This window comes from Rhinolophus sinicus, chromosome 1 (assembly GCF_057876585.1).
Source record: "Rhinolophus sinicus isolate RSI-liver-muscle chromosome 1, RSI-T2T, whole genome shotgun sequence".
Taxonomy (NCBI): domain Eukaryota; kingdom Metazoa; phylum Chordata; class Mammalia; order Chiroptera; family Rhinolophidae; genus Rhinolophus; species Rhinolophus sinicus.
Window position 1 is genome coordinate 88,894,598 of NC_142501.1, and position 144,179 is coordinate 89,038,776.

Genomic DNA, 144,179 nt, shown 5'->3' on the forward strand with positions numbered 1-144,179 from the left:
AACAGACAACCCAGAGTCGTAGATAACTTTTGCCCACACATCATTCACTTTTTGGAGCGTTGGCTTGAAATTGAGGGGTTTGTGTGCCTGTGTTTCTGGAACCGACGTGCCTTCCGTGAGCCCTAGAGGTCTCTGCACTTTCTTCAAATGGGCTGATTACAACACAGAGGATGTGGACAGTGGAGTTTTTCCTGTTTGATGTCACACTGCTACCCTTTAAAAGTCCGAGGGAAAAAAGGAGGGAACCCAGCCTGGGATCCTCACACCAGATACCCACAAAGAAGAAGAGGAGAAAAAGGCCAGGGAGGCCAGCCCACAGTCAGGGGGCAGTGTCAGGTTTCAATTCCGTGCCAGCCATTCAGAGAGCAGTGATGTCGGGGCCCAGCCTGGGGCTCCTGGTCTGCATCCTGTGCAGTGCAGTCAGAGCCTTTCCCGATGCCTCCCCGCTGCTCGGCTCCAGCTTGGGTGGCCTGACCCACCTGTACACGGCCACAGCGAGGAACAGCTACCACCTGCAGATCCACAAGGACGGCCATGTGGATGGCACACCACATCAGACCATCTACAGTGAGTAGGGGCTTCATTCTGGCTGTGGAGAAGGGGGGTTCTTCTGTCCATCCACCTACAAGGGACTTGGGGAGACCTTGCGCTAGGTCAGAGGGCTAATCCAACCTCCTAGCTTCTTGCCCAGGATATGTGTGTGTGTGTGTGTGTGTGTGTGTGTGTGTGTGTGTGTGTGTGTGTGTGTGTCTGTGTTTAAACCTTGGGAGAAGATTCTGCCACCTCCCTAATTAGTATTTACTAGTTTCTCCCAACATGAATAATTTGTCTTAACTAAAATCCCTCTTCCCACAATAGCAGCCACTTTCTCTTTGTCCTGTCCAAAGAGTCAAAAAATGTACAGAAAGAGCAGCAAGAAGGCTAAGAGGAAAAAGCCAGATAGGTCAATAAACACTGAGTTTTAGCTCATGAACTTTGGACTGGGTTAGCAATGGAGGTTGTGAAGAAAATTCCAGACTAAGGTTTGGGATAGATGAACTCAGCGGGTCTTTCCAACTCCAACTCTGAGCTTCTTGTATTCTGGCCTTATAAAAGTTATCAGAAAAAAATGTATTAAAGACCTGCTATCCAGGTATATTGTCTTGGTGAGTCTGATCAAGTATACAAGCTATTCATGCACTCATCTGTCTGTGTATGCATACATCCATCCATCCATCTATCCATCCATCCATCCAACAGGTTTACTGGGAGCTTCGAGGTACCCCATTTGGTATGAATTGCTGATTCTTCTCTGTGGAGCTGACAGGTCCATTCAGTAGCAGATTGAGCTAGTTGGGAACCCTTCGCCCACACAAGACAACTGGAATGTTTTTAAAGATTAGGTTTTGGAAAGTTGTTTCACCCATCCACAATGGTCAATTATTTATTATTCAAATGAGGGTCTCTTGGTGTGCACCTTTATAAAAGATAACAGGGTAGGAGGGAGGATGGATATTGAAAAAGACAAGGTCTTCTATTTTATGAAAATATGTAAAAATTATTCTAAGCATACAGAAAAATGCACACTGATTCAATATAGATCAAATTAAAGGAATGAAAGAGTAATCACAGTCTCTATTTACTTAAAGAAAACTTCTTATAGGAATAACAATTTGCTCTTCATTATTATACTAAATTACTCAGTAACTTTGCTGTGACCTTGCTGTATGCAAGACACTAATTTTGCTAAGAATCAAAGGTCCTTAAACTTGGTAGCAAGATACATGCACATGAAAGCCAACAGTTCAAACTTTTGCAAGTGTTCAATGGGTGGTGATAGGAGGTGAGAGGAAGGAGAAAAGGTCTGTCCAAATACCAAACAGATTCCAGAACTCACACAGATATAGTAGGATTCAGGAGTCAACATCTTGAAAGCCAAGTTTGAGTCTAACGGCAAAAATCTGCAATAAATCTGGATACACTTGATGCACCCAGAGTGCCAGTCATATTATCCAGTGGATATTTAACGGAACCTACAATGTGTGTGGCATCATACAAAGCTCTGTGACTACAAAGGGAGACACAACATAGCGGGCCACCCTTACTTCCACTGCAAGGTGATAGGTGATTTAAAATGCATGACAGTAAATTATGGTAAATTATCTTGATTCCCATAGATGGAAAAGACTTCATACAACTAGAGAATGCTGATGAAACTGTCCAGAATCATGGACTCCCTTCACTGAAAGAAACCCCCCAAAGACATGTCCTCCTGAACACGACATAGAGAGGAACAGTGTGTACCAGCTGTGATGGGCTCACTGCTCCAGTGTGGGGCCCAGGCAAGCACTGGGGAGCAGGCAAGCAGAATTATAGAACTTTCCCTCAAATATCCATGGACATCAGGCCCACAGGAGGCACTGAGTACTAGTTGGAATTAATTATTAGGTTGGTGCAAAAATAATTGTGTTTTTGCAATTATTTTAAACATTTAAACTGCAATTATTTTTGCACCAACCTAATAAAATGACTGAAAAGAAGCAAAATGAATTGAACTGATTTCAGATTTTTTTTTTTTTTGACAGAGAAGTGATTTTTTTTTTTTGGTCAGATATAGCTACTAGCTAAGCACTATGCCTCTAGATATCAACACAAACCTAGGGAGGGGAACTCAGGTCAGGGTGGTGGAGGGAGACAGTTTCTTAGTTTATATACTCTTTTGTGCTATTAAAATCAGTTATCATGTGCATTACCAAAAATTTTATATATATGTACTGAAATAAAAGTTATCAAAAAGGAGAGAGGAAACATTGGTGCATGTAGATAGGTAGCACAACTAATTAACAGAGGATTTATAATTACCTCCTCAGTGAGCATAAAGCAATACTTTTAAACCAACGGGAAGGTGTGGAATAGTTTTCTCCCCTCCTAATTATTTATAAAGTTCCAGTGAAATGTTTCATTTGATTATTGTGCTTTTTAGTAAAGTCTTGATTAATAGTCAAGAGCCCAACCGATCTTTGCGTTGCTGGTCACTGTGAAATTATCTGCCGACAAGATTCTGTAATGTCCTTTCAGACTCACAGCGCTCCTGTCTGGGAGCCTCTCCCGTGTCCCCATGTGCTGTCCTACTGCGAACAGCACCAGCCTCCCACTGCCCACTATCCCCACTTTGTGGAGGCAGCAGAAAAGAGATGCTTCTCACCCCTGGTTAATGTCACTTCCTCGGGCCTAGTACTTTTACTTCCTCCAGCTTCCCCATAGCTTTTCCTTTACTTGAAGCTGAATTGTCCTCAAGCTATTTAATCCTTCAAAATTTTATCTTTCTTTTGGAGAGTTCGAAGCACTTTACATCCATCATCTCATTTGTCATTGACTGACTGTGACACTTGAACAGGAGCAGATAATTTTCCACTTTGACAGCAGAGATGGAGATAAAGTGGTAATATAACAATTACCAGTATTTAGAAAGTGCTCTTATGGTGGATAAAATATTATCTTATTACATCCTCAAGACAACCAAATGAGGTAGATGATTCTACTCTATACTATGAGAAAATGAAGGTTAAATGATTTAAATAACTGGCTCAAGGTCACATAGGTAGTAAATGACGTAGAGGACACCTTGACCCCAAACCTCTGCTTCTTCTAATGCACCACCTGCTGTCACTGAAAGGAACAACCATTAAATCTGCCTTGCTCCAACAGGTTGTAGCTCAAGCAGCCTGTGATTTGTTCCTTCCTTCCGCTGAATTCTGCCCTTGAATCTGTGCAGACTGTGAAAACATGTCTTCTGAAATTGCAGAAGGAAGGAACTCTGTCTCTTACATTTCCTGAACTTTCACATTGGCTTATGTTGGTTTGATGCAAGCCTGGGTGTGCTCCATAGCACCTGCTCACTGCTCCTCCGCAGGCTGTTTTCTGTGGGGACTGGCCCTGGAGACCAGGAGTGTGTGCACCCTGCACGCTGTCTAGTGACCCTGAGCATCAGGCAGCATGACTGGCAAAGTATGGGCTGGTCATAGTGGCAGCTCAGCACCTACCGCATAATGCCTTCCAGCTGCTCAACACTTTCGAGTCATTTTTACACCATCCCATTTGATTCTAATCATAACCCTATAACGTTGGAAGGACAGCTATTATTATTCTCTTTTCACATCTGACGAAACTGACACTAGAGCAATGACTTGCCCAAGGCTACAAAGTTAGTAAAGGGCATATCTGGGACCAGAATCCAGGTACCCCGGTTTCCTGTTCCCGGGTCAGTGCCCTCTCCCTGACGGACGCGGGGCATGGTGACGGGGTTCTCGTGGCCTGCAGCATGTTTTCTGGCACTGGATTTTGTCTTCTCACACTGGGAATAATTTCTGTTGGAGGCAAGCTGAAGGGTCGCAGGAAGAGGATGTTAGACTCACTGACCTGAGTTTGAATCCTGCCTAAGTTTCCGTATCACTTAAATGGGGATGCTGCTACTATCACTATTAATATTAACAGTACAATAGTTGTTTTGAGAATTTAAAATACGTAAAGTACTTAGAGCACAATCACTCAAAAACAGCTACTCAGTGCCATTTTTTCCTGATTAGATTGAAAATTTATTAGGACAGAAACTACTTCCCACACGTTTCTGATGTTTTTCTCAGGGCTTATGTCACCACAAAATTAGCCACATATATGAGATATATAGGCAGACCCCATTATGGAGTAATTTAAATATCCTCTACACCACCCATGCCCCATCCCACTTCCAGAAGCTTCCCAAAAAGCTAACCCTCATCCAAACTTAGAAACAAATGAACTTTTCTCTTTGGCCGCTCCCTTTCTCTTCTTCCTGGGCTTGCTCCCGCTTCATTCCCTCTGCCCCACAGCATTCAGGCCTCATTCAGTCCATATCAAGACCTGTACTCAGCTCACATCTAAGTATTGCCAGCTGCTCTCCTAAGAGGTCCAGTATTGAGCCTACATGGGGTGAGGGAGGAGACAGGCTGTAAGTCACCCCACGACGCTCCACCACTTACTGAGCACAAGACATTTCTAGAAAAGGGATTCAAACCCCTACCTGGGCTCCTTACTTGAGGCTGTGAGGCCAAATGAGATGCAAGGGGAAGTTCTGTGGTAGGCAAATGGAAGTGGTCCCAAAGTCTTTAGGAAATGATTTTCCACAGAAAATGTCAGGTAATTAAACAGCGCTGGGGGGGTGGGGGGTGGGAGCAGAAGTCTTGCTGAATTGTACCCTTGCCACAAAAAGAGAGAGCTTTAGACTTTATTTAACTGGTCATTGGCACTTGTTAAACTCACACTTTTCCATGGGGGTGGGTGAGGGGGGTCATACTTAAAGCTATTATCGATTATTTAAGGTGTAAGTAGTATGAATGGGTTTCAAGCCCTTTTAGGAAACTATTTTTGAGAGAGGCATTGAAAGACCAGGAGGGACTGAACCTGGAGGGGACACCACTAAGTGAAAAAAAGACAAAGAACAGCGATAAAGACCCAAGAATAAATTCCATCCATCCCTGGTATCTATTCAACACGGAAACATAAACCCTCTGCTTCTAAGTAGCTCCCTCTAGGGAAAGTACTAGGTATGTGAACTTAATTAAGCAAGGTGAATGAAATGCATGTTATTATACAACAGAGGGGTAGGCCTGGTTCTGAGGGAGCTGATTAGGGATATTAGGAAAGTTTCCATAGACATAATGACATCTGAGCCGAGCCCTGAAGGGTGAGTCACTTCAACAAGCAGAACCGGGAGGGAGGGGAAGAACAATTCTAATACGGTTCTTGACATGCGTGTATGATGGGTGTTGACTGATGTATCAGTGACTATTGCACAGCTACCTCGGTGGAAAATCAGCCTCTGTGTGCAAGCTGGACCCTTGAAAGACATCTCGGTACAGGTTGTAAAATCACAAAGGCAGAAGGCTTGGGAGAACATGACCACCACCACAAACATGAAGGGGAATTAGCCAGGCAAGGGAGAAATAGTCCAAGAAACATGTACAATGCAGGTAAAAGAACATTAGGAGTTCAGAGTGCTCCATGCAGCAAGAGGATGAGGAAGGAGGCAACTGGAGGGAGAGGAGGGGGAATCAGAAGAAGTGATGCTGAACAAGTAAGTGCAAGGGGAGGGTTATATGAAATCATCACCACCATTAAAATAAATCAACGGAGGATTCATGAAGGTAGGTTTTCAGAAAGTGCTTGAAGGTGAGAACTGGGCGTGCAGCAAAGACGTGACCTGAATGATTTTCTCCACAGGTGCCCTGATGATCAGCTCAGAGGATGCTGGCTTTGTGGTGATAACAGGTGTGATGAGTAGAAGATACCTCTGCATGGACTTCAGGGGCAACATTTTTGGATCAGTGAGTTTCTTTTTGTGCTGGTCACCATTTGCAAATAATTATCTATTTTTTTTGACAGCTCATAGATGCTTATAGCTTGAAGATTCCATTTGCATTATACTTTGATGATTGTTTTCACTGAGTACTTTTTTCAGTATAAGTATTAAACGCTCAGGTTTACACCACTGGGGTTTGAATCCAGGTAGTCTGGTTTTGGAGCCCAGATTCTTAACCTCTATTATAAACTGCCCGTTAGGACCCATTTTTGTGTCTAGCACAGCACCTTGTATGTAGCCGGTGTGTCCTTTAGTCTGGTAAATGCATGTTGCAAAGTGCGTTAGAAAGGGTGAGAAGCCCTGGCCTCTTCTGGATTCGGTTATTACACGTCCTTGACCTTGGATAAGTCCCCTCACGTCTCTAAACTTTCCTCACCTGGAAAAAGTGAAGTGCGATGGACCCCGGGCCCTGTGGGTCTCCCTCAACCCCCCACTTAGAGATCTCTAATTAATTATCTGCCCCAACTGCAATGACTGGTCCTTCAGATTGGTAAGCAAAGGATTTCCCACACTACAGGTTGCAGAGCACATCCCAAAGGATTTTGAGATAGTACAGTAGTAGGACTGCTTATCTCAGGAGCCTTTTACACCAGACAGACCGACTAGAAGTTCCAGGAGCAATGCCTTTCTGTTTTGCTTACTGCTGTGTCCCAGCATCTGTAGTGGTATCTGGCCCAGAGCAGATAAATACCTGTTGAAGAAATAAATATGGACAATAAATACGTACATATGTACATACAGACAGACCTGTTGACCAGATACAGGCATATAGATCTCACCTGTGAAACACTGCTTCATGGAGTTTGAGGATTAAGGGAAGTAATTAATATGCAAAGATCCTAGCAGGCACTCGATAAAAGCTGGCACTAATTAGTGGCAGACTAAGGGCTCAGAACTAGGACAATCTGTTGCCAAAGTTCATGTCCCTGATTCCCAGACTGTCTTAACTCTCTGATGTGAGCACCCTCACTTATGTTTGGTCCTGCAAACTCCATCCCACCTCCTTTCTCCAGGTAAGTAGACAGAGCCAAGCCACCTTCCAGCCAAAAGAGCGTTCAAAAGGCAGAAAATCGGAAGGACAAGGCTACGTTTACGTTAGCCCTCTGTCCAGCAACCAGGCACAGGAAACGCGGCTCTGTCCATGTCTAGCCCGAGAGCCCGAGAGCCGCGCGCCCACCCAGCAGGCGTCCGGGCAGCCTGCGGCCCCTGGGGTTGCTACTCCCGGGGCAGTGGGCGATTTGGAAAGCACTAGTCAAAATCACGTTTCCCCAGCAGGGCACAGTGGGGTTAACTACACCGACCGACCTAATAGCGTTGTCGGGAGAGATGAAGCTGCTGCCATCACCAACTTACCCGCAGCGTTTCAGGCTGGTCCGCACGGAGCAGGGGCCCAGGGCCGGGGGCGCGGGGCCGCACTCGCCGCCCTCACGGGCCCTCACCTGGCTCGTTTTGCCCTTTCAGCATCACTTCAGTCCCGAGAGTTGCAAGTTCCGCCAGCGGACGCTGGAGAACGGCTACGACGTGTACCACTCGCCCCAGCACCGCTTCCTCGTCAGCTTGGGCCGGGCGAAGAGGGCCTTCCTGCCGGGCACCAACCCCCCGCCCTACTCCCAGTTCCTGTCCCGGAGGAACGAGATCCCCCTGTTCCACTTCAACACCCCGCGGCCGCGGCGGCACACGCGCAGCGCCGAGGACGACGACTCGGAGCCCGACCCGCTGAGCGTGCTGAAGCCCCGGCCCCGGATGACCCCCGCCCCGGCCTCCTGCTCCCAGGAGCTCCCCAGCGCCGAGGACAACAGCCTGGTGGCCAGTGACCCCTTAGGGGTGCTCAGAGGCAGCAGGGGCAACGCACACGGCGGGGGGCTGGGAGTGGTGAGGTGCCGCCCCTTCCCCAAGTTTATCTAGGGACACCAGACAGAAATCCTTTCCCACCACCTTTCAGAAAAGTAAACTGTTTTGAAAGGGACCAGCTCCCTTTACACACCAAGGAAGGGAAGGTGGGTTTATGTGTGGAATTAGCTGCCTCTCTCCATTTCCTTTCCCAGGAAAGCCCCTGAGAATCTGCCTTTGAGGCCTGAGAAATGAGAGTTTCACTGCCTTCCTCAACCCACTCATACCACCTTTCTGAACTGAGAAGCCCCCATAGGTAAACTAGGCATTTCCCCTGCACTAAGGAAGGGAGGTGGAATTTCTCCTTCCCTTATTTCCCTCTATGTGCCTCTCTTCTTAATCAGTGTAGCACTGAAAACAAAGCAAGGGCTTAGTGAGCTCACCACTTGTGAAGTGAAGGAAGAGCCAATGCCAGCAGCTTCTCCACTGTCCTTGCAGTGGTTACCTTGGCCCTGGTGACATTTGAGCGTATGACCTTGACCTGGGGCAGTAACAGCTGGGTAACCAGGGCACCACATGGTAGGACTGATGCAAAGACCACACTGTCAGCTCTTCACTGTGATTTCTTTACTACCTTGCCGCAGTGGCTAGGGGATTAGTTAAAACATTCCTAGGCCAGCGGGTCTGAGTCTTAATCCACTTGGAAATTCTGGGGGCGTTAAATGAAGAGAGCTTTCAGGCCCAGGAGCCCCAGTACTACCCTGAGGAAAACCAAAGCTCATTTGCCACATAGCTGAGGAGCACCAGACAGGTGGGAGTGTTGCTCAGGCCTCACCCTCCCCTTACCCTGTGACTTAGGGTCTTCCCACAAGGGGACCCATTTTCCTACCTCTATTTGAGCAGGATATTAAGAAGCAAAGTAGATTTAAAGGCGGCTTCTCCCCAGTCACCTTCCCCCCAGTGCTACCATATATACAACCTCAGAAACTGATCCATTCTTTTTACTTATGAGAGAAACGTCCGGCAACTGTTTTCACCTGATGGTTTTACGCTGAACTTGAAGGACTAGTTCCTATTCTGAAACACTAAGATTCTAATATTATATAGCAGTGCATGGCAAATATTTTCTTCATATAGTTTTCATTTCCCGTTGGAGTGTAATACTGTACAAAAGCTATTGGAAGCTCCTCAATACTGATAACTAGATGCAAAATTCCCAAAGGATTTAGGTAGAAAACTGGTTTTCCGAACAAACTCAGCACCATTTATCAGGGGTTTTCTGTTTGTCAGAGCCAAAGTAGCCCCCACAATTTCCTATGGCCCTTAGCATGTGGCAATATTTATTTATTTATTTGGAAGATTTTGCCTATCGCTCTATATTTATATATATTTATAAAAATGTAAGCTCACCTTTTTCCTTTCTTCTGTTTAAAAGAAAAATAAAATTCACCTCAACTTCTGTTAGCTTCTCCTCTCTGTATCACTGCATCAAAGCATGTCAGAATGTGAGAATAAAAGGGGTTATATTGGGAAAATGCAGAGAAGGCAAAGTTGTAAAAGAATATCAGCAGTTTAAGATATTCAGTTTTTTCCATTTATAAGTAGACAATTTTAATGAATTATTAAAAATAAAGATTTTTTTCATTGCTATTGGCTTTCTGATCATTTTACCTCTAAAGTGTTTCCTTGAAAGAGAGAATTTTTTTTTATTTGACGACTACCCAGACACAACCACACAATCCCAGTAAACCGGATGCTCTGTACTTAGCACAACGTTACTGCCCTGTGAGACTTGATAGCAGAACAAAATAATGAATAGACATGTCTTCTCTTTTTTGAAATTGGTGTCCCCAGAAGCCCTTCTTTAATCTCTATCTGCTCAGTTACCAAAACACAGGAAGCAAAGATGCCTATTACACATTTACATCTCTCTGCATTCAAATTTACATCAGTCAAGCTTACAATTTTTCATTACCTGACTTTAGCCATCAGCGTCTCCCTTTCAACAATTAATGTAAAAGAACTTAGTATAAGACTCACTATTTTGACTGCTGTTCAAATGACCTTCTGACAAAATCTACAAAGGGGATTGTCTTCTGATTATGTCCCTTTAAGAGTCTGAATAACAAAGTCCACTGTACTATAGAGAAAGGGGATGGATAGCCATCATGCTATATATAGGAGTGCCGGTCAAATGCTATATTTCTTTGATCACCCAAAACAGACTTAACAAAGGAAGATTATTGTTTTAAAAGTTCTATCCAGTCTTTTTTTTTTTTTTTTTTATCTTTTTAACAGATAACTTGGCCTCTGCTTGTAAGTTTCATCCATCCTTAGCATTTCAGTTTTCTCACCCAGAGGACTTTAAAATCGATAATCCCTAGGAATGGAACAATACCAAAATCATCATTTGGGAATAAACAAGACTTCATTCCATTGTAGAAGGAGAATAAAACACTGTAGAGAAAAAAAGGTATTCTATAGACATTTCCCTGTCCAGCTGAGAAAGCAGCTGGGCTTTGTGGGGTAGGGTAGCTGAGAAAGAGAAGCTGTGCAAAGGGGAGATTTCAAAAGTCTACGTGAGCCTTCACTGCAGGCCTTTGGCCAAGGACTGGGCTGCACATGCACAGGGAAGGAGTCAGCAAGACCTAACAAAGATCATCTGCTACAGAACTGGGAGATGAACAGGGAGTGATGCTAGAGGCCATGAAATGCTGAGAAACATTAGAAATCCAACTAAGCCAGGGTGAAGAGACTCACTGAGTGCATCAGCATTTAGTTGAGACTGCAGAAAGGCCACATCCTAGAAGGAAGGCTTAAGCCCCAGAAAAAGTAATGCACCCTAAAACTAAATTCAAAACTGAAGTTGACCTGCTCTAACAGAGAATTATGGATAAGGAAGCCTGACATGACCACGACAATCTTCCACTAGTTTAACTGTCTGCCAGAACAAAACTGAACTTCCTTTAAAAGAAGATGACACAATCCAGACTCAATACATGGTATCATCCACATTTTATGAGAAGAAATAAGGGAAAATGGCCCACAATCAAGAGAAAACACAGTCACTAGAAACCAACCATAAGATGACCCATATGTTGGAATTAACAGGCAAGAATTTTAAAGCAGCTATTATAACTAAATTTAAGGATTTTAAAGGCAAGTTTGATCATAATGAACAAACAAATTAGGTATCTCAAGAGAGAAAGCAAATAATAGAGAAGAGCCAAATAGAAATCCAGAATTGAAAAATACAATACTTGAAATGAAAAATGTATTAAATGGGCTTAATAGCAGGTTGGAGATGAAAGAAGAAATATAGCCATTTAATATAAAGAAAGTTATCTAATCTGAAGAGAAAAAAATAAGTTTGAAAATCAATGACCAGAATGTCAGTGATCTGTGGGACAATATCAAACCATCCAAAATATGTGTAAGTGGAGTCCCCGTGTTTCCCACGCAGGGGTCCTTGCCCCTCTCAGGATAGAAATCAAGAGAGTGGGTGAAACAGTTTGCAGATAGAAAAGTTTCTTAAAGCAAAAGCTTGATGCACCGAGGGAGCACACTCCAAAAGAGAATAGATGTGGCTCCCTGAGGTCTATGGGCAGAGCGTTTTTTAGGTGCCCTCAGGTTAGGGGCTGGGTTAGCTTTGATTGAGGGGAGGAATATTCATGAGTTTTCCAGGAATGGGGCAGGGCATTCCGAGAATTAGATTGCCACCCTCTTTTTGGTCTTATATGGGCCGCTCCAGGTCTGTCATGGCGCTGCTGTGTGTGTTATTTAGTATGTAATGAGGACAGGTCACCCAGAGGACAGCTCCTTTACTGGTGTTTGGGTGCTGTTATGAGGACCTTTCCTAAATCTGATTATATCTCTTTTGCAGTTACCGCTCCAACCGTTCTTGTTTTTTATTGGTGGAAAAGTATGACTCAAGGTTGCTTCCCCAGTGCAGGTTTTGGCTAGATGGCTACCGCCTACACCAAAAGGATAGGAGCAGAAAAGATTTAGGAATAAGAACTATTTGAAAATATAATGGCTGAAATTTTCCTCAAACTCGTGAAAAACTAATGTACTGATACAAGAAGCTCAGCAAACCTAAAGCAAGATAAATACAAAGAAAACCACATTTAAAAATATTTAAGTCAAGCTGTTGAAAACGAAGATAAAATCTTGAAAGCTGCTGCAGAAAAAAATGACACTTTACACATAGGTGAACATGTATAAGAATTATGGCTGATTTCTCATTGTAACCACAGAACCAGCTCCAACTGGTCCTATTTTATTTCTAACAAAACCTGGAACCAAAGTTTAAACCTTGGATATAGCACTTACGAGTAACACTTTTGAACTCTTAACTGTTCCCGCCAATGGACCCAAAGGACTGGGACATTACTGGAACCTAAACACTGAACCATTTCAGAAGTGAAGGGTCCATTGTCCAGGAAGGTCTGGTATTGAACCCCTTAAATCTTGCCCTAAACTCTGGACTAGGGAGACAAATTTGAGCCTTGCCTCCTGTCTCCTTGCCAGTCGAGCCTACAAAAAAGCTTTTTTTTTTTTTTTTTTTTCCTCAAAAGCCAGTCCCGTAGCATTGGCTTCTGTGGGCGTCAGGCAGAGAGCCCTTGCTCAGTAATGTCATCATAAACAACGGAAGCCATGAAACAATGGGATGGCACATTGTAAAAGTTGAGAGAAAGTAAAAGCTACCTACTCAGAATTACATATTCAGCAAAAACGTGAATGAAATGAAGGTGGAAGATAATGAAGGTGAAATAAAAACTGAGAGAACCTCTCAGGCTGAAAACAAGTAACATCATATGGAAAAACTACAGGAAAGAAAGAAGAGCATCAGAAATAGGAAAAATGTGGGTAAATTTAAACAACAATTATTGAAATACATATAATATATATAAAATATATATAAATAATACTTTCTTCCCTTGATTTCTTTAAAATATTGCTTAAAGCAAAAGTTAGAACACTGTAGTGTGGGGTTAGTAATATATGTAGGTGTCATACACATGAAAAACTACCACACAGGATGGGAAGGGTAAATGAAACAACATGGCTGCAAGATTCTAACACTGTACGTGAAAGTCATGCAATACTAACTCTAAGTAAACTGTGACAAGTTAAGGATATTGCATATTGTAATTCATAAAGTAACCACCAAAATAATAATAATACAAAGAGATATGGGCAAAAAGACGATAAAAATATTAAAAGAGAATACTGGAAAATATTCAATTATCTCCAAAGAAGGCAGAAAAGAAAAAACAGTAGAACAAATATCAAACGGGACAAATAATAAAATGACCAACTAATACCAATCATATCAATAACTACATTATAGATAAATGAACACTACAACTAAAGCCAGGAATGGACAGACTGGAATAAGTAAAAATAACCAACTATATATTGTCTATAAAAGATGCACTGGAAAGAAAAGGCTGGAAAGATGTTGCATTAGTTCACTCAGGCTGTCTTAACAAAATACCACAGATTGAGTGGCTTAAACGATAGAGTTCTGAAGGGCAGAAGTCCAAAAGCAACATGTCAGCAGGTTTTGTTCCTCCTTAGGTCTCTTTCCGTGGCTTGCAGGTGGCTGCCTTCTCAATGTGTCTTCACAGTCTTTTCTCTGTGCACGTGCATCCCTGTATCTGTCAGTCTGTCCAAATTTCCTAATTCCTCTTATAAGGACACCAGTCGGATTGGATTAGGGACCTCATTGGCCTCATTTTCACGTAATCGCCTCTTTAAAGGCCCTATCTCCAAAAACAGTCACATTCTGAGTTACTGGGGCTAGGGCTTCAACTGGGGGCTAGCCTTTCAATGAATTTGGGGAGGGGGACCCACAATTCAATCCATAACAGATATATACAGTGAAAACGGTAAGCATAAGAAATAATACCATACAAAATAAGCCTTATATTAAGGAATATTGCCATAGGTAAAGAGGAACATTAATACTGATGAAGGGGCCAATTCATAAGGGAAACATAAAAGTCATAAATGTTTATGTTTCTAAAAACAGAGCAACAAAACAAATAAACTAAAACTGACAAAACTGAAGGGAGAAAAAGACAAGTGCAAATCATCGTTGGAAATGTGAACACCCCTCTCAGTAATTAATTAAGTAAATAGTTAAAGAAACAGTGAGGCTAGAGATAGCTGAGCAACACTAGTAATGAACTTTATATGATTTACATTAATAGAACACTAAACCCAACAACTGAAAAATAGTCTCTTTCCAAATACAACTGGAATGTCCATCAATATAGATCATATGCTGGGCCAACAAATAAGTCTCAATGAACTCAAAAGTTCAAAATCTTATCGAGAAACCTAAGTAATTGAGTAAATAAATAAGTGGGGGAGAAGAGTCTAATCTCTCAGGCAGAAGAATTCCAAATAATTTATGTAGATACTTTGTTCTCAGAGAGGGCAGCATAAATCCCAGCTGTACACAGTGACTTCTTTCCAAAGGATACAGCATGGAAAGGAGGGGAAAAGTGTATCTTTACAGTAGAAAAAGTGACAAACACTACCTCAGCCACGTGATCAAGGTCAACATCAACAAATCAAATAAGCCATGCTGATAGTATGTACTTGATATGATGTGATAAAAACGATACTTTGCTCTATGGGCTTCCTACCGAAAAACCATAATCCCACCCTACTCATGAAGAAAAACGTCAAATTCCAATAAGAAGGCATCCTACGAAACAACTGACCAGTATTCAAAAAAAGAAAGAAAGAAAAGTCTGAGAGACTGTCACAGCTAAGAGGAGCTTAGGGAGCCATGACAACTAAACATAATGTGGTATGGGATGGGACTGGGCATTATGGAACAGAAAAGGAACACTAGGTTAAAAACTAAGAAAGTCTGAATAAACCATGCACTTTATAGTTAATAATGTATCAATATTGATTCATTAATTGTAATAAGTGTGCCACACTAATGCAAGAGGTCAATAATAGGGGAAATTTAGTGCAGGGAATATGGGAACTCTTATCGTCTCAATTTTTTTGTAAATCTAAAAACTATTTTGAAAAATAAAGTCTATTAAATACACACACACACACACACACACACACACACACACACACACATATACAAAAAAAAACCTTCAACAGCAAAAGAAAACCAACATAAGGAGTCCAGAAATAGACCCACACTTACATAATCAATTGATTTTTGACAAAGGAACCAAAGCAATTCTGGGGGAAAGGAAAGTGTTTTCAATAAATACCGCTGGAACAATTGAATATCCATGTGAAAAAACACAAAACTCAACCATTTACCTCACACCATACACAATCAATTAATCCCAGATAGATCAAATGAAAGGTAAAATTATAAAGCTTCTAGAAGGAAACACATTATCTCCATAACTGGGGGTAGCAAAGATTTCTTAGATAGACTAGAAAGCAATAACCATAAAACAACACAATAGTAAATTAGTCTTATGAAAATTAACAACTTCTCATTAAAAAAACACTATTAAGGGAAAATTATATTTGATAACAAATAGATTGTTTATTTTAAAACAAAGTTATAAATAATACATATATATATAAACACACACACACACACACACACACACACACACACTCACACATATAGCTGACAAAAGACCTGTATCTCCAAAATGTATAAAGAACTCGAACTCAACAATAAAAAGACAAATACAATTTTAAAAAGTAGATTTCACAAAGGAAGCTATAAAATAGCCAATAAGTATGTGAAAAAATGCTCCGCATCATTAGTTAACAAGGAAATGAAAAATTAAAAACACCATGACATACGACTACACACACAACAAAGGGCTAAAATTAAAGGCTGATAACATCAAAAGTGGGTGAGGTTGTGGAGCACCCAGAACTCTCTTACTTTGTTGGTGAGCATAAAAAGGTACAACCTCCCTGGAGAAAGATCTGACCAGTTTCTCGTATACTGAGCATACAGTCACACCTACCCTATGACCCAGCATTTGCACTCCTAGGTGGTTACCCAAGAGAAAGAAAAACATATGCCCACAAGACTAGTTAAAAAAAGGATTCATAGCCGTTTTTTCCATGATAGCCCCAAACTGGATGCAGTGCATGTGTTCACCAATAGAATAAACGTGGTGTAGTCATAGACTGGAATTCAGTGTAATGATAACAAGGAAGACCTAGATTAGCCATGAGCACACCTGGCACCCAGATCTTGGTTTCTGAATGTCATTTCCACTAAAAGGAAACAGGCTCTTTGGGGAAAAAACTGATTCCTGAGACTGGGGCTGGGAAAGAATAAGACAAGTCTGGAGCATCTTGTTATGTCTGAAAGTAAAAAAATGCTTAAAGAATGATGGGACTATGTCAAGAGAATACAAGAAGCATCTTGAAAGGGTTCCCACAGGACGAATCTGATGGATAACATAATAATAGTACTGATTTGAAGTCATTGAATGAGAACCTCCGAGTTCATACAATATAAATAAGTAGGGGAGAAGGGAACACGCTTCCTTACAGCATAGTGCTAACTAATGAGCATGGATACACAAATAGAGTTAGGAGATAACCACTGGTGGCTAAAAGAGTGGGTGAAAACTTCATGAGAAACCAGATAAATAGGAGTTTTATGGTGACACAACATCATGTCCCTTCTGCTGAGATTCACCAGACACATCTTTTCTGAGGCGCTTCAGACATGAATCATCTGAATCTAATAATGAAGAGTATCAAGGGAAAAAAACCCAGTAACTAGCCTGTACTTTTTTTTTTTTTTAATAACAAGGTCAAGAAAAACAAAGAAAGGCTAAGAAATGGTTCCAGAATGAAGGGGAATAAAGAAATATAATTAAATGCAACACCTGGTCCTGGATTGGATGCTGGACTGGGGGAAAAATAGCCATAACATCAGTGGAATAACTGACAAATTTTTAAAATTAAAAAATTTCATCAGACAGTATCATGTTGACAAAAATCCTCCAGATTTGATAATAGATTGTATCAGTGTCAAATTTCCTAATTTTGGTATTTATTCTGTGACTAAACATCTTTGATCTTAGGAAACACACTGAAATTTTGCAGGGAAAAAAGGCAAGGTGTCTCCAACTTCCTTTCAAATGTCTCCGGGGAAAACCTACATACAACACACATACATATACGTACACATAGAAAGACAGAGCGCAAACAGCAAGGCAAATGAGGCAAAATGCAAGCAAGTGGTGAATCCAGGTAAAAGGGTGCACAGAAAGGAGTTCCTCGTATTATTCTTGCAAGTTCTCTGTAGACTTTTGATATATCAAAACCAAAAGATTGCCAAAACACACACACACATACATCATTGTAATTACTCTCTATTTAATATGAGGAAACGACAGCTTGGGCTTATTGAGACTTTCTCAGCCACAAAACTATTTTTCCCCTTTCTTCTGCCTCGCCCCCAACCTCCAGTTCAAGCCATCGTTTCTCAGTCTAGTTGTGCAGGACACAGCTCCCTGGACCATGCTCGTATTGAAGCTGAGGCTGAGGCTGAGGCAGTTGGTCGGGAGTCGGCACAAGGTGGCCTGTGGCGTCATCACGCTGCTCAGAACCCAGCTCCAGGGAGAGCTGTTGTTCACAATCTTGGCTGTAGAGGGTGCAACTCACTGGCCCATGTGGGAATTGAACCGGTGACCTCTGTGTTAGGAGCACAGTGCTCCCCCCACCTGAGCCACCCGGCCGGGCCCCCACAAAATTTTTAAGAGGCAGGCTTAGAACTTGAATGCAGGTTTCTGACAATAAACCTTTCCTGTGTCACTGCCCACTCCCATCAGACAATCAACCAACAAATTACCCGTCTTATGCATACATGTAGACCACAAACACTTCCCCATTCCCTTAGCTCTCTGCCCTCCCCCTTGTCACTCTCCCGACTCCTCTTGCACAGGTCAAACATGCAAAGCATGACCCCTCCTCTGGCAGGGCCTCTGCACTCTCTCCTCCTGTCCGGGAGCTCTTCTCCCAGAGCTCAGCACAGTGCACTCAGATCCTCCACACTCCCTCCACTATCACCTTAGAAAGCCCTTCTGTTCTTGCCCTAAACAAAGCAGCCAGCACTCCTCCCTCAAGTCCCCTTACCCTGCTTCATTTTCCTCAGCACTGACCACACTGACATGTTACACAGTTATCTGTCTTGCCTGACAGAATATGGGTTCCACAAGGATGGGGACTTCATCTGTTTGTTTGTTGCTATACGAGTATATTTGCAATTCTCATAATAGTTCTTATAACAGCCTGGCATGCGGATGCCATGTTTGAAAAATAGTTATTGAATGACTACGTAAAATGAACAAATGCATGCGATTCCAATTAACATGCAACAAAATTTTTCTGAAAATTGATCAACTCTAAATATATATTGAAGAATAAAGGGGCACCCATAGCTAGAGTACCACAAAAATGAAAAAGAGGGGGTGCTCACCCAACAAGATAGTCAGTTGCAAAGGTACAGTAACCAAATCTGATACTGCTACGGGAATACACAGATCACTAAAACAGAACGAAGTCCACAGACAGACTCCAGCAAATACGGGTGCGTGGGGGGCTGACAGAGTAGAATCACCAATCAACTGGGAAAGACTCCTAATGGCATTGTGGTCACTGTTTCACCACATGGAAAAAAATATATAAAATTGAATCCTGACCTTTTACCATACAAAAATAAATTCCAGATAATTTAAATACTTAACTTTCAAAAAATTATCTAAAGCTATAAGAAAAAGATATTACTATATGACCTCATCATAGAGAAGCCTTCTTAAAGACACCAAAACCCCACAAACCATAAAGGAATTAAAAATTAAAAATACTTATATGAAAAAAAAAAACACATGATAAACATACGTAAAAGGCAAGTAAACTAAGAAAAGGCCAAACAGCCCAAGAGAAAACCAGGCAAAAAAATATATACTAGTAATTTACCAGTGAAGAAATCCTAATTGTCAATATACACATGAAAAAAAGAAACGCCCAGACTCATTAGCAATCACAGAAAAGCTCATTAAAATAATGACAGTATTTGTTCACTCGTCAGATTAACAAAATCTCATCAGATAGTATCAAATGTTGACAAAGATGTAGAAAATAAGAACTTTGAATACTGCTGGTGAGGCTGAAAAATAGTACAGCCATTCTGAAGAACCATTTAGCTCAAACTGAAGATGTACATTTTTATGACACAGCGTAAGGAGAGATGCAAAAGGCTGTTCCCTGCAGCACTGTTTGCGTAGGAAAATGTTGACTATACCTAAATGTCCACTAATAAGAGACTAATTAAACAAAATTTGCCATATTTATTCAACAGAATACAGTGGTTATCAGTAAACAGATGTATACATATCAGCATACATAGAGCCCCAAGATGTAAGTAAAAATAAAAGACACAGCTTGATGATTCTTGTGTACATTTTGAAAACACCAAAACAATACTGTTTCCTTACGATACCAGATGAAAACAAACAAAGGATGCCTGTACATACGGGCTCATTGTGGTGATTGCCTCTATAAGTACAAGATGGGGGGACAGGACTGCAAGAGCTGGTTGAAGGAATTTTACTTACATCCCAACCTGTTATTTCATAAAAGGGGGGTGGTATTACTTCTGGATGGTGGGAATGTGGACATTTATTATCAATTGCCCTTTTCGGTTATGTTTTCAAATTTCCATCTACAGCATACTTCCTGTGCTCACCCACACACTGTGTTCCAATACCGGCAAGAAAACTGGTGGTGCTAAACACACTGAGAACAGCATAAAGCCGAACTTTACATGATTTAAATCATGTTCAAAGTAAATGTTGACTATATGTGATTTTAGCCTTCACTGACAAACTTTAGCATTAATACTCTTATAGGCTGAGACTCACAGCATTCATCAACATGAGAACTGAAAGGCAAGCCACATGTAAAAACCCTTTTTCATTTAGCTAAGGACTTTTGAAGGCCCAATCATATGTAGTTACGTTAGCCAAAATCCCTTTTCTCCAGTGCCATCTGGTGGAGAAAAGAGGCAACCTCATCTGTACCTTCCACAAAACACGCCCCCACTTGTGGTTATCAGAGCACCATTTTTTTTTTTTAAAGAAGCGCCAGCTTTTACTCTGAGGTTACTGCGCAGTACACTAGTAAGTGTTTGCTTTCTTTAGAGCCTCCCTCAAACTAAATTCTTCAGCCTACAGGTTAGATAAGAAAGGGCTTTATATTCTGTTCAGATTCCTTCTTTAATGTTTTTAAATTAAGTGATGCTTTAACTTCCTCCCCAGACCACTCTGCAATCATAATCTGCATTCATCCCTCTAGAGTAAACAATTCCAACCGTTGATTTCTATATTAAAAATTTAGTGTCATTTTGCTTTACCTAAACTTAAGAGGGTAAGAATGTTTCATTTAATGGACTTTTAAAATATAACATATTGTCACTATAAATATGCAGTGGAATTATAAATAGCTCCTTCTTCCAAGCACTGGACTGAGAAAGTACAAAACATACAGTATCTTACCAAGAGCCAATAAAATATGCTAGATTTTTCAGACATGAAAGAAAGATATCAACATAAAAAAGGGAATAAAACAGAGTAACCAGATTATTAATCCCCCAATTTGCAATACTGAGTTCCTTCATCCATTTACAATCCAGAGATATATCTAAGCAGGGTGGTAAAAATACTGTGGAGCTCAGACAAAAGAAGTCACTTCTAAATGATTTTCCATTAGTGTTTTATGTGGCTATGATTCCATTCGAGCTTTATAACCTGCTGTAACACATAGCTTTTTAACTGTTTCCAAATCAGCGCTAGCAGAGGATGGAAATAAACAGAGTCAAAGGCACGCCCTCCCTCAGAGGCTCAAAATTGTTAATTTTGATGTAGATTTAAAATTAGTGAGTTTCAGTCACTCCACTCAGATGATCGTGTAGGTTCATACAAACACACTGAATTGTTGGTTTAGCTTCCACTCCTTTCTCAAAGTTTATGATAAACAGACTAATCCCTGTATTGGGGCTGACTGACATCAGCTCAGATTCGCTCACGGTTGCCGGTAAAGAGCACTTAAGGTCAGTGAGGAAATAATTGAACAGGCTTTTCATGTAAGCGCCATGACTCACAACTAAGACACTGGCTACTAATTCTGGAGCGCCACTGTCTGAATTAAATTTGGAGGCATAGTTTTTTCCTAAAGGGAATATCTCTGCCAAAGAAGTTTCCAGACAGTTGCTTGGAGTTCCTGGGGAAAACTGTTCTTTTTGACTTGCTTCCTTCAGGATCAGTTGACAAAGAAATTCAAAAAAGTCTTTTCCACGCATCTTCACCTACAATGAAAGAAAAAAAAAGGTGAAATGAAGTGACATTAATGGCTGTCTTAAAACATAAACATAAATGATTGGATTTTTCTAATATGTCAACGTAAGTCCTACATAAGCAGATGAAACTCCGTATTTCTATTCATTCAATGAGTAGTTCCACGGACAGTGGTAAGTGCCCACCACATTTCTGGAACTGCAGAAGCACACTGGGCACAAAGAGGAGTAAGATACAATTCCTAATTTCTGACTTCAAAGCACTCAGAGTCTAGTTAGGGAAATCTACAAGTAAACAGAAGCCCATAAACAGTGTTAACTAGGAAACTACATCTGATACTTGGTTCAGTTAGAGTGACAAGGACAAAAAAAGATCTTTCCTTTAATAAATGAATAGAAAGTCTTTACAAGAAAATTATGAAAATGAAGACTAGGGGGTAAAATCACCAAGAACGCAATTCAAAAGCAGAATGCTGCAAAGAAAGAAGCATGGGGATGCTGCCACAAACAGCGGGGGGGCAGGAGAGGCCAGAGAATTTCCGGTCTTGAGTTATTTGGCCTCTCAAGTGTTTTGTTCATCATTCTCCTCGAATGGCACCATACTTGCTTTACTGACTATCATACCACTGCTGAAGTATTGCTTCATATTCAAGAGTTTTCTTAACAGTAACATCTAATGACACATCGTTTAAATCCATTATCAGTTACGACTGCCAACTAACAGTCAATGAGAAAGGTAGGATAGCTTCTTTAAAAATGATGTCATACAGAGTTCTTTTATGAACCAAACAACTTTCAAACTGCTTAGCTAAAATTTACGAACATCTACTTTACCAAAAAACAAGTCAGATTTCAGCTCCTGTGACGTGGGCAAGTTCATCGGCCTGGGAGCTTGCCCCAGGACTACGCACCTGGTCTAAGGTCTCCCCTCCAGGTGGCGTGAATGCAGGACATTCTTCCCCAGCTGCTTTGGCCATTGCTCTGAGCTCACTCAGCGCCCGGCTCTCTGCAACCCCGTATTTCTGCAATGGTTCAGTAGATAAAAGTGCCTCCAGTGAATTTGCAATACAACAATTAAGTACAAGTTTGGAACAATCACCCGAGAAAGCAGTGTGGTTTCCTTCTACTTACTGTATTATATCTCCTCTGAACTGAAAATTCTCCATGATGATAATGGATTACTTATATAATAAAATATTTAAAGAGACAAATCATTTACGGTTTGCATCGATGACACCAGAAGATTCTAACGCCACCAGCAGACAGAGTCCAATAGTAAATTATTTTTTATGAGTGCGTGCACATTTTGCCCAGTGCTCTTAACAAATCCTCAAGTCCAAATTCTTACATCCTCAACTACACCTGGAACAACCTCTATTACAAAGAGAAACATCAATAATCATCACCTGCTTTTTTTTCAAGAATGAAAACATCCATTGGTTAAATATCCAAATGCTAGGCTGAAGCAGCACGTCAGGCAATGAGGCCAGAATGGAGGACAGCAGGGTGGCCGTCTCCCGCCCCTGCTGAGATCGCCGTCTGGTGGGGGTACTAACCGAGGAACAGTAGTGGGAAAGTGGCGTGACAGAGGGAAATCCTGGACACACACACACACACAGCAGATGTCCAATCTGGACTTGGGAATCACACACGGCCAAAGCCTCAGGCTGAGTGGAAGTGGGCCAGGTTTAGGGAGCAAGCATTCCAGCTTCTTCTGGGTACAGATTCAGAAGGTCAGTGAGGAAAGAGCATGGGGTATTTGGGCAACTCTAAGGAGATCCTTGAGAGGCACGTGACCAGTGGTCCAGAGCATGGACTGCAGAGCCCGACAGCCTCAACTATAATCTGAGCTCTGCCACAAACCAGCTCTGTGACCCTGAGCATGGACTTGACCTCTTTGTGCCTTTGTTTCTGTATCTGTAAAATGGGGGCTAAAAAATGAGGTTTTTAAATCTCCGCAACATCAGGCTGTTGTGAAGATGAATAAACCTGCGGCGCTTGGGACAGTGCCAGAATGTGGTGAGCACCGAGTAAATGCTTGTTAACACTATTACTAAGGCTGAGCCCTAAGCACAAGGGAAGAGGAGGGAGAGGTGGAGGCAGCCAATCAGATCCCACAGCACAGACGAGCCACGTAAGAGCCTGGACAACCTTTGAAGATCAAAGAAAACTAGTGAACTGTTTTATACAGGGGTGTGGCGACCACATTTTCTAAAGATTACTCTGGCCTGCAGTGTGGAGATTAGATTAGAAAAGGGCACGCAGTGAAAACAGGAGAATCCTACTCCAGTGATCTAGGTGACAGATGACACTGAGCTGCAATAGGATGGCAGTGGTGGGCCTGCAGAGAAATGAAGGATTCAGGAACTATTTGGAGGAAGAACTGATGAGATGATGATAGGATGTGCAGTGTGAGAGACAATGAAGAATGAATAGTTGGAGCATCTGGGTAACTTGTCAGGAGCCAGGTGGAAAAAGAGAGTACAATCCACTGAGCAGTAGCTGTGGGCATTCTAACGGATAGAAACTGCAGGCAGTGTGACATGTGAGTGTGCAGATCGGGTAAGAGACCTAAGCTAAAAATGCCTATTTGGAAATCATCAGTCCTTTAACTGAAGTCCTAAGAGAGGACGAAACCACTCAGGTAGAGTGCACAGTGGGGAGAGTTGCCCCTGCCTGGTGCTGGTCACACACTCCTGTGCTGATACGAGCGGTTCAGTGTCCCACTGAACTCAGAACGTGTTTGTCTGACATCTGTGCATTCGTTCTCAGGAAGAGTGAGCCTTTCCACGCAGTATTTATGCTACAGCTCTAGTACATATGTTGAACTGTAACAGAGAACACATGCAAGTTAAGAAAAGCTGTTCTTTAAAGATGTCCTAGCAATTCTGTTACAATTCTGTATAGAAGGAGTCACGGGGCTGGCAGGGACATTTACCAGCTTATACGTCAGCGTTAGAGCATAGTAAAAATACTGCTCTAGGAAGAGACTTGGAGTTCAATCTTAGATGTAAATTGTTGTATGGCTTTCACTAAATCAGTTTCAGAAAGATTCATTTCTGGTTATTTATCCTTAAATGACCAGGGCTATTTATCTTAAAACCAGGGAGTAGGATTGACACAGAAATTTTCACTTTTAGTTTAAACTCTTCTATACTGTGTTAAATTCTTACAAGGAAACCTGCTTTTATAATTTAAGATGTATATCATATGATTTTAATAATTAAATAAGATACTGTCTATGAGAGTACATAACAGTGACTGTTACATCATAGATTGTTAACAGATGTTAGCTGTTTCCATATCCCTAGCAGGAATGCATTTAATTTTTAGCCATGTGATAAACGGATGTGGTTATTGATAATTTAAGGTAAAGAATAATAAGTTACTTACTCTTTCTCGAAGTCTTGAATCATACTTTACTGTCATATCTCTGCAAAATTTGTTCTTCTCCAAAATCCCATGCACAGTCTGGAAATCAAATGACAACTGTTTTTTTTTTTTTCATAAAAATAATCATTCTGGCCAAAATGTTAAAATCATTTATGCCTCCTTAGTGAATAAAAAACAAACAAACTGGAAATAATTTTGCTTTGCAGAAGTTGCCTCTTTGTACTGCTTGTCCTTTCTCTCTTCCTGTCAGATTTTCATACCGTGTTTCCCTGAAAATAAGACCTAGCCGTACAATCAGCTCTAATGCATCTTTTGGAGCAAAAATTTATATAAGACCTGGTGTGATATAATATAATGTAATATAATATAATGTAATATAATATACCAGGTCTTATATTAATTTTTGCTCCAAAAGACGCATTAGAGTTGATTGTCCAGCTAGGTCTTATTTTCGGGGAAACAGGGTATTTCCTTCTACCCTATCTTCTAGTTCGGAGGTCAGCAAACTACAGCCTACAAGCCAAATCCATACCATGACTAGTTTTTGTAAATGAAGTTTTATTAGAACACAGCGATTTATGTATTGTTTATGGTTGCATTCACAGTACAACAGCAGAGTTGATCTCTGACAGAGACCATACGGCCCACAAAACTTAAACTATTTATTATCTGGCCCTTTACAGAGAAGCTTCTTCACTAATTCTCCATTCAGGTGTGTCTAAATTGCTGTTAAACGCATCCACTGAGTCTTAATTTGTTATATTTTCAGTTCTAGAATGTGCATTTGATTCTTGTTTATAGTTTCTAGTTATCTGCTGAAATTCTCAATGTCTTACCTATGCATTAAGTGGTTATTTTAAAGCCTACATCTAATAACTCCCGGTATCAGATAACTCCTACGGCTGTTTCTGCTGCCTTTTGTTTGTGCTCACTTCCTTCTCTCATTATGTGGTTATTGCTGATTGACAAGAGACATTGTATTTGCAAAACTGTAGAAATTATTTAAGTCCACAACTTGCCTTATTTTTAATCCCCCACCACAAATTAGACATTATCATCACTACTGTTTTATGTTAATAGTTGTTTCTATTTACCTAAACCTTTACCAGTTTCTTTGCTCACCATTCTTTTCAGAAACTCAGACCTTCCTTTTAGAATTATTTTCCTTCTTTAATTATCCTTTGAAAGCTCTTTACAGCCTGTTTATCTGACATGTCTTTTTACCTACACTCTAGAAAATGTTTTACTGGGTATAAAACTCTAGGTTAATCCTATTATCTCTCAGCACACTAAAGAAATTATTATTGATACTGACAAATTTGTTGATATTGGGCTTTAGTAGATGATGTTTTTCCTTCTTATTCTTTGGAGTTTTGCAATTATGCTATAATAAGTATAGAAGTGAGTTTATTTATTTATCCTGATGGATTTGCCACTTTCTGGATGTGATCATTTATCTTCCAACAATTCTGTAGAATTATCAACTGTGACCTCTGAAGATTGCCTCTTTCCCAGTCTCTCTGATACTTCCTCTTGAAAGATATTAGACCTTCTTATTATGTTCTGCATGTCTTTTAAACTCTCATACTTTTATTTATCACACTGTGCTACATTTTGGTTATTTATATTTATCTATAAGCTAATGATCATTTCAGCTATGTCTAACCTATAATTTAGTATTCCTGGCCCCACGCGACCACTAATCAGCTTCATGTAGATTAGATTTGTCTTTTTTAGAGTTTCATGTAAATGGAATCATACAGTAGGTACTCCTTTGTGACCGGCTTCTTTTGCTCAGCATAGTATTTTTCAGATTCTTCCATGTTGCTGCCAAGTTGTATTCCATTGTGTGAATATATCATAGCTCATTTATCCATTCACTACTGATGGGGACATGGGTTGTTTCTGCTCTTTGCCTATTATGAACAAAGCTGATATTAAACAGCTGTGAACAAGTCTTTGTGTGTGGACATATGTTCTTATGTCTCTTGGATAAACTACTGAGACTGAAATTGCTGGATCATACAGTTAGTGTATGTTATGTCAAACTGTTTTCCAAAGTAGTTGTTCCATTTTACATTCTCATTAGCAATGTATGAGTTCTAGTTTTTCCACATCCTTTTACCTTTTTAATTTTAGCCATATAAATGTTTGTATAATAATATCTCATTGTGGTTTTAATTTATATTTGTTATGATCAATTATGCTAAGCTAAGCATCATTTCATCTGTTTATTGGCTTCTTATGTATCTTTTTTTATGAAGTGCCTGGTCAAATTCAAATCCTTTGCCCATTTAAAGTGAGGTGTTTGTCTAATTATTGAGTATATGTATATGCTTCATCCCAAGAAACCTTTATAAATATTTTTCTCCTGTTTTTCCTTATAGAAATTTTATAGATTTAGCTTTCAGATTTGTTCTATGATCAACTACAAGTTAATTTTTGTGTATTATGTGAGGTAAGAGTCAAAGTTCATGTTTTTCCATATGGGTAGCCTATTGCTTCAGCACCCTTTGTTAAAAGGCTACCCTTTAAATCACTGAATTACCCTGGCACCACTGTGAAAACCCGACTGGCCAAAAAACACCCCTCCAAAACAACTGACCATGTAACTGTGGGTCTGTTTTAGGTCCCTCTACTTATCTGTATACTCAGCCCCCACCCCCACTTCCCTTTTGGGACTTCAACTACATGTATATTAAATTGCATAACATTGTCCTATACTTCACTGAGACTCTTCATTTTTCCTTTTTTAGTCTTTTTTTCCCCTATCATTTTAGGGTATTGTGGTTTCTAATAGGTTAGTGCAAAAGTAATTGTAATTTTTGCAATTATTTTTAACCTGTTAAACCACAATTTCTTTTGCACCAACCTAATATGTCTTCGTATTCACTGACCTCTTCTCCTAGTGTCTAATCTGCTGTTAATCCAATCCTGTGAAATTTTCATTTCAGAATATTGTATTTTTCATCTCTGGAAAATGAATTTGGTTCTTTTTTTATATCTTCTATTTCTCTCCTCATTATGTTCCCCTTAGGATAGGTTAGCCTCATAATTAAGGTGTAATCCTTGTGACACCTCTACTGTATGTTCTACATATTTGATGAAATCTCTCTACTTTTGCTGGTGGGAACTCAAATTGATTTCCAAAATTGTTCAGCTTACAATTTCCCAACAATCACTCTCTTCCCTGAAGTTGTGTTTTGCCTGGACTAATGCAGTTTCACCCCATATATGCCAGGTGAATAGTCCACCAAAGATTTAAGGGTGAACCTGTACATATTTCTAGAGTTCTTTCTCTATGAGGCTCTCTCTGGTACTCTGCCCCACAAATCTTAGTTATTTAACCTTCCCAAATTGCAAGCTTTGTCTCCTAAACTCACTGAGACCACTGGGCTCTGTCTGGCTTCTCCTACCAAAGTCTGGAAGTTGCTTCAGTTAGAAATCCAGGACAACCCTAGGGCTCACCTCATTCACTTCACTTCATTTGGCGATCATACCCACACTACCTGAAGTCCAACGTCTGAAAAGAATTGTTTCACAAATTTTGTCCTGTTTTCTAGTTGTTTATGGCAGGAGGCTAAACTCCAACCCTATTATTCCCTCATAGTTGTCATAAGTCTCCTCCCATTCAGCTTTTAGAAGTTGCTTTAGTTCTTTTTAAAATCTCTGTTCCTCAAGATATTTCAAACATGCATTTTATTTTTTGATAGTAATATCATTTGTTTGTTTTAACGGTATCTAGTAATTCTAATACCTGGGGTCTTTGTAAGTTAAATTCTCCTGGCTATTGTTTCTGATGACTCTGTCTCATGACACCTTCTTTGTCTTTAAACATTTTATTAGACATTTTTTCCCAAGCTACTCTAATTTAAAAATTACCAAAATAAAATAGTGTAAAATGAAAAAAAAAAAAAAAAAAAAGAAGTAAGTTCTGTCAAGAGAAGAGGATTGGAGGTGATGCCTTTACGTGATTTAATTCCCTACAGAATCTGATAGCAGATTTTTCAAAGTTACAAGTGTTGAGAATTTTGACTCATTAGCCTAAACCTTGACTCTAAACTTACCTGCTTTGTCCTTGTGAGATCACTGGAGAAAATATGAGTAAACTTCACATTATTAAGAAACAAACCAGCAGCAGCTGCTTGTTTCAATCCAGTTTCGGAAATAGGTGCATCTACTCCTTGTCCTGTGGTATTAAGAGAAGGAACAATACCATTCAAATATATATACGTGTATATATACATATATATATGTGTGTGTGTGTACATATATGCAAATTAAATCATGTTTAAGACAATATAAATAGCACTTACCTATATTTTACTGAAATATTTCCTTGGGCGCTTTTCTACATAACTTTTTAGAGAACTGACAAGTAAAATTAAGCTATAATCCTATAAAGGCTCATATATTCAAATGTTTCCCCAAAAGAATGTTTGCCTAATGGGAATTAGATGATAATAAGAATTCAACTGTCTTAGGCTTTCCCCTTTCACATTTACTCATCCCTTTATTACCTATATTTTATTATGCTGGCTCTGATCTTATATTCTCAACTCAGGTGTGATGTTTGGGTAGCAGGATCATTACCTAAGAAAATTTTTCCTTCCTTATCTCCATTGTCCAAACATTCTGTATTATATTACTTTCCCTCCCTCCTTCCTTCCTTCTTTCTTTGCTTCCTTTTCATTTTTCACTTAAAACACACTTCGGAACCACTATTTCCAGGAGAAAGGCTGATTAGAATACTCTGAAGGCTCCTCCTACTATAAAAGAACTCTGTGTGTGTGTGTGTGTGTGTATTGCATTCCTGGGCTCACAGGATATAAAGAAAATCTCCAAGAGACAAAACAAAGCAACCAAAACCAAACCTGAGCTGAAACCTGAACACCACCATGAGAAAATGGAGTTGCTGGGTGGGGGGTGGGGGTTGGGGCCTGCATGAAACAGCAAGGTGAGAGAACTGGAGAACCAAACCCAATATTCCTGGAAGCCAGGAATCCTGTAAAGAGGCTAATGTAGTCTCAGGTCAGTGGTAAAAACAAATGCAAATCCTCTTCAGAGCAAATCATCCTCAATAAAGGCTAACAAGTTTTTTACTGATTTAGAGCAAATAATAGTTCAAAAATTGAACACACAAGAAATTAATCCATCATGAATGAAAGTCACACAAACAATAAGTAACAAATTTCAAACCATTAACACTTCAGACATTGAAATCAGCAAATACAGACTATAAAATAACTATGGATAAAACACAAAGGCAGAATCACAAAAATAAGCACACAACAAGAATTCATCAAAAACAACCAGAGAGCTTTCAAGAGAACCAAACAGATCTTTTAATAATGAAAAGCAGAATTGCTGAGGGAGAAAAAGTTCCCTCAATGAATAAAGGGAGATCCAGTCACAGGGAAACTTAATAAACACCAAGACAGGCCTGAAGTCATTACCGAGAATGCTTCATGGACACAGATGGAACATGTCTCTGATATATTAGAGACACGATGGAAAGAATGAGCATTCCTAACTTACATCTAATTAGAATTCCAGAGAGATGAAAGAAAATGGAGGAGAGAAAATATGAAGAGATAATGGTTGAGAATTTTCCAGAAATCTACAGATAAAGGTAACAAAATATACATCAAGTAAGATAATTTTTTTTTTCATTCCTCTTAAAGATATTAAGGGAAACTGTAGAATAATAAAATCAAGGGCAAGATTTTAAAAGCAATTACAGAAAAAGACAAATTACTTACCATGGAACACCATTTGGCTGACAAGACTTCTTCACAGGAACAATAGAAGCCAAAAAACAGAATAATATCTCCCAAGTGCAAAGATAACTGTCAATCTAGAATTATCTAGACTAAAAGTGATTAAAGAGAATAAAAACAGAACTGTGGACAGAAATGATTGAAACTATCTTTACCATCAACAGATCTACACTAGGGGCACTTTCAAAGAAGATACTTCAGGAATGAAGGTCTGGGATACAAAAGAAATGATAAGAGAACCTGGAAAATATATACGTAAATGTGAACAAACACTGTCTAAATAACAAATTAAATATTAAGAGCTAAGTCCTGTGGTTAAAAAAGCATAGGACTAAGATACTGAACAATAGTTCTCTGTATTTTTCATGAGTGGGTATTAATGTTATACTTAAATTTTGGTGAAAATTTGAAAGTACTCCTTAAAAGAAGAGAAATGGTTTATTATTTCAAAGCCAGTAGGGAAGATAAGAAGTGGTTGGATAAGGAAAAGAACCAAGCACTTAAGAAGTAAAAGCAAGTAAAAAGAAAAAGGAAAACTAGAAAAAGAAGGGAGAACAAAACACCAAAGGAAAAAGGCCAAACATATCAGTAACCAGACAAAAGTAAATAGACGATTCTTGCCAATAAATGCAGACTCTATTTTTTAAAAGAAGAACCCAAATCACCTACCTAGTATGTATGAAGTAATAACACTTAAGTACCAGTACACAGAAAGGTTGAAAGGAAAGAGATGGAAAAATGTATCCCAGGCAAATTCCAACCCCAAAACAGCTGGACCCCCAGCAATGCAGGACTTGAGGACCAAATCTTAGCAAGGAATGTGAGGATCACTATAAATACTGAGGGATCCAACTTACTAGGAAGATATAATAATCTTTAAACATGTATTTGCCTAACAAAATAGCCTCTAACAATGTAAAAGCAGAACAAGCAAACCTCAAATTACTGAAATTTCAGGTATTAAAGGATAAACTGGCCATCACAGTCAGAAATTCCACATACCTCAGTCATAAATTGATATTTAGGTCATGCAAGCAAATTAGTAAATTTGCAAAATTAGTAAAGTATAAAAGATTTGAACCAAAAAAAAAAAAAAAATCAACGTTGACTATTTGATATGTACCTTCAAGCCCAACAATTAGAAAACAGATTTTTTTTTTCTCAAGCACACAAAGGTAGATTTATAAAAACTGACCCTTTAAATAACTCAGGTCAACAATGAAATCATAATGGAAATTTAAGATACTTGGTGTTCAATACTTATGAAATTACTACATATTAAAACTGTAGGTCTGCAACCAAAATGGTACTTAGAAACATACAGCATTGAATGCTTTAAAAAAAAAAAAAAAAAGCCTATAACTTAAAGAACTAAGCATCTAACTTACAATGTTAGGAAAAGAACACAAAACAAACGTATTAGGTTGGTGCAAAAGTAATTGCAGTTTTTGCAATTATTTTAACCCTTTTAAAAAACCGCAATTACTTTTGCACCAATCTAATAAAAATACAAGTGTGAACCCAACAACTTTTACTCATGTTTTGTTACCAACTTCTAGAGAAATGAGACAAGTGAGCCAAGTGAGCAGTACCTAAGGACAACAAGGTGGTCAGGGATGTAAGTCTAAAGGATAACGGGCCAGCAAGGTCACAGGTCATTGGAAAACAAAGGTTCATTTAGGTAATTATTAGCTTCCAGAAAAGGGAGTCAGGCACTCTGGATATGAAAATGGTTTCTGTAAACCCCAGATGTCCCTAACCAAAAAAGTAAAACAAAAGCCGCTTTTATAATCACAGCACAGAAATAGCATGTCTAGCTGAAAGTTCACCAAAATATTCTTTAAAAGCCAGACTAGCTGGATCATAGTGAGATTAAAAGATCTGAGCCCAAATTAACACAAGGGAGGGAGAATCTGTTCAGAATAAAGTAACCATCCCATGTGAGAACAGGAGTTCTCTTTTTTAAATCTCCTGTTACTACTAAAATTAAAACATCTTAGCAGAAGAACACCATTAACACCAGCCAGTAAACTTTGTTTCCAAATATAAAATCATCTTAAAGGCCGGCACTTATATTTTAAGACGGTTTAATCAGCTGCCTGGGCTATTCTGAAGCGACCCATAATCAACGTGGAGTATTGCTTTTTACATCCGTTCACTTAGAAGTCTTATTTCTCTGGGATACCATCTACTCTGACTGTATTTCTGTGACTATGATGCTTTATTTCTATAATTCCCAACTCACCACACAGAGCAGCCCCCAGGGCTCCCTGCTCCATCAAATCTGATGAACTCATATATCACATTAACACTAAAGTACAGAACTGAAAATAACAGTATACCAACCTTGAATTATTTTCTCCTTGTTCAATCTTGTTTCTCCACTAAAACAGAGAGGGTGGGGGAAAAAACACCTTTATTACCAAATTAGGTTAGGTTTGAGATGAGAAAAAAAGATCTGCAATGAAACGTTAACGATATTCATAAAGATAGAGATGAACCTTGTAACATACTTCATAATCTAACCTGTGAAATTTATTCTGAACTAGTATTTACAATCATTTAATGTACTTCACTGATGAGCTAAGAATTTCAAACTGCCGAAATTAAAATGTATAGACCATGAATCAATCTTAGGTAGCTTGCAGGTGGAATAGTCTATTAAAAAACATATACATATATATTAATTTTGTTAAATATCCTTGTTAAAGTAAGTATGTTGACCAAAAGGACCTTCACAGGCCGCAGGACCCACACACGGAAGCGAGCATGCGCAGCGACAGTGAGTGCCATGGGAAAGAAGCGCCGAAGCCTGCAGACCCCTGCCTCCTCGCCTCCTGGGCCTAGGTTGTCTGTTTTGTATCTTGAAGGCCACGCTGAAGAACTGAGGTTTGGGTAACACTTTTTTTTTTTTTTTTTTTTTTTAAAGATTTTATTGGGGAAGGGGAACAGGACTTTATTGGGGAACAGTGTGCACTTCCAGGACTTTTCTCCAAGTCAAGTTGTTGTCCTTTCAATGTTAGTTGTGTAGGGTTCTGTTCAGCTTCAAGTTGTTGTTGTTTCAATCTTAGTTGTGGAGGGCGCAGCTCAGCTCCAGGTCCAGTTGCCGGTTGCTAGTTGCAGGGGGCACAGCCCACCATCCCTTGCGGGAGTCGAACCGGCAACCTTGTGGTTGAGAGGACACGCTCCAACCAACTGAGCCATCCGGGAGCTCAGCGGCAGCTCAGCTCAAGGTGCCGTGTTCAATTTTAGTTGCAGGGGGTGCTGCCCACCATCCCTTACGGGACTCGAGGACTCGAACTGGCAATCTTGTGGTTGAGAGCCCACTGGGCCATGTGGGAATCGAACCGGCAGCCTTCGGAGTTAGGAGCACGGAGCTCTAACCGCCTGAGCCACCGGGCCGGCCCTGGGTAATACATTTTTAAGAATTAAAAAAACAAACCAATTTTGAAACAACCAGAAGGGTCAGAGGACCGAAAACTTTGTCACAAAATCAGTCAATGGAGGCTGGAGGGGAGGAATGCAGGGGTACCTGGACAAGAGTGAATGACAGGCGGAACTACAGTAAAAGCCATCATCAAATACACAAAAAGCTGTCAAGGAGAATTCCGTGGAAACCTCAGTGAGCTCTTCTATGCGCTAAGCACAGAGCTAGGCACTGTGACGAGATGGTCCGTGGCTGCCCTTGAGAAAGGAGTTGGCTTCTTCTGTGCAGACACTGGACACAGAACTGGGAATGGGTGGTAAAAATAGGAGACAGATTTCCTCAGGACAAGTTATTTCCTCATTTGGAATCAAATGTCTACAGCCCATATTTATAGCCTTCTATGTCAATGAGAGGTGAATATCTTTAAAGTAAACTTCATTTGGGCTCGGGAACAAAAGCGCTTTGGCTCCACACTTACGAGCTGGATTTAGGTCAAGTGCCTCAGTTTCCTTGTCTGTCAAACGAGGAGAGTAATAGTCTCTATCTCACAGGACTCTTGTAATAACTGAGTGAATATAGGTAAAGTGTTTAGAATACTGCTTAGCTTCTGGTAAGTACTCAATTGTTATATTTATAAGTCACTTTTGCACAGAGCTTCATAGAAATCAAAGATTTAACAATGCATTTCTCTAACCTTTTAAAAATCGTGAAATAAACAGTGAACAAATAACTGTAAAGCCAACACCCACATAACACCCCCGAACTAACAGATCACTGCCAGCCTCCTAGACCTCTTTCCAATCACAGAGTCCTCCCACCCCCAGGGAATCCCAGGGGATCCATTATCTGGACGTCTGCTCATTTGCTTGCCTTTCTTCACAGCCTTCCCACCCATGTAGCACACAGATTAGCTTAGCTGTTGTTGAACTTTATAATGAATTGCTTCTTACTATATATTGTCTGTGTGTTGCTTCTTTTGTTCAACATTTTGAGATACATCAATGTTTCCGACTGTGACTATATACTCCTTACATTTTCATTACTGTGTAATCCTCCGCTGTAAGAATTGACCACAATCCCTTTATATGGTCGGTTATTGATAGATCTTTGGAGTGTTTCCAGTTTGGGAATACGCTTGTACACCGTGCATCAGATTCTCTAGGGCAGTGGTTCTCCAAGTGTGGTCCCATGACCAGCATCAGTGGCACTGCCTGGAAACTCGTGGGAAATGTAGTGTCAGGCCCCAGCCAAACACAATGACCCAGAAACTCGGAGGCTAGGGCCCAGCAATCCGTATTTTAATAAACGCACCAAATGATTCTGATGCATGCTTATGTTTGAGAACCATTCAAAGACTGGCACACAACTCTGTTTGTAAATAAAGTTTTACTGGAATACAGTCACACCCATTTGTATATACCTGTATGGTTATGGCTACTTTCACACTGTAACAGCTAAGTTCAAACAGACTGCATAGCCTGCCAAGCCTAAATGATTTATTACCTGGTCCTTTAATTAAAAGTTTGCTCAACCACGCCTGATACATACCTAGCACTGGAATTGCTCGGCCATGGGGTGTGCCAATACTCAGCTCCAGTAGCTAACGCTGAAGAGGTTACACCCATTTATTTCACTCTGCAGAATTCCCCATCCTCACCATCTGTTAATATTGTAAGAGCTTTCAATTTGTGCCAATCTGACACCAGAAGAGTTGATCTCACCTTAAACTTAGTTTATACTTCTCCGATTACTAACGACGGCTGGTAACTCCTTTGTTTTTAAGTGAAGCACTAGTTTAAAAAAAAAAATCAACTCACATGGGATTGAGCTACTCAGATCCAGAGAGGAACTCCAACGGACCTTAAAGTCACAATCACAACTGAGATCTGCCTGGAACCTTGTCCCTTCTTCACAAAAACACAGTTGCCAGCCTCTGCCAGGAGCAGTGGTTCTGACACTGGAGTGTGTAACAGAACCCCCTGACGCGCTTACTACAACACAGACCTGGCGTGTGCGTATGTGCACATGTGCTCATTCTTCAAGACCCAACACAGGCAGCCAGCTCTTTAGGGCTTCTCTTCCGGCCCCATCCCCCACCTACCATCCCATTTAAATGCCCAACTCCATGCTCACATTTTACTGTGGCACTACTAATGTAACTTGTCATCTATATGATAAGGAACTTTCTACCTCTCTGTCTACCTGGCTCCATTTCCTTAAAGACGCAGCCAGATGTTATATCATCCTAATACGGAGAAAATCCTGGGAAGTAACAGAACCTCAGTGAATGTACTCTGCCATTGGAGGGTCACCTGGAAATATCTATCAAAATAACAAATCTGTTTACCCTTTGATCCAGCAACCCTATTACTGAGAATACCTATATTCATCCATACTTAAAAGAATAGTTGTTACAGTGTTATTTCTAACAACCTACATGTCTATTAACAGGGAGATGGTTACATTAACAAATAAATAGTGGTATATCTACATAATGGAATACTATGTAACTGTGTCCCCTAAGGAGAGAAAGACTGCATGGGAAGATCACCAAGATATATTAGGTGGAAAAAGCAAGGTGCAGAATTTTTAAAAATCCAGCTTTTTAGAAAGGAGGGAAATAAGAATAAACATTTGGATATGCATAAAGAAATACTGGAAGGCTACACAAGGAACTAATAAATGTAGTGGTCTATGGAGTGAGAGAACAGGAAGACTAGGGAGAATTGTATGGATTTCCAAATATGTGGATTTTATTAGTTTAAAAAAAATGTTATGACAAGTAAATGAAATTACACAGAACGATTTACCACTGATTTGCCATTAGCATTGCTATTAATACTAACAAAAGATTTCTTATGCTTCACTCAGAACCATGTGAAATGGATGTGAAAGAGGATATTAACCTCTACCATTCAGACACATAAAACATCCCATTAGAAACTGTCATTTCTAATACAGAAAATGGTTCTCAAACATTGGATTCACTTCCTGTCCCAGCCTCGTAATCTTGCTGAGACCAAGAATAAGAGAACTGCTGTTTAAACACAAGTGACATCCTCTTTAGACAGTGGCTTTGTAGCCAAATTCAATTTCCAGCAGAATTCAAAGAACCCCCTCATCCCATATGTCGTTTTATACAGGAACCTCAAAAGGTTTTGCCTAGTTTATGGGGATCACAAACTCTCTTACTCATTTTATAAATTTAAAATCAAGGGTGAGGAGAAATTTAATAATTTTGCCAGCCTATGTCTTTACAAATCACAAACTCAGATAACTTTTTGTATGCTTGCCGAAAAGATAGCTCAAGGTTTTAATTTAATCCCAAGAGCTGATATGATAAAACTCAGAATGAAAGATTCCATCATCAAAATGCCATCCTGTAGAAAAATGGAGTCCCAGTACTTTAACAGTTTTGCAATGGCACTGCCCCACCATCAAACCATTTTTAGCAAAAGGAAAAAAAATACTTATGATATAATGAAGGATTTCATTTAGCGATAAGTCAATAGAGACTGCTGCAGACATTATTGCATTTTTAACAATTACTAGCATTTCTACTGGTCATTGGTGCCTTCAAATCACTTTATAAATATGACAGAGTAGGAATCTAGAAATAGAATTTTTTCCCAAAAACGTTCACAAATGTTTACTTTTACAGCTTTTATCAGCTTTATCAACAGGTTTATATAAATCCTTGAAGCAACTGTTTAGTTTGTTTTGGGAATGGGAAAGAAAAGTAGGTGGATAAAATAGCTTTACTATTAAGCTGTTTCCCTTAACCAAAGTTTGGCTTGTGACAGCGGCAGAGAAGGTGGAGGGAGCTGAAAGGTCAGAGGAATATGTTTTGAAGGAGTCAGGAATAACACCACTCATTTTCAAAATCTGCAGTGTGATCCATTTCCAAAACAGAACGCCCGACTCTGCAAGAATCCAACGCTTCTGCCAAGAAGTTAAGTCTTATGACCAGCCATTTATAGGTTACAAATACATATCATTCACTTTGTAGATTATGACACTGTTTTTCACTTAAAAAGGTATTTGATTTTGTTAGCTCTGGTTTATATTCTATGGCATTTCTTTAGAAATGGTATAAAAAGCTTAATTTCCCAAGTGTATCCTTTTAAAGAATTCAAATTCAACAGATAAGCACTCAGTGTGCCAAAAGAGACAAATCATGGGAAATTAGCGCATATTTGGGGCAAGTTTTCATTAGCATACATGGAAATGTGAAACCTCACCTGATATTAATCATGAACAGCTTTATCCTGAGTCCTCTACACCAAGTAATTCATTTGAAAATACAGAAAGTTTAGGGGCAGCCAGATGGCTCAGTTGGTTAGAACGCGAGTTCTAAACAACAGGGTTGTAGGTTCGATTCCCACATGGGCCAGTGAGCTGCACCCTCCACCACTAGATTGAAGACAACGAGCTGCTGTTGAGCTGTCCGAGGGGCGGCCGGATGGCTCAGTTGGTCAGAGTGCAAGCTCTCAGCAACAAGGTTGCCGGTTCTATGGGATGGTGGGCTGCACCCCCTGCAACCAAAGATTGAAAACAGCAACTGGACTTGGAGCTGAGCTGCACCGTCCACAACTAGTTTGAAGGACGACTTAGAGCTGATGGGCCCTGGAGAAACACACTGTTCCCCAATAAAATTAAAATAAACAAAAACAAAACACACACACACACACACACACACACACACATAAAAAATGTTCTTTTCGCCCCTAAAATATCGAGGGAAAAATCTTCATGTTACTAGCCCTTTTTCCCTCGATATTTTAAGGGGGGAAAGAACGTAATACCCAACTCATGGTATATTTTTGTTGATATATTTTTGTTTATATATAGATTGGTCCTAAGTGCAAAAACTAGGATCAATCCCATTCCCAGGAAATAAATATCACAGTAACATAACAACTACAATTTATCTTTATAAAAGTTTACCGGTGATCTAATATTTATTTTGCTTGCTTTATTAAGACCAGAACAATGATTAGCATTCAACAAAAAGTAAGTGAACTGATGCTAGTGTAAGGAAAACATCTGTCTTTCTATAAATAAGTTTATTAATCCATCATCTTTAAGTCACTAAATTTTTTTGTAAAAAATTTTTAAGTTTTAAGAGCTAGTTAAACATGGAAGTGAAATGGGATGGTTTGTAAGCAACTGATTGCAAACACCTACAAATAACATTTCAAGGGAACTAGGGCCTTCAACACATTGTGTAGGTGATGGAAGACATGCCAACCTACATACTGGAGTTTCCAACAATGCCATGCTGTAAGATCATGAGAAGTTACCGTTTAATATTAGTGGACCAAAAGTTTGCAATCTTGGGCATTCTATATCTAAAATAACACACAACGTACTTTCACTTCCAAGTATGATGAAGAAAGGTAAACACACATACAGGAACAACACAAGATTCATAAAGGATTTGGTTGAATTTAAAGAAATTGCTTTTAAAAAGCTTTCTTGCATTACCTGAAGAGGTACTGTTGAATAAAATTATCCAACTCTTATAAAATATCGACCATGCCATCATGATATTTCAAGGTGTTTATCTTACAGAGTTATACAGAATCAGGTGACAGAAAACTCAAGTGCCTATTCCCAATGTTATGCTAAATGACCCAATCTTGCTGATTCTAATAAGAGTCATTATATTTAACTATGGTGATTATCAATCATGTTTGAAATAATTTCTTTTCTTGAAAGAATCATCAATTTTTAGCTTTGAGCGTTCTGCAGGAGAAAAGAGAGATGGTCCAGACAGGAAGGCAGCTTACCATAAACTTATTAGTTATATCAACACTTTTGTTCCACTTTCCCACAAATAAAACAGAACAACACAAACTATTCTTATCACCCTTTATAATTATATTAAGAGAAATAAAAAGTAGCTTCTAAAATGGCTGGTGATATTCAAATAATCTATAAATATTGGTCTTTAACTTAATAGGAAGAAGAGTACAGTGGTTAAAAGGATGGGCTGTAGTCACGTTATTTTGGTTCAAATCCTGCCTTTAAGCAAATTACATGCCTTCTGTGCCTGTTTCCTTACCTGCAAATTGAGTAGAAATCTTTACCTCACTGGATTGTTGCCAAATTTTAATTACAACAGTGCCTGGCACATAATTTATTAAGGCATTTTTTAATTGGTTTCTATAGAACTCCTACAATGAATCAATTAAAAAAAAATCAAGCCCCTTTTAAGAATCAGGGAGGCAATAAAATCTACATTCATATAAGTATTGTCTTTAAAAATCTAAACAGAGATCACCTGATTTTTCAAGGGGTGATTTAGCCTAGATTTCCTACAACTTCTGAGCTTCAGTTATACGCCAGCTACTGTGCTGCCTGGACCAAAGGAGCCAGAAAGTGCTCCAACCTTGGGAGAAAGGGCAATCAGGACTCTAGTTCCTGTTCTGCTACTGACTAGCTGTACGACCTTAAGTAGGTGGTAAATGGTCGGAAAGTCTTCTATAAAATGAAGAGGGATGGGAAGAGGGGATACAGAGGAACTCCATTTCTAGTTTACTCATTAAAATCCTGTGAATCCTAAAGGGGCAATTTCAGATGATTCCCAAGATTATCTTCCTGTAAAAGAAGAACAGGACAGAAAAGATCGCAGTTAAAGTCGGCTTGACAAGATTAAACCATATTAGTGTTTTTTGTGAGCTCCATGAAATTAAAAATGGCATCTTATTTACCTGTGTAACCCAGTCAACTGGTACGTAGTACCTACTCAAAATGCTGCTCTGATAAACTACACCCCATTTAAACTATATTTGGGGATTAACTATATTTTTATTAGAGCTGTCCTTATAGAAAGAGAAGTTATTTAATTCTCAGATATTTCTTCCCTGCCATTGTGCTATATACACTTTACCTTTCTTCCATTTAATTCTCACACTAACTCAGTGAGTTTTATGTATCATTTTCCCCGTTTTACATATCAGGAAACTGAGGTCGGAAAGATTCAGTTAACAGAGAGCCAGGTTACAAGGCCCTACCTGGAGCCCCGATTCTCACCCAGGTCTATCTTGCTTGAAAAATCTGCTCCTAACCACCCTAATTTCACTTCCCGTTAACAGTAGGCAAGTAAGTGCTGAGAAGGAAAAAGACATAAAGACGTATGCACATTTAGCTCCGTGTAATGTTATAACAAAAACTATTTGTCCCGGGTGATGCGGTCGGCTGAGATGAGGGCGAAGGCCCTTTCTTTCTTTTCCAGTAATGTAACCTCTGGAGGGAGGTTAAATCTCAGATACGTGTCTGTGGGGCTGACTGCCCTGGCAAACGAGGGGAAAATGAGGGGGAACAGCAGAGACGGAGAAAGGGGATAGTGGAAGGCAGTCAGCATCAACACCATCAGCGTTGGACGAGGTATTCTGCAAACTCTTCGGAATCTGCTAAGAACCAAAATGGTGCACCGAGAAGTCCGGAGACAAGGCAGTCTCCGGACTTCAGCTCTGCCACCAAGTGGCTAGGAACCTTGATCATTTACTTATCCAGACCTCACTCTCCTCATCTGGAACACGAGACTGATGTTATCTGACACATGCCTTCCACGCTCAGCGTCGCTGGGGAAAGGAGGGAGTCGAAATGAAATAGCACAGACGAAAACACCTAGAAAATAGCCCGTCCCAGCCAAGTCTCCGAAGGGGCAGGGATGACTCCAAAACACACTCATCGCACAAGAGAGAAAGGCACCCGGCGACAGCAATACTCACTGCCTGACAACGGTCAGAGCAAAGCGCGTCATCTTCTTGGAGCTCAGAGCGAGGACAAGCAATGGCTACAGCTGGGACAGCACACCCTGCACCACGCCGCGCCGCTTCTCTGCACTGCAGGCTCACCTCGCCCACACCACTTCCGCCAACCCCCGCCAGCCAGCCGGCTCCGCTGCTATAGGCCGAGGCGCCCGCTGACGTCATCTCTGGAAGGCCAATCAGAGCGGTGAGGGGCCGGCAGGTGATCGGAGACTGGTGAGAGCTGAGGCCCCGCCCAGGGCCGTAGCGCTTGCGCCCCTGCGCGCGGGCCTGTGATTGGCGCGCGGCGGATGCGTGCGGGGCCCGCCCTGTAGTCCGCGGTGGAGGCGACTCTTGCCCCGCCAAGCCTGTGTGTTGGAGGCTCAGTAGAGATATGGAAACCAATCCTCGGATTTGGGGTTGATCTGATTTGAGGCTGGGACGCAGCCAGTACTCTTACTTCGTGGGTATCCAGCGCCAGACGAACTGGGTCCTAGGAGGTGTAGCTGTTCACCCGTAACACGGGAGACGTCGGATCAGCAAGGTCTGTGGACCCAGTGTCAGTCCCCTAGCCACCTTGACAGGCATGTCCCCGGAGCAAATTTCAGTCTGGCCCTTCTGAGCCCTCTTCTGAATACTAGGCCTCATTCTTGGCCTGCTGAGCCTGGTTTCTCCCAAAGAATCCTGCGAAGCCAGCTTATTGAGAATCCCCTCACACTGGGTCTCCTCTTCAAACCTTGATTTGTAATCAAACTCCTTTTCCGCCATGATCTTTAACCAAGTTCCTCTTAGTAATTTTCCATTTTCTTCCTCACCGCGACCCCTGGCTGTAAATTTCCACTGGTCCCTGTTGTATCCGGAGTTAAATTCACTCTCTTGCCCCTATTGCAATAGTCTTGCTCCTACTGCAGTGGTCTTGAGTAGAATCTTCCCTGTTCCCCCTGTTTTTTAAAGAGCATCTAGTGAATAAGGTCTCTTTAATAGCTTTCAGGGCCTTGAGAGAGTTCCTTAACCTCTCACACCCTCAACTACATGGTAGGTAACGTGGGATAACAGTAGTCACCACACAGGTAAAGCTTAGTAATGTTCGCTGCACATTGGTAAAGCTTAATGCGACCTTTACATTCTCTTCCGTGCATTTGTTTTTTACCTAGATTCTCATATTTAATAATACATTTGTTTCCTTGGATCCCCAATTATATATGCAAAGATGGGTTTAGAGAATTTAAGTGATGCATGGAACATTTCAATAGGCACACATTTCAAAACAGTTGCACGTTTATAATCCCATTTAGCCCTCAGAACAACTTTGAGGAAGACAGTGCAGGCTATATTATCTTCACTTAAGACATGAGAAATCTGGCCTAGAGTAAAACTAAGCAATTTGTCTAAGCTCGAAGCTGGTCAGTGGTGACACAGGACTAATTCAAAGATTCTCCAACCTACCTGCACACCGGAATCATCTGGGACCTTATTAATTCCAGGCTATATCCCAGAAAAATTAAATCTGAACCTCAATGGGAGGGACCCAGACATCAACAATTTTTTTAAAATGCCCAGCTGTTTGCAGTGTGCAGCCAGTTTTAAGAGCTAGAAGTTTGAAGCAGTGCTTGTCAAACTTGAACACGCACACAAATCCCCTGGGGATCTTGTTAAAATGTTGATTCTGATTTAGTAGGTCTGGAGTGCGGGCCAAATTTAGCATCTCTAACAACCTCCCAGGGAAATGAGGCGTTTTCAGGATGCGCGTGGAGGGATCATTCAGGGGCCCCTAAATAGTAGGGCCCAGATTGCCATGGGGGTACACTGCCTGTACATAGTGGAGACTCCATATACATGTTCTGAATGATTGCATGATTGAACCAGACCGACAGATTCTCCTGGAAATTTGACCTAGAAAAATGAAATTAATTAGGCAGTTATCTGTGAGGTCTAAAACAGAAAGAAGGCATAGAGAGAAACCACGACATATTAGAGCTGAGGGAGCGTGTAGACTGAGGCAATTCAAAAACAGAAACCACAAATAATAAAAGCTTGAGGATAGATTTGTAGAGTGGAGGGTAAGGACCAGCAAAGGTAACGGAAGATCTGAGTAGACACAGAGACAGATACAAGTGAGTAATGCAGAGACTACCTGGTCCCTGGTCCCTCAAGATGCCAGAGGCCCAGACACTTGTAAGTTCTGGTTTTTACAATAAAACACCTTTCTATTTAAGGTGGTCTGAGTGCATTTCTAAAGCCTAACCAAAAACAGCCTTCCACTTTGTCTTACTTAGTACAATAACTCTGCAAGGTATGAATTATTTCAGTTTTACAGATGAAGAAACTAGGCACACAAAGGTTAACTGATCTCCCATCTCTCAAGATCTCAGAACTGTGTTTGGCCCCAGGTAAGTATGCTCCAGGTGGTAGCAAAACTATAACAATGAGGCTAAATACTGGCTCTGTTTCATTATTTCCCTGGCTCCAACCAAAATTTTAAAACATAGTACGGATGGACTCAATTAAAATTTGTTAAATGAATGAATGAAGAATATCTGTTATGATCAATTTGTCAAATGAACCATACATCTAAAAGGGGCTGATAAAATAAGAGAGGATTGCTTTAGGAGAAATTTGGGAAATTATCAAACACCAATATTTGTTTTAAAAATTATCCAAGAAATACATATAAAAACAATGTCTTCATAACTTTAAAAATTGGGGACAGGGGTGGGTAGTTGAGAAATGCAGATCTTTGAAAGAGTGAACATTATCCTGCATTATTCACAATGGTTCAGGGATTTCTTTCAGCTTATAAAATGACCAGGAAGGTCATTTAAATTTTGTTTAGATAGAAGCTAGAAATAACCACTGATACACTTTTGTGGACAAGGTATCATATCACATGCCTTTTTCTTTTTTTTAATGAAAAACGGTGCTTTGTTGTGGTACCTCATATGATGGAAATCTGAATTTGTCAGGATAGTCCAGGTTATGCGGGGGTAACAAATTAACCCTGAAATTTCTGTGGCTTAACACATAAAATGTTGTTTCTCTTTCATGCTACATGCCTGACATGGATCAAAAAGGGGCTTTGTTCCACATAGTCACTCAGGGACTAGGGTTGACAGACACATTGACATCAATACATAGACTCATACTTACTGGGGCAGGAGAGGAGAATGACTCAGTGTCTTGAACCAGTCCTTCGATGCTTCCTCTATTTGCGGTCCAGAACTACTCACATGGCCCTTCCTAACTGCAAAAGTGATGGGACATGTGGCGGGAACATACGCATGTTCAGTGAGTAGACAATGCCACAAATACTGTGTGTGTTGGAGCATCCCGGGATTCTGCCCTGGGCCCGCTTCTCTCCTCAGTCATGCAGTCTCCTAGCTGATCCTATCCAGTGCATAGACCTCGTCTATATCCAAAGGCTGCAACTTTCCTCTGATCCCCTCATTCATTTATTCAGTTACCTACTCAGTATCTTCACTTGGGTCTCTAGTAGGCATCCCAAGCTAACTGTGTCCACGCAGACACTTCAGTTTTTACCTCCAAAGACTGCTCACTCCTCTTCAAGTCCTCTTCATTTTGGTAAATGGCAAAACCATCTCCCTCTCTGCTCATGTAATCCTTGCTTCTTCACCTTAACCTAACACTCCCCATCAAATTCATCACAAATTTCTGTAGGTTCAATAATGCAGTGAGTGCTGGACTTTTACTCATGTTTTCAAATAAAGATTTAATTATAGTCTTCACAGAAGATAAGCCAAGTATGAAAATACCTGATCTACTTGGAATGTGGGATTGGGGAGGAGAGTGTGGGTTGGCACTAGTTCCCCAGGCATTTAAATACTTTCAACAATGGCATTAAGGGTGAAATTAATTCTATTGTGACCAAATTCTGGCCTATTGGTTAATCACAGTCAGTGAAATTTTTATCCTTCTTGTTTATAATTTTTAACTGAAAGTTTTCTTCTTATTCTGATCATGAGACTAAAATAGTTATTACAGACTTATATCTCCAGGACTTCAAAGATCTTTAAAGATATATCTTTGAAATTTGTGGAGACTTCTTGTATGAGCTAGTCCATGGTCATTTTGTAGAAATGTTTCATATGTGGGTGGGAAAAGTGTGATTCACTCATTATTGGGTGCGGAGTTCTATATATGTCCAAAACCAAGCTTTTTTCTTGTGGTGCTCAAACCTTCGTTCATAAATAAATAAACTGAAAAAAAAAAAATAGAGCGTCTGTGGGCTCTATCACCAAGTTATGTCTTGAATCCACCACTGCTCCTGTGACCTTACCACATCCTATGCTAAGCCTCCATCATCTCTTGTCTGAATGACTGTGACAGCCTGTTAACACAGCTCTGCTGCCCACATTCTCGTGCTCTATAAAGCATCCTCTACTCAGCCTCCAAAGTGATAGCTCGATAATTATGTCACTTACGTGCTGGAAAATTCTCTGATGGATTCTTGTTGCCAACTAGAATAAAGTCCCAACCCCTTACCCAACTCCTGTAAGGCCTCGGTGACGGTGCCTCTCGAGGTCTCCAGTGCCATTTCCTTCTTCATGTCTCCTCTTCACCAAACTCCAGACATAATGCTTCTCTCTGTCCCTAGACACGTCATGATCATTCCTATCTCAGAGCCTTTGGATTTTCTGTTCCTTCTGCTTACAGAGCTCTTTCCCAAGGTATTTGCATGGTTATCTCCTGCCAGGCTTCAGAGCTTAACTCAAAAGTCACTTCCTCAAAAGGCCTGTCCTCAAGCAAAGTAGCCTGCACAGTCACTGTCTTCCTGTTTTATATACTTAGATCTTAAATTATACCAATTACTTACTATTTGCGCAGGTTCACTTCCAGTCTCTCTGCTAGAATGTGAGTTCCTTGAGGGTAGGGACTGTCTTGTTCTCTTCTATGTCTTCAGTGTCTGGAATAGAGCCAGACACACTGTAAGAGCCCAATCAGTGTTTGCCGTCATTGCAAATCATGTTTCTAAATAATATTTAATGATATGATAGCATTCCCCAGATATGTGATTAAATGAAAAAATAAAAGGTAGGACAAAAACCTATTCACTATGAGCCTGATTTTATAAGAAAACATGCATACATTTTTTAAAAGACAAGAAAAAAACGTCACTTGTGTCAAGGATTTCTCTGATAATATTTGTAATGTTCAAAATGCTTGTGCTGTTTTATTACTGAAGGGTTTATTTCCAGTGATATATGCATATAATTAAGCAAGATTTCTTTCACAAAGAAAATTGTCCAGAGGATGGAGAGGGGAGAATACATATATTGTTCTATGTATGTGACCACTCATAACTACTAACACAAGCCAACTTACTATTATTACCATTTAATAGAGTACAACTCTGAATAGTCAAAAACACTCTTAGTTGATGGGTATGTGTTCTTGGCATTTGTTCTATTTACTTTTGAGTATGTTGTTTTATGATCCAAAGGTAAAGCTCTTTAAGACTCACAAGGATAGAGACAGAGAGATTTTAAGTTTAAGACTAAAAATGGACAAAACTGACATCAGATATTCGTATCGACCGAGAGTCTTTGGGACCAACTGAGAATTGTGATTTTGCAATTACCCAAGTTATTTCTAACACTGCTACTCTGCTTTTTTCTTCTGTTGCTTTTAAGTTGGAAATTGTAGTGGTTTATGCAAATTTAACAAAAGGGAAAGTCTTGGACTTTTACTGGCAGGGATTTTCTTGCTCTACCCACTGTCATAATTGATTACATGCTGTACCCTGAGGGAAGAACAGAATTTCTCGGCCAACAGAAAATCACAAATACATGGTAAACCATCTGCTTTGTCCAGCAGCTCAGAAATAATAATGTGACCAATGATCCAAGCGAGAAGGGGCTGCCAGTCCAACTGTGCCCAGCCCTCCATCAGCTTCTTGTCTGAGGTGGAGGGAGATTTGTTTTGGCAGCCACCCTGCCAACATCTGACATCTGTCACCCATAGTTCCCCATTATTGCTACTTCCAAAAACTCATATCTGCCAGTCAAACAGCTTTTCTGCTGATGGACTGTCGAAGGATGCCTTCTCGGCCTGACGTGCTTCTGGGGAACTCCCCTTTATTTGAATACATGCATCCCCTAATCCCTTTTCATGCCTTGCCTTTTAGCCTGTCACTTAGTGGGAAAAAAGGTCTCTCCCCAAGCCCAAGTTCATTGCTTTTTGGAAGCATGGCCAGAGCATGAAGGGCATACTATGAAAGTAGTAAATGCTATGGTTTTACTCCCATGGGATCAAAAGCAGTCTCCTCCATCAGAATCCGCAGACAAATGATGTCCCCTCCACCTCTGCCTTTTTGTTAACATTTGCATGCATAACTCCTTTAAAAATAGTTAACACAGTACTTGATGTGTTTGCACATATTCTTGTGGAAGCTTTCTATGTATTAGGCACTTTACTGAATGAGGCACAGACTACCTCATTTAATCCTTTTAATAATCCATCGAGGTTTTGTATTTTATAAAAGAACAAACAGAGGCTCAGAGCTCTTCAGGCCAGAAAGTGGCAACTCTGGGATTCAAACCCAGATCTTGCTTAAGTGAAACTCTCTTTCCACTACAGCATCCTGACTCTCCCTGTCACAGTATTTGTGACAATTTGTATGTAATACATAAATGTATGAGAGAGTCAGCAGTACTCCAAGCAGATAGCATGCACTGGGGGATATTGCTTGGGAAGGCTAAAGCCCTTGCTTTTGCCACAGCCCTGACAGAATGCTAAGAGAAGAGCTTTAGGGCCTTAAAATCCTGATCCCTTGGCCCTAGTTCCTGAAAACATTTAGGGAATAAAGCAAGTAAGGTGGTAGGAAGTACCGTATCAAAGCAAATCTCCCATTGTGCCTTCATTTTGATTTCACAGAGACATACGGAAAATGTAAGTGAATGCTTGCTGATTATTACACATCTTCGGCATTGAGACTTTCCAGGAAACTATTGACCAAGGTAATCAGAGTCTCATTGAACTGAGTCATGAATGGAAACCTGCGGAAGCCAAGCGTTCTCTAACTACTTTAATGCCTCCATGGACAGGACGATCCTAAAGTAAGAATGGCATGAGCCCTTGCAGGGCCTCAGGACATTGCATCTGCTGTAGGATGCTTTTTGAAATAGTAATCCGTGTTTTTCCTCCAGTATGTCTGCCCTGCATTTTTTCACCCTTGTATTCTGTATCCCCTTTTTCAGGGAAGGGACGGTGACAATAAAAGAGCCAAGGAAAAGAATCTGTCTCCCCAGAAGATAATGAAAGGAACCTTGACATAAACAAAGGCTTGAGGGACTGGAATGAGAAGAACAAGGGGCTTCCCTGCCCCCTAGACCAGAACAATTCTCTGGGCTGAATGGGGGTGGGGGGGGAGTGTTGGGAAAGAATTGATATGAGCATAGATGTTGGTGGGCCCCTGAGCAACAGGGACAAACTGGAGACTTTTTTTAAAATGGCATATGTTGGGGTTTGGGAGGAAATCAGAACCCATGCCCCTTTCCCACATGGCACTCCCCTGGAGATGGCAAGACCCCAGAGAAAAGGTGGCTGTGTAGCATCCTCGACTGGGACAACCTTTGGTCTCCCAGTCCCAGCATGATGTGGGGGCAGCAGAATATGCATTTTACATCCAAGAGGAAAAACAAAGTCAAGAAAGCCACAGTTACAACATTTGTAATCTTTAAACTATGTCAGAATACACAGCCTATACCCCAAATGCTGCAAGCATTCTGCCTTAGTCAGCTCTGGCCGCTATAACAAAATGCCATAGACTGCATAGTTTAAACAACAAACATTTATTTCTCCCAGTTCTGGAGGCTGGAAGTCAAGATCAGGCTGCCAGCAGGGTCAGGTTCCGGTGAGAGCCCTCTTCCGGTTGCAGGCTGCCTATTTCTCTTGTATCTCACATGACAGAAAGGACACAAGGAGAAGTGGATGCCCACCCCAGCCCCTCCATCCACTCCAAGTGCTCTGGCCAGGCGAACCCAAATTAGAATGCAGACCTGGGGAGAAGGGAAAACAAACTGTGAATGGCCTGAGAGTCAGATTCTTCCAGTCAAAAAGAACTTCAGGGGAAAAGAGTGACTGTCGTGTGGGGGATGCTGCTCGCTGCGCCATTTGTCGTGCGAGGCAGCCTGCGGGGTCTCTGGTCCCACTCCCCTCATAAGAACGCAGGATATGGTGAGGCCAAAAAGGAACACCCACGGAGCCATAGGTAGGGGAGTCACACCACTATAGTCTCACTGGAGGCTGGATCCACACGACCTGCAACCTGCTGCCCGCTTCTCTGCCTGCCAACCGACCGACTCACCGACCACCGCAGCCGTGGTAGTTATATCAGTGGCCAATGGCTAACTGGTTATAGCTGATGGCCAACCAGTCACAGCTGACAGCCGTCTACTACCTGAGCCAGCACCTTTCCACATGAGGCTGAGAGCCTGGAAACTGCTCTCTGGGACTCTGTCCCCACAGTGACATTCTTGCACATGTGAGATCAGGCTGCGAATCATAGTGGCTACACATTTATAAGCCACATGTCCTGGAAGAAACCTGAACAGAATTACTGTGAAGAATAATAAAAAAGCAAGGAAAAAATGCCGGGAAAGAAAATGCTACTTCCAGACTATAAACCCACCGAAAAACTTCTCCTTAGATTGTGAGGCTCTTTTCTTTCTTCTTGGACTTTGGCTACATTGAAAGTGATGTTCCCTCTTCCGATGATTTCAACGATACCATCATCCAGTTCGCCCCACCTTGGCTGAAAGCCTCACTCTTTTGACTCAATTCTCAGTAAACAAAATACAAATAAATCAAGCACTCCTGTGTGGTGCAAGATGCGTATTATTTGAAGTCAGCCAGATCTGGGTTCCAGTCCCAGCCTGACTCCATACTGTGAGCTAGGTGACCCTCAATTCACTCAGTTACAAAATGAGGTCTCAAATTCATCAGGGGGTTGCATTACATGAAACGCTTGTGAAAAAGCTCTTTTAACACTACAAAATGCACTTAGCTGCTAATTATCTAAAAAGTCTCCCTCACCTCAATGCCTAAACTGGCAGTACTGAGTAGTTAAAAGACTGGTACCTGTCCGTAAAATTAACTTTTAAAAAGACTGAATTAGGTGCCTCTCTGGCCCTCTGCTTTAGCCGTGACGACAGGTAACATTTATCCAGTTCTGGCTATGTCCAGGTACGTGGAAGTGCTAAGATGAAAGAACCCAGGCAGTACTGCTATTATTTAACCCCATTTTACAGATGAAGAAACCAGTCACTGAGGGGCTAAGGAACGTGTCTAGAGCAGGCAGTCCACTGGAGCCCTTGTGTTCTTTACCACCACATTAAGTAGCAGTCGTGTGATTTCTTGTCTGTTTCTGCCATTAGCCATTGAAATCAAGGAGTGCCTGGAAAAGCAGGCGCTGAAGAAACATTTATTGAATGAGGTGTCTGGTGCAGAGTGCTTGGCATACAACCAGCCCTTTTCTGTTGAGTGAATGAGCGGAGCCCAGGAGCCCCATATGGGGAAGAGGACAACGAGAAGTCATCGTCGTGATAGATGGGATGATTGATGCATAGCCATGGGACTTGCATTTTTTTCAACAGATGCAAAAATCTCACAGGTTTGTCTTATGGACTCATTAGGTGCCATGAGAACTAAAAGTGACTGCAAAAACAAACAAATAGAGGGAAAAAAACTGGTCTTTAACCCATTCCACCTGGTGACTTCAGTGTGGGCTGACGACTCTGCTCTCAAAGGAATTTCAAAAATCTGGCCCAGGCCCCAGTTATCTAATGACTGAAAACCCATAAAGAGATAAAGGAGATTACAAAGCCTAGTGGGGAGTGCGGGTCTTTTACATTTGGGGTAGAAAAGTGGAGGGAGGGTCTCAGGCCTTTCCGCTCCTCCTGGGGCTTACAGGAGTCCTACTTCATGGCCAGAGAGGTAAGAGACATGTTTTAGGCTGCAGAGATGCAAACTCCTTAGGGAACAGGCAGGTGAAGCAGGTTCGTAGGTGCTTGGGGGCGGGGAGCCGAAAAGCGGGCCAGGACGTCCTCAGCTACAGCCCCTATTGCCTCTCAGGCCCGTTGTTGCCAGAATGTAGATTTCCCGAGTAGTTAAAATCCTGACATGTATGTGAAAGCTCTCATCTTACATTAGCAATAAAGTCCAAGGCAATTTAAATCCCGGTGGGAGTCTAAATGCCTCTCTGCAGGCTGGATTTGGTCTGTAGGCGGCCAGTTTGCCATCTCTGGATGACATACACACTGAAAAAAATCGGAAGAAGTCATGAATCACAGCAGCCACTCCCAGATGGAGTCAGGATGTGGTAGTGCTGAGAGGGAAGCAGGTAAGGGGACTGCTGGTCCTGCTGCTCTGCGGAAGAGAGGTGTCCGGTTCTGGGCAGTCCTATACCTGGCTGGCGGTACCGCTCCCTTTTCTGTTGTACCATCTATGGCATTGGTGCCACCTAGTGGACTTCCCAGGAAGCGCCCGATGATTAGACCTCCATGTTGAGTCCTACAAAGGCCAGAGGGTGGTGAGGGACCAGGGCGACAAGTCAATTCCAGAGCCAAAGCAAATCACCACAAAATGAAATAGAAGCGTGTTTTGGATAAGCATAAACCCATAGCTGCAGTGGGATTCCAGGGTCACAGAGAAATCAGCGGGGCTCTGTCGTGCTGTTTTCTTAGGCCACCCACTCCTGCTTGATTGAGCCTACAGTCAGAGCTGGTAAGTTCTGCTCCTGCAGGGCGGGGAGGCCCCCAGAGCGTGGGGGTTGGGGGCGGGGGTGGGGGCGGGGATGGGGGTGGGGGCGGGGGCATGGAAGTCATGGTTGAAGTCGTCATCTCGACAATGCCGACCTTATTTTTTTAAGCCTTGGGAGGAATTAGGCAGGTAGGAGTCCCAAATTAGTATTTGTGGCTGTTTATTCTGTTTCATGAGGACAACATCTGTGTTTATAGTGTTTAAAATCCATTATATTGTGTGCTCATCAAGCTATTTGAATATTTTCCCTTCATTTTTAAGATCACGTCCCATCCCTTTATTTTTGGAAAAGGTCAAACAAATTTTGTTTCTACTATTTATAAACTATGCTGCATCTTACCAAAACTGTTTTCCTAAAACTCATTTGCTTGAGGAAGTCTACCCTGCTTTTCTGAAAGCACCCTCCCACAAGCAGGCATCAATTTACTCTGTAGGCATTGGCAAGTAATTGTCTTTATACCTCTATGCAGTTTCACGGGCCTGTGTTCGGTCTCCCCATGGAAAGTTTCTTGAACCATGGGGTATGGGTGTTTTTGCTTTTTCTTGAAGGCCCGATGTAGGCCCTGCACACAAACGTGGGTTATGGACACAGCTTTCCTTTTCTTGACACTGAATCTTCACGCCCACAGTCACTACAAGCATTTTCGCCACTGACGTTGCTGTAAAAGCAGGGGAGAAAGAATCTGGTGTAATATTCAGCTTTGAATACTTGCTTCACGATAGTCTGTTGAGAATAGTACTAAGCCCAATGAAATGTTTTATTTTGGATTTTGGTGTTACCGCTGTGTACCGAATGAAAAGTTCCAGATTTCTAGAAAATCTTTAGAAATACAAAGCGCTCACTGGAGCACAAACAAAAGACCTGGTATTTCTAGCTCTTCTCTCCATCAATGATTTTTACCTTCAGAAAGGGCACTTTTGTCTCACATTTGAGATTTTCCAATTGTAAGATCAAATAGGTCTGAAAGGGTGGTACAGGGACCATTAGATGAGTGGAGCCAGGTGAGTGGAGTGGAGCACCTGCTTTGTCCACTATCTTCCCAGCCTTGAACATCCATAGCTCTGAAACAAACATGCCCCTGGTATTATGGAAAGGTACTGTGTTTCCCCGAAAATAAGACCTAGCCGGACAATCAGCTCTAATGGGTCTTTTGGAGTAAAAATTAATACAAGACTTGGTCTTATATATTTTATCTTATATTAATTATATTATTGTGGGAACAGAGCCCCAGAAAGCAGTTTCCAGGCTCTCAGCCTCACATAGACAGGTGCTGGCTCAGGTAGTAAATGGCCATCAATGTGATTGGATGGCCATCAGCTGTGGCTAGTTGGCCGTCAGCTGTAACCAGTGAGCCATTGGCCACTAATATAACTGCTGTGGCTACGCTAGCGGAGAGGAGAAAGAATGGGGGCTAGCAAGAAGATGGCGGCTGGGCTGGCAAGTGTGGATGGCGGTTTGCGAACAGTGTGGATCCAGCCTCCAGTGAGAGTATAGTGCCGCCAGAGAGAATATAGTGGTATGACTCCCCTACCTATGGCTCCGTGGGTGTTCCTTTTTGGCCTCACCATATCCTGCGTTCTTGTGTGGGGAGTGGGAGCAGAGACCCCGCAGGCCGCCCCGCATGACGGATGGCGCAGCGAGCAGGGTCTCCCGCATGACAATTATATTATATATTATATAAGACCGAGTCTTATATTATAGTAAAATTTAATTATATTAATTTTTACTCCAAAAGATGCATTAGAACTGATTGTCTGGCTAGGTCTTATTTTCAGGGAAACACAGTACTTTGGAGTGGAGATGTAGTGTTATCAGATACAGCCCCAGTACTGCAGGCAAGTAGATGGGGGTGGGGAGGGAGAAGAATCCAGCTGTACTACGGGTCGTTGGATGGTGCAGAGGCAATTCCGAGGATGGGCAAGAGTGGCAACTTCTCAGAGGCCCAGCAGACTCCACTAGGCAGAAACCCAAGAAGTTATCCCTGCTTATCTGCAAGAACAGTGAGGTCAGTGGGGGATGGAGACAAAGGGGAATTTCTAGAGTCCTTGTAGGATTAAAAATCTTATTAGGTGGAATTACTTAACAGGGAATGTCTTAATCTGGTCATTCCCAATGAGCAGCATTAATCTTACTGCTGACAACTCAGGTCATAACTAAACTGGAAAACAGCCTTCAGTGACTTTGAGAAAGAACTAGAGAGAAAGTAAATGGCTATTAAGCCACTGCCTTTTGCATTACCCATCACTCCCAGAAAGGAAGCTGGTCTGAGGCACTAAGGTCTACGAGCAGCTGGGACCAGGGCTTGGTGATTCACTTAAGTCTGCTTCCCACCCCCCCCCACCCCCGCTTCCCCAAGCTCTGCCTCACCACCCCTCCACCAAGGGCAGTTGTGGTCCAGTCCTCACATGACAGATACAGAGGTCAGGAATCAGATGGGAGCCAGGAAAAGCTGCAGGGTTAGGACTCTCAGAGACGCCCTCATCTCCACATCTCCCAGGCCAAGATGCTCATGCCCAGCCAACAGCAAGTCGAGGGCAAGTCGAGGGCCAGAATGTGAGGCCTCATCCTGACAGCAGTGACTTACCCACCTTATGAAGGCGGGCTGAGGCTTCTAGTTTACAAGAGGGTTGCAGAGGTGACCCAGAAAGAAAAAGTCATGAATTATTCGTATTGCAGTAACACAGATGCACATGTAGGTGTCCTTCCAGATTAGGATTTGTGTTTTACACCACTAGTAATTGTTGCCAACAGAGTTCTGACATGAGAAAGATGTACGCCATTCTGAGGACTCTGGCCTACAAATAAGTCAAAACGACCGGAGAATTTAGGTCAAGGTGAGTTTATTGTCCAAATAGCATAACCTAATTGCATCCAAAACCATTTTCAAATCCATCTTTAAGCTAGTCAGAATAACAGGTTATTATTATTTTTTTAAATCACTTAACACTGAACAGATAGGACCTCTTAAAAGGCAGCTGACTATACCATGTCACCATCGTAGCCAATAAAACACTTTTCCATACTTCCTAAAAACCTTTTGTTTATACTGATCATGCTACTTTAGCACTTGCTAGCATCCCGACCAAATAAACACCCACACCTCTTATAGAGTACATTGTGAGAATTACATTGACTTGATATGGCATCACACTCATTTAAAGCAAAAAAAAAAAAATTATAATAATAATAAAAGAAATCCAAGACGAGAAACTGTAACAGAGATCTGAGGTACATGGTACACGGGTAATGAACATAATGGAAAAAATCCAATGGTCTGGTGAATGGCTGTGGATTTAAGAGTTGGCCAGCAATAAAAACTGAAACCCATTAAAAAAAAAAAAAGAAAAACTTTTTTTTTTCTTAGGACAGGAACCTGTCAAAATACACTGGATACTGTAATGGCTACAGTCAGTAAGGCACTTTTTTCCCCAAAGTAGGCTGCAGGCAAAGAATAAATGTTGCAGCTACAGCATGCATGGATACATTTGTCGATGGCTTCTTGAAACCTGAGCCAAGAATCAGGTCTGATAGCCCAGCCAAGTCTAAAAGCAGACACACACTAATGTAGAATAGTTTGGGCTGAAATGACTGCTCTGGGTTCAGAATCCATAATCATGCAAAGCCATGTGGTATGAGAAGTCATAAACATCCTTGAGTCTTCCTGCCCTATTTTGTACAAATGGACGGCATGAGCAGCTCTTGAAAACTGCTCCAAGCCCACACCAGTAGAAGCCTGCTCCATTCTATAGCTAGAGTTGGCGATAACTGTTGGCTTAAGGGGACTTGACTGTCTCAGCATTAATTTCCCTTTTAAAGCTATTCTCAGGGTTGGACTGTCTCAAAGATAAACAAAGAGGAATCCTTTTGGCTTAGAAGCCAACTGGCTTACTCAGACTTCCTCCCCATTCCTACCTCCCATTCCCACACTACCAATATCATCTTCTTGAACTAGAAAATCATTATTTACATGATATAAGGTGCAAGTCTATTTCTTCTCCCAGCCCTGCCCCCTGTGGCCCATGGAGAGAAAATTCCCCTGCCCTCTTTGAGAAAAGTCATCCAATCCTGCTTAATGTTTTTAACCTGTCAGTCCCAGGGCAGCGTGGAGAGGCACTGAGGGGGCTGGACCTCAGGAAAGCTACAGCTCCCTCTGAAGAGAAGCCCACCCTGCTAGCGAAGGGATGCAGTGTGATGCAGTCAGGTTGTTTCCTCCTCTAGCCTTGTCACTTAAGCTCCTGCAGGTCTCTGAGCCATGTGTCCCCGACTTGGCTGATATGAGGCAGAACAGAGCCTCTTGTACAAAGCTCGTAGACCAAAGGGGAGCTGGCTGTTAAGACATGGTGAGCGCTTCAGTAGGGTCCTGGGGCAGGTCCCAAGAAGCCTCCTCTAAGAGCAGCCCCTTCTCTGAGGAGCTGTCCTCTCAGTAAATGGGAGACATTCTGCTGTGGGACCTGTCCCCTGCTTTCTTCCACCTACAGGTTTCTTGGCTGTTAGGAACCCGCATGGAATTGAATTATGCTTAGCATATATTTTTGGCATACTAGGATTCTTCCCCCTAGGATTTGGCCAAAATAGGGGAAGGAAACAAAATTTGGCAGGCTAGGGGAACCACTTAGCCCCCACTGATGGAGAAAAACACAGAGGAGGAAGTAAAGATTTAAAAAACAAACCAAAAAAAAAGTAGAAAAAGACCAGAATAGGTTTGGAACCCTTTTAGTAGGTGAGGAAGAAAAAATTCACGAGAACTGAACTCCTCTGGGACAAAACCTCCTACCAAGGAAACCAAGAGCCGAGGAGAGGGTATCAGCCACGTAAGCAATCTGGGGTTCCTTTTTTTGTTTAAGGAGGGAACAGGCAGAAAAATCCAGACAACCTAGCACCTTCCCCACCATCCCACTAGGCCCCAAAGACAGGAAGGAGAAAAAACTAGAAGGCCCCAGTGCACCCAGGGCTCCAGGAAAAGTGGGAAGTTACAGACAGCAGGGAGTCTGTTGGCCTGTTCCCTTATTTGTCAGGTTCTTTCATTTGCTGCTTCTGTTTGAGCTTAAGGGCCTGTCACTATGGAATGAGTTTGTACCTCATTTTGTTTTTAGGCTCTGAGATCCCCAAGAACTCTAGGGACCTTGCCTTCTTTACATGCTATGGAACGTCTCAGGGCCCAGAAGCGTGTCCTGTGCAAAGTGGGCTCTTGATAAAATACCGCCTTCTCCACTTTCCAAAACTTCAGAATTCACCACCCACTACCCCACCAGAAATTCCCTAGAATTTAGGGTCATGCTAACCAAGTCCTGGACCCTTCTAAACACCCTACGAGAGACTGACTCATCTGGACTTACATCTCCGTAAAGCAGCAGCCTCATCACCTCCCTTCAACTACCATCCAGTAATCATCTGACCTAATTCTCCAATCATGCCAGTTCAATACAATTCAAACCTAAAAACCATTTAGTGCCGCTTAGCAGAGGGCCTGGCCTTATACAGTGCTTGCCGCCACAGTTGGAGACAAGTGGGGGAAGGAACCCCTAAACACTGCATGTTGCAGATTCAGACTCAAAAATCTCTGCAATCATCCTAAACTGAGATGCCCATGTGGGAAGAGAAGGGGAAGGGAACGTCCTTTCAAGGTGAGAGGACCCTAAGCGATGAGAGCCCTGCTTTAGAAAGGGCTGCACGATGAGGGTCTCCAAGTAGCCTGCTGGGACTCTTTAGTCTGTCTCCTGATACCTAAGTGCAAATTATGACTTCCTCGTCCACTATGCTGAATGTCTGCCTGGGGGGAGGGGAAATCCCTAGGTTCAATTGTATTTTTTCCATCATGATGAGGATACCGGAGTCAAAATGGAAGCCTGATGACCTTTGTGACTGAAAAGGTCCCTGGGGTGAGACCCTGGGCCAAACCCACCTCACCTTTCAATTGAGGGCACGCAGCCACCTCACCTTTCTACACACTCACGGGCTCCCAAGCAGAAAACTGTACGGTTGTGAGGTATTATGAAAACAAAAATGTGAATCATTTTCTTTTGTAGCTATTGACTTTGTCCAGTAAACCTGAGGTAAAGAATACTCTGTCTTTGAAGAATGTAATCAGAGGAAAAAAAAAAAAACCCAAAAAGGAAAAAAAAACAACCATGAATACGCTACCAGAAGAAAACAAACTATGGAGGGCTTTTCCAGTACGAAGAACTCTTATCTCAACCATCTACTTTGGGACTTGGTGTTTAAGCAGTAAAATAATATATTATAAAAATGTTTATAAAATAGCAGCACACTCTGTGAAAAACATTACAGCTAGGTACTGTTAATGTGAATAAGGATGAATGATCTTAGCTTCTTAGCAGCGCAAAAAAAAACAAAAAAAAAAACTGAACATAATAAAATGAAAAATAAGAGAGACCCTTAGATTTTTCTCCATCTTCAACCCTCATACTATGAAACAAGGCAGAATCTGTGTATAAAATAATTCTTCAAAGTAGCCCTGTTCTGATTTTTCTTTTTTACTTAAAAGGCAAACATTTTAACAAATAGCTTCATTACCTGTCAATTATAATTGTGCAAAAAAAAAAAAAAAATGTTGTTGCTCCAACCTCTTTGCTAACTGTATGTGTCTAAGAAGTGGAGAGGAAAAAAAATTCAAGTACACTGAATACAACTTTGCAATGAAATTAACAGAAAACGGAAAGGGAACAGAATGCCCCCCTGATGTTCAGCTGTCTTTGCACCAGCGGTAACCTTTCTTTCCACGTCCAAAGGAGAATTATATGGGTGGGAATTAAGATCTTTCTGTGCCATCAAAAATGATAACAGATCTTTGTTTTTAGGCTTTTCTGAGGAATGTTGTGATGGGAATGTCAGCAGAAAGGGGTGTCTCTTGAGTTCTAGTAAGGAATACCAGAACTATGTACCAGAGAATGTCAGATACCAGAAGCTATTTCGTAGTACCCAGACTAAGGGTGTGGGGGGGAGGGGCACCAGAGAAGAAGGGAGGGGTCTATTCAGCATGATTTGCATAAACCATCCCATCTACCCCTCCGGAACAATTTTTCAAAGTGCTTTTCGAATGGAATGGTTTATAACAATGCTAAACTGTGGACCAGACATACCAATCAGCACCAGAAATTAGTTTTTTCCTAATAAGGGATGCCACGGTCACATTACACTCTTTAATATGTTAAGAGAAAAGATTTCATTCCAGATCCCACCCTTGGTCTCCATCTGCCTCTGTTTCGCATTGAGTTTTGGTAATGGTCCAGAGCTAGATTGCCCCTTTAGATAAAAATATGGTGGTGTCTACAATGAACCATGTTTGGAAGAAGCAAGATGTCAAAAAACATGGAACCCAGGATTCAATCACCTGTGTCCAACCGGGAAATAAAACCTCTTTTTCAGGTAGCAGCTACTGTAGACAGCAAGAATTCGTAATTAGAGACTCAGCAATGCTCCCGACTTAAGTAACAGGTGGTCGAGAGCAAAGGTGCTTCTACATCCAAAATGGTTCAGTCACGTTGACAGGTTGCTTTGTCCTCCCTCCCCATCGTGTCCCTTATTTCTAATTCCTTCTTGAGTTCATTGCTTTGCAATCTAATGCCATAAATGGCATATGCAGTTCCTTGAAATTATCCTAAAAGGGGTGTATATGTGCTAGTTTATAACATGAAAAAAAGTCTCCTCTAATTTGTTCCCATATTGCAGGCATACATTTTCTCTAGCTACTCTGCAGGTTCTCCTGTAAGCATCTTACTATTGCTTTTAACATAATCAAATAATAACTGTCCGCATACACAAAGGGATTCCCTTCTGTTGTACTCTGAATAGGCACCAAATGCTTTTAATTATTCCATTTTCATAGGACCTTTTTCTCTCACTTCTAAAAGACCTTTCAATATGATCTAGGTGGGGACAGAATTTTTTTTTTTTTTTTTTTTAAGTTTTATCCTAAAACATAAAGAACAAAACACAACCAGAGAGAAGGAGAGAGAGCACATTTGAACACGTCTCTCCCATTCGGCCCGAATGACATCCTCACAGGTCAATATCCCGCACATCTGTAGGGGTGCTCGCTTGGTCCAGTTCATCCTCCGACTTGGATCCATCGCCCTGGTCCTGACGGAACTGCTGCAGGCTATTCAGCAGCACCACCTCAATCTGCTCCTGGCAGGCCTTGAGGCAATCCTGGAAGGAGAATGGTCCAGACCAGAGAGCTGTTAGCAACGTCAGCAGGGTGCAGAGCCCTTCCTGAAAAAAGCTTACACAGTTCAACCTTCATATAATCCCGTGCTACTTTTCCAGGAGAAATCAGTGTGACAGGCAGGAGATGTGTTCTGGAAGTGCCATGCAACCCCTGGGAACTTGTTAGAAATGCCAAATGGTATGGACAGGAGCATCTGAGAAGCATGGGCATGGGTGACGAGCCATGGATGGACTTGCAGAGCCTGGTAACCTGGGGGCCACTAGGTGCTTTCTGCTTGGGGAAGCTGGGCAGTGACAGGGGAAGACCGGTACTATGGACAGGGCTATGGTACTAGACAAACGCAGTGCCGGAGGAACAGATAAGGAAAAAGGGAATGGACTGAACTGCACTGACCCTCACATACACTGTCCGAGTGCTTACAAACAAAATTCTGTTTTTCTGTTTATTTACCATTCCCATAACTCTCATAAAAACACGACACAGAATGTTTACAAAATTCTGGACACTTGAGCTGTCCAATTTGGGTATAAGCAAGCATTTGCCGTACTGCTCTGATATTAGTCTATATTTGGTAGGGAAAATTTAGAGTGTGTTTGCCCCAGGCAGAAGCGTCTGTTAGGGGGCTGACACGGAAGGCAATGGTGAGGTCATGGGTGTCTCTAGGGAGAGACTCAGGCTCCTGCTAGCCCACGGGCGGGAGCTGAAGAAATGGCTCAGTGGGTATTTTCCATCCTCTCTCCCCTGCAAGGCTGCTTTTCTGCACTCTCTTCAGCGGCACAGACATATGGAAAATATGTTAAATTGATTCTGCCTGGGTCTTTCCACAGTTTAATATACGATTCCCACTTGTTTCACTGTGCAATTTTCACTGCCCAGAGGTGACTCTTTGCCAAGCACAAAAGCATTATCTTTATTTTCCAAAGATCTGAAATAAAGTTGGAGTTCACTACTCAGGAACAAAGTTTCCATGCCCCCCAATTTTCCTTTCCTATCTCTCGTCCACTCCATTCCACATTTCAAACTACAGGTTTTTATGAAAATTAAAACAACAGCCGAAGAGTGCTCTGGGCAGCGATAAAATATCACCCAGAACATAAGAAGAATGAAAAGAGTAAGGGTGGGTATTTGCTGTCCTCCTACCTGTGGGCAGCACCTACGTCATTTTAACTTCTCTGATCTCAGTTTCCCCACTTGTAAAATAAGGATAATGAAATGTTTGTAAAGATCAGCAGAGATAATAGTATGAAGTGCTAAGTGGCAGTTTAATAAATGATAATCATTAATTATAAATGACAATAAATCAGCCCAGGAACCTGAAAGAATTCTTTAGATTTCTTTAAGTACACATTAGCATTTGCTCAAGATGGGTGAAAGGACACTGTGTGACTGGCACCTGGCACTGAGTGTTGCAGAGGTCCCCGTGCCACTCTGAACAAGCAGAGGACTCAGGGACTGGCAATCAAGGACCCACCGACATCTGCCAACTTTCCTGTGGCTTCTCCTGGTCATACCCTCTACCCTGTCTGACCCCACTCCCACCACATCCCCAGCAATCAGAAAGCTGACCGGCCTCTCCTGCCTCCTTGCTCGGGTCTTCTCTGTGCTCCCCCTCCAAGGCCATACTGCAGCGCTGGTGCTCCTAGGTCACTCACCTCTTGCCAAAAGGTTTAGGTGGTGAACCCTAAAGGCGTACTGTTTCTAAGGGCATTTGTACTTTAGTAGAAGATATTTGAAAACCTTGAAGGCTTATAATCTAAAAAAAATACTAATCTAAAGTCAAAACTGGGGTGGCTGGATGGCTCAGTTGGTTAGAGCGCGAGCTCTCAACAACGTTGCCAGTTCAATTCATGCATGGGATGGTGGGCTGCGCCCCCTGCAACTAAAGATTGAAAACTGCAACTGGACTTGGAACTGAGCTGCGCCCTCCAAAACTAGACTGAAGGACAATGACTTGGAGGTTATATGTTTAAACTTTTGTTTCTAGGAGGCAGGGGGAATGAATCCAAACCCTTCTAAACCACACAGATAGTAACTGTGGCCTCCATAAAAGAGAAATCCTACCCAAAGCAGACAGCAAGAAAGGACAGCAGAATTCTCAGCTTACTGAGGGACCTGTGTGCATGCATGTTATGTGCATGTATGTTACGTGTATAGACAGACAATAGTTCTGCACCATTAAATTCAGAATGAAATGCCTGTTAGGTGTCAGCAATGAGGTCTCTTTAAAGGCTTCACATGGCACAGCCACTTGGTGAAGACCTTGCCCCCAACAAGGCAATTGCCTCCCGGCCAATTCTGACTGGCCTTCCTTCCTCAGAGGCTCCATCTTGGGCCCATGGAGAAATAATCTGGTCAGCACGCCCCATATCCCAAAAATATGACCATCAGTGCATTAGCCACACCAGCATCCCTGAGGTAGTAGATGGCCCTCCAAATGGGGAGACAGGGCTCCAGAAAGCTAAAGAACTTGATTTTGGGCCATGCAGAGTCTTCTCTTTTGGGTCACCAATGTTCCTACTTTTCCTGGTATTAGCCTTCCCTTGCAGCAGCCTGAGCCCTAAAAGGAACATTTCTGAGAAAACCCTATCGGGAGAGCTGGGACATTTGGCAGTCACTTCTGGACTTTCAGAGCTGGGGGACTTTAACTAACACATGCATCGAGTGTCACATCTATGTTAGTTCCAGCCAAGAACACGTGCACAGGCTTTTCTCAATAAAATGAAGGAAGACTTCATACCAAACATATAATCTCCCCTTTCCTCAGTCTCATTTTAGTCTCTATTCAAACCATTACTGACTCTGGCCAGCTCTTGATCTTTGATCTTCTTACTTGAAGAGAAAAGTGCTGGCTAAAGCAGTTACCCCTGAGACGAGGGACCCTGGACACCATTCCCTGCTCCTTTTTAGACTAATTTTCAGAGCAGGAAGCTAACCTCTTTGAAAAGCTCCCAGGGGTCTCTGCCTCACCCTCCTTCAGGTACCACTTCTTCACAACTTGGCCATTGTCAGCTCAGGTGTCAACGGCACGCATCTCTCATTCTCAGCTAGATGAAAAGCTTCTTAAGGGCAAAAGCCTGTCTTGTATAAACTATGTCAAACACTCTACTCTCTGACGGTGGAGAGAAAGATGGCATCCCTTTCCTTGAGACAGAGTTTGCTCCCTGCATATAACACTCTGGTTTAGCATCACAAGGAACCTTCCTTGGACTTCCAAAGAGTGTGTGAATTTTCTGTGAGCTGGTGGGAAGTGAAGGAAGAAGAGAATGAGTGGTGCTGCCATCACCCACAACCATCATGCCAATGGCAAACAGTCCCCTTCCTGCCCGAGGACTCCCAACTTCCCAAGCAGCAGTGCCAGGGAGCGCCTGGGACTGGGGTGGGGAGGCAGCACCCTAGACGAAAGAGAAGCCCTATCTCCAATCCAGCAAAGCCACTTGTGCTAGGAAGTTGAGCTGAAAGAAGGAAATAGAAAGGGAGGCCAGTTGGAGAGCTTGGAGGGGAAAGCGGGGAAAGCTGGGAAAGAGTGGAATAAAGTTATTTCCAAAGGGCAGAATTATAAGATGACATACGACAATTCCAGAATCTGATAATTTGGGGGTCCAAAGGGCTTTTAGAGCTCGAACAGCCAACTGCTCTCATCTTATAGCTAGATAGAAACTGAAGCCTGGCTTGTCCCCCCGTTACATCCAGTTAAAAGCTAAGACTGGCCTTAAAAAAAAGGCAAACCTCAGAACTCTTTTTCCCTATGTACCTCTTTTTCTTCCCCGCTCCAAGTAAGGACTTACAGGCGCAAGATTCTCCAAGGAAAGGAGACACAGCCAAAGGGACTGGAAAAAACTGACAGTGCCTCCCATGAAAAGACGCAATGTACATGTACAGTGGAGTGGCTCCGGGACCTCTGCTTTCCGGCAGCTTCCAAAAGCGCCACCCATTGTGTTACGATGCCCCAAATTAAGCTGATTAAAAGGAGAGCCATAATGCTCGTCTGTCAGCCTGGACAGGTGGCACTCCACAGTGCTGGAGGTCGGGCAAGCCTCCAACTTCCATGATGATGCCCCCGCCCCTGCCCACGCCGCCCAGCCTCGGAGCCCTGACAGCAGCGTTTGTGATCTCCAGCTCTTTCCGCAGGCCTCCGACTTCCTCTGCTTGCTGGCTCCAGCTCCGTGCCCTGCACCCTCCTCTGCCTCCATGAATGGGCTGACGGAACTCCTACCATTAGCCCTCAGTGTAACTGCATCACTACATTGTCACCACACACGCACTGCACTCAACAGGGAGACAAAGGGCTGAATGAGCCCCAGACCCGCAGCCAACTCAGGCAGAGACAACTTAGGAAACTATCTCATTCTTCCTTTCTTCACAGGCTGTTTGGCTTATTTCCTTGCATACCAAATGAGGCCCAGAGAAAAAATAAGGCAAGAGAGGGAAGCATCAGCCTCCAATTCTATCCCTCCCACCTCCCCACCCCCAGCTTCCCTTCTAGCAACTCTTCCCAAGGTTCCTGACCACAGGCCCCTGTAAAGTCCACAAATGACAGCCCGGCCCTTAGGATAAGGTGTGCTAAGGAGGACCAAGACACAATGCTAGGGGGCCTGTGAATAATGTAGTCAAAATCCAGACTTCCTTCACTTCCCGGCTGTGTTTGAATAGCTCCCTAACAGGATCACAACGTGCCCCCATGAGCACAGGGAAGGGATATCTTGCCCTCAATCTTTTCTGGGCGATCTCTTAGAATGACAGAGAGCTTTGCTATAACCCAGGTAGAAAAGGATAACTATAACGCCCGGATGACAACAGGCTAGGTCTAGTCTGTTAAATATCTCCCAGTATCTTCACCACATCTTTATGGCCTGTTGAGTCCCAGTTCTACTTCTGTATTAGTGAATCAGTAAAACTGTTTCATGGGAAAATGAAGTGACTTGCTCTAAGGTAAAGTCAGGTAAAACTCTGAGGACCCTGACATACAATTAATGTTAAGTACATAGCTTTCGAAAAGACTTGGAGAGACCAAAGGATTAGAAACACTCTTGAAACCCGTCTGCCCACCCTTTGTCCTCCGTTCCTTCCTTCCTCCTTCCCTTCCTCTCTTCAGCATCATTCCCCATTGGCTCTGCCAGGGGCTCTGGAGAAAGAGCCGAGTAAAACTGGGTCCTGTTCAAGAGGTTCCATAGACAAGTGAACAGTGAGATAAACGCTGGCACAGGGCACCAGCTGAGTGCCCAGGGGACGGAAGAGGAACCCCGATTCTGCCTGAGGAAAGGTTCACAGGGGAACCAGGACAGTGATTCCTCCTCTCACACTTACCCTGGGCAACGGCAGCCCAGAAGAGGTTCTCCCCAAAAGCCAGAACTGCCTCTTTGGCTGGCATCTGTTTTAGCACCACTTATGAGTGGAAGGAAAAAGTACTTAAAATATGCCACCCTCTGGGACTTTTATTCCCTGTAAAACTGTCAGGCTTCTCACTCAGCTTTCTCTTTGGAATGAAGCGTTCTGGTTTATTTTGGCAACCAGAGGGAGCAACAAAGACCAACTTTCTCAGAGCCACATGGGTCCCTCCTATCAAAGCTATCTGCCTCTGTCCAGGGAGCCAGAGAAGCGCGTCCGGCTGCCTCGGACCCATCAAGGGGACCCTCTTTCAACAGTCTGACCCCTGACCATCCCTGCACAGAGAACACTGTAAGCTCAAAGGGACCACAAATAACAAGGTGCAAGGGGGAGGCACAAAGCTGTGGGGACGCCAGGGTAAGATGTCAGCTTTTCCCAATTCCCGTTCAGGGCACCAGAGCCAGGGGGTAGACGCTGGTCCCATGCGCTGGACTTCCCCACAGGAGAACTCAACACACACCTGTGGGCGTTTCATAGTGTGGCCTGAGGACACTGTATGTATATGTGTACTACATATGTTTTATTGTGACAAAGTACGCCTACCACGAGATTTATCATCTTAATCATGTTTAGGTGTACAGCAGCAGTCAGTACATTCAGTCTGTTGTGCCCCCATCACCCCGCTCCACCTTTTTCATCAGCACAAGCTTGGAACACCACACGCATTAACAATAACTCCCCATTCCCCCTACACTTAGGCCCTGGTAACCTCTATTCCACTTTCTCTCTCTACGAATTTGACTATTTTAGGTACCTCAGATACGCCGAATGATACAATATTTGTCTTGGTGTATCTGGCTTACTTCACTTAGCATGTTGTCATGGCTCATCCACATTGTGGCATGGGTCAGAATTCCCTTCTTTTTAAGGCTGAATAATATTCCACTACATGTACACACACATTTTGTTTCTCTATTCCAAGGACATTTTCTATCACCAAGTTTATTGCGCTGGGATGCCTGCATTTTACATTAGGCCTGGTAAGCACCTGCCTCTGAGTTGATTTTCTACTGCAATTACAGTTCCTAACACATGACTCAGCATTCATTCATGAGCTTCATTTGCTAGGGTTTTATGTACTTTACTCTTGATTCTCCCTACAGTTGCTACGTCCCTTGCAGGCTGGAGCCTCATACCCTCCCACCCACCCCAACTTCTGCCACGGCGCCTGGGGTCCAGGCCTTGCTCATCTCTTACGCCTTGCTCATAATGCAAGTCTGCAACAAGTGGACCTTCAAGAAACACTTCCAGAAATGAATGGAGGATTAGTTAGTGCTTGAAATATACCACTTCTTGATTCTCGAAATGGTAAACAGAGCTCGGGAAGCCAAATTCACCTCCCTCCAAAAGCTAATCCATTCCAAATTCGAATCCTCGTATTTTCCTTCACTCTGAGCTTTAGCTCATCAGAAATTACAGGCTGATGGAGAGGAGGTACCTTAGCACCTGGAAGTTGCACACACAGCCTGGCCCAATGCTGCTCAAGCCTTTCCACTAAGAACATTCCGAGGAAAGAGTAAGCAAACCTCTGGGGACCAGAGGTAAGCTGGGGACTTACTGAGGTCTCAAACTGTTACCTGAAAAAGTGGTATGAATCTTATATTCTACTATGTTCATGCTTGGTTTTTAATATGAAAATGTTTAACTCTGGGCCCAGTAGTTGACAAGGAGGCATGTCCCAGCATTTCTAGGTATATAGCTGGGATTTACAATCTCTGAGCTAGTTTTGTAGCCATCTGACAGGTGACTCGGATGGACTAGCTACATCGTATCTGAAAAGGGCAAATAGTTTCTCCAGTATGAAAAGAGAGACTGGTTTGCAGTCTTGGAAAGCAAGGCACAGCCTGGGTTCACTCGTGGTACCCCAGGAATGACCTCTGTCCATTTGAAACCAGTAAGAAGTGACAAAGAGATATGGGAGAAAGCTAGAGACTGAGGGGTGAGCAATCAGCCAATCAGAGCAGAACTATAAATATTTAAAAGAGGTTACAATCCCTGGGGGTCAAACTCTTGTCACTGACATTTTTGTCTCTGAAGGTGGTGGAAGGTCTTTGTCTTAAGCTGTTGGGAATCCCTGTTGCAAGGCAGCCTTCATAGGAGATATTCAGAAAAAAAAGGAAACATCATTTCCATAAATGTTAAATTCTGTCCAAAATTTGTCTCTAGAGGATTCAAAAAGCATTCTTCACCTGAAGCTGCACTGTAGGGGTCTTTTCAATCTGTATTTTGGAAACCATGTTTTAAAAGCCTATGTTTTGGAGCTACCATTTTAAAAGCACAGCTAAGAACTGTTTCAGAGGTGGACCGGGTTTGTTCCATCACACCCTTCAACACCTCCCCGTGCCATTTCCTGGAGATGGTCATAAACATAGGTGGTGGGTGAGAAAGCCAGCAAGCGGGTGCCTTAGGCTCTTCTGCGGTTTCACCTTCTGCTCAGCGTCCCTGGGGAAGGCACTGGCCACAGGCCTGTTAACCACTCATCCCTTAACTCACTATGTTCCCACACAGGGCATTCAGAATCCCCCTGGAACGCCCAGAGGGGCCATCGTGAAGTTCCCCTGCATTCCTGAGCTTCTCCGTGGTGACTCAGGAGCTCGCCTCAGCGTCGACACCCCTCTCTCGAGTTGCCTTTTTCAAACAAAAAGATCCCAGAGCTGCAGCAAGGGTGGAATGCAAAGTTCTTAGACCAAGCATTAGAGCTTCCAGGTTCCAGTCCCAGCTCTGCCACTGCCACTGCCACCACCCCCTGGCCTGCTGGTTACCTCGGCCTGCTGCAGCTCCCCAGCTGCCCGGGACCACCCTGGCTCGGACCTTCTAAGGGCTGCAGTTTCGTACCAGCTGAATTAGAGCCTCACTTGACCCTACTCTGTCTCAAAACCTTTGTTCTAAGGAGCTTCAAATTCTGGCAACCAGAATTACAGCCTCTGGGCCTTCCACAGGGCACTCAGCATGGAAAAATCTACAGCTAATAATAGTGCCTTGCATTTGTATGGCACTTTCTTCTCTTCAAAGTGCTTTTTAATCCATTACCACACTGAACAAAAAGGAAGTGAGAGACAGGCGGGGTGGAGAGGTTTTTCAAGACCAGACCCCATTCTCGTGGAGGGGCACCTCTTGTATCTCCACTGCCTCGCGGGCAGCAGATCCTTGCTCTGGTTGTCCTCTGTCCTCTCTGTGCCTCCCAGCCTCAGCGGGAGCAGACAGGAAAGCTCCACACTGTGAGAAGGCAGCCTGAGGTTTACAGAAATGGAAATGAAGCGACAATTCAGACCCATCAGGAAGCCCATGCCATAAAGGAAAATGAGTAACCAGCCTTCCCCTCCCCCCTTGTATTGGTTTGCCAAGTTTTCTCTCTTTTATGGCACGCAGGCTCTTGAGGAGGCCTCACCTGCTGGATTTTGTACTAGCTGGATATTGATCTCAGAAAACAGAAACCAACAGAAAAAAATGCCAGTGACACATCATCAAACCAACTGTCTCCATCTCTGAGTGGAGAAAAGAGACGTCTGGTCTTTCACCAAGAATCTGGCCACCACCTACCACGTCTGTGTTGGTGATCTTGGCCAGCAGGTCTACCAGCGCATCACCAGTGAGTGAGCTGACGTCGTCATCCTGCTGGAGCCCACAGATGGCAGCTCCCACACTTCCAGTTGCAATCATCGATGGCGGGTACATGGCGAACTTAAAGTCTGAAAATGAGGGGCAGAAGGCTGGTCAGGGCACAGAAGAACTGGGACCAGGAGCTCCCCAGCTGAAGATACTCAGAAATAGGGTGGTGGTGGGTCAGCAGCACAAGTGACCCTGACCCCAGACACAACCTAGCCTACGTTTTTCCTTCACAGAGCGCCCTTTCTTTTTTTTTGCCATCAGTGTGGCAGTTCCAGATTTAAAATGAGCATACTGAGGCAGGGAAGGTAGAGTGCACTCAGTGACTTCAGAGAGGGCTCGGGTCCCCAACCCCTCTGTCCCACAGTCCCGTGAGGGGTTTTCAGCTCTGGTGAAGCAGGAAGAATGAGACACGGTCCCCTCTGGGGGTGATGGCAGGAGCAGAGCGGGAGGTCTGAGACCAGCGCATATAATATAACCCATGTGCCATCCCAGGGAGACAAACAAAGGGCTCTAGATGTTAGGAGGAGGGACAAGTACAAGCTGGTAAAATGTTATGAAAAATAACACTGATGTGACTGTGCCATATTTTCTGGACAGATGTCAAGGACTAACATGGCCACAAACAAACAAATAAATAAACAAAAACAAACAATTTTCTTTAAAAAAGGAAATGAAGTGAGAGAAGCAGCAGTGGAGGGGATGGGGTGATGGAGGCCAAGTTTCACACAATTCCCAACATCTGGCCCAAAGCTGAAGGCCTGCAGGACATAGAGAAGCAGACCCATCTAACCAAGCACCCGAGAGCAACTACTATGCCCTACTCAGATGGAGGAGTTGGTTTAGATTGTATGGCTCTTGGGCCCGAAAACTCCCATTTTCTTGCTGGAAAAAAGTGGTTTGTAGATAGAAGTGTAAAATGAGGGTAAATTTGAGGGGTCCAAACCCCCTCCACTTCCATTTCTCCAAGAGCAAACACAAAGGGTGTTCCTGTGCTCAGCCTGGGAGCCCGAACCCCTTTTTCCTCTGAGCGCCACCCCAAAGGGGCTGCGTGGCCAAACACCGCCACTGCTCTGTCCCTCGAGGGGAGGTAAGGACACCCACACCTTGCTCCTGGTCACAGTTGCCACCTACAACACCTACAGTCCCTTGCACGTTATATCCCCTTTAATCCACACTCAGCCACACAAGAAGTACAATTATTACCTAATGTGTGGAGGACAAACCTGAGACTTCTGAGCGTCTGCGCTGGTCTTACTCCTGCCTTGTGTACGTGTGTTACAGAGGTCAGAGTTCCATCACTCATCCCCCTTAACGGTCCTAGGCTGTGCTATCTCTAGTGTTAGCATTACTCCAGTGGATAGAAGTGGAAGGAATCAGAGGTGTGGAGGGAAGCCATGCGTTGCACTTCAACTTACAGCATAAGCATTCGGTTGAACCTACAGAAACAGTTCAACCTAGTGTTTCCCCTTCTTCCGATACAGTGCCTGATTACAAAGCAGCCCACAGAAGCACTTTTATCTGTGACCCCACTGTCCTGCCTCCAGTCAGTGGTGTCCTTAAGAAACACTGCTGAACCAGGCACATCTCAGCTGAATCCCACCGACAGCGCGGCCTGGTCGTCTGACGGTCTTTCTCCTTGGCTTTCTTTTCTTAGCCCACTCACCATTTCCAACACTTAAGGGACAGGTATTATGATCTTCTACCCAAAGCCTGCTGTCTACTCACCCCTCACATCTCCATCCCCATGGACGGTGACGAAGCCGGCCTCCCTGCCTCCTGTTCTGCTGTAGGTCTCTTCCACATGGGGCCGTAGGGGTAGCTCTCTGCCCAATAACCTCATTAGCTTCCCCGTGATATTCATCTTGCAGAGGAGGAAGCCAGCCCATGGCCCTGGGCCCACAAAGGCCTGGGTGGGAGCATCTGGCAGCGAAGGGCAGGAGGGGACCCCTGGCCTCCCTTCCGTCTGCCCAGGCCTCAGACCTGGAAGCACACCACACGCGTGCCTACCTTTGCTGTCCCTCTGCACATAAAACCAACTCCTGTTTTAAGTTAATTAACTTCTGGAAATTGGGGGGACATAATGTGTGGTCTTGGGGTGCAGCAGCCACGACAATTGCCCAGAGGACTATAGCTCCCTTCTTGTTTTACTAAGAAAATGCTGAGGGGAATCCTCCTAGGGACTGTCCCGTCCCCCAAAATTGGGGAGCACTGTGTGCATGAATGTGGCTGCCTCTCGGCACCTCCGAGTAGCACAGACTAGGCACTGCTCCCATGAACAGAAGAACCACTGGGGGCCAGGCCAGCCACTGCACTGCTCCTCTGCCTGCCACCCTGTATGGCAGCGGACCAGTGTTCTCCGCTAGAGCCCTGAGCAACTGCCCAGCTCGCCTCTACCTAGTCAGACAGGAGGCAGCGCTCGCACTAAAAAGCCAGGTACAGACTGTGGGACCTTGTGCAAGTCACTTCCTCCCTCTGAGCCTCTGCAGTCCTATTTGTCTAATATGGGGTGGGGTTGGATCAGTGTTTTTTTCGAGCTTCCAGTTGCAACTCATTAATGGGTCATGAAATCCATTTGTGGGTCATGCCCAGCATTTTTTGTTACCATTTAATGGAACAGAACAGGATAGAAAGTATCAGGAAGTAGTGCATGGAGTAAGAGTAAACATTTTGAGAAACTTTTGTATCAGTCAGAGGTACACTTCTGTGTACCCTGAGTAACTGTTATAAAAAGTATTTCCTTCATGGTTTAGGTCAAAAAGTTTATAGAGACATTAGGCTGGCTAATCTCCTAGGTGCCTTCCAGCTCTAATTTGCTTTTCCTCAGAGATCTGGAATAAGAATGATTCCCAAGGAAAAAAACAAGGAAAAGACACTATATATAGCACGGCTTCCATCAGCCAGCAGTCACAAGGCATCTCTGTCCACAGAGCAGTGCCCCTTCCACATGGCACCAGGGGCTGCCCCAGGACCAACTCAGGGACACCCCCCTCTGCTCGCAGGGGAAACAACAGAGAAAAAAAAAAACCACTAGAATGAAACATCTTGCAGTAGCTCTAGTTTGCAACCTCCACACTCACCCATGGAAAGTTCTAGCCACCCCATTCAGCCATTCCTGGAAACCTTCAAACTTTGGCGATATAATTGCATTGAGAAAAGCTTACGATATCCACTTGGGTAAAGGGGGTAGAAAAACATATATGGGTGCTATGATCAATATTACAACCTTTCATAAATATATAAATACATATATACATCCACATAGGGAAGAACTAGGAGGACACACCGAAAGTGTCATGTAACTTTTCCTACCATTAAGTAGGGGAAATACAATTTTGTCAGTTTTCTTTTAGTGTTGTTTTACTTTAGCAAATAAAAAACAAATAAAGTTCTCTCAGAAATCTCTTCAGTCTTTTGGTCAAAAATGCCAAGAAGCTGTATGTTGGTGCAGAAGGCACACTCAGGGTGAAGTTCTCTCTTTCGTCTTGGCTGCCTGCCTAGAAAGGCGAGATGTTTGTGATTTTCTGAGACCCCTCCTTCTGAAGCAAAGTGAGAAGCAACTGATCCATTCTTATCGAGTTATTACATGTTTCTCCCTGTTCCAGGCAATGTGGAGGGTCTCCCCAAGGTGTAGATCCCAGTAACACGGCACAGCACACTGCATTCTAAGCAGTATGCTAGCTACACACTATGTGGGTAGTAACTTCTAAAAAAACTTTTCAACGAAACGGGGTGCTCAAGTGGATAGAAGTATTGGAGACACTCAGGAAGACTCTCCAAGGAGATGGGCAGGATTTGGAGAGCAGAGCCAAGAAGCTCCAAGAATTGGAAGGTAGAATATGTGGAGGCTGATATCCCACCACCAATAGCTGTGTGAAGCTGTGTTCCTGACCTCTCCGAGCCTGTTTCCTCACCTGTAAATAAGGATAATGCTTATACCCACCTCACAGGGTGGTTCTGAGGGTTAACTAAAGTAATCCATGTAGAAGCATCATGTCTGGCTCGTGATAAGCAATCCATCAGCCTCCACCACCACCATCATTGTCGTCACCACCACTATTCTTACCAGTGGAACCTCCTGTGGGATTGTGATGGATTCTGACTGCTGGAGAGTCTGTTCAGCAGGGGTGAGGAGAAAGGTGCCCAGCATCGCTGGCCTGCAGGCAGATGCTGAGAGCAGGCCCAGTGTGCAGGGGCCGGGGAGAAAGAGTGCTCTGTGCTGCCTGAAGAATCTTTCACTATTTCAGAGTTGTGGATGTGTCCCAGAAATGACCTCATAGAGTCCCTGATGCCTCCCGCTGATTTGTCAGGAGTGGGAGAAACTGAGGCCCCTCAGGGAAATAGAAAGAGGTCACAAGCAAACAATGAATGAAATACAGACGGTGGCAACTTTCTTCCCACTACAGCCCATATTCATCAAGGTGTAATTCACCTAGGGCCAAGGAATAATGCCCATACATTAGAAGCCTCAGGCATGACCTCCCCCTCCTGGTAAGGCGGTGGGAGCAAGGGGCACACCTGAGGGGAATCCAGCTCTAGTGACAAGCGCAGGCAGCTCTGGAGCGGTCTGCTCACTCGTCACGTGGCAGTATTAGGGAAAAAACAATGTAAAATTCATGTATTTCAAAACATTTCCTTTTATAGGTAAACCAATGGGATCTTGAGAGGTTAAGGGACTTCTCTAGTGTCTAATGCTGGACCTGGGGTTAAGATCGAGACCTTTGGACTCTGGACCCAGTGCTCTTTATAAAACTTACCAGAAGGTAGATACTCTTCAAGGTCACCTCCCACATCCCACTGAAGAACAGGGTTCTCTTTCCTATCAGAAGTGGAAGAAAAGTCGAGGAGAAAGAGCCCTGGCTCAGGAGTTGAAGAGATGGGTACTGCTAGTCCCAGAAAGCTGTGTGACCTGCACTTGCTGCCTAAACTTCGGAGGTCACCACAGGGCCTCCTCAGGCCCCACTGGGCTCCTGGCCAAGGGCAGTGAGATGCGCTCCACATTCGTCAGCTTGGTATCTGCACTTCTCGGTAATATTTCACTGAAGAAAGAGTTCTGAGCTAAACAGGTGTAAAACCATAAATGCCATGGCCCTGCCCGGTAAGTTCAGCGCAGATAGGTTTTGTCTGGTGGCCTAAGTACAAGAGCGGCGGCTTCGCTTTTGCTCACCACTAGGGGGCGAGAGAGACTTGTTCTGAGGAGGAAGAGAAACAGGCTGGGGCATTTTCCTCTTTCCCCCTTCTCCAACCTGCAGCCAGGTGGAAGTTTAACGCCAGAGAATCCAGGGCGCTCATTGGCCAATGAATGACGTGGGCAGCACGCACCTCACCTGCCACCCGAATAGGTTCAGCACACCCTGTCCTTGTGAGGCACAGATGACAGGTGACACATGAATGACAATTTGACTCCAGAGGCCTAGGTGGGAGGAGGACGAGAGGGAGAGGACTGGAGTGGCGAGCAACCTGCTCCTCATTCATCTTACAGCCAGACGGGAAGTGAGATAGCCCACATCACACTGCCTGTCCCCACGGGCGCACTTACAGAAGAACTGAGACTCACGGTTCTTCCCAGTTCAACATGCCACTTCCCCTCAGCTTCATGACCTCTCAGCTGTGGAGGCAGCTAGAGACTCAAAGACGGAACGGTGGTTTCAATTCTTCCTTCCTGGCAGCCATGACCACCACCCCTTTCTGGATCAGGAGCCAAGTCATCTAACCTCTCTGGGCCTCCACTGTCTTGCTATAATTATACGTGGTGATGGAAAGTCATGAAACATGTTTTGGTAAAGCCAGAAGGACTGGGATAGCACATGGCTATTCACATGGGCTCAGGCCTTCTGGGGAGGCACCTGGGGGAGCTCGCCTGTGCAGGGCAAAACTAGCTAAGAGCAGTGCCTTGAGGTGGGGCTCCTAGACAAAAAGAGCTCGAAGATGTGGGGAGCCATGGGAAGGGAGGTTAAGCACCTCCACCCCCTCCCCCACACCAAGTTCAAACTCAATGCCATTGGCTCTTCTAGACTAACTGGAATCATCTGTTGAGCATGATATCATGCGTCAAGAATCTCCGAACACCAGAGTGAGGTCCTGAGTCATCTCAAATGGTCTGCTTTCCTCCTTTGCAGACCTGGGGGGCTCCACCATGACAGCTACGACCAGGGGCATGCTGAGGCTCAGTTCTGCTTCCCCAGGATCCAAGCTCTAGGAAAGGGAATGCCAAGAGCTGGTAGTTATGAAGGCCTCCACTGACCCCAAAAGCCTTCTCTTCACCCCAAAGCCTCCACTGATCAGGACAGCTTGTAAAGGAATACCAGGCAATCTGAGGCAGTCTTCTCTTCCAGAAGCCATTGTAGGCTGAGCAGGGAAGGGAAGGCAGGCATTGCTCTGTCCATCCACCATCTTACCCTCCAGCCCCGAAAAGTAAGACTACCCTTCTCTCAGCCCCTCTGTACTCTATGGATCTCTCTTCCCCTTTCTCTCTCTCTCTCTCTCTCTCTCTCTCTCTCTCTCTCTCTCTCTCTCTCACACACACACACACACACACACGTTCTCCACAGACTACACAACCACTGCCAGCTCTTTCACAACCAGCTTTTCCCATAAAGTAGCCACACAGCCTGAGGGTTGGCCACCATCTCGTCCGGACACCTGTGGGCCTCCAGACCTTGGCTGCAGGTGCTTCTTCAGCTCCAGAGTAGAAGATCCAGGGCTGGGGGGAGGGAGGTGTGAGTGTAAGGAACAGGTTGCAGGGGCTTGGTGTCACCTACCTGTGGTTCTCAGTTAAGGGCCCCATAGTCCTGAGCACTCACCCACCTGTCACACCATTGCCCCAGAATGTGGAATGTCATCTACCCGGAGTGTGTTTCCTACAAGAAAAGCAGCCCTTGGCTTTTATACTGTCCGGCTGACTGCATAAACCTCCACTCAGTGGGGATTCTGTATGATTCAGTCATTCATACCAACTCAAGAGCAATGGGGAAAGAAATGCCTCACAAGACAGGCACATCCTTTCTAGACCCAGGACACTTCTGAGAACCTCCCTCTGCTCTGGTCACTCCACACCTGAGGCTTAGTACTTGGCACAGGGTTTTTCATTTGCTGAGAGGTGTTCTTTCTCCTATCCGTCCCCACCCCCCTGCCCAAAGACAGCTTAAGCCTTCCAAAAGGCAATCTTCATGACTTCCTCTGCCTCCTCTCAGACCCTGAATCCCAGGCTCCCTACTCTGGCCCCAAAGTTGGCAGCCACCCCAAGGATCTGGGCAAGGAGACCAGGTGTGGGGGATGGGATCTCCACTTTTAGAGAGTGGGCCTTTACAGAATCTGGGGAATCTACCCATGCCTGGATAATTCCACCCATCAGCCCTACCCCAATCAGAGATCAGAAAGAGGAGGAAGGGGTGGACAGACCCCAAAAGATCCGGCAGTCAAGAGACAAGTTCAAAGCAGAACTCTGGCTATCAACAGCTGGGCAATGGGGGAGCTTAGGGTCGGGGTCAGCTGTCCTAGGGCCAGAGAAAAAAAGAACTGGTGGACCCCCTCCCCCCAACACAGTGAATCATGACAAGGGAGAGGAAAGGGGCAGCAGGGCCTGGGAGACAAAATGACAGGTCAATGAGACCTGACCTCTAGGGCCCAGGCCAGACAGCAGGAGATGGGGGAAGCAAAAGAATGGCTACTGTCTAAAGGAAGCAAGGATCCACAAAGGCTCTAAAGAATGGCATGCAGGGCGGCTAACTCTCCCACCAGGGGGCACAGGGCACACACACACCATGAGGCCCAAGGCCGTTCTGGACCTGGAAGTGAAGGACTAAAGAAAACCAGTAAGAGGAATCCTGAGCCCTGGAATTAGATGTGGGTGGCATGGAATCCTCTATTTAAACCAGCGAGGGCAGAGCACAGGGGTCCCACAGGAATTGGATGAGGGCAGCTGGAAAAGTAATCATATCCATCTCGGCTGGAACAGTTAAAATTGAAGGTGGTAGCATTTTCACAATTAGTACCATGGCACATCGAACCACATACACATACCTTGGTTTACAAAGTACCTCCTTGCATATTCTGTCTTTCTGATTTTCATCTTCCTAATTACCCTGAAAAGGCTGCAGCATCGTGTATCAACAGGCGTGCTTTGCACATGAAGAAGCTGAGGTTCAGAGGTTAAGCAGCCTGCCCAAGGTCACCCAATGATAAGTAGCAAAGCCTGGCCTTTTGACCGTTTTGACCGTGAACACTAAGCATATACACTGTTGCATATTATAAGATCACCTGTACATGCTCACAAATAACATGTAACAGATACTGAAAAAGTCAAGTGTCACCTATACAATTTGTACTACTCTTGGCAAACTTGAGCTGAACTCCTTGCCCCACTTACACCCCTCCCCCAGACCTCCTCACCCAGCCCCACCCCACAGAAGATCTGCTAGATCGTTTACCTAATACTCTGACTGTGAAAATATGAACTCCTGAATCTCTCCCCGAAAAGAAATTGGCCAATGTTCAGTTTCATGAGACAGTATCAAACCACATCGCCTTTAGTTTATTAGAAAAACGCAAAGCAAATGGGCCCATAAGAACTACGTTATCAATTGTGGAATAAACATAGTGAGTGGAAAGGTTTTAACATGAAAAAGCCTGTTACTAGTTGCTATGTTAAAGCTATGTGAAAGGTGCAACCGGTGTAAAAACAGCAGCACATGGGGGGCATCAGAACCCCAAGGGAGCCAGCCAGGTTCATCCCCCCACTGAGCAGAGGGAACAGCTAGGAAGGAGGCAATAAATGCCCTACAGTAAAAGGAATTCCTTTGGCCTTCCTCACTACTTATCAGGGCAGGCAGTATATTTATCTTGACAGCGTTCCTTTCACCTGTATTCGTCCCCACCCCCCCAAATTTCCTCTTGGGCTTATCTCCAGCCATCCCTTCCCTCAAGATTAAAGATTTAAACACAACCAGAGAGCAGTATATATAATCTTCAAAGAGCACTTTAGACATCATAAAGAGTATTTTAACAGGCACAATTTTTTTCTCTTACGCACCTGTCCTCATAAACCATTTATGAGTTCACCGAAGAAAGAGAATATGCCAGCTGAGATAAAGAAAAAACAGCCCACGAATGAAACCCTGGACTCTAGATTACTGGAGACCACCCCTCCGCTAAACCCCAAACCCATGGAAGTTGGTACCCCAGTCTGCCCCCCACCACCCTCAAAGGGCACAGGGGCCCTTCAGCCCCGCCCACCCCCACCCCATCCGGCCTGCTCCTACCAGTGGCACACAGAGCAATGAAGGTCTGGGCGTGCTTGCGGATCAAAGGCAACTTCTCACTGGGCTGGGGCAGCTTGCGCAGGATGTGCTCAATGAAGTCGTGAGGAGTGACAGCTGCCAGGTTCCACTTCAACTTCCCCAGCACCACCAGCTCCCACTCCTGGTGGGGAAGGGAGAAAAGTATAAAACCCACAGGCTGACTGGGTGTTGCTGGGACTGGGGGATGGGGGGAGGGTTGGGATCCAGACCAGTTTTAATGATGCTCATTAGGACGCTACGAGATTGTAAGGCGGCCTATTTGTCAAAGTGCCCCTAAAGCTTTGAAGTTGCTGACGGCTCTTCTTATGCTTCAAATGTCAGGCTCCACCGAAAATAATGAGCCCAGGTAGCGGTTGCCAAGATTCTACTTTCTTCTATTTCTTTTCCTCTCCAGCTCTCCCACCCCTACCCAACCGACTTCCATGCAATGCTGTTAACCTGCCCACCCAGAAAGTTGAACCTACAGTAAGATACTGCCAAGGTCATTGTGGCCCTTTGGGAGTAATTTATTGTATATGTCTCCATCGCTGGATTAATATTCTTTTTAATCCTCATGGAAAAATGATGCACACAGATCAAGCTCAAACTAAGGTTCCTTGGCCCAAATCCTTGGCAACCAATTAGCTTGCTTGCAGTTGGTGCCAAATAGTGCCATTTTTCTCTCTGCTGTTAAAACTTTCCCCTTGATACATAACACAGAAATCCTGGGGCACCCTTTCACCTAAGTGTTCCACAGGCCTTCGCCATTCTGACTTGAAGGACCAGGATGGTATTAGCAACCGCACCGTTAATGTAGCTGGAGGCGAGTCAGGGCAAGGTGCAGCTGCTTGTCTAGGGTCACAGAATCCCTTAGTGCAAATGCTGAGGGGGGCCAATATAACCCCATCTCTTTTGGGCCTTTCACCAGCAGCTCACATAGGAAAAAGCCTTGCTTCTCTCCCTTGTTGAGATACTTCTGGGGAATTGTGTTCAAAGTGAAACAAGCCAAAAAAGAAAACCTTAAGAACATGTAATCAGAGGGAAAAATCGGCCTCTCACTCAATTATCTTCAGAAGCATGAGAGGCAAAGCGCGGCTCCTCAGTGTAACCTGCTGTCCCATTCCCCAAGGAAGCTGACTCCTGGACATTTGCTAGGCTGGACATGGGCCCCAGCCCTCCTGCAGCACTGACTTTTGTGGCAGGGGAGGATTCCCTTCCCAGGGCCTTCTGGGATCAAGAGACGGGGAGTGGAAAAAGACAGGTTTGTTTGGGGTACCATAAATTAGCCTGGCTGGTTCAAGGAAAATTGGAGTGTCCTGAAGAACTCCTCAGTCCACCACTACATTGAAACAAATGAACGAACCACATGGAATATTCGTTTTCCTGGTCTCCCATGAGAAAAATAAACTGATTGTCAATTCTAACAATTTTTCTTTTGACAAGCTTTAAAGACTGTCTTGGCTTTTTACAGAGGATTGGGGTTTAAAAAAAATATCCAGGTAGACTACTGAACAACTGTGTTTTCTAAGATGTCTTGAAATTCCAGCCCTTCCTTCTCACAGCGGAATGTGAGTATAAACCACTCGTCTTGTACCATTATTAAAGGAAGCAGATCTCCCAGAAGAAAGCACCTTTCTGGGCCTCTCGGAGCAAACCAGAAGCAGGCGAAATCTGGCAGCGGTTCAAAGGTGAAGTCATTCATGCCCCGCTACATTCTAGGCAATTCTCCCCCGCCCTTGCACATGTCTGCCACTAGATGGCAGCACAGCTCCAGAAAGGAAGGCCTTTCACAAAGAGCTCGGTCTTACTAGCAGCCAGTCAGCCCTGCGGACTGTGTGCAGGCCTTGTCACTAATGAGGAAAGGACGGTAAGAGGGGGCCCCTTTTCCGAACAGTGCAGAGAAAGGTGTGCAGACCACTGAAGGTGGGCCGCTGAGCCGCTCTACCATTCCACTGCTGCAACATGGACGTCTTAAGTGTGAAGCTGCAGGGAAAAAGAGTTAGATTGGGTGGGGAAAGGGTTTGCTGTCATGAAACCAGTCAAGAGAGGACCCCTGTGGTTGTACAGAGGTCACAGCCCCACTGGAGGCAGGAGTCCAAGCCTCAGCTTCCTCCAATGAGGGCCACATTTTGACTTTGCTCAAAAGTCAGTGAGCTGATATTTAGTGAATGGCTATCTATGTGCAGGTATCTTTAGACTATATAAATATGTAAGTCACTACCTTTGAACTCCGGGTTCTTAGGGTACACACCACAACACATTCCTATCATGTGAACACATTCCTGTCATGTGGAAAGTGGAACTGTTTTCTCAGAATTCAGTGACGGAAAATTTGGAATTTTATTAAAATGTTATCTCCATGAAGAGCTTATTCATTCGTGGATGTAGCCTCAGTCAGTACTTCTTAGCATAGTGTCTGGCACACAGTAGGAACACACACAAAAAAATCTCAGTTTAAAAGAGATATCTCCCATAAATGTGAAAATTCCAGTGGTGGGTAATTTTGCACCCCAAGAATTTGTTTGGAGAGCAGTGGGTAAAAGCAGAAGAGGCCAGGAGACAGCCTGAAGAGAGACAAGATGAAAGGAAGAAAGGGTACAGTCGTTACCAGCAGCTCCTGAGGCTTGATGGAGTTGTCGGTGTAAATGCACAATTTCTCTGCAGTCAGAGGGATGGTCTCCTTGAGTTTGGAGGCCAGGAACATGCAGACAGCACCCAGGAGCTGCAGGTGGGTCTTGGGAGTCGGAACCCCAGCCAAGAAGCGGTCCAGGTAATTCATGGCCAAAGGGAAGACCTCCTCCTCACACTTCTGTTCCTCACAGACCTACAATGTGGGAAAGAGTTGGGGCGGGGGGGTGGAAGGGGAGAAAATAGTATCAGGAAAAGAGAAAAAAGTGAAAAAGCACAATCTATGGAAAAAAAATAATTAATTTTTTATCGGGAGGGGGGAGGGGAGTAGACTATGTGGTAAGAATAAAGATGAGGAAATTGGGGTAAATCTAAATAGCCCTTCTGTGCAGTGGTATTTATTCCCCAGGAAACTAAAATAAGAGGTGAATTAAAGATCCAAAACCGAGAGGCAAAGAAATGCGCAGTAGCAGCCGCAGCCCCACGCCGCTCCCTTTGCCTACTCATTTTTTCGCTCACTCTAACTCACTCACTCTTTTTTGGATTTCGTCATCTTTTCAAAAAATCAATAAAAATATTCTGGAAGCTCCGAGGGTCTCCTTCTTGGCCCCATCCGGACCCCCAGACTCTGCTCTATCATTCCCGACAATTGGAAAAAATGTCCGGGGGGGTCCCTGCGACCCAGGCGCCGCTAATGGGGGGGTGGGTGGGGAGAGGTGGAGAAGGGAGGGGGAAGGCGCAGAGGAGGAAGAGCGCCGCAGCCGCGGCGACTGGAGCCGGAGCAAGGGGGGACGGTTTCAAAAAATAATTAAAAATCGAGGAAATATCCTAGAAAAGCCCTTTTGGCGTGAAAACCCCAAGGAAGATCCAGGCTTCCCGAAACGGAGGTTTCGGGTGCCAGAAAGGTCTGTATCTTGACCCCTGGGGCTTTAGATCCCGAGGGGAAACTTGGAGGGGTGAGCGCCGCGGCGGGAGTGTCCGGCTGCGGCCCACAAGGGCAGAAAACTAGGGGACGTGGTGACGAGCTGAGGGAAAGACGAGGACCCGGGAGCCGCCGGAGAGAGGCACGGGGGCTCTGATCTCTCCTTTAGGGGTGCCCCGATATTCCCCCTACACACACCTCCTCCCCCCTTTCCTACCCCACCCAAATCTCCGCACCGAGGAAACTGGAAAGCCAAACTGTAAGTAACCGTTGTGAAGTGGCGGCTGGGGAAGAGGGCACTATTAGAAGTGGGGTGGCCGAGATAATGGGGTGCGAAGGGGAGTGGGCGACGTTTTCCAGCCTTTCCAACCAGAGTTTTGCAAAGCAACATGGCGAAACCACGGCAGGTCCAGAGCTGTGCATACGTGGGCACACGGCTTGCTCTCGGCAAAGATTTGGAGCAAGGGTAAAGAAGTGTTTCTTTTGGGTTCTCCTAAAACACACATTTCTTCAATGTGACTTCCGGGGCTCCTGAATTCCCCGTTTCTCTCCTCCTCCCTTCTCCTCCCTCCCCCTCCCCCCTTAGTGCCAACGCGGAGTCGCGACCACATGCGGGAACCTGAGGCTAGGACGAATTTGTTCTGGCTTTTTGGGAGGCTGCCTTTTACTTCTGGGTACCGATTTCACGGTCCTACTCCCTTCTTCACTGCACAGAAAACAACCCGGGCTTCGTAGAGGGCAGGTCGGGATGGGGGTGGGAAGAAGAGGCAGCCACATGCGGGCACACGCGCTCGGGATGCTCCCCCACCCCCGCCCCAGGACAGCCTCGTTTCTCCCAGATTTTCCTCTTCCCTCCTCTTCCCCTCCCCCAGTTAATCTTGCGTCCTGCAAAGAACAGAAAAGAAGCCACGCGTCTCGCCAAAGAGTGCGAGGTAACCTCGCACACGGGAGCCGGGAGGCGGGCGCGGAGGCTGTCCTCCCTCAGTTTTAGGGTCCCTACGTGAGTGGGGGCCGAGAATGCGGGTGGGGACAGACCGAGCGTCTGTCTGCTGACCTACCTCCAGCATCCAGGTAGCCACCATCCTGCGCATGTAGGGCTGGATGTCCTTCTGCACGCATTTGAAGTAGGAGCACTGGGGAAGGTAGCGCTCCTCGATGGTGAGCAAGTTCTGCAAAACGCGGTCGTCGTAGAGCAGGTTGGCGTCTGGCACGGCCCTGCGGACCCGGTCCACCTCGCAGCACAGCAGCTCCATGGCCAGCCGGGTGCCCACTCGGTCCCTGCTCTCTCCGGAATGGAAAAGTTTTTTGGGAGGAAGGAGGAGAGAGAGTTCCCCTTACCGCCTTCCTTTGGCTAATAGGGGTTTTCGGGGGGAAAGTTAAGGGCAGAGAGAGGAGCTGGGGGAGAAGAGAGGAAAGGGATGGGCGGTGGGAGAGGAGAGCCTCGGGGGCTGCTGACTCTGCCTGCCCTCCCCTCCAAACTTGTCTCGTTCTCCCCAGCTCCCTCTCCTCTTCTGCTCTCCGAGGCAGTGACGCAAACTGGCTGGGCAGTTCTCCTCCCTCTCGCCTCGCTCCCTTCTCTGGTTCCTCCTCCCCCTTTCCTCCCCTCCCTTCAATCTCTCCCTCCCTCCCTCCTTTCCCCTCTTGTTATTAAGGAGAACAGCAGCTGGCCCGACCTAACTTCAAACGCGGTCCCCCGCCCCCCCCCACCCTTCTCCTTAGCTCTCCGAGGCCCTCTCCCTCCATCCAGCCCCGCATGCCAGGGGCCCCTGATAGGGGAACCCACAAAAAACCCACCGATTCCTACTTATTCCCTCTAATTTCGCACTCTGTAACGTATCATGCCAAAATACGACCCTCCAACTTTGGCTTCTTCAAAACCCATCCTATCACTCTTGCCCACGTATTGAAGATTCAGGAATGATGGGTAGAATACTTGAAGATGGGGTGGGCTCAGACAATTTAGAAATAGATCCCTTCAGTGAAAAACAAGGAGGGCGATTTTAGAAAATTGCAACCTCGCATACCCAGATATAAAGGTTGTGTTCCTGATATTTATGTTCCTGACCATTTCAAAGCTGTTTCAAAAGCCCAATTAAAGGAACCAGAACAATGTCCCCCCTGCACCGCCCCCCCCTCCGCAGAGTGTGTGGCGAGGAAAGGGAGGGCGATAGGAGGGAGGGGGCTGCTTCTCCGACGTGGTAGAATGTGACCCTGAACAGAACCGTCCTGTACTTGGGGGCGCTACGGGCGCCATTGGGAGACAAGGCGAGGCGCCCTGAGCTGCGGGAGGCCGGGGGCAAGGCTGCCAGCGGTTCCTTCGCGGCCAGCGGCCACGCAGGAAAAACCCGCTTCCTCGCCCCTGCATCTGCTGACAAGCCGCCCGAGGTGTCTGCCGCGAGTGTGGCCACTGATACAGCTTTCTAGGAAATAGCCCGGGAGGGGGAGGGGATGGGGGCGAAGGAGGGATTAGGTTTGGCTCCCCCTCTCCCCCCCTGCGCAAACACCACCACTCCTTCCTTTACCCCGAGGCCCCTGAATTCCACCCCGCGGTCCTTCGCCTGCGTCCTCGCCGACCCCTCCGGGTTCACGCCTCACTTGCCAGCCAGGCTTTATCCCCCGGAGCGGGACTGCGGTGGAGACGCTGCCCGCGCAGTTGGCTGTGACACGTGCTCAAATGCATCCTCGGGTCAAGGCTGCTTTCACAGGGGATATGGTGGCGTTTCCTTACCTCCTTCCTCCCGCCACCCCCCACCCTGCCTTTCAGAATTATTTCACTTTGGGAGGAAGGGGAGTGAGCCCAGCACCCCCGCGTGTTGGCGGAGCTGGCACGTGCAGCGAGCATGGCGTGGGTCCGGGCTCTGGACACACCGAGGTCCGCAGAGTGCCTCCTTCTCCGAAAAAGGGGGCCCGAGAGCAAGCGGGGCGGGGGAGGTGCGGGCTGAGTGAGCTGCTCGGTTCCCTTGAAAGGAGGGGGGAGGTGGAATAGACAAGGCGGGCAGTGAATAAACCAGAGGTGCTAGCGTTTTACTCAGGCCCGGGGGCCAGCCCCTTTAAACGAGGGTGGGGCGGAAGGGGTGGGGGGAGGGGATATCGCTTTAAAAGGGTGAGTAAGAGTTTGGGGCGCCATCTCCCCTCCCTCTATTTGCATAGCCAATGGCTCTGGGGCTCCTGCTACTGCGCGCTGATTGTTACCGGGCAGATTACTTTTTTTTTCTTTTCTTTTTTTTTTTTTTTCTTTTTTTTTTTTTTAGTAGGAAGAGTTCCCCGCTACATCAAAAGGAAGCCTAGGCTGGGCGGAGGGAGAACAGGGACCCGCGGGCGAGGCTGGGGAGCGGCCGGGCGCCTCCGACCTTATCAATAGCCGCGGGAATTAGTGTCCAATCTCCTGTATAGAAAGGGGAGGGAAGGGGCGGGCGAGGAAAATGTCTAATTGCTGTTAGAAGCCATTAGCTTTCGGGAAGAAAAAAAGCTCACTGAAAAACCCAAGTTGCAAACTCAAAATGAAACACTCGGCGATGACAAACTCAAAAGTGATGACACTCCAGCTGAGTACGGTGTTCCTCGGAATAGAGTCGGTCCCTGACAATCACCTATTGATTTTACTCAACTTGGACTTCCCGACTCAAGCTTTTGAGTCACTGCGGGTAAATACATTAAGTTACATTTTAAGACCCCCATAAAGGAATCACTCAAACTTCACCTCAGCCACCTTTGAATGGATCAAAGAAAGCTGCTGGGGGATTAGGGGGGAGAGGTGTTTTTAAAGTATAAATCTACCCCGACAGGCAAGGACAGAGCCGGCGAGGGCTTCCAGCCTCTTGACATCACTTGATAACTAATCGAGCGCGGTCCCCTCTCCACCTCCCTGCAGGGAAAGCATCCCCAGCCCTGGGTCTCCTCGAGGGGGGAGGAGGGCGGGGAAGAGGCGGGTGGTCGTCCTCGGGGCCTCGCCCACCCTGGGAAGAAAGCCTGGGTGGCGAACGCTCAAGTCCCTGGCCCTCTAGCCCCTTCCCTCCACTCCTACCCTTAACCCCCGTCAGGCTTTGCAGAGAAATTCCGGCGGGTTGGGGGGCAGAGGTGCCGGCGTAGGGGAGGGGCGCGGGCGGATGTCCCTGTCTCAATTTACCCAGACCCGCGAGTGCGGACGCTTCCCGCGTGGCAGGCTGGCCTTTGCAAGTTCCCCGGTTCACTTCCCCTTCCTATTACGGACTGCTCCCGAACATCAACTTCGCCACGAATCGGTCCCCCAGTCGTGTTTCAGTCTCCAACACGTGGGGTGGGGAGCGAAAGGGTGCGGTGGTTGCCAGGAATGTCTCTGGGAGATTTGGACTGGGAACCGAGTTTTCCCTTTCGGTCGCCACTCCGACTGTGTGTGAAATCCTTAATTTTGCTGGGTAAAAAGCACTCCCAGAGCCACGCGGGTAAACGCACGTTGCCTTCTGGGCAAAAGTGCGCGTTTTCTTTGAGAGTAGACTTAGGTATGGAGAAAAAACCAAGAGCCTGTGCTCTGGCTTTTAAGTCAAAACTGGTCATTGTTGGGGGGGGAGGGGGAAAGAAGACTGCTAGTTCTTTCTTACCCCCTTTGCACCCCTCAAGGCAAAAAAAAAAACACAAAACACACTATCCTGTCCTTTGTAGGATCAGTGATAAACTTGAGCGAACGCAAGTTTTATTGGACTTTTATTCCCTCCCTTGCCGGCTCCCCACCCCTACTCCCCGCGTTTTGGAGTTTCGGTTGGAAAGTGTACAAAACCCTGTAGGTGCAGGGTGCAGCCGGGTGTTGGGTGTTTATAGGTACATTTCTGCAAGAACCTGCAACGCTAAGCATACATACTTCCAAGCTCACCTGGCGGATGCCCGCCAGCCAGGTGATCGCGCCGTCGGCTCCAAACCTTGGAGCCGCGCGAGTTCGAGCCCGGCTCCCTCCGCGTCCCAGCACTCAGGCCGTGTTGGGGGAGGGGAGTGGGTTCAGGTTCAGGAATGGGGGCCATTTCCCTCCCCCTACCTCCTCCAAGGCGTAGAACTGTGTATATGTTTTTCCACTGAGGGATGAATGGTCAGACAACCAAAACCGAAAACCCGACAGTTATTTAAAAGTGGATGTCGAAGTGTCCCAGGCTTGGCTCCGAGCTCCCAGAATATCAGAAAGGAACAGAAGGAGGTACAGAAAGAGGAATTGGGGGTCAATAGGAAGGGAATAAGAGCAAACTAGAAAAATGTGCGAAAGGAAAAGGGAAAATCGGCAACTGGAGAACACGGGGAACGTGAGTGGGTAGGAACAAGCCGACAGGAGTCTCCTAGAAGCCTGGGCATTGCGATTCCAGGTGTGAATAAGCTTCCGGGGCCCTCTCGCCGCCGCCCCCCCGCCCGTCCTGGGGATCCAGCCGGGGGCACAGTCCGGCCTGGCCTGCGCATTCAAACTGCCCCTGCGGCGCGCTGCAGCTTGCGCCGGGGCTGTGTGCCTGGGGCGGCAGATGCGATAGGCGTGGGTTAGAAAGAACTGCGCCTGCCGTCTGTTCACCCACCTAGCATCTTACGCCCCTCCCTTGGAAAAAAAAAAAGTAAAAAGACCCGAACTTCCCCCTCTTCCTGTCTGATTCAGCTGCAGGACACGCCTCACGAGGCCGAAAATAGCTCTGGAAATGCATTAGCTTTATAAAAGTGAATTTTCCAATATTATTTGGGGTGGGGGGCGTCTGGCTCCCAGCGTCGGCTGGGCCCTGCCCCCCGGGAGGAAAAGGAACGGGCCTTCTGAGTCCCTCGCCCTCCCCCAGGCGCCCGGGGAGGGGGCCGCTGAGCCGCTGAATCGCGCCTCCGCTCGGGGAGTCACCACGAGGCTTTTTCGCGGAATTTTGACGTCATCCACACGTGGGGGAAGGGGCTGGGAGAGCGAGAGGAAGCGGCGGGGGAGGGGGCCGACGGGCGGGGAGCGACGCAGGGCGGCGGCTGCGTGTCCGGCCCCGCGCGGTGGGCGCACAAGCCGCGGACCCGGCAGTGTCGCTGGCTCAGCCGGCCCGCGGGCTGGAGGAGGCTGCTGTGCTCGCTTGCCGGCGAGTCGAAGTGGCGGCCCTGCCCCCGACCCTTCCCGGCCCCCGCCATCTTTCACCAACTCCCCCCTCAAAGAGTTTATTTTATTTTACTTTTTACTTTAATATCGGGAGCGGCTCTTAACTCCGGAAAAGGCTTATTTCTTTGGGTTGTGGTCCAGTTCCGCTCGATAGCTACCTCAGCCTGAATATCGCGATTGCTGGTCGCGACGCAGTGTCTCTTAGCTTTCCATCCTCTCTCAAGCGAGAGAGACGTGAATGTGTTTTTCTGTTCCTCGGGTCATGAGTTCTGCATTTACTTTTACACCAGGAGTGTTTCACGCGCTACCTATTCCTCTCTGCTCCTCTCCCCACTCACTATTTAAATACCAAGTAGATTGGTTGATACTGTGATAATATAAAATCTAACTTCGGAGGATGGATGTGAGCAACATTGGACCAACTTTGCTGTATTAGGAGCAAGTTCGTGTAGAAATATGCTTGTCAAAAGAGTTCCACAAATAGATGGGCAAAAAAGGGCAGGGGCGACACCCTTCCACTCGCTGGATGTCCACGTGGTATCTGTACTCAGGGAGAACCTTCTAAACTGCAGGGGCTGAAAACTGCAACTTCGGAGGGAGCCCACGCACCTTGATTTCCCCTAAATTTGCGCCGTTTTTTAATCTTTCAATCTGGGAAGTGATATGCGAAATATGTCATTTCTAAACCCACGGTGACAATTCTGAGATTATGCTGAAATTTACAAGGAGCTTCAGTGGGAAATGTTGGGAGAAAAATAGTAAATGTGAACTGGCTTTTACCTCAATGAAGTAAAGTAACTTGCAGGAATCAGATGCAGAAAGCTAGGGGTTTCTTTGAAAATGTGGATTTGAGGTGGAATTATTTGTTTCAAATGTAATAGAGAAGCTTGCTGTCTGAATCAGATATCAAGTGTAGAAATGTTTCTTTTTTAAAATGACAGAGTTTGGTTATGAGCAGTACTTTCTTCCTTCGTTTTAACATGGTCCCTCCATTTTAAACTTACTATTTATTTATTTTTCGTTTGATGGTTGCTAATCTGACCCAAGTGACTTTTTTTTTATCAATAAAATATCAATACTTGCTGTGGATGCTCAGCCTGAGTGAACTGTATTTAAGAATGCTTGCTTTTTGGTGCCTGATTTGATGGACACTTAGTTTGTGTGTACAAAGGTAGAAAAATAGGATAAACTATTGGAAAGGGGGCGTGGGGGTAGGAGCCAAAGGAAGTATTTAAAAAACCCAAAAGACAAATGTTCTTTCAATTTTGCTCCTGCTTAATTTCAGACATTTAAGTTACAGGAAGTTAAGTTTAAGCACTTTGTAGATCTAAATTCTTAATAAAGTGTCAAGAATTCTTTTTGAGCAATAGTCATTTTTATTTTTCTAAACACTTTGATTTTATTAAAGTTGAAACATTAATTTCCCTTAAAAATGTTCACTTTCTCAGTATGATTGAACATTCTTTTGCTTTTATTCAGCTGTGTGTTAGTTACAAGCAATAGAAAATATTTCTAATAAATATTCCTCATTTCATGCTTTATTTTTTAAGGATTACCAGCATCTGTTAGCACAGTTTACAACATTCCCATTCTACAACATGCTGAATTCATAGTCTCCAAACTTTAAAAAATTAATTAATAAAAACCAAAGAAACAGTTTTCTTGTTGAGGCTTTTTTGTTCCCTGGTAGCAAACATCAGGAGTCAAATTGAAAATTTTTCTAAAATTATTTTCTTGGTGGTCTTCTGTTGGCATTAAGAGGAATGAGTTTTGAAATGTGAAACAGGTTGTTTTTAAATGTTTATAATCTTCAAAATGTGCACCTCTAGAGAGGTACATTCTTCCTATTTTGGGATTGATCTGAAAGCAAGCATTTTGTATAAGTATGCTCGACTGTCCAAACTAGGTTGGATTTAGACTCTTAGGAAGAATGCATTTCTTCTTTGTTCAGCCTAAAGTAAGGGCATCTGCTCTTAACATGAACTTGAAACAAAGTGTGTGCCTATGCATTATGTAAACAACTTAGAAAAGCACAAATCCAGAGCAGAGGGTTTTATGTGGAAGGTGAAATTAGAGCAAAAAATTCTAATTTATTTCTGCTGTTAGTCATCTCAAATAACACTTTCATTGTGGTCCCATCAGCTATAAGCCAAATAATTCTTTCTTTGTGATGCATAAAGGTAAGTTCCTTCAAGCCTATTTAGTAATGATGATGATAATTCCTCTGTCTCTTCTTTCAATGAATGTACGTGTGAGCCTTCACTTTATTTTCTTTTAAAAATCGTCATCAAATGGTAAAAAAATTATGGACACTGAAGTTAGGTTTTTGTCCTGGGAAATTACATCAAAAGCACTCAATTTGCCTCTTTTGAAAAGAAAAAGTCACCAAAATTTAGTGTACCTATTGCTTAGGGGAAGGAAAAAAAAAAAAAAAAAAAAAAACAGGATTAAAAAGGAATAAGAAAATTCCTTTGCCTAACTTTCAAATTCTTTTCCTTCATCATACCCACATGTTTCGGTTTTTGAAAGCAGCTAGTCAGTCCATCGGGCAAATGCAAATCTAGGACCAGAATTTTCTCTTCTGGTGTCAAGGAAGATGTTCTGTAATGGAGTGGTTCGGGGTAGTTTACGTAAGGTTTCAGATGAAATGTCACACATCTGGCATCGAACACCAATTCTTTCAGGATTGTAAAACATTATTTTAAAACATATTTTGAGAGAGGGGAATCTAGATCATGGACAAGATGTGTGCAGGCCGTTTTGTGTGTGAGTATTCCTGAAATCATTTAAACTCAGGAAATTTAGTTGTATCAAGTAGCGGCACATGAGATCTCTATTTTGTGATTCCAATTAACTGGTCAATAGCAAGTTTTCCTATCCTGTACTTCTGAATAAATATTCTTCTAATGTTTCTCTTTTTAAATAAAATGGCACATCTAATGTAAAATATCCCTAACAGAATATTAAATAAGACTTAAATTTACTTTCCTTTGTACAAGAAAAGTTCATATAATTACTCTTTGTAGTGTAATTACCAACAATTTTATGTCATCTAGCAAATGATTTAAGTAAGTCGGTAATGGAACGCCAGTGAAATTTGCTACACTTGGGATGAAAACCATACTTACTTCAAGAAATCAGTCTGACCTTCCGTTTAGACTCTTAAGACTTTACCTAAGCTACTTGTAAGTTTCACGAGTGGAAATCGGTCAGATCTAGGAAAGCCTTGTTCTCTACCATAGATTAGATGCAGTCTTGTTTGGAAACAGGGCAATCGCCTGTAGAACCTCGTGCCATTTTGGCGAGTCACAGAATATGTCTTTTGTGTCTGGGAGTCTGCGATTGAAATTCTATATAGTATTCATCAAGGTTATTCATGCTGAGCGATCACATATGTGTTAAACTGATAACATCACAGGTCTGTGCACAGATACATCAGAGCATGCTGGGGGCACACTTCAGATTTGTAAGGTAGAATTTAAATGGTTTAATGGAGGAGTCAAATACACTGAGATTTGTGTGCTTTGGTCATGACTTTGGCTTTTGTGATTTATTCATTCATTCATTTGGTAAAAACGGAGTCCTTACCATGTACCAAACAGTGTGCTAAGCATTGGGGATGCAGTGGACAAGTAATTATATACTCAATAAATGTTTTGAAAGGCAGGCAGGAAGGAAAAAGAGTCAAGTAATACAGTCTCTGTCCCAGAGCAGCACATTTTCTGGTGATTAAGAATGGGAAAGTATTGATATCCCATAACCGAATGCATTCAAAACATAATAAAACCAAAGAACGAGATGCCATGTTTTATCCATCTTACAAAACCTGCCTTAAACCAGGTACATGGAAATTTATCTTCTCTTTAAAACTCAACCTAATCAAGTAATCACTTGAATTGCATAGAATTTTTTATTATGTTCTTAAATTATGTTCTTAATTTGTTCATCATCTCTTGGAACTACTGCTTGATTGGATGTCTGGGTCACACGTTTGGGGTTTAGTTATTCGTCCTTTTAAAGCAGCCGAAGATAGAGCAGCTTTCTTGGTCCATCATTTCAGAGTGATGGAGCATTCCTTTCTCTGAGTAGCTGTATTTCCCAGAGCATCTGTTTCTTGTCTGAATGAACCCACCCTGAATCTGACAGGGTATTGGTGGGTGTTTCACTCCTTTGGTTAGGGAAGCTGATGTCAGAATAGCTCATTTACTCGTCCTGGGTCACCCAAACATTGACAGAGCAGAATATATCTGATTATTAGCATGCATGTCTCCTAAACTGATACAGAAAATAGTGCCCTTGTCATTGGCATCACGTTGATGAAATGGCACCAGGCTAGAGGTTAGAATCCTCGCATTCTGGTTCCTACTCTGCACCAACCAGCACGGTGACTTGAGGATAGCTTAAATGTTTCCATCTCTAACGTTCCTCATCCACAAAATTAGCTAGCTGTAGTAGATGACATTAAGTTCCATTTCAGCGCTAGATTTCTAAAGTTCCAATAGCGTTATCATCATCATCATCATCATCATAAAATACTCATATCTTTAGCATCTTTTATATATTTTATGTTTTACGTAATGATTCTTAAATTGCGGATTTACATATATTCTCACTCTAGGTATCTGAGAGATAAGAACTCATCATGGGTTGAAATCCCATTTAAAATCCAGTTCCTTGGATAGGTGGGCACTTGACGTGTGTATGTCAGCTGATGGAGAGTGCTGTTTTCCTTATCCTAAGTCAATAGAATAGGATGGCAGTCTTCAAAAATATATGGAATGTAAAAATACATAGACTATAGCACTGTTCCAGGGTGCTTAAGGCAATCCCAGCACATAAGTTAAACTCACCTTATGCTTATTCCTACAATTCAAACATAGCCCCCATTGGAGCACATATTGACATATAGTTTTGCATGGACCCTAATTTGCAGATCCTTCTGTAGGTAACTAAACAACAGCTCAGAGCCACTGTGGGACTCTATAAAAGAGGCTCATTCAGAGCTACATGGAATTCATGGGACATCAGGTGGCTCCTTCAGTGAAAAGGGAACAAAGCACATTTCCCAGAGTTGCTCCATTAGGCAAGACATCCCTGCGTGCCTTCTGGCACGTCGTAGTAACTACGTAGGAACCGGTAAGCAAAGCTTTCTGCTGTGCCTCACTTTTCATTTCTTTGAACATGTGAGAAACTTCATGCATCAGGGTTCTTTGTACTCCAATAAAGTCCACTTAGATATAAATTATTTACTTTACAAATATATGTATTTGTAAACACGTTGCCTTCTTAAAGTGTGGCTAAAGAAAATTGTAGTGATTAATAAGCAATTACATTTGGGAGGGTTCTGGACAGTGTTCCATACAATTGTTTTAAATGTATGGTGTATGGTGTCATATAGAAAGCACTGTACTTGGGATTGGAGGAGGTGGGTTCTAGTCCCCGATATGTCACAAGCTGTGTAATGGGGGGCAAGACTTGCATGAGAATACAACATTTTAGGGTTGTAAGGGAACCCATGGGTCTCCAAGCCCATACCCCCATCTATCACAGAGGAACCCCTTTAGAGCATTCCTGACAGATAAAGAGGGTGCCTTCGCTCAAATGTTTCTCCTGATAAGGAACTCATGTCCTCTAAGGTAACCCCATTGTCTATCAATTCTGTTTATATGTTGCTTTCTTGGTTGAACTGGATGCTTTATCAACAGCTAAGCAACGCTGGTGTCTGCTGACTGTTGTTGGGCCTTGAGCCAGATCCTTTGCCTTACAGTATCTTCCCAAGAATCACATGCTATTAGGATCCTGAAGGATTGACAGGTTAGTAACTTAATGATGGTGACTCAGTTAGTTAGGAGTCCCAAACTTCCTGCTTCCTGGTAATTTTTGCCCACAAATGCTGTTTCTGGCCGCTGAAACATCAGAATTAGCCATCTCCCTCATTTATGCTGAGAGTTGGTCAGATATCCCCTCCTCCATTCTCCCCCAGGCTAGGGCTACCTTTTCTCTGCAGATACTCAGTGGGGCACTAGCTCCTCATTTTCTAGAAGGCTACTCACCTCTGGATCCCGACGAGTTCATGGCTATCCAACTTACAGTATGGTATCCTTAATCAAAGTGTGGTATTCTTACTGTGGCTAACGAGAAAGCAACTTGGAACAACGTCAAAACCTGTAGACAATCAAGGTGGTTATAGCAAAACACATTAGGCCCACAGACGGCCATTTGTCTCCCCTCGCCCCGTTTTCCTTAAGCGAGCACACCCAGTACCACTGAGGGTGCAAGAGCCTGGACAGGGAAGAAAGTACTGAAAGAAAAAGACTGTCAACCAAGAATTCTATATTATCCAAAATTATCTATATGCCAAGAATTCTATGTACAAAAATTATCCTTCAAAAATGAAGAAGCAATTAAGACATCTTCAGATAAACAAAAACTGAGTGAATTTGTTGCTAGCAGACCTCCGTAAAAAATACTAAAGGGAGTTCTTGTGGTTTAAATGAAAGAGCACTAGACAGTAACTCAAATCCACACAAATAAATAAAAAGCACTGATAAATGTAACTACATAGGTAAATATATAGACAATATAGATGTATTGGGGGTTTTTTGGTAACAATTTTCTTCTACCTAATTTAAAAGCCAACTACATAAATCAATCATTATAAAACTGGGTTGATAGGCTTATAATGTATAACAATGTAAGTTGTATGACAATAATAGCACAAAGGAGTGAGAGGAACAGTGCTGCACTGGAGTCAAAATGTTGTATATTATTGAAGTTAAGTTGGTATGAATCCAAACTACACTGTTTTAAGTTAAGATGTTAATTGTAATCCACAGGACACCCACTAAGAAAATAATATTTTTTAAAAAAGGAAATGAAACAATAAGAGAATTTAAATGGCACACTAGATAATACTATTTAACAAAAAGCAGATATTAATGGAAAAAAGAAGAACTAAAAAGACACAATACATATAAAAAACAAATAGCAAAATGGCAGATGTAAGTCCTATCTTATCAGTAACATATTAAATACAAATGGATTAAACACTCCAATCAAAGGGAAGTGATTGGCAGAATAGATTCTAAAAACATGATTCAACTAGAGCTATCTACAAGAGACAAACTTTAGATTGAAAGACTATACAAATACGTTGAAAGTAAAAAGATGAAAAGTATATATATTATGCAAACACTAACCAAAAGAGAGCTGAAATGGCTATACTAATACCAGACAAAATAGACTTTAAGACAAAAATTGTTACTAAGATGAAAAAGAACACTTTATAACGATAAGAGGGTCAAATCATCTGGAACACCTAACAGTTATAAACATATATAAACCTAATAAAAGAGCCCCCAAAATACATGAAAAAAATCTGCTTTGTAGTGAGCAGAAACCTGACTCTGTTGCTTTCATTTCTTGGTCTTATTTATGCCCTGGAGAGCCCCACACAAAATAGGTCTCACTGCTATGTGATTAGAGAGTTTTTCAAATATCTGAAGCCAACTCTCATGCCTATTCTCACTTTCAGTTTTTTATGTGATCTTTATAAAATTTTTCCTGGAATTCAATTATGTTCTCTTATAAAGAAAGCAGTCCTGTCACATGGCAGGTTCTCATTCACCTGCACTTCAAGCTACGATACTCATTTCTCCCTGGGATCATGGACGTGAGCACCTTTGAGGCAGGGAGAGAAGGTGGCTAGAAGCCAGGTAGGTGGTCCTCTGCTGCTTCTTCATCTTCTTACTGTGCTATAATAATAGGAAGTAAAAGCCTTTGTAAATCAGCTGTAAGCTTTACTGAGCATTGGGCATTGTACACACACAACCGTCTTCTTCCCTTTCAGTTCTGTATGGCTGCTATGACTATGCCCTGTGTTATAGATGAGAAACTGATGCTTAGAGGGCTTCTTTAAGTTGTATAGGTCACACAGCTTCTACATATCTTTCAGATCCTGAGCTCAAAGTACTGTATCCCTGTCTTTAAGTTCTCATTCCACATTTCAGAAAATTAAACTAGAACTCTTAAACAATGCCTTATGGGTATGGCTTACATGTAAAAGACGACTTAGCACTCGAATCATCAGACCCATGCTAAAAAAATAGACTTTGGACTGACATCAAGAAATCGGTAAATAAATATATGTTAACCTCAAAGAAACGTTTAAAATATGTATGACTTTTTCAAAATGAGTTCTCAGTTTCCCAACATTTTCAGATAACCCACCACCTTCTCAATCACATCAGAGAGATCTCTAGTTTGGGTTTTGTTTTGTTTTGTTTTAATAAGAGTTTAAAAACCTGAACAAGATCATGCCAAACCACTGTTCTGTAAATTGATTTTTTTCAGTTAACAACATAATCTCTTGGGGTCTTTCTATGCCAGTACATATAGATCTATTTCATTCATTGTAAGTGCAGAATTTTTTTCAATAGTAAGAGTGCATCATGATTTAACCACTTCCTACAATTAATAGCACTTGGGTGCCCTACCTCACCAATTTTTTGCTTTTCTAAATAATGTTCCATTAAACACCATTGTACTTTGCTTCTTTGTGCATTTCAGTGTCTGTAGGAGAAAAATATTGAGGTCTTGATTCTATAAATTAAGTGGTCCTAGATAGAAAATGAACATCTTGAGGTCCCCATCTTCAAAAATCGTATAGTCTATAGGGAACAAACACATACACACATAGCTTTCACTTTAATATCGGAGAGGGGGAGATAGGATGACCTTAATATTATGGGAGTGCAGGAAGAGGGACGCTGAGGGGTCAGCTGAGTGGATGACTAAGAAGTCTGCATGGAGGAGGTGGCACTTCATTGCCTGGCATTGTGCCTGTTATTTGTTTGGACTCAGACCATTTGGTTGGATGAATAGTGACAAAGATGGAAAGGAAGGATGCTCTTGGCAAAGGCGACAAAGCTCAGGAAGAAAAGTGGGGAGTGCACAGTATGCGCAGCCAGGACCTGGCTGGTATGGCTGGGGTATCTGGAGCATCGCTCACCTCAGGGCAGTGGCAGGGGCTGGGGACGGAGAGGATGCCAGGGGCTTGGAGTAAAAAGCACCAGGAGGGATTCAGATTTGTCTGGAAAAGAATTTTTCTTCAGGGTATGTGACCAAGGTTGAGTGCAGAATTTAAGAACAGAGCAGGCAGCCCTCTGATTGAGATGGTAAGAGCCAGCTAGATGGATCCGTGTTCTCTAGAGTTGGTCCAGCAGCCCTGCGTTTTCCTGAATCTATTCCTATGGCAGTTTCTATGCTTCACTTTTGGGGGTTGTTTATGCTTTGAATTCAAGTGAAATATCCATGCGGAAGAAAAACGACACAGTTTTAGAGGGGGAAAAACCCACCTACTTTTAGCTACCACTATGTCTATATCTATAAAAATTCTTTTCATGCCCCGTGAATTTCAACATGCAGTTTATCTTGTTTGTTCCATAAAACATCAGATGCGACTGTAATGGCCTAACCCCAAAAAGATAACTCGACACACATCAAACATTCAGCAGCATTCCAAATAACCTAATGCTGGAGCCTGCCTTCTACGGGGCCATGTGGATGTCAGCCACACACAACTTGAGTCACGCTGACATAGCTGGCATGCCTGGATTGCGATGGAATCTCAGGGGTACAAATCACAGGCCAGAGAAAAGAAAGCCATTGGCTGGAACAAACAATGCAAGAGTGTTCACATCTCTGCAGAATGAGGGGTATTAATGGGAGGGGGGATGACAATTGCAGCCAGAGGAGGACACTGACCCCAAAGCAGGGTGGGCACAGCTCAGTGGTGCTGGGCCACTGGGCAGAAGCTTTCCAGGGGCTCAGGCTATGGCCACACCCTTTTTCTCCTGACCTCCAATCAGATAAATTAATCAGATACCAGATGTTTCACTAAAACTACTTCCTGAACCCAATGCCCTGTTGTCTTCAGGGATTCGAGAAATCCAGAGTTGGTAATAGTGGCCGAAATTTATTGAGCACTTCGATTGACTAGACACTGTGCTAGGCATCTTACAAATAATTCATTTGATGCTCGCAGCTCCATGGTGAGGTGATTTTAACAATTCCCATTTCATGAAGGAGGAAACTGAGGCTAGGAAGGAGTAAGAAATGTACCTGAATTCCACAGCCAGTAACTGGCAGGGACTTGAACCACCATCTTTCAGAAGCCAAAGCCTGGGCTTCGGACCACCGCACTCAAAGTCATGTGGCTGATTCATGCAAACTGGGCCACCCCAGCGGTGCCTCCCAGATGGTGGGACTCTGTGGGTTGAGCCAGTAGAGGAAAATTCTAAGAGATTCTTTTTACTCTCCTGGTTTCCTGGGGGTTGGGTAGGCATGTTTAAACATGCTATTCATTCAACTCTGGTTTACCTCAGTGATTATGGGGTGCAGGGCTCCTGGCTAGGCATAGAGAGGGGAAGCGAGGATGCCCCAGGGTTGGGGGAGGAGGGCTGCAGGCTGCAGGCAATGTTGCAGCCACCTGCGTTTGCGAGGTCTTAGATCTCTAATGAGTTTGGTCATTACTTTCTAGCCAGGGCCGGCCTTCCTTCCTTCCTTCCTTCCTTCCTTCCTTCCTTCCTTCCTTCCTTCCTTCCTTCTTTCCTCCCTTCCTCCCTCCCTCTCTCTTTCTTTCAAGATTTTTTTTCTAATGTAAACCTTTTTTTGACTTAACTACATGTCAAGTATGGTGCTGAATCATTAACATAAAACAGTGAGCAAGCAACATCCCTTTGGTGGTCCAACGATTGAATGAAGTGGGTATGATTAGTCTTTCCATTTTAAGATGAAGAAACTAAAGCTCAGAGAGGTTAAGTGGTATCTCCTGTACCCACTGATTCAGTGGCCTGCCCTGCTAACCACGATCACAATGACAACGTAATACTAATGACGTGCTCACTCTGTACAGGCACCGTGTCAAATACTTCTTTGACAGCAGCTCATTCAGTCCTTACAATAACGCTATGATAGGGACCACTGTTATCTCTGTTTAACAGAGGGGGAAACTGAGACACGGACAGGTTAGGTAATTTGCCCAAGCTCGCCAAGTTGGTAAGTGGCAGAGCTGGGATTATCTTTTACTGCTTATATTTTCTGATAAAAGAGGAAGACATTTCTCAGTTTTTGTCTTATTTTTCACTTGAAATCTCCTGTGGTGACCCAGAGTGGGTGCCAGGTTACTGAGAAGAGAGTCTGAGCTGAACTGGGAAGGGGTTCCAGTGACCATGTCCCTGCAGCTCTGGAGATGAAGGGAGGTGGAGAGGCTGATGAGACGGCAGCCACAAGCCTGGGCTTTGGCCAGGGAAGGCCTCAAAGCTCCCTCGCGGGTTGGCACCCCATGCTGGGCAGCTCACAGTGACAAGTCGTGGCTTCTAGGAGAAGAACCCAACATGGTTCTTGGGAGAGGAGAAAACCAGAGGGAAGGGCTGGCACAAGCTCAGCCCTCAGATCTGAGAAGGAGTGTTTTGTGGACTCGGGCATGTAGGTAGCAGCTCTCCCAAGAGCCAGGCAAGAAAAAGTAGGTTTCTGTTTGGGCAGCAACGGGATTTCAGGGAGAAGGAGAGGCACATTCCCAACAGCGTACAGTGTTCACCCAGGGAGAGGTGGCCTCGGACCTGTACCTCTAGCGAGAGGAGATGGCCATCTCTAAGCTGACCCCTCTGCAGAGGGGAGAGGAGCTGGAGGTTGAGTTCATCACCAGTGGCCAACAATGAGACAACCATGCCTGGGAGGGTGGGAAACAAGTGCCTGTTCTTGGGGTCCTTCCACATGTCATGCTGTGTACCTTTTGTCCTGTTTACCTGTGTCCTTTATAATATCCTTTCAATAAACCGGGAATAGTGAACTGTTCTTGTGTTCTGTGAGCCAGTCTAACAAACTGTCAAACCTAGGAAGGGGTCCTGGGAACCCCTGAATTCATAGCTGGTCAGTCAGGAGTCCAGGTGGCAACATGGGACTTGTGACTGGCATCCAGGGCGGGTCAGCCTTGGGGACTGAGCCCATAACCTGTGCGGTCTATGCTAACTCCAGGTATTTAGTGTCAGGATTGAATTGAATGGTAGGACACCCAGTCGCTGTCCAGGGGTTTGGAGAATTGGTTGGTGTGGTGAAAAAGCCCACACAGAAGTGTTTTATGAGTAAACACAGTTCATAGTAGCAAAGAGACACATGAGAAGTAGGTGGGAATGACGGGTTCAGGGAGACAACCCGTTTCAGTAAATCTTGATTAATTGACTCAGGCAACCACAGACACTTCATTAACTGCTCTTCTTTTTCTGTCCTTCACTCGCAGGACAATACAAAACTGGCTCTTACAAGGATTGATGTTGAAAACGATGTACCTTCCAGAAGATGCCAAGGCCGCAGTCTGGGCCCACCTCGCTCGCCACCCCCTCTGTGTACCTCTCCTGTCCTGCACAGTAGGACGTGCTGCCCAGGGCGACCTCGAGCCAGAAGAAACCCCGGGCCCACTCACATCACCAAGAAGCTTGCATCTCTTTTCTGTGCTTGCGAAGATGGGAAAGTAGATTCCTGTTTTTGAGAGATTTCTTTATATCAAGAATTGAAACATAAAGGATTTTTTTTCAAGTTAATATTTAGCTCATAAAAATGGACTTTGGGAAAACGTCTCCAGACTCTATGTTTCTGTTAATTGATCTTTTACTCTAACAAGTGAATCAGAAGCTACAAATACATTGGGGGAAGAAGATACAGACTTCACCGAAAGATTTGTTGCTTAAGCCAAATAGACGCTCTCTCACAGTGCTTCTTTAAATTGAGAGCATGTCTGGGACATTTTAAATGGTTTCATTCACTCGAAAGTGAGATGTATATATTCCATTCAGAAAATAGGCGTTAGTGTGCTTGATTTTGAAATCCTTAAAAGTCATATCATGTTAAGACTGAAAGAGACATTTGAGTCTTAACCTTCTCACTTTAAAGAGAAGGAAACAGCAGCCTGGAGTAATTAAGTGACTTGGTCACTTGGTCACATCCCAAGGCTTTGTCTGTGGCAAGCTGTCCAATTTCCAGCTTTCTCCCATTACTGTGCATCTTCCTTGTATCTGAAATATCTGATTGTCCTTCGTTAGGACTCTCTACCTTGTCATCAGCTGCTGTCACGGATAGTTAATCACTGATCCCCCTCTTGGATTTTTTTTATTGTTTTTTTTTTCGTTTTATTATGGAAAATTTTCAAACATAAAGGTAGAGGATATAATATAAATAATTCCCATGTGCTCCTCACTCAGCTTCTACAATTATTAACATATGGCCAATCTTCTTTTATCTATACCTATCCCTAGTTCCCCCTCCCACAGAGATGATTTTAAAGCAAATCCAAACATCAGGTAATTTCAGCTATAAATATTCCATGTGGAACCATGTAAGAACCCTCAGATATATGATTATCACTACTAACAAAAATTAATAATTCCTTAATATCATCAAATTTCTCTGATTTTCTCTCTCTCTCTCTGTGTGTCTCTGTGTCTCTCTGTCTCTCTCTCTTTGTCTCTCTCTCTCTCTCTCTTTCTCTCTTTCTCAAAAATTGATGTCTTAGAATCAGGATCCAAACAGAGTTGGAGATGGGGTTTCTGGTCTCGGGTAGAATGCTTAGCTGATCAGAGTTCTTGCATTAGAGTGCTTGCCACGCGTAGGGAAATAAATTGCATAAGATGGATATTTTATAATAATCATAGATCGCATTTTATATGCCTTTCCATTTCATACGCATCTTTGACCCACAACATTCATGTCAGGTAGGGTACACAGGTATCATTTGCCTTTGACAGAGGAAACTGAGGCCTGGAAGTGTTACAGGATCCAATCGGTGGTCAAGCTGAGATCACCCAAATTTCCTTCTTATTGAACAAAGTATCATTATAACCCCTATCTTATTACAATCATAGCTTCTACTTTTATGGGGGCTGGATAGGTTCCCATCCCTTTCTAAAAATTTTTCAGTAGCTCATGTAACCTTCAGAGCAACCCTATGAAGTAGTTGCCTTTATTCTTATTTTGCTGATGAGGAAACCAAAGCACAGAGAGGTTGAAATGTTTTCTCAAGGTCACCCAGCCCCAGCATTTAAATCCAGGCCTCTCTGATTCCAGAGCTCATGCTCATAACTTCTACAATACACTAGTGTCATATTATAAGGCAACTGTAATTTTCGGTGTTGAAAATTTACCTTGATTGACTTATCTTATTTCTCTTTTAGAATTTGGCTTTACATACAAATGAAATTACATACAAATGAAATTACCCTTCAGATTACTTCGTCAACGTGGATGTGGTTTTCCTCTATTCAGACATCTCATAAACACTGGCGTCGTTATCGTTTATCTGAATTTGGGAAGTTCTATATAGCTCTCAACTAAATAATTAAGAGGTGCAAATAAATCCTAGACTCCGGACCTGTCTGCCCCAACCTCACACAGCCAATGGCGAGCATCACACAGTCCCCGCCTTGGCCTGGCCCTGCTCACGCTGTCTTGTGCTTTCAGGAGCAATCAAAGCCCTTTTAGAAAATATTTCCTCGTCTTCTGTGGCCTTGGATGGACAGTTTTCCACAAGGCGTGTTTTTTTTTTTTTTTTTCCCCCAGCCACACTGGCCTTAAGAAGATATTACTCAGGGCTCCACACCTACTTCAAACATTTTTAGGGCCCTGGTGGGGCCTCCTGCTTGATTGCCAGGAACCCTGCAGAGAAGAGGAGCCCAGCTCTGGGGCTTGCCTTGGTCACAGTGTTTACTGAGAGCTCGGAGGCCCACTGTCAGTGTGGCAGTGCTTTTTCTCACACTTCCCCAAACAGCATATTCTTGTTAGGCAGCTGTTGCTCGCGAGGTCTTCTTTCTGCCCCCGGTCGCTTTTCCCATGTTTGTATCGCTGGTGGGATTTCCCCCCTTCCTTGTTTTAAGGGCTTTCTCCCTAAGTCTTTCTGTCGCGGAACAGCTGTGCTCTGATATTAGATAGAATGTTTTCTGTGCTCACCACAAGCTTATGAACAAAAGGGTTTTAAGAACCCTGATAAATGAACAAGGTCTCTGGGAAGATGAAATGTTACCAACATTTCAAACAATCACAATCCTTGTGCATCTCGGCGGCTTTGCCCTTTCACAGTCATGCCGGGCGGGTATTTGGTCGTGGAGCCTTGGAGACTGGGATTTTTTTTCAGTCTCCCTATCGACCTGACATGGGAAAGTTGGTCAAAGATGGCCCTTCGCTGGCATCAAAGCCCCAAGCTGGCTTTCCCAGCTGCTGTTTGTCCTGGGGTGAGGCCCCTTTGCAGGGTTTCGGGGAGTTTGGTCAGCAGGAAAGGACAAGGCTGGCATCTGGTTCCCGTTACCTTCCCACCATCTGAAAGGACTGCCAGCCTTGGGTCGGGCTACCTGTCTGCAGGTGCAACGCTGAGCGCCAGACAGTATCCTATCCATCCTGTGAAGTCTGTGTTAGGGCCTCTAACTTTCAAAGGAGGACACCGGGGCTTAGGGAGTTTAAGTGACTGTCCCAAGGTCATAGCAAGGAAGTGGGTGGAGCCACTATCTAAACCCAGATTTGGCGGAGGCCGAAGCCTCTGCATTCTTTGGTAAAAATGGCACCCCTGAGAGTCTGGCGAGGTACGGCCAGACGGAGGACTCCTGGGCTGTTCTGTGTCCTACTTGTATGGAGGACCTTCTTCTAAACCCAAGAGGCTCTCCTTTCTTTAAACTCTTCTCCTCGTCCCCAGGCCGCCTCTCATCCACACCCTCTGAAGTGGGCCTGTCATCCTTAACTCCCCATTTTAAAGCCACCTAGACCCGTGGCTTTGGTTCACTCACTGCCCAGTTCACCGTCCCAACCCAGACATTGGCTCCACAGTCCAAGCTTCTTCCTGGTCCTGCCTTACGTGGGAACAGAAAGGTCAAGGCTTGAAGTAAAATGACAGATGGAAAGAAAAGCCTCTCCCAGCCTGTAGAGCTCCGTGAAATCCTTCATTATGGGATTTCCCTTGTCAGAGCTGCAAGGAGAAGCCTGAAGGCTTACGGCAAAAATCTATAACACATAAAGGCACTGTACACACAGGCTTTGCTCATCACCGCGAAAACATCTGACAAGCAGCCCCAAGGGGGGCAGGGCAGAGGGGTGATGGGAGGAGGAGGGAGGAGAGAAGTGGAAAGAAGAGGGAGAAATGACCAACAGCATGATTTCATTTCCTGCCTGTTGGCACCATGCCTGCTCTCCTCTACAGAGCCAAAGAAGAGGTCTTTCAAAAATGCAGCAGGAATAATTGAGGCTAGACCCAAGGAAGCACATCAAAACCACGGGAGCCTGGATACCTAGGAAAAGATCAGCGAGGCATCTCCACGTCTGGAAGTGTTTAAGACTAGGGTTCAGACTCATCACTGGGGCTGGAGGGGTGTGGGGGAGGGGCTTAGGGATGGGCTGGCACGGAGGCAGAGGCACAGGCTCGTTGATTTGGGTCCTGTGCGTTTAGGAGGGAGTAGTCACGGGTTACCCTTGGAAGCACCCCTTCTCCAGCCAGACTGGGGTTAAGTCAATTAGTCCACACTGAGAAACTGCTGAGAGGTCGGCATATATGAGCAAGCTCCAGATTCTCCTGCCTCCAGCCGTACACATGGTGAGCACCTTTTCCTCCTCTGCCCTCATCCTTCCCAATCTTTTCTAATTTCCTTTACCCTTTGAAGCTTCCCCTTACCCCTATGGAAAAGCACAGACAAAGTATCTTTCCTGCAGGGGTTTTCACGTTGATAAAGAAAAAGGCTTCCCCAGGACACAGAGATCATCACCAAGCCATTTGCAGAAAGGCTGGGAGGCGCTCCATTCTTTGGGGGAGAAGGGAGGGCAGGTGCGGGGGCCCAGCCGTGGTGAGGCTGTCCCACCTTACATGGGGCACCTCCAGGTTCTTGTACGCAAAGGGAGGCTATGAAAGGTGCAAAGACACGTTTGCAGTGACCTCTAGTATGTTGTGCCACCTGAAGAGGGTGTGGTGGTGGCAATAGGGCCTGAGGAAGGCTCCCTGGGGTCCATGCCACTTGGTAGCCATGGGACCTTGGGCAAGGCATGTCACTCCCCTGGGCTCTGTTTCGCCTTTGGCCCAAAGGGCTAAATCCTAACTGTCCCGCTTGCCTTACAGGTAAATCATGAGGATCGAGTCAAGTGAAACACAAGTTGGAAAGCTCTTTGAAAGGTTAAAAATGACATTGAAGTGTGACTGTTGCTCTGGATATTGGGACGTGGAGGACGAGGAACGTGCTGCAGCATCCTCCACCCTCCTCTTCCAGAACTTGCCAGGCCTCTGTAGTGGCAGTGACCAGACCCTGCCAGAAGCTGTGGGAGGAGAGGGGCTCCAGAAGCCAGCAGCAGTTGGAACTGTGGCCAGCTGAAACCACCCGACCTCCCTCCTTGCCTGGCCTTCTCCAAACCCCAGGAAAGTCAGAGTTTCTGTGGAAATTTAAGCTGTGCCTGCTGTACCAGACTGGGGTGGGGGTGGGGGCTGCACTCTGCCAAATGGTGGGCATGGAGGGGAAGCGACAGCTGGAGGGTACCAAGCTGAGGGAGTCAGAGCCCTTCTCCTGCCAGCCCATGCTAGGCCTGGGGACTGCCACCTACAATCAGTGTAGGCAAATGTGGGTGGCTCTGGCAGGGTGAGGCTTGGGGAGCCTGTGTGTGGGATGCTGGAGAGGTATGGCGCCAGCAGGCAGGGCATAAGGCACACACTGCCCATAGAAACCAGAGGAGGGACCAGGTCCCGCCTGGCGGTGCATGCCTGGCTCTCTCTCCAATAAAGGAGGCTTCTCCTTGGCTGGGATCACGTGAAAAATAGGGAAGCTCCTGTTGCTCCTGGTGTACAAGGGTCCCGTGTGACCCTTCCCCCCACCCCCCCTCCTCCCACCCGACACCCCCCCACCCGCACTCCTCCCTCCTGACCTCCCCTCATCCCCCCTCCTCCCACCCGACACACCCCCACACACCAGCACTCCTCCCTCCAGATACACCGCCCCACCCCTACCCCCACTCCCAACACACACGTATGGTTCCAGCCCCTGGAGCTCTGGAGGGCACCCCAATGGAGAGGACTTCCAAGTTGCTCCTGTGGGCACACACGTGTGCCTGCTCTCTCACTTCTCCCACCTGCCTGGCCACCTAGCCGAGCAGGACGGCTCCCAGCACCCAGGCTAGTGACATGAAGTTGACAGAAAAGTCTGCCTGAGATGTGACTGCTGCCACTCAAGGCTCTCAGCTTGTAAGGTCGTCCTTCCAGACAGTTTTATCCTCCTAGACACTGAGTAGCAGTTTTTATAGCCTGGCCCCTGACTTCCACTGGCATCTCATAAAAGGAGCCATGTCCCCTACTGCAGGGCACAGTATTGTAAGACTAATTTAAATTGCACATAGCATGGTTTTAAAAACTAAAATGTACAGTTATTTCTACATGAGACTATTGAACCAATATTGTTGGTTTCCTGGCCCAAGGAATCCCCAATATTTGTTTCAGTCCCACTGCGGTCATTCCCACCCGCACCCCCGACTCCACCCATGATCTTGGGAAAGTAATTTTGCCTCTCGGGGCCTCAGCTTTCCATCTTGAAAAGGAGGAGGTGGGCCAGGTTTCCATTCAAAAGGAAAACTCAATAATAACAAAAATAATTATGCTGACTCTGTGTACTTACTATATACCCTCCAGTTTTCCCTTTAACCCTCACCAAAAAAACCATGTAATTGTAATTTATAAGGGCTTCGCCCTCAGTTCCTCCATTCTATCACTCATCTCATTTAAGTTGCACTGAACTGTTGCTTTTGCCTCCAAGCTCACAAATCTCTTGACCCTCTCCTTTGGTTGGCATTCCCACCACTGCCAATAGTCATTCAGCCCCCTCATCAGTGTTTCCCTGGAATTTTGAAGCCATTGAAGGATGACCCCCTGACTGCTGCAAACTGCACCCAAATGGTTCTTTGTGGGACCCACACTCGCCCAGCCTGGAACTCCTTAGCCTTCCAGACCAAGCCCAGGCTGCTTGGTGAAGTCTGAGGCCCACCATGAGAAGTTGTACAGAAGCCACCATTTATGTACCACCCACTAAGTAACAGCGGTTGATTATTGGTAATACAGCAGTCCCCTTATCCACGGTTTCACTTTCTGTGGTTTCAGTTACCCGCAGTCAACCATGGTCCAAAACTATTAAACGGAAAATTCCAGAAATAAACAATTCATAAGTTTTAAATTGCATGCCATTCTGAGCAGCATGATGAAATCTCTCACTGTCCGACTTCATCCCTCCCAGGACATGAACCGCACCTTTGTCCAGTGTCACCACACTGTAGACGCTCTCTGCCGGTTAGCCACTTAGTAGCCAGCTCTCTCCATTATCAGATTGACTGTCATGGTATCACAGTGCGTATGTTCAATTAACTCTTATTTTACTTAATAATGGCCCCAAAGCGCAAGAGTAGTGATGCTGGCAATTCAGATGTGCCAAAGAGGAGCTGTAAAGTGAGTGAAAAGGTAAAAGTTCTTGACTTCCTAAGGAAAAATAAATTGTATACTGAGGTTGTTACGTCGTTCGCCTCACCTCATCTCATCACATAGGCATTGTATCACCTCCCATCATCTCAAGAAGAAGGGTGAGTGCAGTGCAATAAGATATTTTGAGAGAGAGACCACATCCATATAACTTTTATTACAGTATTTTGTTATAGGTGTTCTATATTATTATTAGTTATTGTTTATCTCTTACCATGCCTAGTTTATAAATTAAATTTTATTATAGATATATATATAGGAAAAACATGGTATACATAGGAGTCAGTACTATCCATGGTTTCAGACATCCACTGGAGGTCTTGGGATATACCCCCCGTGGATAAGGGGGAACTGCTGTAGTTAAGTTATCATGCCCTTTTTGCAGATGAGACAACTGAGGCTCCTAGAGATAAAGGAATTTGCTCGCATAGCTGGTTAGTGAAGGAGCCATGAGTGGAATCCCAGTCTTGTTGATTCCAATGCCCTTTCTTCCATTCCACACTGCCTCTCTTTCCAGCCACACTGCTTACTACTTCTCACTTCCCTTATTTGATTTCTCACAAACCTTGAAGGTGCTATGACGTTTAAAGCCTCTGCTTTTTTTACAGGGTGTTCCTTCTGGCTAGTGAAGTACTCACATGCCTGCCCAGGACACTCCTATTCATGCTCCAGATTCTTGCTGAAGCATTTTATCTCTTGTGAAATCTTCCCAGACCTCCCTGAACAGCCCGAGATAGTTGTTCCCTTCTGCGGTCAACACTGTCTTTTTCATCCTGCTATTACTCCATCCATCGTGCATTGCAGTCATCATTGAACAACCGTCTGTCTCTTCTGTGGACCTGTGAGCATTTCTGGGTAGGGACCAGGTTTTACTTGTCACTGGTTCCCTAACCCCAGTTATAGTACCTGGGCCTAACATGTATTAAGCAGTTTTTCAAAATGCTGAGTGCTTTACATAGACTATCTTATTTAACTTTCCTTATAACTCTGTAAGATAGTATCTTCTCCCTTTTCGAGATGAGGAAATTGAGAGGGAGGGGACAGTGGCAGCTCCAGAATTTTAATCAATTTAATTTATGGGTTATAATCTGGTTCTGGGGGTACCAGGAGCTTGGTCCTGAAGCTGGGTTTTGCTATGCATTGTTTTTACTTTACACATTGTGTGTTTTGGGGGTGGCTAAAGCCCTCCCTTGGTGCCACTTCTAGAGGGAAATTAAGTCATTTGCCCAAGATCACATGGCTGGAAATGAGCAGAGTCAGGACTTGAACCCTGGATAGCTGCTGGAGAACACCTGAAACGCTACCAGGAGGTGGTTAGTTAGAAGTCAGGAGGTAATGAATGAGTCATTAACATGGAGTTTACAAGAACAAACCCAAGGACTCAGTTTTTTCTAGCTTATAGGTTAACAGGGGAAATAACTCATTAAAATGTACATGACACCTACAAAAGGACACACCCAGCAATTGGGCAGAAATCTCTACATGGAGTTGAACAGCTGTTGGGTGAGGGGAGCTGGTTAAGAAGGTTGGTTTCTGGGAAAAAGGGAATAAGTTTTGATGAAGAGGAGGACACAGGCTGCCATATTAAGCTGCAGCCTACCTACCATGTGTGTTCCAGTTTCCTCATGTACATAAAGTGGGGGTAAGATGCAATGGTCTCAAAGTCTCCTTCCAGCACCGACACTTTATGACTCTGACTTTGTTTTCAAAGCAGAGATAATGCTGAACATATAAAGCACTTAGACTCTTTTTGATTCCTGTGACTTTTGGAAAACTCAGAGAACAGCCCGTCAGACATTTCTGTGCAGATTGTCTCTTCTGAGACTAATCTGTGGCCAGGTCTCATCAGGAATCACCTTTCCTCCATCCTTGTCCAGGGAATGCATGGATTTTAATATTCAACAGAGTCAGAAAAGTCAGCTGCAGGAAAAGAAAAAAAAAAAATCATAAAGTTCTCCAAAGCCAGACAAAATTGGTTTGAGGTTCCTTATGATTTTGCATTATCTGGGCCAATTCTTCCGTATGATAGCGTGAATGATCCCATACTTTTATCTGGGAGTGTGGGTAACCTGACAAATGACAGAGGAAAAGCTGGTTGTATTTCACAGGCAGGTGAGCTGGCCCTCCTCAGGGAAGCATGGAGAGCTTAATCCCAGGCCGTTTTCTTTCTCTTGCCCAGAGTCAGAAGTTGAGCGTTGCACAGGGTGGTGGGGAGTCTGGTTGCTTCCCAGAAGCCAGCCCCCACCCCCACTCTTTGGAGAGTAAGAGGGAGATGAATTTAATAATTCTGGTTCCAAGCCCAAAGGTCATGGCTGCATCGGGACGAAGGTTACCAGTACTGAGTCTAGGAGAGTAGCAGCTGCCTGGGAAACCCATGGAGCTGCCAAGCGCCTTTCATCCAAGGATCCCAGCGGCATTTGGAGGGAAAAGGCACAGAGGAGAATGGGGGAGGGGTGGCATGGAGGATGTTGGGAAAAGGCTACTGATGGGAACTAGCTCTGCTGAAGCTCTGGGCTAGTGAATTTCCGGGGCTACCGGGTATTTCTCTGGAGACCCTCTGAAGAGGGAAGAGGTAGACAGGTGGGAAGTGATGATCATGGACTATGACCCTGAACCCTGCCTGATAGGATGGCTGACCTAACAAGAGTCTTTATGGCCTGCTACAGTAGACCTTTCCACAGAGGAAACAATTTTAAACATTCATTTAACAAACCATTCATTTGGATTAGGTGCAGATAGTTTACAAAGAATATTAGCTTTGTATGTCTTGCCCTGGATTAAAAATAAAATTTCTGGTGGTTAATTTGGAGCCCATCTTGACAAGGGTATTGAAGAAGATTCCAAAAAAGGAAGACTCTCCTGCCCATGATCTTTTCCTTTTGCTGTCACTCCTGCCTCTGCTGTTCCTCCTTGAGGCAGGAAAAGCAGAACAATGGGATATGGGAGGAGGAGGGAGCAGGAAGAGGGGCTGGGTGGTTCATTGCCATGTCCGGACTTGCTCCCTCTCCTCTTTTGGGTCCACTGGGCCTCCTGGGAATCTATAACCCAGGGCTGCTGCCCATTTGGGGGATCTGAGTGACCTTTCCCAAGGACAGGGCCAGCACATTTCTCCCAGTTCAGGCTCCTCCTCCTGCCATGGGACAGGCTAATTCATACGATCCCTGCTTCATCTCACGGTTCCAAGGTACAACACCGCGTCTCACACACTAATGGCCTCACCAACTTAAGGAAGGAGGGTCTATTTGGGATGTTCTGCTTCAGAGTGTGGACAAATACGAAAGCTCTGCTCTTCCAACCAGAGGAAATGCTACTGACCACTCTCCCTGTCCTCAGTATAGGATGTACCAGGAGTCCCGCCTGGATTCAGTGCTGAAGATGAGGGTAAGAGAGACTGAAAACCAAGGGGCCAGCATCCATGCTCTGCACAGCGAGACACATAAGGATATAAAACTAATGGTGATACTGGGAAGTAAATGTGGCTCTGATCATATAGCGGATGGGAGATTTCCATCACATCCCAACAGGCAGCCAGGGGAACAGAAAGCTGAGAGCAGGTGGGATTTGATTTAGAATTTGGAGGATAGTAGCATTTGAGCAGGGATAGAAGGGTGGTGGCACTACCAGGCAAAGGAAGACTTGAGCAAAGTCTTGGGAACAAGAAATGTTGTGTGTAAGGAATGGCAAATATTAAACTTGACTGAACCATCTGTATTTGGAGGAAGTGGGTGATTAGAGTTAAGATTCAACTGAGAGTATGAAAGCTGTTGTTGGAGATACAGTGGGATTCTAGCTAAAGTATGGAGGGCCCGAATTTTACCTTAACGTTTTGGATTTTATTCTTTATGCACTATGGACCCATTGAGTGTTATGGATTTGAACAAAACTCTCTGTACTTCTTTGTACCTTCCCATCTACAAAAAGACTGCCAGGACCCAGGAGCTCAGCTTAATCAAAGCTAACCTGCACAGATAAGCAATGACCTTGTGACTGCAAGTGTCTTCATTAGCTTGATGCTCTAATTAGCCTAGTTGAGGAGCAGGAATGGACATACTTGGGTTGGAGTAGCAAGGTGGCAGGCAGAACCAAAAAATAGCCTGAACTTCTGCTTAACCAGACCGAGGCCCGGAAGCAATTTGGTAACATGGTGTAGTGAAAAGAACAGGAGGACCCAAGGCTCTAAATATTGGTTCTGTCACAAATGAGGTAAGTATGTTTAGACAGACAACTCATTCAACATTCATTTATTGAGCCCCGATTGCAGGCCAGGCATTGAGCAAGACATGGAAATCGAAAAGGAACGAGGCCCACTCCCCATCCTCAGGGACACTCAGAGGTTAGGCAAATAAACAGGTTACTTCAATACCATTTCATAAATGTCTTTACATTCCTTCTACCCGTGTCTGTGATCTCCTTGCTCTGTACCTCTGTTTCCACAAGCCAGATCTTGATTATGGCCAGGGTGCTGGGACATTGGACATGACTCCCTGGGCTCACTTCACTCCAAATGAGAAAAAGTATAGGTGATCGCAGGTTCCCTGCTTCCTGAACTTCAATCCATAGGTATCTTCCCTGCACAGCCAGGTAAAACCTGGTTCTTGCTCCTTGCTGGGAATCAGAATTTGAACAGACGGCCAGCGAGGGCTGTGCAGTGTATGCAGTGGGTGCCTTCCTTGTATAGGACAGAAAAGGCCTTGATTCTCCTGAGTCAAGCTCTTATCTCTTGGTCTGTCCTGAATTTTCACCAAGATTATGGCTGCCCTCCAGATACACGGGCTCCCAAGGGTCAAGGAAAATCCCACTGTTTTAATGAGGAGCCAGGACACACAGAGCCCAGCAAAGCAGATTGTGCCCTGGGCTCAATCAAAAAACAAACAAAAAACAGCTCTGCAACAAGGAAAGTAGCCGGGACCCAAGGCAGAAGCCGACCACCGCTGCCCTGACTCAGCCTTGCTCTGTGCTGCTTCCCTGCACATACACCCCATGCAAACCAGGTCCCACCTCACCGCTCGATCCCCAACCTCGTCTCTGCTCCTGCCCACTCCTGGGTTCTGCGCACGGGTAGTCTCCACCTTGGAAATGCCAGACCCTTCTTTCCATCAGTCCCTGTCTCTTTCTCCTGGCAAAACCTGACTTCCAAGAAGCTTTCTGGATTCGTTTTTGGTGGTACCAATTCCCCTATTTCTCAATACTCCCTCATACTTAGACTCTTTGTTCTCCCTTCACCTGGTGTCCCCTCTCAGTGCCTCATTCCTGTGCTATGTGACTAGCAAGAGAACTAACTGGAGGGGAACCATCTAAAGCAATGGTCCCCTTGGGGTACACATCCGCAGAGGATGTTCAAGATGCATGGGGTTAGGAAGAAAATGGTAAACTTCTATTGATTTAAAAAATACGTAGTCTCTTTGCTGCATCTACTGCGAGGATGAAGACCGTTCTCAGCAATCAGACAGTGGACATATCAGAAGATGTGGACATCACTCTGCAGGGACACACTGGTATTGAGAAGGGCCCCAAGGTCACCCTGCGGAGGGACTTCAGTCACATCAATGCAGAATTCAGTCTCCATGGGAAGAAAAATAAGAGGCTCCGGGTTGGCCAGTGGTGGGGAAATCGGAAGGAACTGGCTCCTGTCTGCACTCTCTCCAGTCACGTACAGAACGTGATCAAGGCTGTTACGTTGGGCTTTCGTTACATGATGAGGTCTGTGTGTGCTCACTTCCCCATCAACGTCATTATTCAGGAGAATGATTCTCTTGTTAAAATTCGAAATTTCTTGGGTGAAAAATACATCGGCAGGGTTTGGATGAGGTCAGGTGTTGCTTGTTCAGTATCTCAAGCCCAGAAAGACAAGTTAATTCTTGAAGGAAATGATATTGAACTTGTATCAAATTCAACTGCTTTGATTCCACAAGCCACAACAGTTAAAAACAAGGATATCAGAAAATTTTTGGATGGTATCTGTGTTTCTGAACAAGGAACAGTTCAGCAGGCTGATGAATAAGGTGTAAGTTGTCCAGCTACAGAAACACTAAGATGTCATCTGATTCCTCAGACTTATTTGTGATATTTTAAAGATGCAATAAAAGTCATTATTGATTCAGGGGGAAAATATGTAAAGCAGGGGCTTTTTAATAACAATGTGTCTGTATTCGTTCATTAATTGTGACAAATTTACCATACTGAATAAAGATGTTAATAATATGGGAGCCTGGGTGTGGGGTATATACAAACTCTCTAAACTGTCTTTACAAATTCTCGATACATCTCCACTTTTTCTAAAATAAAGTTTATTTAAAAAATGTCGTTGCCAGAGGGTAACGGGGGCGGGGGGTGGGGGGTGGGAGATGAGGGTAAGGGGGATCGAATATATGGTGATGGAAGGAGAACTGACTCTGGGTGATGAACACACAATGGGATTTATAGATGATGTAATACAGAATCGTACACCTGAAATCTATGTAATTTTACTAACAATTGTCACCCCAATAAATTTAATAAAATAAAATTTAAAAAAAAATGTCATACTTTTCATAGTCTATATTTTACATGCTTTATGATGGACACACGTTATCATAAAAGTACAACATAGTTAAAATATAGGTTCAGCTGCATGACAGCAGGTCTCTAACGAGACAGAGTGTCTACAGGCAAAGAGCCCAGGGTGGTACGAAGTCTCTGTTCGTCAGGCTGTCCAGAGACCCAGCGCCTCCTCTCCTGTCATCTCGCCACAGCTAGATCTTAGATCCTGCTCCGTGGAGTCTAAGATGGCTTGCTACCAAGTCCATGCTGGGGGTGGGTGGGGGCAGCATGAGGGAAGCGAGGGAGAGGCCGCAGGTTCCAGAATTCACACATCACTTCCCCTTAAATACCATTGGCCAGAACTTAGTGCAAATGGTTCTACCATGTTCGGTCATGGAAAATATAGTCTTCATTTTGGATGGCTATGGGTCCAGCTAAAATGTAGGGGGTTTAACACTGTAGAAGAATGGAAAAGGGAAGCAGCTAGCATTCGTTCTCAAAATTGACAATTTTTTAAATTTATGACTTAGAAATAGGTAGATATGCATATATTGAGGGCACTGCTCAACTTTTTAAAACTGATACGGGCACACAATCAAAGACATTTAGGCCACCAGTTTAAAACACTGGCGAGGAGACAGGTTGCATTTCTGGCTCAGGCTTTTTGAACCCTGACCAGTGATTTTACTCTAAGATCCAATTAAGTGTGACAAACATGTATAAGTCTCTCAGCTGCTCCGTACCAGACACACCAAAGCCTCTTCTCTGTAGGACCTGTGTCCTAGCCCCCCGGATCGGTACACGTCTCCTTGTAGGCAAGAAGCCTATTTGTTTTTCTTGGAGGATCCTCACGACAGTCAAGGAGGATAGAGAGTGAGCAAGAGGGGTGAGGAAGGACAAGGACAGTGTCTAAGAAACATGGGCAGACTGAGAAAGAAACAATGCCAGATAAAGAAGGAGAAAGAGAGATAAGCAGAAAGAGAGTGGCTGGACATTGGGCCTGGAGCCCAGGAGAGAAGGCTGCAGAGGTGGAGAGGGGCCAAGCAGAGGGGAGGCCCAAAGAGTGAGCCTGGCTCAAAAGGAAGCGGACATTTATCTGGGGGCCTGTGAGGTAACGTGACTCTCTGAAGGTGGGGAAAGCAAGTAGTGCACAGGCTGGCCTGGGAGCGCTGCTCCTAGCAGATATCTGGGGACTTACCCAGCCTGCTTTGCCAAGGTTGTTCTGCCCAACAGGTCATCTGAGAAGGCAAGAGAGGAAGGGGTCTTTTGTAGGTAGGAGGAGAGTGTCCGGTCACTTCTCTGCTCACTTTCCCACTTTCCCTGTGCCCACCCTCTGCACACACATGGGACAGACTTTGTGTTTATTTATATAGGTGACTTTCTTTTTGGGTCTATGTTCTTGTCTTCCAAGGGACCACGAACACCCCAAATACTTTTCCCCCAGTGCTTCAGAGAACAGAGCTTCAAGCCAAGTGCAATGGGAACACTTAAGTGCCAGCGATGCTTTCTACCTGGGGAGACTGGGGAGGGCTTCACGAAGGAGTTGTCAGTCTTGAAGGCCAGAAAGAGAGACTTAACAAGTAGAGATGGGCTGAGGAGGAAGGGCATCATGGCGGGGGAACTCTGTGATTAAAGGCAGGAAGCATAGAGTATACTGAAGGGCAAGGAGGAAGGAAGGAGGGAGAACAGTACCAGGAAGGGCTATTCCCTGCACTGGTAACGAGAATGCAACAAAGTGACTTCCCTCATGTTGCAACTGATAAGCATGTTGTCATAACTCTGTGTTTCAAGTTCTGTCTGCAGAAGATAGGGTCAGGGCCAGGTGTCAGCACTCATGGTCTGACAATGGGCAGCATTCTGTAAACCCCACTGTCCCGGAAGCCCTGGGCATGTGGCTTGCATATCTGCGGAGGGATGCTTCTTTCTCACCCAAGGGTCAAAGCTTCCCAAGTCCTAGACAGAGGGGTCATGCTGGCCACCCTGGAGGAGCTGGTGAGGGTGAGCAGAGCTGTCACACAAGCCATCCATCGTGCAGGTAGTCAGTCAACCAACAAATGATGAGCTCTCCCTTCTCCCTGCTGGCTTCTGCACCACTCTATTGGGACAAATGCTGCTTGGTTTCTGTACATGATTTCGTTCCACTTGTCCTGTATTCTTTGTTAAACATCTCTTTCTAGCAACTTGCAAGACATCAGGTGCTCTGATTCTATCCCTGCCCTTGATGGTGCTCTTTCTCTGTCTCCTTTGTTCTTTCTTTTTGTCTCTGACACCATTGCCATTCGTCATTGCTGTTTTCTTCCCTGCACACTCTGTTGACTGTTACAGACATTCTCATGGCTTTCGTGACCACCTCTCTCATGTAGAGATTTACCTGCATAGATGGTGTATTGGTTGAAATGCTTTTGGCAGCAAACGACAGACCTTGACTCAACTAACTCAACTAAGGAGGACAGTCACTGTCACATAGCAAGGAGTCTTGAGGTCATTTCTGGGATTGGATAATTTGATGGCCCCATGATATCATCAGAGACCCAGTTTCTGTCCATCTCTCTGCTGTGCTGTCTTTGGCTTGTCAGCTGTTACCCTTGGGCTTGTCCCCTCATGGTCACAAAATGGCTTCAGTAGCTTCAGGCAATGCCTCTTCACAGAGACACATCTAGAGACAGGCAAAAGGAAGATTATTTTTTCATCTCTTTTTAAAAAAGGAAGATAAATCTTAGAATTTTCTAGAGTTCTTTTTGTAGACATCTCTTCTCATTTCATTGTCCAGAATTATATATTCCTTATCTTAACCACTGGAATTATCTATGATTGTATTGGGGTAATCAAAATCACCCATAATGTGAGAGAAGGTCTGAGGCTGAATTAGAGTCCACCAACCTCTGAAAATATGACCACTGTACGTGTGAACAAAAGTGGGGAAGAAGAAGGGGAAAATGGTTGTTGGGTAATCAACAGTGTCTGCCACAGATGGTAGCCAGAACTTTGTCTCCAACCCAGGTGTTTCTCCTAACCTTAATCCTGTGTTTTCAACTACCTTCTGATAGTTTCATGTAGATGTTTTAAAGACACCTCAGATTTAACACACCTCCAGTTGAGCCCCTTCTCCTTCTCTCAGTCCTCCCCTTTGTAATGATTCCACCATTCTCATAGTCTTCGAGGCTGGGTACTTGCTGTGGGTTTGCTCTCTTCCCTTTCCTTGTATCCATATCAATCATTAACAAGAATACCTGTGCAGCTGAGAATAAAGGGGAGATTTGGTCTTTGGGAATGCCCAAGGCAACCAGAGATGGCAAATGGTTTGAATCTTGCAAATTTACGTCTATTAATAGTAAGAGCTATGTGGAGCCTTGTGTGAGACGGACGCTCAGGCAAGTCTGGGCTCTGGGAGAAGGAGTGTCTTGATTGATTGGCAAGTCTGTCAAGGACACTGAGGAGTAGACTAATGAGATGCATGCTATGTGTTTGCTATCCCTGTGCTGGGATTGGTTTAGGGAAGGTAAAGGCACCAACACTGTGGGAACACTAACAACCATAAGAAGATTAATACTAGTTAACATCTATTAAGCACAAATTATATACCAGGAACTGCAATGGGGATTGTATGTGAATTGTCTCGTTTGACAGTCTCAATAAACCTGAGAGGTGAGTACTGTTATTACTCCCATCGGAGTAACTGAGACTGAATGAAGTAACTAGCAGCTAGCAAGTGGAAGAGACAGGATTCAGCCTGGCTCATCGCATTCCACAGCCCTTGCTCCCTAAGTTATTGGGGTGCTGGACCAACATCTTCATTTCTCCTCACAAGGACATTCCTCTCCAACTTGAAACATGCACACAAACCACCTATGGCTCTTGTTAAGATGCAGATTCTGTTGAGTACATCTAGGGTGAGATCTAAGATTCTGCATTTATTTTTTTAATTTTTTTAACTTTTTATTTTTTAATTGGGGAATGTTGGGGAACAGTGTTTCTCCAGGGCCCATCAGCTCCAAGTCAAGTCATTGTCTTTCAGTCTAGCTGTGGAGGGCGCAGCTCAGCCCCAAGCCCAGTCACCGTTTTCAATCTTTAATTGCAGGGGGTGCAGCCCACCATCCCATGTGGGAATTGAACCAGCAACCTTGTTGTTAAGAGCTTGCCCTTGTTGTCTTCAATCTAGTTGTGGAGGCCACAGCCCACTGGCCTATGTGGAAATCGAACCGGCAACCCTGTTGTCAAGTGCTCGCGCTCTAGCCAACTGAGCCATCTGGCCGCCCTGAGATTCTGCATTTCTATTACATTCCAGGGACATGCTGATGCTGGTGGTCCATGGACCACACTTAGAAGGTGAGCCCCATCAGTGCAGGGTATTTGTTTGCTTCCCTTACCTCCTGGGAACATGGCTTATCTATGCTTCCCAGTCTACCTTGCTGTGAGATGTCTGCATTGAATACACACAGAGGGATTATGCTATTTGCAGCCTGGTCCATAGACACCCCCCAGAAAATCCTCACTCCACTCTTTTCTTCCCCTGTCTGGCAGCTGCATGTTGACAGCCAGGCATTCTTGGAAGCCACATTGAAGATGGCAGAGCCTTTGCCAGCCTGGGTTCCTGAACGATGTTGTGACAAAGCTCCTCACCCCCACTTCCAGGTGGACATCAAGTGAATGATAAACTTCTTATCTTAAGCCACTGAGATTTGGGGCTCTCACTATAGAAACTAGTGCTAGCTGAACTAATACATTTACCCATTTTTCAGATGAGCAAGCTGAGGTCACAAACAGTGAAGTGATTTTTCTTGGAGCATAAACTAGCTAAAGAAAATGATGGAACTAGAATCCAAGTCTTCCAACTCTTGCTGTTGACCACCCCCTGAACCTCAGTAGGGACGCACCTCACATCCTCTGAGGGCTTTGTCACCTTGTCTGCTCCGTTCTCTTTCTCTTTGTCTTCCAGGGCTGAGACTGGGGCCGAGATTGGCCAGCAAGATGGAGGCAGGCAGAGTGGAGAGAACCAGCTGTAAGGAGGAGGCCCCCTAAGAATGCTGCTGATGCAGGCCAGGCTGTGGCCAGCCAGAGGTTCCTGTGATTGCTGCCTTGTAGCGCCTAGGAATGAGCTCTACAACAGCGTTTTCTGGCTCTCAGATCCATGCCACAGCTTTCTCAGAAAAAAGACTAGTATCCCAGCTTCAGCTGGAGTTTGGTGTGGGACCTTCAACCTGAGGAGGGAGAGTGAGCTCCAAAGGTCTCCTAAAAATAGAGCTGAAGGACTCCTGAAACTGTTATCAGCCACAGCTCAGTAGCAGGGGTGGGTTTACCATCAAGTCTTTGTTGACCTTGGCAAAGACAGGGGCCACCAGATTCTTCATCCCCAAAGAATCCCGAAAGCTGCTATCCCTGTTGCTACTATTTCCATGTTCCAACCTTTAATAGGCTCTCTGACCTCAGATGGATTTTCCCACTTTGTGTGTCATGGCTCACCCCATGGAGAATTAGAGAAGAAAGGAAATTGTCAAAGAGGGGATTGGGAGTGAGTAGCACAAGAATGTCGGCCTCCTGAAGGCAGGAACTTTGTGTGTTTTGTTTGATGCTATATCCCTGGTGCTTGGCACAAAGTAGGCCTCAGTACGTTTTTTAAATGAATGAATGAATTTATTAACCTAAGCCTCAAACAGGTTGGGATTGTACAACTTAGTTTGTTGCTAGGTACATTCCAAATTGTGAAGTGGTGAGGACTTGTCTGTAAAACCAACCTGGCTCCCGGAAGCTTCACCCCTTTTCTGTGCCTCTACTGCTTCTCTTGAGATCCTTCTCTCATTTATAAAGCAGCAGGGAGATATCTTTTGTGTTTTGGCTGTATGCAATAATGTAAATAACACTTGACAAAGTCTTGACTTCTAGTCCTGGCTTGGTATCCAATTTGTTATGTGGGCTTAAGCAAGTCACTTTATCTTTCTGGGCATTTAACTACAATGTTTCCCAAGGTTCCCATAAGTTCTAATCTAAAAACTGGTCCAAAGCGAGGATTTAGTATTAATCATTCACTTGTTACCATGAATTTAGCCCCCAAGTTCCTTCCCGGCTGTATTTAAAACTTCGTTATTAATAGCAGAGTGAAAGGACCCCATCACTAGTAAAAAAGAGATTTACTCCTACGATCAGGAATAAGACAAGATGTCCATTTTCACCATTTCTATTTAACATATTATTGGATGTTCTAGCCAGAGCAATTAGGCAAGAAAAAGAAATAAAAGACATACACATTGTAAAAGAAGAAGTAAAATGATCTTTGCTTACAGATGACAAATTTTATTATATGTAGAAAATGAAACATTCCACACAAAAATTGTTAAAGGAAAAAGGCCAAAATTCAGCAAAGTTGCAGAATTTAATGTAACTTCTGTCAAAACCCCAACGACTTTTCTTTTTTGTAGAAATAGAAAAAACCATTCTAAAATTCATATGGAATCTCAAGGGACCCTGAATAGCCGAAACAATCTTGAAAAAGAATATAGTTGAAGAACTGGTTCTTCTTGATTTCAAAACTTACTACAAAGCTACAGTAATCAAAATGGTATGGTACTGACAAAAAGACATATAGACAAATGGAACAAAATAGAAACTCCAGAAATAAACCTTCAAATGTATGGTCATATGATATTTGGAAAGGGAGCCAAATTCATTCAATAGGGAAAGAACAGTCTTTTCAACAAGTAATGCTGGAGAAACTGGATTTCCACACCCAAAAGAACTCAGTGAGAACTTTACCTTGCACCATATTAAAAAAAAAAAAAATTAACTCAAAACGATCAAAGACCTAAATATAAGAGCTAAAATTATAAAGCTCTCAGAAGAAAACATAGGGGAAAAGCTTCATGACAGTGGATTTGGCATTGGTTTCTTGGCTATAACATTAAAAGCACAGGCAACAAAAAGAAAAAAATAGATAAATTGAACTTCCTCAAAATTAAACACTTTTATCCATCAAAGGATACTATCAAGAGAGTGAAAAAACAACCCACAGAATGGGGGAAAATATTTGCCAATCATATATCAGATAATGGCTTAATGTCCAGACTATATAAAGAACTCCTAAAAATCAACAACAACAAAACAGACCAATTAAAAAATGGACAAAAGGCTTGAATAGACATTTCTCTAAAATGGCCAATAAGCACATCAAAAGTTGCTCCACATCATTAGTCATTAGGTAAATGCAAATCTAACCCACAATGAAATACCACTTCAGATCCATTAAGATGGCTATTATTTTTACAATGGAAAATAACAAATGATGGAGAAGATATGAAGCTTTTGGAACACTCATGCATTGCATGTAAAATGGTCTAGCTGCTATGGAAAACAATTTAGTGGTCCCTCAAAAAACTAAACATAAAGTTACCATATGACCAAACAATTCCACTCCTAGCTATATACCCAAAGGACCTGAAAGCAGGGACGCTAACATATACTGGTACCTCAGTGTTCCTAAGAACATTATTCACAATAGCCAAAAGGTAGAAACAATGCGAGTCTACATCAACAGAGAATAGATAAAGTGTGGTGTATACATATAAGGGATTATTATTCAGCCACAAAAAGGAATGAAGTTCTGATACATGTTATAACGTGAATGAACCTTGAAGGCATTATGCTATGTAAAATAAGCCAGACACAAAAGGACAAATATTGTATGACTTCACTTAGATGAAATACCTAGAGTAGTCAAATTCATAGAGACAGAAAGCAGATTAGTGGTTACCAGGGGGTTGCGGGGTTGGCGGGGAGATTTATTGTTTATTTATTTGTTAATTTATTATGGGGGTTTATTATTTAATGGGTACAGATTTTCTGTCTGGGATCATGAAAGTTTTGGAAATAGTGTGTAGGTTGCCCAACATTGTGAATATAATGAATGCCATTGAACTACACATTTAAAATAGTTAAAATGTATATTTTATTACAATAGAAAAACAAGTGAGAGAGAGGGAGAGGGAGAGAGAGAGGGAGAAGGGGGGAGAGAGAGAGAAAGAGAGAGAGAGAGAGAGAGAGAGAGAGAGAGAGAGAGAGAGAGAGAGAGAGAGATTCAGTAATTAGTGGTGAATGGCGGCTAGAGGGCCCCTGACTCAGTGCCATTGTTTCCTTCATCCAAGCTTGCTTGGTACAGCCTACCCTCCGATGACTTAACACTTGACAAATGCTCCCTGGTCATCATACCTGTGGGCAATAGGGAAGAAGGAGGGAAAAAGAAAGATCTCCACCAACATCTGACTCTGGCTGGCTCCAGAAAAGGGCCTGTGGTTAGGACATTGGAGCCCCTAAAGGATGGATTTTTGTCTTTCAGCCCTGTTAAGTTAATCCTTCAATTTCTGGGGTTGCCCACTTAGCTGCTTTTGCTCCTTCTACAAAGCAACTGTGAGACGAGGGGCTCAGGCCAAACTTAAAGAAGCCCCATAAGTTTTCAAGACCGTCACGTCCCGGGAAGCCCCACTGTCCCTGAATCATTAAATGAATTCACATCCTCTGGTCTTCTGTTGATAGCTTTGTTTAATATCCAAATAATATGGATTGAGCATTCATTCCAGTACCATGGAAGTCCAGAGTCTTTCCCGGAGCCCTCTCCAACATTTCCTAGGATTCTGCTTGGGGGCTTACATTCTCATGGTCATATTTACCTTCTATTTCTTGCCCCGATGAAATTCTTGATTCTTGCTTACATTTTGGTCACCACTCCCTACCCCCACCCTGGGGCAGCTGTTCTTTTTCATTATTTTCTTGTCTAGAGTTCAGACTACGGCCCATTCTCCTTCCCAGAGCAACAGTAACACAAAAGCTATTGTGTTTAACAGATTTTCCCAAGGATCGGGAATAGCTGGCTGAGTGGCACAGGGCAGGAAAAAACTACAAATTGGAGGTCAGATACCACCGTTTCTAGAAACTCATTGGCCCTTCCCTGACACGGAACATTTTTCACTGGCCATGCCCCCACTTAGTTCCATGTTCCCTCCAGGTTGCTGGGGATCCCTTTTCTGAAGACACTTGTACCCATCTCCTCTCTTCTAGGGTGTCAACCCTGTATAACTTCAAAATGTCTGTTAAGCAACTCACAGAGCGATTTTGCTTTTAGCCTCCACATCACACTGAGCTCTGAGATCTCTCTTTGCACATCTGAAAATTCCTTTGAGGAGTTTCCCCAAACCCCAGATATTCCACCATTAGGTACACAAACAACCAAAGAAATTCTGCCATTCCTTTTTTTTTTTTAAATTTGGGTTGGATCAGATTTTAGGAAGGCAGGGCCCACTCATCCATGAAACAGAGCCAATCCCAGAGGCTGTGGAGTTTTAATCTTTCCATCACACATTTCCCTGGGTTTTAGTAAAACTGGAGATGGGGACTCTGCCCGGCTGGGACAGTGTAAGAGCTCCCACAGGTGACAGACGTTGTCGGGTTATCTAGACAGAAATGCTTGGTGCTGGAGACGAGCAGGTACAATTCTGGGCCCTGGTCACTGTAGGGAGAGCCACGGAATAGCGTCCAGGGTGGTGCCTGATAAGACCAAGTTCTTGGCTTGCCAACTCCTGTGTGTAGAGGCTCTTCGAGTGTAACGGGTCTCCAGTTGTGACTGAGCAGATTGCAGAGAAAAGGCAGTTCATCGGGACTAGAAGATTCTAGAGAGAAACGATGCTATTGCTAAGGCTGGGGGGAGTAGAGCCGGAAGAGGCCAGTCTCACACTGCTTGAGTAACTAAGACGTTGTGGCAGCGCCTCAGGATGGACACCTGACTGATGGAATAGAACACAGGACACAGAAACAGACCTGTGCATATTTGGAACTTTGAAATGTGACAGAGGTGGCATCGCTGATTGAGGGGAAAAGAAGCCTCTTCAACAAACAAAGCTGAGAAAATGGTTATATATGTGGGAAAAACAGGAAATTTGTTCCCTATCTCACACCATATAAAAATAAACAACTCCAATTTGACTTAAGTGTCAAAAAGAAAAGTTAAAAAATTTTAAGCTTCGATTTCAAATTCTAAACTTAATGGAAAATATAGGTGGATATCTTTCAAACCTTGGAGCAGGGAAAGATTTCTTAAACAAAACACGGAAAGTATTAATCTTGGAGGTATTAAAGCAAAGAACATCAAATGATATCTTTAAGAAATTCAAAAGGCAGGTTGGGTTAAAGAATATAGGGTAAGGGGGTGGGGGGTGGGGGGTGGGAGATGAGGGTAAGGGGGATCAAATATATGGTGATGGAAGGAGAACTGACTCTGGGTGATGAACACACAATGGGATTTATAGATGATGTAATACAGAATTGTACACCTGAAATCTATGTAATTTTACTAACAATTGTCACCCCAATAAATTTAATAAAATTAAAAAAAACCCAAAAAACAGAATATATAGAGAACTCTCACAAGTCAATAAAAAAAGTATTCAGAGCCCAGTAGAAAAATGAGTAAGAGACATGGACAGGCATTCATAGAAGAGGAAACAAATACAGCTAATAAACAAAGAGATACCCCTCATAAGTGCTCAGAAAAATGCATCCATTTAACTGGAAAATTAAAGTCTGACCAAACTCAGTGTTGGAGAGGATGTAGGCCCACACATCTCTCATTGCTCATAGGTGCGGAAATTGTTACAAGGACACTAGAAAATCTTCACATCCTCTATAACATAGCAATTGCACTCCTTGTTACGTAAACTTTTCACACACACCGAAAAATGTCTCATGGCAGCATTGCTCACATTAGCAATAATAAGAGAATGGATTAAAAGATGACTATTTCACACTGTGGAATATTACAGAGGGTTCAAAATTAATGAACCATGGTACCACAAAATATGGATGAAGCTCAGTGGTCTCATACTTAGTGCAAAAGTAAATCCCAAACTATAACCTACAACATATTGCTTATTTCACAGGGATGCTGTGGGGATCCAAGGAGGTTACCACAGAGGAAAGTATCCAGCTCAGAGCCTAGTGCATAGGCTTTCAAGACAAATAGAATCTGAAATCTGAATTTCTAGGAAGGGGGACACCCACTGGGACAGCTCTCTGTGCCATGTTGGCATGCTCTGTCTTCCTCCTTCACCAGCTCCTTCCTTCCTGGCAGCCCCCAGTCTCCCTGAGTCTCCCCTGCTCCATGTCACGGACATTCTGGCTTTGTGTTTTGGGGGAAATGTCCTGTGGATCCCAAAGTGTTTGGAGCTTGGGTATGGGGGATTGGGGAGCGGTCAAGGACAGGCTAAGGGGCCCCTGCAGCTCTAAAATCCACACCTACAACCAGCTTGGGAAGCTCCCTGCTCCCTCTGGGTTTCTCTTCCCTTGTCTTCTAGATGGCCTTTTATGACTCTTTTTGGGGCAACGCTGCATGTTCACTTAAAGTGGGATAAAGATATTGGGGGCTGAGAGGACCGCTTAGCGCCATCTATCCCCAACAGCAACTCTTCTCCTCCCAATGAAGTCCTCATCTGCAAAATGTGGATAATTGTGCCCATCTGACAAGGTCTTTGTGAGGGCGTGGAGACAATGCATAGTGTCTGACACATACTGGGCCCTCGATAACTGATTTTGATGATGTTTGTGTGTCAGGTGCCATTTGTAGTGCTGGACGCTGTACACATTGGGACTGACACTCCCTCCTCTCTTCTTAGATCTCCCCTATAGGTGACATAGCACAGGTGACTTTGCCTCCACATGACAGCTCTTTAATGTGAGAAGACAATTAGGCCCCCCAGAGATGTGTTTTTCCAGGCTAAGTGACCTGGGTCCTCAGCTGCTCCTCCAATGATTTAGTCCTCTCTAATGCTGTCCATACTCCTTTGGAGTAAGTCCAAGTTTGTCAGTAGCCCTTTTAAAATGGAACACAAGGAGCTTAATTTTGTGCTTCATGAGAAAAACCAACAGAGAAGCCGCCATGTTTTATTATAAACCCGATGGAAGCTAACACCAATCACACCAAATGGCCAATTCCAGAGCTTTGCAGTAAGATTTCTGGAGATAGAGGATTAAACAAACACACAAACAAAAATACATATCCTCACAAGAGGTAGGGAGACCTCTGGGATTCTAGAATGTTCTGTTTCTCGACCTAGGTGATGGTTACATGAGTTATTCATTTTTAAATAATTCATTGAGCCGGACATTTAAAAATTTTTTTCCCCTTTTCAGGCTGCTCCCCCCCCCCCCCGCACCCCCTCTCACACACACACACTCCGGTTCAAGCCGTTGTTTCTCAGTCTAGTTATGTAGGACACAGCTCCCTGGCCCATCTGGTATTACGAGCCTTTGGCTCCCCGGGGCCAAGGCAGTTGGTCCCCCGTGGTCGGTCGGCCACTCACAGCAGCTCACCGTAGCCCACAGCAGCACACAGCAGCCCAGCTCCAGGGAGAGCCGTTGTTCACAGTCTTAGCTGTAGAGGGCGCAGCTCACTGGTCCATGTGGGAATCGAACCAGAGATTTTGGCGTTAGAATCACCGCGCTCCAACGACCTGAGCCACTGGGCGCCCGAGTTTTCAATTTTTTTGAGATCAACTTCTTGATCTTTATTGAGATACAATTCCCATATAACACAGTTTACCCGTTTAAAGCATACAATTCAATGGTTTTTAGTCTAGTCACAGATATACGCAATTATCTCCACAGTTCATTTTAGAACCTTTTCACCACCTCAGGAACAAAGCGTACTTTAGTTGTCATTCCTCTGTACCCCATTCTCCTCAACCCTGATCATCTACTAATCTACTTCCTGTCTCCATAGATTTGCCTATTCTAGACATTTTGTGTAAATGAAATCATGTAATGTATAGTCTTTTGTGACTGATTTCTTTCGTTTAACATAATATTTTCAAGGCTCATCCATGTTGTGGCATGTATCCGTATTTCATCCCTTTTTTAGTGGCCAAATAATACCCCATTGTATGGATATACCACTTTTGTTTCTCCATTCCTTAGTTGATGGACATTTTGGTTGTTTCCACCTATGGCTATTATGAATAATATTGCTATAAGTATTCATGTGCAAGTTTTTGTGTAGACAGGCTTCCATTTCTCTTGTGCAAATAAATACCTAGGAGTGCAATTGCTGAGTCACATGATAACTCTCTGATTAACAGTTTGAGGAGCAGCCAGACTTGTTTTCCAAGTGGCACCATTTTACATTTCCACTAGCAGTGTATGAGATTTTTCATTTCTCCAAATCTTCACCAAAACTTGCTGTTATCTGACTTTTTTATTCTAGCCATCCTAGTGGGTGAGAAGTGGTATCTCATTATTGTGGTTTTCATTTGCATTTCCCAGATGACTCATTAGTCATCATGTTGAATATTGAGATTTATGGACTTTCTTAATATACATCATTCTTAAATAAAAACAGAGTTTAAAAAATACACTCAGTTCTTGATCCTTGGTATCTATAACAGTTGTTCAGCCCTGAAAGTACAGACACCAGAACTTCAGGGTGCTGGAGATTCTGTATTTCGCATGTTGAGTTCACCTCTGGGGTTCACCAAGCCTTCTTGATTCCAAGCTAGAGTGGAGCTGCTTTCCTTCCCAGCCTGGAATTTCCCCTGGGTCGAACACTGAGGGGTGCTGAGCGTACCTGGGTGTAGGTGTATATTTTTCTCCGTGCACTCAGGGTAAACTCCGGTTGTGGAATGGAGGGGAAGGTTATTATTCAGACTCGGGTTAGCTATCGGAGAGATCATGTGCAGCATGGGACATGTTTGACCCACGTAAGTCTTTGTCTCTTCATCAAGGCACAGAGTCCGGGACAAGAAGACCGAGGTACTTGGTCCAGACATGGGGCTTGAGCAGAGAATCATCTCTGGATCAAGTGAAAAGTACACCCTACCAACACATGTTACTTGTCCTACTTTACATATGGGACATCTGAGGCTTAGAGTAGTAAAACAATTTACCCAAGCTTCAACAAAGTAACTTAGACCACAAAAAGCTTCTCTTTGGAAGGTGGGGTGAAAGCTTGGTGCCTTGGCAGGGACCCTGATGGCTTGGTCCAGAGAGGCCAGATTTAGCTCTGGGGCCAGCTGCTGCCATCCAGGCCTCTAGCCACTTAGTCATCTTCTTCCCCAGGTGACCTGTGGGCCAGGTTCTTCCTTTTCCTCCCATCAGACCCCTAGGGAGCTAAAAGCTGGAACCTATCAGCTAGTCATACCCCCACATCTTTTCTTAAAAGGGGATCCGAGCAGCACATGTCCTCCTCGCCAGTGCCCCAGACCAAGCCAGACACCGTGATAGGCATCAATTACTGACTAGCTAGCGCAGGGAATCACCTGGAATTCCAGAACCGCAGACTGCAGAGCTCACTGTAACTAAAGAGAAAGTGGATTCTGACCTCCCTCCCCCCACCTTACTCCCACCCTCCCCTTCTATTTTTGCAGCTCATGTCAGGAGTGGTTTGTTACCAATCTGGGAAGACTCTGAAAAGTCTCTGGGCCTCGGTACCCAGGATTTGGGAAGAGTCAAGCTACTCCAGGGTTCTTCGTGCTGTTATTCATGAATGAATTCAGATTTCTGGGGATGGTCACAGGCGTCACTGTCATATCTTCTTCAACATAATCATCTTTCAGCGTCAAACGGCATTCTTAAAATACCAAATTATCTGTGATGCCAGATTGAACTATACTGCAATGGAAAGGAAACGTTTTAGTTTTCCCTGTCCTCTAGAAACTTCTTATATTTGGGGCAGTCACATGCGAAGCCAAATGTAGAATAAATATAGCGACCTTTTGGGCTCTACAATCCTGGTTTCCAATTTCCCCTCTATGAAAAGGGAATTACTAGGACTGCCGGCCTCCTAGCCCTAGAGGCCCAGAGAGACTTCAGTGAGATAATGGAGGTGAAAGCAAGCCTTTGAGCGCCTCATTCCAAAGTTATCAGAGCATCTTTTGCCTAAGGCTCTTGAAACCTCTTGAAAGCACCATCACATTTTCATCATATAAAAATTGCCCAAGAGAGATCTCCTCATTATCAGCACTTGATGAGAATCTGGCATTTATCTTCACATTCCCCTATGATCATAGAGTCTTGTTGGTCCAAAGAGACCACAAAGGGCACCTTTCTGCTGATTTATCTGCTAGCAGCCTGGGGCAGAGGCAAAGCCCCAGGTATCTCTCTTGCCTCCTCCTCTCTGCTGAGGCCCAGGTGGGGGTTCCCAGTGTGGTCCCCAGCGCGCTGGTCTCCTTGGCTTGCTACTCTGTATGCCACGCTAACTTTTATTTAATTCTACTTCCTACTGCAGATACACTAGGAGAATTTTGTCCAGGGTTCAAATTCATGCAACTCGTATATTATGTGGGTAGAGCATGTCCCAGGTTCTCAGGGAACAGGGGAACCAGGAGAAGACAAGGCCTGCGTGGTAAAGCAGGAAGGGACTTCCCTTCACGTCCTCACTTACAGGTGAGGTGGACAGCGTGAGCAGGTGCCCAGCCAAGCTGGACACAGTCCGCCTGACTGAAATATCCTGGTTCTTCCTTCTGAGATGCAGTGTGAAGTGGAAAGAACCTGGGCTTTAGAGCTAACTGAATTTGGCTTTGCCTTAACTTCTCCAAGCCTGACCTTGGGCAAGTGACTTAATCACTAAGAGCCTCGATTTCCTCAGCTATAAATTAGAGATAATAATTCCCACCCTGCAAGCTTGCTATGATTAAAGATAATGTATGGGGAGGGACTGGATTATAATAGACACTCCATAAATGGTAGTTATTATAATCATTAGATTTTCTGCTATGAATTTAACAGGTAGCTATGGAACACGTACTCTTTCTTTATTCATTCATTTGTTCAAACATCTATTTATTCATAAAACATTTATGAACTTAGAATAGTCTTGAGCTCAGTGAGGATACTACCAAGAAATAAAAAGCAGGATCCCCGGGTTCAAAAAACTCAAACTTGAGTTGGAAACAATAAGCTGCAGAGAAGTTGAATTATAAAATGGGACCCATCATACCTTCTTTGTTGTGTTGGAGAGTTAAGTGGGCTAAGACTGCAAGCTCAGCATTTGGCCCCAGGTAGACTCACTAACGGATAGCCAGCCTGGAGTTGTATCTTACCTGAGAACAGAGATGGAGTCCATCAGTCTGCTATGAGGTTATGAAACGTGAGCTTTAAGGGCCCCTCACTTAGATGGGCTTCTTCCAAGGCTCTGTACCAAATTTTGCTTTTCTTTCCTATAGAGGACCCCCGCCCCCCCATTGTTATAACTTCAAAGTCCGCAAAACTGGGCTTATCGTTCATGGAGGACTGGGTTTTAAAGTCAGACGATAAAATAGAAATCTGCAAGTGCATGCCTCACATCTCATGCTCTGAGTGTCAGGAGTACAAAGGTGAGGGAAGGAACGGATCAGGATACCTTGATATCTGAAAGGAAGGTATGAGTCGAGGCTGCTTAACAGTGGAGCAAGGATTTGAAAATTGGAAGCTGCACGGAGTGAAAGAAATGATGCAGGGGCAGGTGGGGAGGGGTAAGCAGGTGAGGAAGTATACTTTAAGCAAATACCCACACAATTCCCTTTCCACGTTCACGGATAATGGACAACGTCTAGCGGTGGAATGATGTTAGGAGCGCACTGATCTGGGCTCTACTTATTTAAACACCATGACTTTGCACAGGTCAGGTGAACTCTCAGAATGTCAGTTTCCTTTGTAAAACGATAATACTAACACCTGTCTCCCAAGTAATAGTGCACGAAGTTAGGCAGATACCTGTGTAAATGTACTTTGTAAAGTGTAAAGAGCTCTACTTACCAATGGTGGTTCCAATTCATTTCACTCATACAGGAGAAAGGATTTTCTTGTTCACCAACATGATAATAATGGAAAGCACCCTTAGAGGAAAAAACAACAACCCAGAACTCTCTGAATAATCTGTGGCTTAGTCCCTGAATTTGAGCAATTTTCTTAACTTCTTCAAGCCTGTTTCTCAATCTTTTAAAGCATGAAAATAATTATGTTTTTCTGTCAGTGCAGTTTTTAATCGTTATTATTTTTATACCAGGAAGAAAATTTCCACCCATGTTCTTACAGAGGGGAAATTGGGTTCAATGTCTGATGGTCCCAGATAATAGGCTCCACCTTTTTTTATCTGTTATGGATGTTCCTGTTAACCAGGCTTTTCAAAGGTCTAGTGAAGGAGGCCACCAAGGTGCCTGCATGTCACAGGAGAAAATTGCCAGGGACTGGTTCGAGAGAAAAGACAACAGTCTGTTTTGGAGCGTATTACAGCTGTGATGTTTGACATCCTGCAGACACCATCTGAGAAACTGACCAGACCAGCATCTTCTCAGCATGATACGGCTGAGGAATGACACAGACACACCCCAAACACACCTGTAGTACTGCCCCCCGCCCCGACTCCGCTCCCTCTGCCCTTAAGGCAGGGTCTCTTCTCCATCCTTTGCTCACCCCGGTTGGTTCAGAGATCTCTACTATTAGATGAGTAACAAACAGTAGAATATAAGCCTGCCCTTCTGCTTAGTTCCAGACCTAAAGTAACAAGTTCAAACACCCTGTTATTATTACCACCAATGATAATAAGAGGAATAATGAGCAAGAATTGCTTTTATTAAGTAAATCAGGAAATAGCACCTTCCAACATGTTCCAGAGACACGTCAGGAGGCTCTCTAAGTGCCTGGATGGTGTTGGAGCATGTGCTGGTCTCCTTTATGAGGGAGTTGCTCCACAATTACTGGTCTCTTGACAGCAGGTTAGGACTCATCTTATAAATATATAATAACATAAACGGACTTTCTGTTTACCAACTACTACATTATAAGTGTGTGTGTCCCTCCTATAAAACTCCCTTTTTAATAGGTGCATTTTGGAAATGATTTCATAATTGTAGCCATTTAAATACCAAGATCTTTAACCGTCACCTGTTGCTATTTTTCTCAATTTTGGCATCAATAGGGAAATATGGGCTTGCGTAGCCCTGCAATCTTGTCCCGGGGTCAAGTGCAGAACTCTGAATAGACCAACACAATAAAAGTGCCCGATAAGTGCTTTCTCAATGAATGAATGAATCACGAAGATATTTCATAGGTCATTTCCGTCACCCCCTTGCTTCCTAATGGGGCTGTCTCTGAAACATCCTGGATATGTTGCAATGATAATGCAGGAGGACACAGAGCTTGCGAGCACAATGTGTCCACCATTGGAATTCAGGGTGTCTGGTTGAGTGGTACTCACAGCCCTTGGTGCGCCTAATGTATTTGACACTTGGAATAATTAATTATTTTTACACCTCCTCCTTCTATACATCAAAATTATGGTCCATGATAATCAGGTAATAATCAGTTCATTGATTCTTTCTTTGGTTATGAAATAACAATTAATAAGATAAAAAATTATATTAAAGATACCATCCACATTTAGGAAAATATTTCATGCACAAACCAAAATGAGCTGTTACCAAGCAACATATTATACTTTGCAGTGCAACTCTGTTCCGCTGTATTAGATTTTAAACGCAAAGACTCTAAGTTCTGACATAAAATGACAGAATTGAAGTAACTCAGATTCTGTTTCTTCACCTCTACACGCAATGTGCTGTCACCCTTTCCAAATGTGTCTTTTCAACACCACCAAGCCTTTCTGCAGTTACGATTGGACTTGGTGTCCTATAAAGCAAACTCGACTCTGACACTTTCTGCCTGGGGACAGTGGCGGATCCCACAGGACAAGGGCTCGATCCCACAAGACTACTCCTGCTTCAGGTGCTAATCGCGACTGGAAAGTCCAGGTTGTTTGTTACCTGTGCTTCTGACCAACTGGCTGTAAATCAGAGGTTCCCACCATCCCTCCTTGGGTTCAATTAATTTGCTAGCATAGCTCACAGAATTCAGGAAACCTGTTCACTCAGTAGATCACCATTTATTACAAAAGATATTAAAGGATACAAAGGAACACTAGATGAAGAGAGACACAGGTCAAGGTCTGGAAGGGTCTTGAACACAGGAAGTTCTGTCCCATGGAGTTTGGGGTTCACCACCCTCCCAGCACGTGGATACGTTCTGGTTCACCAACGTGGAAGCTCCCCAAATTGTCCTTTCAGGGTTTTATGGAGGCTCCATTACATAGGTACGATTGATTAAATCATTGGCCATTGTGATTGACTGAACCTTCAGCCCTTCTCTGCTCCCCAGAAATTGTGAGGGGGGAGACTGAAAGTGCCAATCCTCTAATCCTGGTTTATCTTCCTGGCAACCAGCCCCCATACTTGGGATTTTTCTAAAAGTCACCACATTAACATAAACTTAACTGTTGAAAGGGGCTTGTTACACGGATAACAAGACACCCATTTTGCCTTCATGGCTCTGAAGCAATTTCAGGAACTGAGGACAAAAGATGAAATGTTGTAATAAAAGATGCTGCCACTGCTCTGATTGCTTAGGAAATTCCAAGAGTTTGGGGAGCTGTGAGCCAGAAGATCAAAATACATATTTATTATAATTCACAATACCACACCAATTCTTTGAAGTCAACTATTTAAATGTAAGCATATAATAGCGAAAGGAGCTCCCCAAACTCTTGGAATTTCCTAAGTGGTCAGAGCAATGAGAATATCTTTTGTTATAACATTTGGTTTTTTGTCCTCAGTGCCTGAAATTGCTTCAGAGCCATAAAGACGAATGGGTGTCTATTATCCTTGGGCTGTGTCTAGAAGAGAGCTCTGCCTAGTCCAAACCATTAAGCCATTAGGAACACACCCTGGAAATAGAGGCCTTTTCCTGGGTCCTTGTGGGTGGGGTGAGTGGGTAGGGGAAACAGGACGATATAACTGGGAGTTCTCCAAATTAACTGCCATATAGAATACAATGGTTACTAAAACTAAGTAATGGAAATGTGCTAATTTGAAGTGTGTGTGTGTGTGTGTGTGTGTGTGTGTGTGTGTGTGTGTGTTGCATAGTTAAACTCAACAGTAATCATGGCAGCTATAAGACCAATATAAGGTTTGGGAAGCGGGAGCATGTTATCACTGCTTTTGTGTAGCACTGTAGGTGCACGGTGATAATAAAAGATCGACTGACTTCGGTTTCATTAATGTTTTTAAATTCTCTACAGAAAATGCACCCTAACCCTTTTGTCTCAGTGCAAGCAGCTGATCCCTTGGAGCACTCATCCTAAAGGAGCCAGGAAGGACAGGTGTGATCTAGTCACATGGCTTATCCGGAGAGGGAAGGATGCACTTCTCAGCATAGCAGGGCCTGTGCCTCTCACCTTGCTCTCCTTGCCCAGGGAGCTACCATCTGAGTCCTTCAGGGTTGAGATGGTGGCAATGGAAAGGGCTGCTGATTAAACCCTCTGAAATTTTAAATTTTAGGGTATGACTAACTCAGTTTGATGGTCCTTTCCAACAGAGTATTACCCAAAAGTAACGAGTCGTTTTGCCCCCTCTTCCTGTAGAATGCCATGTGGCTGAGGAACCTGTTGTACTCAGTGGAGGGTGACAAGTTCAAGAGCAAATAGCCGCAGAGCCCAGGTTGACTGGCCACAGCGTTGAGTCTGCCAGTATTCCCAGTGACGCACTGGCTACATCCATAACTGTAGTATTAAGGAAGCTTGCTGTGGTCGTGCTGTTAAATGAGAACTTTCACAGACATTATCTCGTTTTGGTCCCCCGATAACCCCAGAAGATAAACACCATCCCCTATTTCAGAGCTTGGAAACTCATCCAGGAGAATGACGAACTCTCCCAAGCAAAGGGTTCAAATCAAGCAAAGATTTGAACCCTGTTCTTTTTTTTTTCTCACTTTTATTAGCATTTATTTGAAATTGAATTTACTCCTGGGCCATAAGTTTTTGTTTCTTCATTTTCTTCTGGGATCCTTTTCTTCTGTGCAGCCTCCTCTTCTGGTTCGGGAACAATCTGCTCTTTCTCAGTGAGGACCAGCTTAGTGTGGCAGGGGGAGCTTCTGTATGGTTAACCCTCCCACGAGCTCTGTAAGTTCCGCGCTGCATCTTGGGAGCTGTGTTCACTGGCTGTGCTCAGTGACCAGACAGTCTACATCTAAACCCTTAGGTCAGCATTCCTCTGCATTTGTAAGCACGTGCAGCAAAAGCTCAGCACTCTCCAGGCCACTGACCCTGTGTCCAGCCCCACTGTTTGGCCTGGGCACACCTCCATTGTAAAGATGGAATGGCGCACATTGCTTCTATAAAGTGACACCTTTCAGATACTTGGTGGTGTTTCGGATATGCATACCCTTGATGGCCTGGGCAGCTTCACAAGTGTTCTTAAAGTGAACACGAAGATTTGGACCTCTTGATTTGCAGGATTTTGTGGGGTTCTCTGGGTCAAGCGAATAGGGAACCATTTTCAGAGGTCATCTCAGGCCGCTTTTGGGAAGAGAACCCTGTTCTTTTTAAGCTTTCATTTTCCTGAGTGACTTGTGGCCTTGAGCAGGGTGGGCAAAGAAGAAACCATAAAATGTCCACTAAAACGTCTGATATTACACAACTTGTAAATATGTAAGTTCAGATGCCAGAAGTGAAAAACTAAGGCCTCTTTTCATTTCATTTTTTAAAATGGAGGCATCAGATCATAGAGTGGAGTGCACACATCCTAAGGGCACAGCAGGTGACGACCGGCATTTAACCCCCACCCAGATCAAGGTACACCTAAGGTATATTTCCAGCATGCTAGCAGGCTCCCTCATCCCCTCCCAGCTGTACTCACCTTCCCAGGGTAACCACTGATCCTGATTTTATCACAAGATTAATTTAAATATCCCCTCCCCTTTTTTTTTGGCTCTTATAATACCAAACAACTTATCAGACTAATATTTTTCATAAATTAATTTATTTTTCTAACTAACTGAGCAAAAGTGATGTACTCCACCTCAGAAACGTCACTCTGAGAATGAACTTTTCTCAAAAAGCCACCTGCTTTGCTCCCCCACCTGAACCTCCATCAGGTCTTAAACGCCTCTGCCCAGTGAGGTGAGTAGACTATTTAAAATAGCAGTCGACTGTGGCATTCTGTATTCTATCCCTGCTTTATTTTACTCCACAGCACCTCCCACTATCTCACATAGTGTACATTTTCCTTAATTGCTTATTTTCCACCCTCCCCCACCCCCACTAGAATGTAAGCTCCTTGAAAACAAGGCTGTTGGACTGTTGTGTTTACTGCTATATCTCTGTCCCCTCCAACTGTTGTATCTGGCATTTATATGCTCAGTAAATATTTGTTTTAAGAAATGAGAATCAGTAGAGTGACCCAAAAACCTTGAGCACATGCCTCAAAATCTAGTTGGAACATTCATTTCTAATTTAGAAAATTAAAAATATAATTGCATACATGTTATTGGGAATTACAAGCTCATTCTTCAGTAGGTTGCTATGACTTACAAACATGAGGAAGGAAACTAAAGGAAAACTCAAGATCTTCAGAATCAGAAGGAATCCTGGCTCTGCCATGTCCTAGCTAGATAAACTCGGGCAAGTTAATTTATGTCTAGGAGTTCGTTCTCTTCTGAAAAACGGGAATAGTACTGTCTGTTTTGTACCGTGGTTTCCAGCATTATGAAAAGCACTGTTCATTAATAGAAGCCACATTTATCACACTGTTCTCAGAGTCATATAGTAAGACACATAATTCACACCTTAGCAGGGGAGCCAGTGCTAACCCTGCCCTGATACCTGCAGCTATAAAGAGGTATTTTGTGAATGAGTAACTATATTTCTTGAAGTTCCTTAAGCCCACACTCATTCTCTCTCATTACAGTCTGTATCGCTGGGCCAAGGTGAGAGCTAAAAGTTCCATAGCCAAATGCCTTGAAGATACACTTGCCAATGGAAATTTCCCACAGAAATGGTGACCCAGTCATCTTTCTTGCAGAAACCCTCCAGATTTATCTTCTAGCCATGTGAGGATTTACTGTTCGCAGCCTTCCGTGAGGCTCTTTTTACTCCATGTTTAGCAGCGTGATCAGATGGCCTCTGAGGATTTTCTCCCAAGAATCGTGGGACTTGGAGTCAGGAGGAGCAGGACAGAGCCCTTCTAGCCAGTGGCTGTGTGCCGTTCCCCCACCTAGAGCTGGATGCCTAAAATTCCACTGTGGCGTTATTCCTTCCTGTGACTTTCTCTCGTTTAGTCTGCAGAGATGCCTGGGAGGTTATCAGTCATTTATGCCTTAATGTGAATGAGTTTTCCAGCACTTCTCATAAGAGCAAGTGAGTTGAGAGAAGAGGGAGAAATAAAGAATGAGAAGTAACTGAGGAGAAAATGCTGACCACGAAGAGAAAGGCTGTTGAAAGAGGAACTCTTGAGCTAAAAGGAAGCCAGCATTGTTTCTTATAGGTCTAATTCTGAGTCTAGGGGTGGAAGTCTCAGCTCTGGCTGGGCATACAGTCCCCTCTATGACCTATCAAAATTTTTAATTTCATAGTTGTTCAGAAGAGGTTGCTGTCCACTGCTGACAACTTACAGACACGTTCCCATATTCAGCACTTATCAGGGACCTGAGACTCCAAGGTAAGACTGGAAGCTGAAGAAACTTTGTTCATAAATTGATGCCATATGTAAACAAACAAACAAACAAACAAATAAAACAAAGAATGAAGCGAGTATTCTGATCTAGGTTTGTACTGTGCACAGATCTGACTACCGCTGCTAAAACTTTTTCCTTGTAGGCGATTAGATTTCAACGGAACCTAAAGAAGGTTTTTTTTCTTCTTTCATCTGTAGCTTATAACAATTACTGCATGGCATACACAGTGCAATTGAATGCAATGCAGTAAATACTTTGACCAGTAATTAATGGTCTTATTCAATAGCTATTTACTGAGTGCCTGCTATGTGTTAAACATAGAACAGGAAGCTACTTTGGTGAACAAGACAGAGAAGGCCCCCCCTTACTCTCCCGAAATTTACATTCCTGAGGGTGGGTGCAAACAAGTAAAAATAAATAAGAAAATTCTGGATAATGATACATACCATGAAGAAAATAAAGAGTACTGTGTGAGAGAATGCCTGTGTGTGTTGAGGGTATGTGACAAGATGGTCAGGAAAACCCTTTTTGAGGATATGACATCTGAGACCTAAATTATGAGAATGGTGCAGATGTGTGTGTACTGGGCAAATGGCACGTACAAAGGCCCTGAAACAGGAAGAAGCTTGGTTGGTGTCTTAAGGACTCAAAGATCTGTGTACTTAGCACATAGAGAGGGAGGTGGGAAGAAGCAGATGAGGTCAGAGAAATGGGCCAAACATTAAGACTTTGTGGGCTGTGGAAAGAACACTTTGTGGGAAGTGTTAAATGAGATGACATTGGGTGGCTGTGGAGCAGAGGAATGACATATTATTATTTTATCGAAAATGTCCCTATTGCATTGTTTTGTACACCTGAAACTAATTTTAAAAAATGCAATGTCTGTGAGGTACAATAAAGCAGAATGCAAGAAAATGAAAAAAAGAAAATGTCCCAATCTCACAATGAGATTAAATAGAAAGTATGCTCCAGTTTACTGGTTTTTTGTTTGTTTTGAAGATGCTTACTAAATATCTACTGAATGAATAAACACATGAATGAATGAATGAATGAATGAATGATGAATGAATCAATGAATGAATGAATCACATGAGTGAGCAAGGTTTAGTAGAAAGGACATTGACCTCTAGTTAGTTAGATGAGACAGCTGTATCACTAGTTGGCTGCGTGACCTTGAGCAACTAACTCATGTAACCTCTTTGATTCTCAATTTCTTCATCTGCAGAATGGAATAATACCTCCCTGAACTGTCCCCATAAGCTGTTGTGAGGATCAATAAGACATGTGAAAAATGTCTCATTGGGCAGCTGGATGGTTCAGTTGGTTACAGCACAAGCTCTGAACAACAGGGTTGCCGGTTCGATTCCCACATGGGCCAGTGAGCTGCGCCCTCCATAACTAGATTGAAGGACAATAACTTGGAGCTGATGGGCCCTGGAGAAACATATTGTTCCCCAATAGTTTTTTTTTTTTTAATGCTTATATGAAACGTGATGGATGATGATGGAGATGATAAGTTTTCGGTTGTGTTAAGCCACAATGGTAAGCCTTGATTTAACTTTAAAACCTTTGATATTCATGAGTATTATTTGGAGTCTATCGCACATCTCAGCCTGTATTCCTGTCAGTTAGGTAGTTTGCTCCCTCTGTGTAAAGTAGTTCTGCCTTTATTTATCCTTAAAACCTCAAGAGAAAGCCCCCAGCTCCTGTACACAATCAAAATCCGTTGTCTTTGCCTTGGCACCAAACAGCTGAGAATGCGCTTTCAGAGATGTTATCTTATTTGATGCTGGCAACTCTGGAAAAGAGGCAGGTCAGGCTTGATTTCCCCAGCTAGGACTCGCATCTATTCTGCCTCTTTTCACAAGGCTCATGTCCATTCTCTGCTGTGTCTTTCTTGGCCAAAAAGACGTAAAGCTTTTTCTTTGTCTTCCTAGGGAGATGCTTCCTAGCTAGGCTGATGGGTGTATACTTCCCGGGAAAGAGATTCTGTAAACTCTCGGTAATTACTGCCGTGTTTAACAACTTGTCAGACAGCCCTTCTCTCTAGTCTAAATCCTTCTGGCTGTAACTGTATCCCCTGTCCTCTGGTTCTGTCTTCAGATGCCCTCTGGAGCAGCATTGTCTTCTGGCACCAAGACCATTGTACTGACTCACGCTTGCAGATTGTCAGAATCAGGAGTCTTGGAGGTCAGCAACGCCGTCTTCTTGTTTTACAGTCGGGGAACCTGAGGACTGGCAGGACCCGGCCCCTGAGTGGCAGACTCACAGTGAAGGCTGGCCTCCTGTGGCTAATGGAAGTTCGTGGCCCTGTTGTACACAGATATACACCACTTCCTCCTCAACCCCAGGCTCAGTGGCTAAGGACTTGGCCAGCCTTTGATGCCAACAGTATATATAGTATAAATCAGGACTGTTTTTCTGGGGAACTGTGAGATGACCCTTTTAGATACCAGCTAGTGGAGGGCTTCAGAATGAGGAAACAGAGGAAAGAAGTCAAGCGAAGCATAAACTGTTGGCTGGCATCCTTGGGGCTGTGCAGCCTGCTTCCCAGAGGTGTGGTACGATGCCATGGAAAAGGCAGTCTCTGGAGTCAGGCAGATCCTATGCAAAGCTCTATTTTCTCACAAACTGCAAGGCCCCTAACTGAGCCTCAGTGTTCTTATCTGTGAAACAGGGAGAAGACTCATGGGATATTTTGGAGGATTAAATATACTTCACACCATGCCTGGCCTCCACTCTCCTCTGTAATCTGAATTGTGCCTCTCCAGCTTCCAGCCAGGGCTGGGGTTTGGAGGAGGTGGGTTCAGAGGACCAGGAGGAACAGAAAGGAATCTCAGCATCCTGGCCATCAAATCACTCTCACAAACCATCCCTCACTGAGCGATTTTCAATGAATCAGATACCCTCAAAATACATCACTGTCAAAATCAAGAAACGTATGACAATCAAGGAAGAACGTACTGGTGGCAAAATAACTTTTGGGTTCTGCCAGCTCCAGCTCCTGAGGAAAGTAAATCCATGAGAGACGACTCACTGAACCTGGAGCCCAGCTGGCCAGTGGGCATTCAGCTGGAGGGCCAAGCACTGCGTCTGCCAGCAGCTCTCAGGTGTACCCATGGCTCCCTGGAGCCAAGATGCACTGGGGAAAAGGGTCACATTGCACAAAAGCATTTACAACTCAGTTCATTTAAATCTGCACGTGTCAAATGCTCTAGTTTCCAAAATCCACTGCTTAGTTGAAGTTGAGATGCCTTACATCCCTGATCAAAGGATACAGGATATTAAAGCCTTGGGATATTTAAGCGGTTTTTGTTTTTTCCTGGTGGTGGTAGGCAGTGGGCATACCTTCAGCTGCTTTCTTTAAGGTCATGTTAAAATGAGTTTGCATTCCCTGAGCACACATTCATTTTGTGAGGGACGAGGTTGGGATGGTTAGTGGACTAAAGGCCAGTGCTGCAAGAAGACTATTCCCCTCTGATCTGGTAAGCTGCCCGTCTTCTGACTTAGGGTTGGCCATTGGCGTCCTCGTGCCCTGGACCCTTGGTGTGAGCAGCTAGAATCTTTGGGAGGGGCACCTATGCTGCATTGCATGGCTCACAGTCTTGGTTGCCCTCCAGTGCGGATTCCCCCGTCTTCCCTCACTAATGAATGAGCATCCGGGATGAGAGAAGTACGTTTTTCCCTAAGAGGCTATCTAACCAGGCCCTAGGTTTACTGGGATACATCGGTATTTGTGAAATGACTTAGCATCTGCTCTTTTTGCCTGCTTTAGTCCTTCACCGCTTCGTGTTTTGAATTGATCGTGCTCACCCCAGTAGATTGCTCTCACATTCCCTCACCCCATGCTTCTAATAGATAAACTCACATAAACAGTGTGGGGAAAAGAGAGACAGGGGATGAGAGAATGTCTTTGAGTATACTGAGAGAAAACTCCACACTCATGGGCGTTGAATTCATGTGGGAAGCAGGCCCATCTCCCCAGGTCAGCTTTTGGGTGTGTCTTGCCTGGGGGCTAAATTAAGATTTCTGATTTTGCTATGACAAAAGCAACGCCTCCATCTTAAGGAAGGAGCAAAGGCTATTTAAGGCAGCCCAGTGCATGCTAGGGTGAGGGTTTTGTAAACAATCCAGAGTCAGAAACGACAGAGGGTGATGGATAACTATGCATTAGGTTCAGAGTGGAATCTCCACCCCTCCCCTCGCTTCACCTACCCGCTCCTCCCCCTCTGCATCCCAGGTCCCACACTGGCACCAACCAATGTGTCCTCCTCCCGTGATTCAAGGGGTATGAGATTGTGGGAGAGTCCTTTAACCCCAGGGCCCTTTTCACCAGAGGGACCAAAGCATTGTGTAAACAGTCTCACAGGAGAGCTGAGCGCCTGTTCTCAGTGCTTGGGAGGTGCTAACAGAACATCATCTGTGAAGGGGATGAGAAATCCCTTTTATCTGGGCCTGTTTCTTTTAAGCAGCCCCACCACTCCAAGGATACCTCCCTGGTGAAGATATTCCAAATACCCTCTGCCTGCTCCCTATCTATTTGCAGAAGGGAGGGTCCTTCCCACACCCCACTCGACCCCTACTCAGTGTTCACTCTTGCAAGTAGCTGCTTGCCTACTGGTCCAGAAAATGGAGCGACGTAAGCTGGAAAACAAAAATGCACATTTCATCTGACTCCCAAAGTAGAAAAGACAGGGCTGACCCATGTTTACGGGTACAAGCACATTCTGCAAAGTTGGAAGGTAGTACGGTCTCGTGGAGAACAAAGGGTTTGGAGGCAGCCAGAACTGAGTTCAGATCCTATCTCTCCTACTTTCAAAAGCTGCGAGCCTTTCGGCAAATGATTTACTCTTTAACTACCTTCTTTGCTTGTTTGTTTTGAGGATTAGAGACAATATACGCAGTGTGCCTAGAACATAGTGCGCACTAAATAAATAATTGTTATAACCATCTTGTTTGAAGTCATTTGCAACACACTCCTCAGCAAGTTGTTATGTCATATGTGATATTGATTGATTCATTTAGGCAGTCAATCAATAAATGATGACTTATACAAAAACAGCTATTCAATAGTAATGAGATTAATAAGTAAATAATTATGCCAGGCCCCCTGCACTTTGAATTTCAGATGAAAACACTAAAGTAGACACGGGCTAAATGCCCTCCCAGCAGGGGTCTACACTGCATCCTGCTTGCAAGTGAGGGCAGAGTGAGGTGCAAAGCTTTCCTCTCCAGACAAAGGTCAGGTCAGCACCGCCAGTCACCAGTCATTTGTTTCAGATACGCATCCTGTGCACTCAAATAGAATCTAAGTGTCTGAAGAGCAGGAACTATGGGGCCACTGCTTACAATTCAGCGGCCACTGACAGCCTGGAGAAATTGCCTTATCTATTGGTACACTTGGCTAAACAAGCCCAGAGCCCCAGAGACAGCTGTATTTGGGTCTGACAATCAAGTCAGACCCTTCATCAAAGAATTTATAGGGATGAAAACTGAGGGTTGCTAGGGAATTGCCCAAGAGGAAGTGTACACTTTTGTCTTCCAGTTTGCTTGTTTGTTTGTTTTTAATGTCTTCAGAGAGAAAAGGGCAGAGATGTGGGGAAGGAGTCCCAGCTCTCCCTGGGGCCCTTCTGCCCACTCTGGCTGGTTTAGTGTGAAGAGTGGGGTCCGGGGCCCAGGCCTCATTCTGCCTCTAAATTGCCATGTGCTCTGGGAAAAAGCCTCCTCTTCCCAAGCCTCAGTGCCCTGGTTTGTAAGACAAAGGGGTTGACAAGGTCATTGCTAAAGTTTGTTACAGGGCAAACATTCTATGGCTTACTTCCCATGGTTCGTGTTTATAAAAAAGTGTAGTACTGGAGAGTTACTGATTGATCTTTTCTT

At 44.1% G+C, this 144,179-nt stretch overlaps 3 protein-coding genes, 3 long non-coding RNA genes and 1 pseudogene across 6 annotated transcripts; 5 read left to right on the top strand and 2 right to left on the bottom strand.

The window, feature by feature from the left end:
* The first annotated feature begins 265 nt into the window (after positions 1-265).
* Positions 266-9,807, top strand: FGF23 (fibroblast growth factor 23). The gene is made up of 3 exons (XM_019756923.3): positions 266-567; positions 6,238-6,341; positions 7,838-9,807. The coding sequence occupies exons 1-3, from the start codon at positions 372-374 to the stop codon at positions 8,279-8,281; spliced, it is 744 nt and encodes a 247-aa protein (XP_019612482.1). The 5' UTR covers positions 266-371; the 3' UTR covers positions 8,282-9,807.
* A 9,706-nt stretch (positions 9,808-19,513) lies between these two features.
* Positions 19,514-42,030, bottom strand: TIGAR (TP53 induced glycolysis regulatory phosphatase). The gene is made up of 6 exons (XM_019756943.3): positions 41,876-42,030; positions 33,056-33,093; positions 28,997-29,118; positions 24,930-25,007; positions 22,448-22,558; positions 19,514-21,548 (listed from the first exon to the last, which is right to left on the bottom strand). The coding sequence occupies exons 1-6, from the start codon at positions 41,905-41,907 to the stop codon at positions 21,117-21,119; spliced, it is 813 nt and encodes a 270-aa protein (XP_019612502.1). The 5' UTR covers positions 41,908-42,030; the 3' UTR covers positions 19,514-21,116.
* Positions 42,031-42,116: 86 nt separating this feature from the next.
* LOC141570058 (uncharacterized) lies at positions 42,117-50,738 on the top strand. The gene is made up of 3 exons (XR_012493825.2): positions 42,117-42,437; positions 48,785-48,966; positions 49,108-50,738. It is a non-coding gene; the product is annotated as an uncharacterized LOC141570058 (long non-coding RNA).
* A 4,755-nt stretch (positions 50,739-55,493) lies between these two features.
* On the bottom strand, positions 55,494-84,213 carry CCND2 (cyclin D2). Its single transcript, XM_019756926.3, has 5 exons — positions 83,736-84,213; positions 81,736-81,951; positions 79,110-79,269; positions 69,784-69,932; positions 55,494-60,839 (listed from the first exon to the last, which is right to left on the bottom strand). The coding sequence occupies exons 1-5, from the start codon at positions 83,928-83,930 to the stop codon at positions 60,690-60,692; spliced, it is 870 nt and encodes a 289-aa protein (XP_019612485.1). The 5' UTR covers positions 83,931-84,213; the 3' UTR covers positions 55,494-60,689.
* Positions 81,981-106,210, top strand: LOC141570057 (uncharacterized). Its single transcript, XR_012493824.2, has 3 exons — positions 81,981-82,660; positions 101,043-105,368; positions 105,885-106,210. It is a non-coding gene; the product is annotated as an uncharacterized LOC141570057 (long non-coding RNA).
* Positions 106,211-113,667: 7,457 nt separating this feature from the next.
* LOC109461010 (large ribosomal subunit protein uL6 pseudogene) lies at positions 113,668-114,305 on the top strand (annotated as a pseudogene).
* A 23,838-nt stretch (positions 114,306-138,143) lies between these two features.
* Positions 138,144-141,664, top strand: LOC141568485 (uncharacterized). Its single transcript, XR_012491643.2, has 3 exons — positions 138,144-138,283; positions 140,403-140,489; positions 140,977-141,664. It is a non-coding gene; the product is annotated as an uncharacterized LOC141568485 (long non-coding RNA).
* The last annotated feature ends 2,515 nt before the right edge of the window (positions 141,665-144,179 follow it).

Coding starts and splice junctions, on each gene's coding strand:
- CCND2 (XM_019756926.3), bottom strand. CDS start 83,930: ATGGAGCTGCTGTGCTGCGAGGTGGACCGGGTCCGCAGGGCCGTGCCA. Junction 79,270..81,735: donor TCAAGCCTCAGGAGCTGCTG/GTAACGACTGTA, acceptor CTTCCCCACCAG/GAGTGGGAGCTGGTGGTGCT. Junction 60,840..69,783: donor AGATCACCAACACAGACGTG/GTAGGTGGTGGC, acceptor TTCTCCTTCCAG/GATTGCCTCAAGGCCTGCCA.
- FGF23 (XM_019756923.3), top strand. CDS start 372: ATGTCGGGGCCCAGCCTGGGGCTCCTGGTCTGCATCCTGTGCAGTGCA. Junction 568..6,237: donor ACCACATCAGACCATCTACA/GTGAGTAGGGGC, acceptor TTTTCTCCACAG/GTGCCCTGATGATCAGCTCA. Junction 6,342..7,837: donor GGGGCAACATTTTTGGATCA/GTGAGTTTCTTT, acceptor TTGCCCTTTCAG/CATCACTTCAGTCCCGAGAG.
- TIGAR (XM_019756943.3), bottom strand. CDS start 41,907: ATGACGCGCTTTGCTCTGACCGTTGTCAGGCA. Junction 22,559..24,929: donor ATTCAAGACTTCGAGAAAGA/GTAAGTAACTTA, acceptor GAACCATTGCAG/AAATACGGGGTTGCAGAGAG. Junction 21,549..22,447: donor GAGGGGAGACCTTAGACCAG/GTGCGTAGTCCT, acceptor CTTTCATTGTAG/GTGAAGATGCGTGGAAAAGA.